Genomic DNA, 144,179 nt, shown 5'->3' on the forward strand with positions numbered 1-144,179 from the left:
TCAATTCCAGTCCAACAACTTTTCACACAATTCCATCTAGCAAACAAGTGTTCAACACCTACAACCATATAAGGCTTCCTACAGAGCCATTTGAATACTCGATTGGAAACTATTATTGTATACGAATTCGACCAAAGGTAAATAACATTTCCAGCCTGATTCAAAATTGATTACACAAGTATGAAGCATATCTTCCAAACTTTGGATAACATGTTTAGATTCTTCGTCTTTCTGTGGGTGAAAAAATGTGCCGAAATTGAGTCTTGTACCAAGAGATTTATGCAACTGTTTCCAAAACCTTGAAGTAAAATGTGGATCTCGATCAGAGATAATTGACATAGGGACACCGTGCAATCTCACAATTTCTTGAATGTAAACTTCATCAAGTTTTTAAAGTGACCAGTCAATCTTAACTACAATAAAATGAGTCGATTTCGAAAGTCAATCAACTATCACCCGCACAACATTTTTCTTACTTGAAGATAACAATATCTCATTATGAAATCCATCATTATGCATTCTTATTTCTACTCAGGAATAGAAATAAGCTGAAGTAGTCCTGTGGAAACCTGATGTTCTACCTTAACTCGCTGACAAGTTAAGCATTTAGCTATAAACTCAACTATTTCTCTTTTCATTCTGCCAACATAGTAAACATGAGATTATAATTTGTAAGACCATGTTGGGCTATGGCAGCATATGAAGTCTGTTAGGACAATAAACATGAGATTATAATGTGTAAGACCATAAAAGTCCGCCAGGACTGTAAACATGAGACTATAATGTATAAGACCATAGTTGTGCTATGACAGCATATGAAGTCCTCCAAGACAGTGAACCAGGAAGCCCACCAGGGTACAAAAGGAAAAGTCACCATAAGAATCGCGCAGCAAGTAGCATGACAAAATGGTTGTGGCATGTCTGAGGGAATGGGTAAGCTGGATAATGAGGGATTCTCTAAAATTCAATAGTGAGTGTAGTTGATAGAAATGTATTAATGTCGTTATGTTTGAAAGGAATGAGAGATTCCTTTAACGTATTGGTAAATATAGTACTGTCGTTAAGTGTCTGCCTGGGTTGATGAACCAACATTGGATAAGTAATGATAAGATGGATTATCATGGTTGGAGTCCTACTTGGTGAATTATAAAGAGGTAGCTAGAAGAGTGGATAGTCTGCTAAAGGACCACATGAGAGTGGAAGTCAGCCTCAAAGTTGAATGATTGATAAAGTCTGCCAGGAATTTATAAAAGAAAAAAGGATGTCTGTCAGAACTTTCTGGTGGGGTAATTAATATGGGAGTAACAAGGGTAGATGTCATCCAATGACAACTTAACAAAGAGATAGTTTATAGGGGAGGAACCCTTAGAGGCTGCACCTCAGATTATAAATGAGAGCAAATTAATCGAAACTTTAAATTCTAGGTTTTTGTCATTATGATTAAACAAGCCCAATAGGGCAAAAAATTTGTGAGTGTTTTAATAATTGTGTATTAGAAAAATAAAACTGAAGTTAAATTCTGAGTAATGTTCTCTTCCAAAAAGTTAAAAAAAAAGTTGTATGGATCACATTGTGCTTGCAAATTCGTGTGGGTTAAGTTGTAAATAAATTAAGTTAGGAAATTTGTTAGGTAACCCGGTTTAATTGTGACATTTGGTACCCGGACCCGGCGGTTGTGTAACATCCCAGATCTGGCGAGTTTAAAGTTTTGGGCATATAGCCGTAAATAGTCTGTCTGGCATAATGTTATCCACCCAAATGATTATTTTGGCGTATACGCGTGGGCATATAGTTTTCGCCACATGAGTTAGTAAGAGTTTGACTTCATGATATTTTTCTATATTAAAGAGAAGTTTGTGTCAATTGATAAATGGTAAGTATGGAATGAGTATCCGCCAAAGGTATAGTACGCCTGGTTAGTATGTAATATTGTGTTAGTTAGATTCTGAGTAACTTAGTTAGAAATCAACTAGTTAGCTTGATAATTGTGATTGCAAGTTTCTTATTAAGAAGGCAAGTTCTGAAATGTATGACACTTGTTAAATTCCATTAAGTAAGTGGAGTCATATTTATATGTGATAGATGAGTTCTGAAAAGGTTCTTCTTTCTTCTTCCTATTCCTTGATTAGTATTTACTGATATCTTCCTTATGTCTGAATGTATCTTACATCGATGATTTAGAAGCTATGGTTCTTTTATTATCAGAGGTTATTTTGTATCAAGGTAAATATTTTAGCTCTGCATGTTAAGTTCTGAATGAGTAAATATATATATGGTGATTGAATAGTAAGTTTGTAAGTATAAAGTTTCTGCATGAGATTGTCAGCGATTGATATGATAAGTAATTTCTATGTACAATAGTAGTAACAGTGAAATTATATTTTTAAGTAGTGGTTACTTCTGGTTCGAGATGAATCTCTAGATCTGGAGTTTTGAACTGCAGTAAGTGAGAATCAAGTGAGTCTCTACCCTGACTCTCTTGTGTAAATATTTCCAGTAAAAGTAATTATATATATAGGATGATGACAACTATAGAAATCAGTAAATGTAAGACCATAGTAAGGATAAAGTATATATTACTACAATATATGTAAAGTTCTAGTTAAGAAGAATATTGATTGGTAAGAGTGCATGTATAGTTAAGGTGCAAAAAGGATGTCAATCAGAAATACGATCATTTGAGTAAGTAAGAAATAAGGAATGTCCCATTGTGAATCCTTTGATAGGGTAGTTATAATGCTAACCGGATTGACATTTCACAAATTAAAAAGAGTACAAGACCATGAGGCAGAGGACCATGATAGTTTGGCATAAATTGGAACCATTCATGGCATAGCCTCTAGTAAGAAGAAACTAGAAAGACAGATCGTGACACATGAATGAATGAAAGACCATGTGGTTAAGACCCATGGCAAGATATGAAATGATTGAAAGAGTGTACGTATGACAATGTGGTTAAGACCCATTGCATTATATGAAATGTTTGTATAGATGTTTGTGATATCCCGAATTCGGGCCTAAATAGAATAGTGGTTTTGAAACCACAATTCTGAAGTAGAAAAATTTATTTCGATTAATTTTTATAAATTATTGAGTGATTAGATACATGTGTTAGAATATTGATAGAAAATTTCATGAATTGCATGTCTAATTTGCCTATTAGGACTTAATTGCAAAAAATGATAAATATGAGTTTTAGATGTTAAAGGATTTAATTAAAGAGCATAATTGAAGTAGAGGACCTTAAAAGGTAATTATACCATTAGGTTTTCATGGACAAAAGTGGACATACATAGGTAGAAATAACCAAAGTTTTTAATGAAGGGTATTTTAGTATTTGGTAATTAAAAGATTAAAAAAAAGGGAAAAGATGGCAAAATATGTCCATCTTCTCCATTAGGAAAAAATTTCAAGGGTTCTCCATAGCTAGGGTTTGTTTCAAGCTTCCAGGCTCCATAGTAAGTGATTCCAAGCCCCGTTTTTAATGTTCTTTACGTTTTTGGAGTCTTGGTAACTTGATTTAGCTTATTCTAGCAATAATTTAACCTAGGGTTTATATTTCGAAAAATAACCATAGGTGAAATATGTTTATTTTGATGTTTTTTGGTAGAATATGAAGCTTTAAATTGTGTTAAACAACTTTTGCTAAACGATTTTACGTGAAAATGAGTAAAATGACATAATCGGTAAAAATACCTAATGTTTATAACTACATGTTAGAGTGAGAATTTGATGTTGCCATAGAAGGGGAAAATGATCAGCATGCCATAAAACATAATAATTTTGGAAAAAAAATTAATTTTTGAGCTTTGGGGCAAAAGTGTAAATATGCAAAAGTTTAGAGGTAAAGTCGTAATTTTTCCAAAGTTAGAGTTAATGACTATTTTGATAAATGTGATATTAAATCAGCTAAATGTGTTATTTTAGACCAAGAAAGACGTGGGATCGACCTTGATCGAGGAAAGGAAAAGATTGTGGACTAAATTGCAAAATTTCTTTATTTTTTACTGAGGTAAGTTCAGGTGTAAATGTAGTAACATAATTTTCATTTTAAGTAATTTAATGTTATTTATATGATATGATGATTAATATCATGAAATATTATGCTTTGTGGTTATTATTGATTAATATGCAAATTATGTGTACTAATTGTTAATTATGAATTGCTACCGAGTTAAACATGAATTGCTACCGAGTAACGGTTTCAATATTTCGTGGAAGACGAAAAAGATGTGTGATCGAGGAAAAAGCCCGTTTGAACCTTGGGAATAGATTAGAATACAAGTGACATGTCACTAGGATATTTGAGTTCCGAGCTCGTTGAGTTGAGTCCAAGTTCGTGACATATAACTAGGCATCCGAACTCGTTGAGTTGAGTCCGAGTTCACTTATGGATGCAAATGCCCGAGCTCGTTGAGTTGAGTCTGAGTTCACTTATGGGCGGGTTGCATGGTAGCTTGGCTACATAATTTCCTTTCGGTATAATGACTTGTATATTTTGGGAATATGGCAGGTGCAGCATTATAATCAGTTTGTGTATATAATCTTATGATATGGCTCATGGATGGCATGGAAATGTTTGAGAATGATTAGCTATTGGAGTGGCTAATCAAGATTATATTTGATAATATGTATGCTTTATGTGCTAACTAATCTATGGAAATCCATAAAATGGTGAAATTGGCTATAAAACAGAATCACACATCAGCAGTGACGTGAGTTAGAAAAATCACTAAAAATAGTATAGATAGAATTAGATGATGAATAAAATATTGAATTTAAGCTTAATGAATATATTTTCATGTGGAAGAAACAAAATAGGTAAAAGAGTTGTATTTTATGAGATATTTATGTTTTTGTGAAACAGCATCAGAGCAATTTCTAGATTCCCTGTTCTAATTTTAGAAATTCATCATAAATTGTGTAAAAATAATTAGGAGTGACAATTTATATGCATATATTCCTTATTGAGTCTATTTTTAAGATAAAGAAACGATATGATCATTGGATGTCTTTACAGGAAGAAATTTGATTCGTAGTGCACAGGGGTCAGAGTAGCCGAACCCTGAAACAGGGGATACTTTAACTAATAAACTGTACTAATTGGCCCTACCAAAAATTATAGAAAAAAATTATTAAGTAGATATATGAGTTTAGTTTTAGGGAAAATCTCTGGAATTTGATTTTGAGTTTTGTAACTCGAGATATGATTTTTTTAGCGATTGTGACGCAGATAGACAGTTTACTACGAGAATTGTTTGAACTTGTTTAAATGCTAAAATAAGTTTAGTAATGTCTCATGCTCGACTCCGGCGATGGTCTCAGGTAAGGGGGCATTACATTTGGTGGTATTAGAGCTACGGTTCTCGAACTAACGTGGCGTATGTATGGGTTTTGCTATACATGCCATATATATATATTGTGATAGTGTGACGACTCCTGACCTTTAAAATGATTTTTTTTATAGTAAATGGATCCTGATCCAGCCGTGGCTGATGATGTAGAGAGTAATGCACTAGCTCCTATGAAGGCGGTCTGAAGTGAAAGTCGACTGCTCTTGTTGGTCAAGGAGGAGGAGAAAGGGCTCGAGAAGCCTTTCTCCAGATGATGAATGAATGGTACACCGAGGTCGTTCGTACGAACCCGAATGCTCAACAACCTCCCCCACCTCCCCCAATTCCTCAACCAGTACCCCCGATGCCTCAAGGTATGGATCTGATGAAATTTCATAGAACCCCAGTTGATAGAATTCGCAAGCAGGGGCTAAAGAATTCAGGGCAAATGTTGATGATGATGCCGAGAAAGAAAAATTTTGGCTTGAGAATTCTATTCGGGTATTTGATGAATTGTCTTGTACACCTGAAGAGTGCTTGAAATGTGCTATATCTTTGTTGAAAGATTCAGCCTATTATTGGTGGAAGACATTGATTTCAGTGGTACCAAAAGAGAAAGTGACTTGCGAGTTCTTTCAAGAAGAATTTCGGAAGAAATACATCAGTGAAAGATTTGTTGATCAGAAGCGTAAAGAGTTTCTCGAGTTGAAACAAGGCAACATGACAGTTACTCAGTCTGAAAGGGAGTTCGTTCAATTGAGTAAGTATGCTAGAGAATATATTCCTTCAGAGGCTAAAATGTGCAGACGATTTGAAGACGGACTCAATGAAGACATTAAAGTATTTGTGGGAATTCTTGAGTTGAAAGAGTTCGTAGCACTTGTTGATCGGGCTTGCAAGGCTGAAGAACTAATTAAAGAAAAGAGAAAGGCTGAGGCTGAGACTAGAAATTTGAAGAAAAGACCGATGAGCAATGCATTTCCACCGCAATCTAGAAAATCCAGAGATATGTATTCTCGTTCTCATGTTTTGGTTGGACATTCGTATGGGAATCGTAAGAAGCAAAATGCGAGTTTTAAATCCCAAACTACTTCTGTGGCTAGTGTGGGAAATTCGAGATTTGTTAGACCTGAGTGTCAACGATGTGGTAGAACTCACCTTGGTCCATGTAGAACTAATGAATGTTATCAGTGTGGTTCTCCAGATCATTTTATTAGAGATTGTCCCGAGAGAATTGAGAAAGAAAAATTTTAGAATGAAAAACTTAGTGGTGCAGTTTCGAGAGGAAGATTTTCGAGAAATGGTAGGAATGAGACAAGCAGCAAGAACATAGTCAGAGATTCAGCGTTTAAAACTAAAGTTAGAGCTCCGGCTAGAAACTGACTCGGCTCTTTGAAGGACAACATCCCTTGTTAATGTATGAGGAGGGGGACTAGAAGAAAGATGCCCACAATCTGATGCTAGAGGGATCACTGGTATTTTCTCTCTTTATGATGTTAGTGTGATTGCTTTGATTGACCCCGGTTCTACTCATTCATATGTGTGCATGAAATTGGTGGCTAATATGAGTATACCTATTGAGTCTACAGAATTTATGATTAAAGTGTCAAACCCGTTAGGCAAATGTGTTATAGTTGATAAAGTATGCAAGAAATGTCCTTTGATGATTAGAGGTCATTATTTTCCGGCCGACTTGATGTTGTTGCCGTTTGACGAATTTGATGTTATTTTGGGCATGGATTGGTTGACATTGCATGATGCTATAGTAAATTGTAAACAAAAGGTTATTGAATTAAAATGTGAAAATGGTAAAATTTTGCGGGTTGAATCAGACGAATCAGAGGCATTGCCTAGTATGATTTCTTCGATGTCGGCTCAGAGATATTTGAGAAAGGGTTATGAAGCTTATTTGGCGTATGTGTTGAAGACAAAGGAATTTGAGAAGAAAATTGAATCAGTGTCGATTGTATGTGAATTTGCGAATGTAATTCCAGAAGAGTTACCGAATTTGTCTCCTATCAGAGAAGTGGAATTTGGTATTGAGTTGATATAGGGAACAACTCCGATCTCGATTGCTCCATATAGAACGGCACCAATAGAGTTGAAAGAATTAAAGTCGCAGTTGCAAGAGTTGACTGACAAAGGTTTTGTGAGACCGAGTTTTTCGCCTTGGGATGCTCCCGTATTATTTGTGAAAAAAAAGGATGGTTCCATGAGATTGTGTGTAGACTATCGGCAGTTAAATAAGGTGACAGTCAAGAACAAGTATTCGTTTCCGAGAATTGATGATTTATTCAATCATTTGAAAGGAGCGACATGGTTCTCAAATATTTACTTGAGGTCTGGGTACTACCAGTTGCGAGTAAAAGAGTCAGATGTGCCTAAAACTGCTTTTAGAACAAGGTACGACCATTATGAATTTTAAGTTATCCATTCGATTTGACAAATGCTCCTGCCGTGTTTATGGATTTAATGAATCGAATATTTCAGCCATACTTGGACAAGTTTGTTGTGGTATTTATTGATGATATCTTAATTTATTCAAAAGATGAGATAGAGCATGATGAGCACTTGAGGATAGTTTTGCAAACTTTGAGAGATAAGCAGTTGTATGCTAAGTTCAGTAAAAGTGAGTTTTGGCTTCGAGAAGTCAGATTATTGGGTCATATAGTTTTGGGTGATGGTATACGGGTTAATCCCAGTAAAATTTCAGCTATTGTTGATTGGAAACCGCTGAAGAATGTAACTGAGGTTAGAAGTTTCTTGGGTCTAGCTGGTTATTATCGACGATTTGTAAATGGATTTTCTATAATTGCTACTCCTATGAGCAGACTACTCTATAAGGATGTTAAATTTGAGTGGACGGAAGAATGTCATGTAACACCCCGAATTTGGGCCTAGAAGTATTGGGCCTTGAGTGGGGGTCCGTAAGGAGGTTGTATATAGGTATTTAATTGTGCAATGAAATGAAACAATTAAATGTTTGCTATTAGTGGTTAATGACTTTGAGAAGTGTTGGAGAAATCTTGGGTTCAAACTTGGGCTTTAGCAAAAATTTTGGTATTAAGTGAAAAAAAACCTGGATGCTTGGATGAGGGTTTTTAAATTATTGTGCTAAATAAATGACACAAGGAAGCTTGTAGTCTAGTGGTTGTGGTGTCATTAAGGTTGTATGGGAGCCTGGGTTCAAGCCTTGGCTCTTGCAATTTATTTTGTTTTTTTAAAGGAACACGGACTTTGGCCTTTAGACCTTATAATTAATTGGGGATAAAATATGACACAAAAAGCCTTGTGGCTTAGTGGCAAGTAGCGTGTGGAGCATTTAAGGGAGGCATAGGTTCGAATCCCATGGCAAGCAAGGAGCATTTATTTTGCTAACAGGTGACAAGAGTTGGTGTTGAATTTAAACTCTAATGTTGGAGGATCCCACATCGGAAGCTAACATAAGAGTGGTTGTGAAGTCGGCTTTAAATAGAGGAACCATGAAGAGAGTAAATGTACCTTTCTTGGTGATCCCTTTCATTTGTATGGCATGCTCGTTTGGGTTGGGCGTCGGCTAAGAGTGCTCGGAGTGTGGATTAACTCCAGTCTCCTATCGGTGTGTATTTCTTACTACTCTAGTCATGACGATGGCTACTTGGACGCGATGGGTGAAAAGGGTCATGTGGGCCTAATGGGCCTACAAGCCCAATTGGATAAGTTGTTTGATTGTGTAGTAAATTTGGGCTAGGCTAGGTGAATCTAATATTTGTGGCTAGATTTGGGCTAAAAGGGCCACACGAGCGTGTGGGCCCATTTGGTAGAGAGTGGGCTTTAGAGCCATTAGTATTGTTATCCATGTTTAAAATACTTTGGTTTACAAAATTACCAAAATACCCTCGCTTTGTAAAATTACTAAAATACCCATGGTTTATAAAATTACCAAAATACCCTAGTTTGTAAAATTACCAAAATACCCTAGTTTGTAAAATTATCAAAATACCCCTAGTTTGTAAAATTACCAAAATACCCTAATTTGTGAAATTGAAATACCCTCGACCTGTAAAATTATTGAAATACCCTCGACTTGTAAAATTACCAAAGTACCCTCGATTTATAGAATTATCGTTTTACCCTCGATTTGTAAAATTACCGTTTTACCCTCGATTTATAGAATTACCGTTTTACCCTCAGTTTACAGAATTACTATTTTACCCTCGATTTATAGAATTACCGTTTTACCCTCAGTTTACAGAATTACTATTTTACCCTCGATTTATAGAATTACCGTTTTACCCCTAATTTACATAATTACCGTTTTACCCCTGATTTACATAATTATCGTTTTACCCTTGATTTACAAAATTCTTTGTTTTACCTCGATTTACAAAATTACTAAAATACCCTTGGTTTGTGAAATTACCATAATACCCTCAATTTGTAAAACTACCAAAATACCCTGTATGGTAAAATGACGAATATGCCCTTATGTTCAGTATGGTGATGTGCTTAGGATTTACATATATTGATATTGGATTAGTTAAGTTTGAGTGGCGGTGGTGGTTATCGAGGCGATTGATTTTGGAAATGTTTCAACTTCAACCCATAACGGTGTGTACTAACCTCTAAATAGCTTAGATTAATATTTTACGAAAAGTCAAAGCTTCATATTTTAGTGATTAGGAATTAATATTTAGATCTATTTTCACGCACGTTTAAGTTGGATTCTAGCGGATATGGGGTAGGAAGGTATTTGGAACGTTCTTCAATGAGTAGATCTTTTGGTAAGTATTGAACCTTCTTTCCATTTGTATCTTGTGGTTTAAGAAAAGTGAAAACCCTCGTCGACTAAGGCTAAAAGGGTTTTGGTGTTATTTGGTTTGTTGGTGCTAGTGAGGATTAAAGGCTACCGATCGAGGTGTGTGAAAAGCTTGGATCATCGGAGTGACTAAATCTAGTCATCAACTTGCAAAGGTATGAACCCAAGGGCCATTGTGGATGGTGGCGAATGTGTAAGTGATGATAATAGGTAGTTTTGATTTGGTTTAATATTAACATGGTCTAATCTATAAGTGGTTGATTATAGGAGAAATCGCATAGGAGATCTCGTCAAGGAATATCGCAAATCGTGTGTAACGAACCCTTTTCATAGTTTAAAGCGATGAATGCCGAAAAGTAGAAATGCCGAAATTTCGGCATTTCGAGGACTTGTGAGCAGCGAATGCTCACTAGTTAGTTAGAATCGATGAGATTATGATCGGAAACATTGGAAGCAGAAGAACGTGATTTTGGCATTCACGGTAAGTTGGGCCTCGAGGTCGCAATAGGGCCCAATAGGCTTTCGGGCCCATTTGGGTAAAATTGGTAGAAAGCGAAATCTGTTAAATTGCATGATAAGACCGTTAAAACCGTTATGGAATATAGGCTAAGTGGGCCTAGACGCGAATTGGCTAAGTAGGGCCCATTAGGGTTTTAGGCCTAATAACTCGATTTCGCTAAAATGGGCGAGAATCCTTGTTTGCACCCATGGATTGTTAGTAATCGTTAATGAACATGGAAACCCTAATTGGTAAAATTACGAGATTACCCTTATAATATGAAAATGACCGTTTTGCCCCTAGGTAAAATGACCATTATACCCCTAGGGTTTATGTATGATTTTAATACATGGGATTTTGATAAATATGGTATGTATGATATGCACATGAAATGTATGCTATGCACATGATATGTATGATATGCACATGAGGTAATCATAAATGCATTGGGTTGGGTTTTATATGGATGGAGGAAGTGAAAAGGGCTTATGCCCGATTATCAAAAGGGCTTATGCCCCGATTATCAAAAGGGCTTATGCCCCGATTATCAAAAGGGCTTATGCCCCGATTATAAAAGGGCTTATGCCCTGATTATTGAAAGGGCTTTTGCCCCAGTTATTAAAAGAGGCTAGGCCTCCAATTATATGATAAAGCAACTATGCTGCTAGTGGAGAGTTTGGCGGGGTGGGTCGAGTTAATCCCCACATGGTGTGTTGGTTGGTACGGTGGAGAGTAGCGGATGGTGGGTTGAGTAGTCTCCCAAATGGGTTGCATTCTTTCATTGAAATTATATGTGACATTGAAATGGGCCTAAGGGCCATACCATTTCTGAAAAGGCTTGACCAAAGATTATGAAATATGAAATATGAAAAGGGCTACTGACCCAGTGCATGATTGAGATTGGATTTGGGCTTAGACCCAACAGTAGTTATTATTTTGGGCTCTGAAGGGGCTTGTTGCACATCGAGTTTCCAAACTCACCCCCTTTCCTTAACCTTGCGGTGAGCCTTGATGTGGGGACTTGGTAGGAGGGATTGAGTGGCCACGGTGATTGTCTTTGGACTTTTAAATAAGTGTTGGTTTTCATTTAATTTCCTTTAATTATTATTTATTTTGGGTTGTAATAAGGCCAATTTTAACTTTCCTTTTATTTCTTTTGAAATTATTTTAATTTTAATAACTTTAAAATTGGTTAATAATTATTCAAATGGGCTAGACTTAGGACGTGTTTTCAAAATGATACTTGTTTTCAAAATATCTCAACACCACGATTAATCGATTTATCAAAGACGTCCACTTAAACAAATTTAAACTCGATATAACAAAGTGTGGCTATGGTTGTGGGCATGTCTAAGATTGGATCCAATTAAAGAGCTTGGTACTTAAGCGACCTTCATGGCTCACCTCCTCTGTCTCGGATACCTACGGTGCCCGGCTTCCATACACTTTGTTAACTCAATAAAATGTATGGTTTTAAAACACTAAAACGGGCGTGGGTTTTCAACTCCAATGTGGCACGTCAGATTCGGCCATAATGTCTGGGCCGGGTTTGGGGTGTTACATGTCAACAGAGCTTTGAGAAATTGAAAAAGTTACTGACTGAGGCACCAATGTTGGTACAACCCGAGTCAGTTAAAAAATTTGTGGCATATAGTGATGCTTCTTTAAATGGCTTGGGATGTGTACTTATGCAAGAAGTAAAAGTTGTGGCTTATGCTTCGAGGCAGTTGAAACCTCACGAAAGGAATTATCCGACTCATGATTTGGAATTAGCTGTTATAGTATTTGCTTTGAAGATTTGGTGACATTATTTGTATGGTGAAAAGTGCCGAGTATATACCGACCACAAAAGTCTCAAGTACTTGATGTCACAAAAAGACTTGAATTTAAGAGAGCGGAGATGATTAGAATTATTGAAAGATTATGAGCTTGTGATTGACTACCATCCGGGGAAAGCGAATGTGGTTGCCGAAGCTTTGAGTAGAAAGTCATTTTTGCTTTGAAAGCTGTGAATACTTAGTTGAATGTGTCTGATGATGGTTCAATTTTAGCAGAGTTGAGAACAAGACCGATGTTTTTACAAGAGATTTGTGAAGCTCAGAAAAGTGACCAAGATTTGCAAGCTAAGAGAAAGCAATGTGAGGCTGATATGGGATTAGATTTCAGAATCGGTTATGATGGTTGCTTGATGTTTAAAGATCGAATTTGTGTACCGAAGAATGATAAGTTGATTCGAAAGATCTTTCATGAAGCACACAGTGGCTATTTATCAATGCATCCGGGCAGTACAAAAATGTATAATGATTTGAAAAAAAAAATGTATTGGTGGAATGGAATGAAAAGAGATATTTCTGAGTTTGTATCGCGATGCTTGATTTGTCAGCAAGTAAAAGCTGAACACTAGGTGCCTTTGGGTCTACTTCAGCCTATAATGATTCTCGAGTGGAAGTGGGATCGAGTTGCCATGGACTTTTTTTCAGGGTTGCCATTCACTCCAAGGAAGAAAGATGCCATCTGGGTAATAGTTGATAGATTGACTAAATCAACTCATTTTATTCCAGTACGTACTGATTATTCTCTTGATAAGTTGGCTAAATTATATATCAGTGAGATTGTTAGACTTCATGGAGTAACTTTTTCGATCATTTTGGATAGAGATCCGAGGTTTATCTCGCGGTTTTGGCAAAAGTTGCAAGAGGCATTAGGTACGAAGTTTAATTTCAGCATTGCCTTCCATCCGTAGACTGATGGACAATCAGAAAGAGTAATTCAGATTCTTGAAGACATGCTCAGATGTTGTGTATTGGAATTCCAAGGTAGTTGGCAAAGATACTCACCATTGGAAGAAATTGCCTATAATAATAGTTATTAGACGAGTTTGAAGATGGCACCTTATGAAGCATTGTACGGTCGTAAGTGTCGGACGCCATTGTATTGGACTGATTCAAAGAAAATCAGATTTACGGAGTTGATTTAATTAAAGAAACCGAAGAAAAAGTGAAAGTGATTTGAGATTGTTTGAAAGCTGCTTCAGATAGACAGAAATCCTATGCGGATTTGGAAAGAAAAGAAATCGAGTTTCAAGTCGGTGATAAGGTATTTTTAAAAGTGTCTCCATGGAAGAAAGTTCTTAGATTTGGTCAGAAAGGCAAATTGAGTCCGCATTTTATCAGACCGTATGAGATAATTATAAGAGTTGGAGCGGTAGCATATCGATTAGCATTACCACCTGAATTAGAGAAGATTCATGATGTGTTCAACGTATCTATGTTACGTCGGTATCGTTCGGATCCTTCACATGTAATTTCACCGACGGAAATTGAGCTACAACCGGATATGACTTACAATGAAGAACCGATTAATATTTTAACTCGAGAAGTTAAGCAACTAAAAAATAAAAGTATCGCTCTCATGAAAGTATTATGATAAAAGCACGGAGTAGAAGAGGCTACATGAGAGCCTGAGGAAACTATGAGAAATCAATACCCACACCTGTTTACCGGTAAGATTTTCGGGGATGAAAATTCCAAAAGGGGGAGAGAGTTGTGATATCCAGAATTAGGGCCTAAATGGAATAGTGGTTTCGAAACCACAATTCTGAAGTAGAAAAATTTATTCCGATTAATTTTTATAATTTATTGAGTGATTAGATGCATGTCTTAGAATATCGATAGAAAATTTCACGAATTGCATGTCTAATTTGCCTATTAGGACTTAATTGCAAAAGTTGATAAATATGAGTTTTAGATGTTAAAGGATTTAATTGAAGAGCATAAATGAAGTAGAGGTCCTTAAATGGAATTATACCATTAGGTTTTCATGGACAAAAGTGGACATACATAGGTAGAAATAACCAAAGTTTTTAATGAAGGGTATTTTAGTCATTTGGTAATTAAAAGATTAAAAAAAAAGGAAAAAAATGGAAAAATATGTCCATCTTCTTCATTAGGATGAAATTTCAAGGGTTCTCCATAGCTAGGGTTTGTTTCAAGCTTCCAAGCTCCATAGTAAGTGATTCCAAGCCCCGTTTTTAATGTTCTTTACGTTTTTGGAGTCCTGGTAACTTGATTTAGCTTATTCTAGCAATAATTTAACCTAGGGTTTATATTTGGAAAAATACCCATAGGTGAAATGTGTTTATTTTGATGTTTTATGGTAGAATATGAAGTTTTAAATTGTGTTAAACAACTTTTGCTAAAAAATTTTACGTGAAAACGAGTAAAATGACATAATCGGTAAAAATACCTAATGTTTATAACCACATGTTAGAGTGAGAATTTGATGTTGCCATAGAAGGGAAAAATGATCAGCATGTCATAAAACATAATAATTTTGGGAAAAAATTAATTTTTGAGCTTTGGGGCAAAAGTGTAAATATGCAAAAGTTTAGGGGTAAAGTTGTAATTTTTCCAAAGTTAGAGTTAAGGACTATTTTGATAAATGTGAGTATTAAATCAGTTAAATGTGTTATTTTAGACCAAGAAAGACGTGGAATCGACCTTGATCGGGGAAAGGAAAAGATTATGGACTAAATTGCAAAATTTCTTTATTTTTTACAGAGGTAAATTCAGGTGTAAATGTAGTAACATAATTTTCATTTTAAGTAATTTAATGTTATTTATATGATATGATGATTAATATCATGAAATATTATGCTTTGTGGTTATTATTGATTAATATGCAAATTATGTGTACTACTTGTTAAATATGAATTGCTACCGAGTAACGGTTTCGATATTCCGTGGAAGACGGCAAAGATGTGTGATCGAGGAAAAAGCCCGTTTGAACCTTGGGAATAGATTAGAATACAAGTGACATGTCACTAGGATATTTGAGTTCTGAGCTCGTTGAGTTGAGTCCGAGTTCATGACATGTAACTAGGCATCTGAACTCGTTGAGTTGAGTCTGAGTCACTTATGGATGCGAACGCCCGAGGTCGTTGAGTTGAGTCCGAGTTCACTTATGGGTAGGTTACATGGTAGCTTGGCTACATAATTTCCACAAGCTATTGAGTTTGTCTAGCTGCGGGTATGACACTTATGTGCATGAAATCCGTGTATTCGAATCATATTCTGATGTGTTCAACGGGTAAATCTTAAGTGGATAAGGTGACTACCTAAAACAAAGGTAACATGTTGGTAAGTGTGGTGAATGAGAAAATTTGTACAGGTATGTACTTAACCCTCGGGTTGAGACTTCAATATAACAATAAATGGTAGGATCATGAATGAGAAATATGATATGAATGCTTTGGTGATATTATGCAAATGTGGATTTCGTATTATTGCATGGTTATGTTACTTGCTATTTACATGTGAACTTACTAAGCAATTATGCTTACTCCCTCCTCTCTATTCTTTGTATTTTTGTCAAGCCAGCTAGGAGATCGGGAACGGTCGGAGGCGCGGTTACAGTATCAACAAACTATTTCGGTATAATGACTTGTATATTTTCGGAATATGGCATGTGTAGCATTATAATCATTTTGTGTATATAATCTTATAATATGGCTCATGGATGGAATGGAAATGTTTTAGAATGATTAGCTATTGGAGTGGCTAATCAAGATTATATTTGATAACACGTATGCTTTATGTGCTAACTAATCTATGGAAATCGATAAAATGGTGAAATTGGCTATAAAATAGAATCACACATCAGTAGTGACGTGAGTTTGAAAAATCAATAAAAATAGTAGAGTTAGTATTAGATGATGAATAAAATATGAAATTTAAGCATAATGAATCTATTTTCATATGGAAGAAACAAAATAGGTAAAAGATTTGTATTTTATGAGATATTTACGTTTTGGTGAAACAGGGTCAGAGCGATTTCTTGATTCCCTGTTCTGACTTTAGAAATTCATCATAAATTGTGTAAAAATAATTAGGACTCAAAATTCACATGTATGGATGCCTTATTGAGTCTATTTTTAAGAGAAACAAATGAAATGGTATTGGATCTCTTTACAGGAAGAAATTTGATTCGTAGTGCACAGGGGTCAGAGTAGCCGAACCCTGAAACAGGGGAGACTTTAACTAATAAACTGTACTAATTGGCCATACCAAAAATTCTAGAAAAAAATTAGTAAGTAGATATATGAGTCTAGTTTCAGGGAAATTTTACGGAATTTGATTTTGAGTTTCGTAACTCGAGATATGATTTTTTTAGCGACTGTGACACAAATGGACAGTTTACTACGAGAATTGTTTGAACTTGTTTAAATGCTAAAATAAGTTTAGTAATGTCTCATGCTCGACTCCGGCGACGGTTTCGGGTAAGGGGGCGTTACAATGTTCATGGTGTAACCTTTGATAATGTGTAAATTGAAATGGAAAATTGTGATACATGAATCTTTTTATAAGACCATGAAGTAAAGACCCATGGCATCTTTTACGAAGTCTGTTGGGACAGTAAACACGAGACTCTGTATGATTACCTATATGATGTGTACTGTTATGCCTATGTGCCATGAACTGTCAGGAATGTTTGGTAAAGGTTGAATCTGAATGTCTATCTCTATTGTATGATATAAGTAAATTCTTTTAGTTTTTTAATAAGTAACGCTAAGATGAGGTATTGTTTCGTTCTAGGTTAGGAGTGAATAAGTCTTATGGGTTTCCGTGAAAAAGAGATGTATATCTATATGTTAAGAAGGGTATATGTCATAATGATATGTAAATATGAACGTGAGTGGTATTGCCTAAAATTATTCTAAATCTGAATTAATATTATATTGAGTTATGAGATTCTAATATAATATGATATAGAATTCGTCAGAATGGTCTATGCAGTGATTTATCAGTATAGATATGTGTGGTACTAAATTAGGGTATGTGTGAGTATGAATTGAAAGTATTAAATTCTGCATAAGTATTCACCAAACATATATGTATCCACCTGTGATAAATGTCAATGAACAACTGTTTGAAATAAGTGTAACACCTCACACCCGTACCCTACGCCGGGATAGAATACGAGGCGTTACCTAATTTGAACACATATATTCACACGTTGTCCGAGTCACAAGAATTGGTCCAATTTGAAACTTTTCCCAACTTTAATATAAAACTCCTTAATATGGGCCTATGAGGCTCAAATCATTCATTTGAAACCATTCGGGATCAATTCGGGTCATTTTAAGAACTTTGAAAAATAACACGTGACACAGGGGCACACACCCGTGTGAGAAGGGCAACACGCCCATGTGACCATATTAAGATGGTCGTGCTGATGGCCATGTGGTTCACACGGCCTAAGCATTTAGGGACACGCCCGTGTCCTTTACCCATGTGGAATTAATTTCCAATTCAAACCTACAGGGGATTTCACACAGCCTGACACACGCTTGTGTTCATGGCCCGTGTCTCTCACACGGCCATGACACACTCGTGTCCTAGCCCGTGTGCAGAAACCTGGGCATTCTGTTTCTAATGTCAGCAATTCTCAAGGGTCATACGGCCGTGTCTCTGCCCGTGTGTTTACTACTATGCATATTGACTTGCAAATTTTATGTGTGCAGGGGACACACGGCCGGGCAACACACCCATGAGGCTGACCGTGTGTCACACACAGCCTTGACACACACCCGTGTGTCTACCCATGTGGACAATATAGGGCTATCTACCAAGCCCTTTGCCACCCTGAAACATAATATAACAACATCCATTCAAGAATACAAGGTATAATTAGCAACACAAGGCATTATCTCATTCATGAAAATATCATCATTTCATATATCAATAATGAACATTAGCCACTATTCCAAGCCTTAGTACAAAATGAATGGATTCATCCCAAGCCAACACATTTGGCCAATTTAACATGACACAAACATCAAAAGTCTAAGCCCTATACATGCCATAATTCAAATAGTAAAATCAATTATACCAAGTGCTTCTGTTGATAGTGTGATCGATGCTTCCGACGTCTGATGATCCTTAAGCTAATTAGGCGGCACTATAAGAAAATGGAAAGGAGAAGGAGTACGCATAAAGCTTAGTAAGTTGCATGCAAATAAATATAACAACAATTCTACCATTCGTCAACATGCTCATAATACAAAAGAAGGCATAAGCACAACTTATTCATTACTAACCAATACAAATCACATAGCATATATTGAGCTCATATCTCTTACATTTCAAATAGGTACCTGTACCACTCACAACATAGTTATACTTTACTCGTTTAACTTAAATTATAACTCTCTTCGTTAAACTGTTTGGAATATTATCAGATATTTACTAAGCCTCAAACATAGGGTGTAATGCCGATGCCATGTCCCAGACATGGTCTTACACTGACTATCGTCATCGAGGCCGATGCCATGTCCCAGACATTATCTTACACTAGCTCTCGCATATTCGTGCCGATGTCATGTCCCAGACATGGTCTTACATGAGCTCTCGCATATCTATGCCAATACCATGTCCCAGACATGGTCTTACATTGGTTTACGTCACGAGGCCAATGTGACACCCCTAAAGTGACCCCAGTCGGAAAGTGGTTTCGGGACCACAAAACCGAGTCATAAAAATAATTAACCATTATATTTGATGCTTATTATATGTATATAGGCATGTGTGAAAATTTCATGTTTGAATTTTGTTAATTGTAAGTGAATTTTGCTAAATAGGATTTGTGTGAGAAAATTTAGAAATGTGCTAGGCAAATGTTAAAGTGGCCTATTGATGCATCTTAGAAAATGTTGTCCTTGCATGTCAAATATCCATTATTAATGAGTAGTGGCCGGCCATGGATGGGTCATTGATGATAATATGATTTCTTTTATTAGCACTATGAGTTTAGAAAATAAAAGAATGAATTATGAATGAAAAAAAAACATGAGGTGAGTGGGAGGAGAAACCAAAGTTGTCTCCCCCTTACTCCCCATTGCCGTGAGTAGTGAAAGAGGAGAAAAACAAAGTTCTTTCTTTGTTGATCAACTTGGCCGAATAGAAGAAGGAGGATGGTGCTCATCTTCTTCTCATGCCATTCTCTAAGCAAAACAAAGATGAAAAGGAAGGAAAACTTACCTAGAGCAATTGGCCTTCATCTTTAGCTATTAGGAGGTAAGCTTTGAATTTGTTGATTTGGCTTTATAATATGCTAAGTTAAATTGTGGATGCACTCTTGGTAATGTCAAGAAAGTTGAGATTTCTTATGGTGATTTGAGCATAATGCCAATGTTTGTGTTTATTGTTTGTGTTTTCAACTATTTTGGAGATATGTTTTATGGTAAATATGCTTGTGGTGTTTGGTTTTGTGATTTGGTAATGAGAAATGCTAGGTATAATATACAATCGGTATTATGGTTAGTTCATTTTGGAGAAAAAATTAGATAATGGGATGGATTAAGTGTGAGTGATTCTATTATTCGACTTGACTAAATAGGTGAGGTAATGAGTTTGACATATTGATATGTTTTGTATTTGTGATAGTTATTAGTCGCTTTGGTAAAGGAGTAATGTTCATTAAATGTATATTTGGCTATGATGGTGAGTTGTTTTAAAAGTGTTTTATGGCATGATTTATGTGATGGAAATAATAGATAATATGTACGTGAGCATTCGGCTATTGTTTTAGGTTCAAGTTGACGAGTATGAAAAATTAGTCTTATATGCATAAGTAGTTAGCAAAGTGGTTAAGCTACGAATTTAATTATTAAATGAGTTCTAAGCTTGCTGAATTTTGAGATGTGATTGGGAGTGAATTTGACATGAGCATATTTTGTTAATGATATATTGATAAATGTTGAGTTATGATACCATGAAATGAACTTAATTATCAAATTGCGAATCGTTTATAATTAAGGTTAATAACGAGCAATGAGTGGCTAGTAGAATCTAGTAGTCTTCTTGTTATATTCGCCATGAGTTTGTATAATTGGTTGGTAATAGATTAAATTTGTTTATGCAAGCTCAAGAGCTTAGGAGTCTAATTAGGAAAAAGAGAACAAGCTACCTAACCGAATAGTCGATTTGTAACCGTTCGGCAATTCGAGGTAAGTTATTAAGTATATGAGTTTGATTCCTTTGTAAGTTTTAAGTGATTAAACGTTGAGTAAATTCAATCATAATAGGACATAATGAGTTGATTTAATAAGATATGATGTGGCCATGATATGTCTTAAACCCAAATGGTAAGTTCATAAGTGTTTGGACTTGGAAATTTAAGAGCAAATTGTGATAATTTGCTTGGACAGTAGCAGTAATGTGATTTTAGAAAATCACTATAAATTGTCGGTGTGGAATTATAGGCTGAGTAAAATATGTAATCAAAGCTTAGTTGGTCTAGTTTCTTATAAAAGAGACTGTGGAAGCAAAGAAATTTCCTATAAAGAGATATTTAAAGTTGTGCGAGACAGTGTCGGATTGACTCCGAAATTCCCTGATTTGTTTTGGAAAATCATTATAATTTGTACAAAAATGGTTATAAGATAAGATTTATATGCTTAGACTCCTTAATGAGTCTAGTTTCAAATGGAATCAATAGAACACATTATGAATTCTGTACAATGAAAAATTCGATTAAGTAGCGAAGAGTGGTCAGATTAGTCAAACAGTGAAACAGGGGAAACTTTAAGAAATATCTGGTATTGATTGGCCAAACCTAAAATTCTGAAAATTTTATGGGTGAAAGATACATGAGTCTACATTCGGGGAAAATTAACGGCAATTGATTTTGAGTTTTGTAGCTCCAGTTATAAACAACTTAATGACTGTTGGTCAGAAAAATTGCTTGTAGTGAATATGTGATTTTGTTGTAAACTTTGATGAAACTATTTGAGTTGCTTATAAGCTATTGCTGAAATTGATGTACAAGAAAAATATGAAATATGTATGATATACATATATGTGTGATAAGGCCTAATGGCCGATGTGATGAATGTGAAAGTGTATGTATATGTGATGAGGCCTAATGGCCGATGTGGTGAACGTGAAAGTGTATGTATATGTGATGAGGCCTAATGGCCGATGTGGTGAACGTGAAAGTGTATGTATATGTGATGAGGCCTAATGGCCGATGTGGTGAACGTGAAAGTGTATGTATATGTGATGAGGCCTAATGGCCAATGTAAAATATATGTGTGATATGCATATGTGGTAAAGCCGAATGGCTAATGTGAATGTTGTAACATGTGATTAAATGTACATGAAACTTGGAATATGTTCCGGGCGAGACCCGATGACTGTGACAGCCCAAAATTGACCCTAGTCGGAAGGTGGTTTCGGGACCACAAAACCGAGGCATAAAAATAATTTATAATTTATTTTGATGCCTATAATATGTGTTAATTCATGTGTGACATTTTGATGTTTCGATTTAGAGTTATAAATGTGAATTTCATTAGAAAGGACCTAGTAGTAAACTTTGAAAGTATGATGGGGAAAGGTGTGATGACTAGTTGAACATGCATGCAAAAATAAGGGATTTGCATGTCAATTTCCCCCCCCAACATGAAGTGGTCGGCCATGGCAAGAGTGGATGGGCAAAACATGTCATGAAACATGTTTTGTTGGTGCATTAGGGTGAAATAATAAAATAAAGAGCATGGGCAAAGAAAGAAAAAAAAATGGTCTCATCCATGCTTCCCCCTCCCCTTGGCCGTGAGTTGAGAGAAAGGAAAAGAAAAAATTTGGTTCATCCATTCTCATTTTCTTTGGGCTGAAAATTCTAAGAAGGAAGGAAATTTTGCTCCATTTTTAGTTTAGAAGAGATCTAGAAGGAGATTTGGCTATACTTGCATCAAGATTAAGGTATGTTGAGGTTGTGTCATGAGATTCATGCTTGTTTTGGTTGCTAACTTGATGTGCATGTTAGCCATGGTTCAAATCCTTGCTATGCCATGAAAAATGGTATTTGGCCAAGGTTGATATTGTGTTAAAGCCATTGCATGCTAAATGTGAAGCTTGTTTATGATGCATGTAATGATGGATTGACTACTCTTGAAATTTCTTTTAGTATTCTTGAGTAGGACATTGAATTCTTTGTTTAACCATGACCGAAGTTGAAAGAGTATGGTTGTGATGTATTCGCCATGGTGCATTCATGAGCATGATTTATGCTTGTTACTTGATTGGTAAAATTTGTGTTTGGATGGGTATGAACCCCTTGAGATTGACCTTGCACCTATATGTGTATACATGTTTGCACATGATGTATTGGCATGACATATATACTATTTCAAGGTATATATTTGCTTGTGATGATGTTTGGTTATGAAGTACATGAGAGATGTGTATTGAGCTACAATATGTAATGCATTAGTTAGTAAAATGCATGCTGTTTTTGTGTGGTATTAAGTGCATAATTGGCCTCAACATGGACATGCATATTCGCCACATGAGGGAAATTGGTGTGCATGCATTCGGTTAGAGGCAAGCATATTGATGCCTATTCTTGGCTTAGAAAATTGGCTAAGAGGAATATTAACTAATGTGTTGAGTTCGATTAAGTGATTTCGTACATATGCGACTTTGATGCCTAATGAGCATATATATTGGCTAGGTATCTTGAATTCCTCTTCGATGCTCAAATGATAAAACCAATTTATTTGTTAAATTAAGCTCAAGAGCAAAGGGAGCTAAATCCGATAAGGGAAGGAAAAAGTCGTCGAATAGCCGTCGAAATCGTTCGACCACGTCCGAGGTAAGTTTTGAGTATCGAAACTTAGATTTTGATTCGATTGAATGAAGTAATAAGCAATCGAAATTGTGCCTTTGTATGTGGCCATTGAGCGAAATGATATTTTGCTAAGTGAATTGTGCATAAAAGTTGTGTTATGAAATTGAAACAAAGATGTGTATGAATGTTCGAGTGATATCGGGCTAAGCCGAAGGCAATTGTGCGAGTTACGATATCGGGCTAAGCCCAAGGCAATTGGGCGAGTTATGATATCCGGGCTAAGCCCAAGGCAATTGTGCAAATTGTGATATCCGGGTTAAGTCCGAAGGCCTTTGTGCGGGTTACCATAACGGGCTATGTCCCGGCGTTTGAACGAGTAGCTATATCCGGATAAACTCCGAAGGTATGTGATTCGAGAACTTTGAACTTGCTGGAAAATTTTCAGTTAATGCACTTGTGAAATTCCCAACAACAAGGTATGTTTTGTGTGCTTAGCACACTATGAGTAAGTGCGTATGAATATTCGCTCTAATGATAAATGAGCTATCGGCATTAACTAGGCCGTTATTTGTGTATGAATATAAGAGTTGGGATTGTGAAGTAAGCATGTCTTTGAGAAATTGTGCATATGAATTATTGTTTAGCTACTTGAATGCTATGCTTTGGTTGTGTGTATATTATGGCTCAAACTTACTAAGCATAAATTGCTTACTCCGTTTCTTTGTTTCTCTGTTTATAGATTTTGCTCGTTAGCGATCGGATTTGGGATCATAGAAGTTGAAGTCAACCACACTATCAAAGCCCTTTTTGGTACTCCTTTAGTTGAGTTTTGGATATGGCATGTATAGGACCACCCTCGGTTGTTTTAAGTACTTTGTGATGTATATGTGTGCGGCCATGCGAAAATGGTTCGTAAAAGTGGAGTATGGAATTTGACCATATGTGGTTTGTAATTATATTTGGTTTCATGATGTGATTATGGTTTGGAATGAGAGTGTTGGTCACATGATCAGCCATTGGAATGGCTAAATATGATCATATGTGGACCTAAGTATGACTAGACTATAGTTGGTCCATGGGAACTACAATATAGGTAAAGCCTACCTTAAAAACAGAGGCTGCCAGCTGCAGTGACGTGGATGTGAAAAATCACCAAAATTTGTAGGAATGGTGTTAAATAGTGAATAAATTATGTGATCGAACCTTGACGAGTCTATTTTCATATGAAAGTAACGAAACGATCATATGAACAGTATACTGAGAGATATTAAAGTTCTCATGAGACAGGGCCAGAACAGTTTCTGGGTCCCCTGTCGGGACTTTGAAAATTTACCATAAATTATCCAGAATGAATTAGAAGTCATGCCTTATATTTCCAGATTCCTTTTTCAGTCTAGTTTCATTATAAACAAACGGCATCAGTATTGAAACCCTGTACAGAGAGATATTCAAGTTGTAACGTGCGAAGGTCAGTGTAGTCGACCCCTGTAACATGGGTGACTTTAACTAATAAACTGTACCAATTGGCCCGACCAAAAATTCTAGAAAAAAATCCAGGCATGGATATATGAGTCTAAATTCAGGTAAAATTTACGGAATCAGTTTCCGAGTTCTGTAACTCGAGATATGCTTTTTAAGGCAACAGTGACGCAGTTTTCCAGCTTGCCTGGGAATGTCAAGTTGGTCGGTGCTATAAGTGGTTTTGGCTTGTTAACCTCGTGTCCGACAACGCAGCGGTCTCGGGTTCGGGTGTTACAATTTTATTGGTATCAGAGCCAGGTTTAGTCGATCCTAGGACTACCGTGATATGTTTGGGGTCTAGCTATACATGCCATAAAGTGATAATTGATAGTGTGGTGATTTCTGACATTTTGAAATTTGTGTTTGTTTATAGCCATGGATCCCGATCCCAACCGAGCAATAGCTGATGATGTGAAGAGTGTGGCGCCTGCTCCCACGCAAGGGACAGCGCCGGCGGACTCTCAACCTATTGCTAGCAATCCGAATGATGAGGCTAAGCAAGCCTTCTATAGTATGATGAATGATTGGTTCAACCAATACATTCGAACTAACACGGCTGTTCCACAACCTCCATTCCCAACTAATGCAACCCCCGCACCTACAATACCTCGGGTAACTGACCAAATAAGGTCAAGTAAGCCCCCAGTCAACAGAATTCGAAAACATGGGGCTACTGAATTTAAAGCTACGGATAGCGACGATGCCGAGCAAGCTGAATTTTGGTTGGACAACACTATCCGGTGCTCGATGAGCTATCATGTACACCGATGAATGCTTAAAGTGTACTATCTCCTTGCTACGCGATTCCGCATACTATTGGTGGAGTACTCGACTTACATTGTGCCTAGGAGCACGTAACTTGGGAGTTCTTTCTAACCGAGTTAGAAAGAAGTATATCGATCGAGATTTATGGACCAAAAGCGGAAGGAATTTCTTGAACTTAAACAAGGTTCCATGTCGGTTACCGACTACGAACGAAAATTTGTGAGGCTTAGCAGACGCTGCTGAATGCATTTCTTGAAGTCTGTGATGTAAACGCTTCAAGATGGACTGAATGATGATATAAAGCTGTATGTTGGCATTTTGGAAATCCGAGAGTTTGTAGCTCTTGTCAAGCGGCGTGCAAAGCCGAGGAGCTCGATATGGAGAAAAGAAAAGCTGAAGTGGGAGCAAGGAGTTTCGTAAGAGGTCTTGGGAAGCCCTTCCCACGATCATCAAAGAAATTTAGAGATGGCTTAGGCGGTCTAGAGACACCGGGCTTTTCTAGACGAGACCGCGATCGACCCCCTATGGGCACGCGAGTCACTTGATCGCCGGTGTTGGCAATGATCGTCGAGGCGAGCGGAGTGCCAATATTGTGGCAAATGGCATTCGGGAGTTGTAGACTCGTGACCGCTCTGTTACAAGTGCGGATCGGTCGATCATTTCATTAAGGATTGCCCGAGTTTATCTGAACAAAACGTAAATCAAAGTGGGAACCGGGTGCTACCACAACTCGAGGTAGGCCACCAAGAAATATGGGCAATGCTAGTGGTTTGTGAATACCGGATGTTTTCCCGAAGAATTGCGGGATTACCACTGTTAGGAAATAGAGTTTGGCATCGAATTGGTACCGGTACCACCCCAATTTCGATAGCTCCGTATCGTATGGCACCAACGGAATTAAAGGAGTTGAAAGCTCGGTTGCAAGAATTGGTGGATAAAGGTTTTGCTTACCCGAATTTTTCACCTTGGGGTGCACCAGTGTTGTTTGTGAAAAAGAAGGATGGAACCATGAGGCTGTGCATCGACTATCGTCAGCTTAATAAAGCGACGATAAAGAACAAATATCCGTTACCGCGTATCGACGATTTGTTCGATCAAGCTGAAGAAGCTTCGGTGTTCTCGAAAATAGATTTGAGATCGGGCTATTATCGATTCTGAATTCGAGATTGAGACGTACCCAAGATTGCCTTGAGCGAGATATGGTCACTCGAGTTCCTAGTGATGCCGTTTGGGCTTACTAATGCCCTGCGGTATTTATGGATTTAATGAATCAGATCTTGAGACCATATTTGGATCGGTTCGTAGTCGTGTTCATTGATGACATCTTGGTCTATTCAAGAAATGAGACCGAACATTTGAACACCGAGGTTAGTCTTGCAAATTTTACGGAATAAGCAATTATATGCTAAGTTCACAAGTGTGAGTTACGGTTAAGAGGTTAGCTTCTTGGGGCATGTGATATCGCATCGGGTATTCGAGTCGACCGAACAAAATTTCAGCCATACTTAACTGGAAGCCTCAGAAATATTCTGAGGTTCAGAGCTTTTGGGGCTTGCTTAGGTTATTATCGACGATTTGTAAGAGGTTTCTCGACGATAGCCATGCCAATGACGGCTTACTCCAAAAGGATGTTAAGTTGAATGGACGAGAAATGTCAAAAAAAAAAGTTTCGATCAAGCGAAAACTTATTTGGTGAAGCCCCAATTCTAGTGCAACCTAATCGGGCAAAGAGTTTGTTATTTATAGTGGCGCATCCCTACTCGGGTTAGGTTGCGTATTGATGCAAGAAGGTCGAGTTGTGGCCTATCGTCGAGGCAATTAAAGCCACACGAGAAAAATTATCCGACCCATGATCTCGAATTGGTCGCCATCGTATTCGCCTTAAAGATATGGCGACATTACTTATTTGGTGAGAAGTGCCATGTGTATCCGGATCACAAAAGTCTCAAATATTTGATGACTCAAAGAGACTTAAATCTGCGACAAAGACGTTGGCTCGAGCCGTTAAAGGATTATGAGCTGGTCATTGACTATCACCGGGAAAGGCGAATGTGGTTGCGGATGCCTTAAGTCGTAAATCATTATTAAACTACGAGTGATGAATGTACACTTTGTCTGTTCTACCCGACAATGTGTTAGTAGCTGAATTGAAAGCCAAACCATTATTGATACGTCAAATTCGTGAAGCTCGAGAAAGTCGACGATGAGTTGGTTGCAAAAGCGAAATGAGTGTGTTCGAACAAGGACTCGAATTTCAAATCGATGATGACGATTGTTTGAGGTTCAAAAGTCGTCATGTGTTCCAAAGAATTGAACTTATTTCGATAATTCGAGCGTAGCCCATTATAGCCGAATGGCAATCCACCCGGAGTACGAAGATGTACAACGATTTGAAGCGTTGGTTTTGGTGACATGGTATGAAGCGAGACATCTCCGACTTTGTTTTGAGATGTTTAATATGTCAACAAGTGAAAGCGGAACATCAAGTGCCTTCAAGATTACTTCACCACCACGATACCCGAGTGGAAATGGGATCGAGTCACAATAGACTTTGTATCCGGATTGCCATTGTCGACAAGTAAGAAGGATGCGATTTGGGTCGTGGTAGATAGATTGACTAAGTTGGCTCACTTTATCCTGTCGACGACGGATTTTTCAATGGACAAACTAGCCGAATTATGCGTTTCTCGAGTTGTGAGATTACACGGGTGCCTATTTCCATCGTATCGGATAGAGATCCGAGATTTACCTCGCGATTTTGGAAGAAGTTGCAAGAAGCTTTGGGTACCAAGCTACATTTCAGACCGCCTTTCACCCCCAAACCGATGGTCAATCCGGCGGATAATTCGGATACTTGAGGATATGTTAAGATGTTGCATCCTCGAGTTCGATGGTTTATGGGAGCGATATTTGCCTTTGATTGAATTCGCACAACAATAGTTTTCAATCAAGTATTAAGATGGCATCCTCACGAGGCTTTGTACGATCGTAAATGCCGTACACCATTGTTTTGGTGAGCTCGGTGAAAGCAAAATTTTCGGTGGATTTAATTAGAGATCTTTGAGCAGAAAGTGAAAGTAATCCGTGAAAGTCGAAGATAGCCTCCGATCGTCGAGAAGTAAATGCGCGGTGCAAAACGAAAAGACATCGAGTATCGGTGGGAGATAAAGTGTTTCTCAAGGTTTCGCCTTGGAAAAAGATACTCGATTCGGTAGTAAGGGCAAGTTGAGCCGAGGTTCATTGGGCCATATGAGATATCCGGCGAGTCGGTCCGGTGGCATATCATTTGATTTTGCCCCGAACTCGAAAAGATTCATGATGTCTTTCATGTTTCGATGCTTCGATGCTATAGATCTGATCCATCGCACGTGATTAGTCCATCAGAGGTTGAAATTCAAACCAATATGAGTTACGAAGAAGAACCGATTCGTATCCTATCACGTGAAGTGAAAGAGTTGCGAAACAAGCGGGTTCCGCTAGTGAAAGTGTTATGGCTCAAACACGGGATAGAAGAAGCTACTTGGGAAACCGAGAACTCTATGAAAGAGCGATACCCAACCCTATTTACGGTAAGATTTTCGGGACGAAAATTTCTTAAGTGGGGGAGAGTTGTGACAGCCCAAAATTGACCCTAGTCGGGAGGTGGTTTGGGACCACAAAACCGAGGCATAAAAATAATTTATAATTTATTTTGATGCCTATAATATGTGTTAATTCATGTGTGACATTTTGATGTTTCGATTTAGAGTTATAAATGTGAATTTCATTAGAAAGGACCTAGTAGTAAACTTTGAAAGTATGATGGGGAAAGGTGTGATGACTAGTTGAACATGCATGCAAAAAATAAGGATTTGCATGTCAATTTCCCCCAACATGAAGTGGTCGGCCATGGCAAGAGTGGATGGGCAAAACATGCCATGAAACATGTTTTGTTGGTGCATTAGGGTGAAATAATAAAATAAAGAGCATGGGCAAAGAAAGAAAAAAATGGTCTCATCCATGCTTCCCCCCCTTGGCCGTGAGTTGAGAGAAAGGAAAAGAAAAAATTTGGTTCATCCATTCTCATTTTCTTTGGGCTGAAAATTCTAAGAAGGAAGGAAATTTTGCTCCATTTTTAGTTTAGAAGAGATCTAGAAGGAGATTTGGCTATACTTGCATCAAGATTAAGGTATGTTGAGGTTGTGTCATGAGATTCATGCTTGTTTTGGTTGCTAACTTGATGTGCATGTTAGCCATGGTTCAAATCCTTGCTATGCCATGAAAAATGGTATTTGGCCAAGGTTGATATTGTGTTAAAGCCATTGCATGCTAAATGTGAAGCTTGTTGATGATGCATGTAATGATGGATTGACTACTCTTGAAATTTCTTTTAGTATTCTTGAGTAGGACATTGAATTCTTTGTTTAACCATGACCAAAGTTGAAAGAGTATGGTTGTGATGTATTCGGCCATGGTGCATTCATGAGCATGATTTATGCTTGTTACTTGATTGGTAAAAATTTGTGTTTGGATGGGTATGAACCCTTGAGATTGACCTTGCACCTATATGTGTATACATGTTTGCACATGATGTATTGGCATGACATATATACTATTTCAAGGTATATATTTGCTTGTGATGATGTTTGGTTATGAAGTACATGAGAGATGTGTATTGAGCTACAATATGTAATCGTTAGTTAGTAAAATGCATGCTGTTTTTGTGTGGTATTAAGTGCATAATTGGCCTCAACATGCACATGCATATTCGCCACATGAGGGAAATTGGTGTGCATGCATTCGGTTAGAGGCAAGCATATTGATGCCTATTCTTGGCTTAGAAAATTGGCTAAGAGGAATATTAACTAATGTGTTGAGTTCGATTCGTGATTTCGTACATATGTGACTTTGATGCCTAATGAGCATATATATTGGCTAGGTATCTTGAATTCCTCTTCGATGCTCAAATGATAAAACCAATTTATTTGTTAAATTAAGCTCAAGAGCAAAGGGAGCTAAATCCGATAAGGGAAGGAAAAGTCGTCGAATAGCCGTCGAAATCGTTCGACCACGTCCGAGGTAAGTTTTCGAGTATCGAAACTTAGATTTTGATTCAATTGAATGAAGTAATAAGCAATCGAAATTGTGCCTTTGTATGTGGCCATTGAGCCGAAATGATATTTTTGCTAAGTGAATTGTGCATAAAAGTTGTGTTATGAAATTGAAACAAAGATGTGTATGAATGTTCGAGTGATATCCGGGCTAAGCCCGAAGGCAATTGTGCGAGTTACGATATCCGGGCTAAGCCCGAAGGCAATTGGGCGAGTTATGATATCCGGGCTAAGCCCAAAGGCAATTGTGCAAATTGTGATATCCGGGTTAAGTCCGAAGGCCTTTGTGCGGGTTACCATAACGGGCTATGTCCGAAGGCGTTTGAAGCAGTAGCCATATCCGGATAAACTCCGAAGGTATGTGATTCGAGAACTTTGAACTTGCTGGAAAATTTTCAGTTAATGCACTTGTGAAATTCCCAACAACAAGGTATGTTTTGTGTGTGCTTCGCACACTATGAGTAAGTCGTATGAATATTCGCTCTAATGATAAATGAGCTATCGGCATTAACTAGGCCGTTATTTGTGTATGAATATAAGAGTTGGGATTGTGAAGTAAGCATGTCTTTGAGAAATTGTGCATATGAATTATTGTTTAGCTACTTGAATGCTATGCTTTGGTTGTGTGTATATTATGGCTCAAACTTACTAAGCATAAATTTCTTACTCCGTTTCTTTGTTTCTCTGTTTATAGATTTTGCTCGTTAGCGATCGGATTTGGGATCATAGAAGTTGAAGTCAACCACACTATCAAAGCCCTTTTTGGTACTCCTTTAGTTGAGTTTTGGATATGGCATGTATAGGACCACCCTCGGTTGTTTTAAGTACTTTGTGATGTATATGTGTGCGGCCATGCGAAAATGGTTCGTAAAAGTGGAGTATGGAATTTGACCATATGTGGTTTGTAATTATATTTGGTTTCATGATGTGATTATGGTTTGGAATGAGAGTGTTGGTCACATGATCAGCCATTGGAATGGCTAAATATGATCATATGTGGACCTAAGTATGACTAGACTATAGTTGGTCCATGGGAACTACAATATAGGTAAAGCCTACCTTAAAAACAGAGGCTGCCAGCTGCAGTGATGTGGATGTGAAAAATCACCAAAATTTGTAGGAATGGTGTTAAATAGTGAATAAATTATGTGATCGAACCTTGACGAGTCTATTTTCATATGAATGTAACGAAACTATCATATGAACAGTATACTGAGAGATATTAAAGTTCTCGTGAGACAGGGCCAGAACGGTTTCTGGGTCCCCTGTCGGGACTTTGAAAATTTACCATAAATTATCCAGAATGAATTAGAAGTCATGCCTTATATTTCCAGATTCCTTTTTCAGTCTAGTTTCATTATAAACAAACAGCATCAGTATTGAAACCCTGTACAGAGAGATATTCAAGTTGTAACGCGCAAAGGTCAGTGTAGTCGACCCCTGTAACATGGGTGACTTTAACTAATAAACTGTACCAATTGGCCCGACCAAAAATTCTAGAAAAAAATCCAGGCATGGATATATGAGTCTAAATTCAGGTAAAATTTACGGAATCAGTTTCCGAGTTCTGTAACTCGAGATATGCTTTTTAAGGCAACAGTGACGCAGTTTTCCAGCTTGCCTGGGAATGTCAAGTTGGTCGGTGCTATAAGTGGTTTTGGCTTGTTAACCCCTCGTGTCCGACACCGGCAACGGTCTCGGGTTCGGGGTGTTACAATGACTACGTGTGGAGATTATGACCGGGTAAGACCCGATGACTACGTGTGGAGATTATGACCGGGTAAGACCCGATGACTACGTGTGGAGATTATGACCGGGTAAGACTTCTTTTATAAGAATTGCTTATAAAAATACGCAATGCGAAAGGTCAAACAGGTATGTACTCCAAGTTTATATGTGAGCTTGATTTAAACCAAACCATAAGGTAGTTATGTGATGTATACGAGAGCAATCTATGAGACTATTCCTATGATTATGATGAGATGTGCATATTTGGATAAAGGGTGGTATGCCGAAGGAAGAGTGAAATAAAAATACGAACAACTATGTTATAACTTGATTGTTATCTGTTGACTTTGCTTGAAACTTACTAAGCATTGTAATGCTTACTCCGTGTACTTTGTTTCCTCTGTTTTATAGATCTCAATTAGAAGCTACAGGCTCGGGGATCGTCAGCAACTAGTCACACTATCACTATCCTTTGTTTGGTACTTGCTATGTTTTGGAATATCTTATGGCATGTATAGAATAGATTAGTAGCGGGGGATATTCTGGTTAATGTATATAAGCCATGCGAAAATGGCTTTAAGTATACCTTGATCATAGCATTGTAATCATTTTGTATGTCGTCCATCAAGAGGTATGGAAGTGTTGGTAACGGTTAGTCATGGGAATGGTTATTCATGATCATTTTTGGTATATGTATGACAAACTCTAGTTGATCCATGGAGGATCATGAAATAGGTAAAGTTTACCTTAAAAATAAATGCTGGCAGCAGCAGTGATGTGGATGTGAAAAATCTCTAAAAATAGTAAGAATGGAATTAAATAGCGAATAAATTATGTAAATGAACCTTGATGAATCTACTTTCATATGGAAGAAACGAAACGGTCATATGAGTTGTATGTTAAGAGATATTTAGGTTTTCGTGAAATAGGGCCAGAATGGTTTCTGGATTCTCTGTTCCGAATTTGGAAATTCATTGTAAATTAACCAGAGATAATTAGGAGTCATGCCATATATGTATAGATTCCTCTTTGAGTATAGTTTCTATAGAAACAAACGGCATCAGTATTGAAGCCCTGTACAGGGAGATATCCAAATTGTAACGCATGAAGGTCAGTGTAGTCGTACCCTGTAACAGGGGAGGCTTTAACTAATAAACTGTACTAATTGGCCTGACCAAAAATTCTAGAAAAAAATCTGTAGATGAATATATGAGTCTAGTTTCGGGGAAAAATTACGAATCTGATTTTTGAGATGTGGAACTCAAGTTATGATTTTTATGGTGACAGTGATGCAGTTAGCCAGTCGTCTGAAAAAAAAAATTTAATTGGACTGTGAGAGTAAATGAATTAAGTCGGTTAGCACCTTGTGTTCGACTCCGACAACGGTCTCGGGTACGGGGTGTTACAGCCAATGCATGTCCCAGACATTTCTTACACTAGCTCTCGTCTCAATGCCAATGCCATGTCCCAGACATGGTCTTACACTAGCTCTCATAATGTGGCCGATGCATGTCCCAGACATGTCTTACACTAGCTCACAATAACCCATACATCATGGCATGAATATCTAATTTATTCCCTATGGTTCGAACGGGAATTCTACTATCTCAATTATCATCATGCATTCTCATTTCCACAATCAATCATTTCATGTTATATCAATTCAGCACATATAATAACAAAGTAGTTGTATTATTTACATACAATTTACCTCGGCTTACAAAATATGGCGACTCGTTAGTCGAATCTACTCGCATGGCCTTCCCCCAGTCTAGGTTCAGATTTTGAATTTCTTGATCTATAATAACAAAATTCACTCATTTTATCAGTACATTAATCTAGACACCTGAAAAATCATAATTGGGCAAAATGACCATTTTACCTCTATGCTCAAAAATTGATTTTTATCGAACTTCTTCATATCCTAAGCCTAGCTGAACCCTTTTTACTCTTATAGCAACCCAAAAATCTCCATTATTTCACACATTTATCACTTATTTTACAACTTATGCAAAATGGTCCTTTTTAGGGTTTCCATAAGAAATCTCTTCATAAAAGTTGTTTATTTCACCACTATGATTCATTTTCTTACATAAAATTTCAGAAAACAACATGAACACACTCATGGTAAAACCCTAGACTTTCAACCATTTTGCAAAATAGTCCCTCATTTGAAAGCTCATGTTACAAGGGTTCTAAAAGTACAAAAATCATCAAGAAAAATCATCAAAATCACTTACTTGTAGAGAGACTAAATGGTTGAAAATTAAAGCTTCAAAAACCCCTCTAATGGCTGATATTTTTGGTCAAGAAGAAATAATGGAGGAAAAAGATGATGACTAGGCTTTTAGGGTATTATTTTATTGCACATTATGTCATCACATACCTAATATCTTGACCATTAGGCTTTCTTTGTCACATGGCCGGTCAAGCTATAGTCTAAGGGTCTATTTTCCCTTTAAAGACCCCCAATTTAAGTTTCATGGTAATTTAACTCCCTTAGCTATCAAAATAGGACTTTTACACTTTATGCGATTTAGTCCTTTTTCGCAATTAAGCTCACAAACTCTAAAATTAATCCACCAAAATTTATAAACATGCCATCACACATAAAATAATATCAAAAATAATTTCTCTGACCTCGGGTTAGTGGTCTCGAAACCACTATTCTGACTAAGCCCAAAATTGGGCTGTTACAATAAAAGTACGGGTTAAGGCATGGATTGTTGGAAGTGGTTTCTGAGGGTATGTTTTGTTAAGAAATTATTATGGGACAAGAGATTTATGAAATGTTTGGAAGGATTCCTCAGTGGGTTAGTTAAGGAAGATTGAGTATGACAAGAGCATGGTAGTTGGTGTATAAAATAATGGTAAACCATGGTGGTATCCGTTGAAATAAATTATGCAGAATAATTGGCACCTAGTAGTTCATACTAGCTTGCAAATTATCCATTAAGGTATTGTTATAATGAGCTCACTAAGTACTCCTCTACTTACAAGATTTTTTATTGCTTTTCAGGCATTTGAGAAGAGACTTTGCCTAGAGGGACGACGACAGGAGTACACCAAAATGGTGGTAGAGTGGGCCATTATGCATACAGTGGAGATGTGGTGTAGTCTGAGAATACGTCTTTTGAGTCTGTATTAAATAAACTTTCATTTTGTAAGGATTTGTATAGAGACTGTTGTAATAAGATTATTTTAAATTTTTTCCCTTATTTTCATAATGTAAGTTTCTAATTAAAATGTCAAATAACATGTTTAAAGAAATGAGAAATTATAAAATGTTTACGTTAATGGTTAAGCTTTGTGTATTAACACTCAAAATCTAGACCCGATGAATCGGGTAAGGTTTAGGGTGTTACGAATTGGGTCGGGTATAGGGTGTTACATGAAAGCTCTATTGTTGACCCTAGCATGAATTAGGACCAAATTAAAAAGTTTCGAAAATCTAGGGTCGATGTCATGACATTGCCTTCTCTATCTCATGATGTTGCTAAACAGTTTGTCATATTGTGACATCCGACCACTCGATGTCGGGACATCACAAACTATTGGGCTGACGTTGCGACGTGGGGAGTTTCTCGTCTTGGCACGATGTGGACTTTGTATTGGTACATTTTAGGCCATTTGGTACCTATTCCATGCCAAGCCAACCTTTAGCTTAAATGGTGCATTATGCACACTTGTAACCTGCACAAAACCAATAAGATAGCATGTCAAACCATTCATTTAACTACTTCTAAACTTCTATTATAGCATTTCCACACGTTTGACAACTGCAAATCAATCCAAGCTATACCAATTCAATCAACCTATCTTTAACTTATAATCATCCCAAAATAATCCATTTTACTATGTATTTTCACATTCAATATACCATTAAATACTTATCATTCAACACAATCTATGTGGTCTTACACATAACCAATTCATACCACAACATAAACATAAGTTTACCATATGGCCAAAAACATATATAGACATATGCATATACATTAGTTTCAGAATCCAAAACCAACTAACGTTTGAGTAACCATTCATTCACAATTAACTCATATATAACCTACTAGATACATGCCATACTAGATACATGCCACAATCTCAAACTTAAACGAGTAAAAGTTTACCATGTCGATAAAGAAATATTGTGATCTTTGAGCTGATCCAATTGATGAATTCCGCAAATACCGATCTACAAAAATGTAAAACAACTACTTAAGCATTTTGAATGCTTAGTAAGTTCATAGGTAAATAACGATAAACTTACCTCAAATCATAATTAACAATATGTATTAGCTAACTACAAAACTTTCCTGTTTTCACATTTCAGATCAATAAGATGAGATAATCAAATATGATTCGTATAACATTCTAATTTGACAACACAATTCAATTCAATGTCATTCTGTTAGAATCATCAAACATATACATCATTTATATCATTCCAAGTTCACATAATCATCTGTGCATAAATTATAACATTTATCTGAAATTTCTCTATTTAAAAATCATTCTAGTAGCCTAATGAAATATAATAAATAGATTTGGATACACGGGTAACTACACCACATCGGAGAGCACCGTAGTGCTATAGAGGCAACAAAGTGCAAACAGAGGCACCGAAGTGCAAACTTGTACAAGCATGCAACTAAAACTATTGACATGTCAATTGTATCCTATCCTTTAATACCCTCACTTGGTCACAATTTACACATTTAATCATATATTTACAATTAAGTCGAAATCTCACCTTTTTGTACCAATTTGTAAATAACTCAAATTATACACACACACACAAATATTATAATTCAAGTACATAAAAGAATTAGATATATTTATACCATATGAACTTGACGAAATTCAACAAACAAGTTGAATCATAGGGACTAGTTAGTAATTTTTCCTTTTCCCCGATTATCCTTGACTCGATTCAAATCTTGATCTATAGGATAATTTAATTTCAAATTATCAATCCCAATTACCTTATAAAAAATAATTATATGCATATGACAATTTAATTTTCATTTTAAAAAGGTTTCCTAAAGTTTCACATTTTATTCAATTTAGTCCCTAAAATCAAAAGTGTTATAACTTTCAAATTTGAGCTTTGATTTTGAAAATCGATCTCAATTTCATCATTCTACAAACCATCAAAACCAATAATTATAGAAAATTCATGCTAAATTCAAAATTATTGCATTTTAGTCCTTATGTTCAAAACTAACTATTTTCACTTTAAATTTAGTCCTTTTTCATTACTAAGCTTAAAATCTAACCAAGTAACATAAAAAAAATTCAAGAACCATCAATTTTAATATTTCAAAACTTTAATAGTTTCATGATTTAGTACTTGAGCTAGCTAATCAAGCTCTTGGGACCTCAAAAACATAAAATTTACAAAAAAAAAAAGGTTCGAATCTACTTACATGCAAGGGTCGAAAGCTTGGAAGTGTTCAAAACTAGATTCCCTATATATTTTTCTTATTTCAAATGGTGAAGGAGAGAAATGGTTGAAGATGATACCATTTTATGTTTTAATGTATTATTATTACGAAATTAAATTTAATTATTAACATATATTTTATTAAAATACATATTAACCGAGACACCATATATAAATTTGGTCTAATTTTCATATAAATCCTTAAAAATCACTAATTAAGCTTTATAACTAATAAAATTCAATAGTGATTAACTTTTATAGTTTTACAATTTACTCCTTATCGTTAATTAGTCACTTATTTGACAAATTACCTATCCAAAATTCAATTCACCTATTCAATAAATTCATATATATTCTATACAAATATTTATAGGCTTGGTTTACGGAAACGAGGTCCCAATACCTCATTTTCCTACACCACTGACTTTAGGATCAAAACACTTATACTTAAATTAACTATTCAATTAACAAATTCGTCATACCAAAATTTAATATAATACCATAATTAAATCATAAATATTAATTAATAATATTTATGAACTTGATCATCGAAGAATGGGGTTTCGAAACCACTATTTTCGATCCCACTGAAAAATAGGTTGTTACAAGAAGGAAGAGAGAAAAAGATAGGAAAAAAATTCCATGATTTTTCTTTGAGTTATAACTTAAAAGACATAGCCTAATTTCATATCCTAGAGTTCCATGATATTTCTTTTACCGTGGAAATCAATTAGTTAAAGGAGAAAGTGAAAGAAAGCATAGGAAAATGAAGAGAAAGATTGAGTTCAAGTGAAGAAAAGGTAAGTACTTAATTGAATTCAAGTTAGTTTACTTTAATTTGAATATTTGAGTACATAAATTTGAATTTGAAATAATTAAATAAGATATAATTAAGATTATTGAATATGTATATTGAATTTAGTAGTGAATATGTAATTTTAGTAATGTAAGAAATGATAAAGTCATAATTTAGTGAACTTTATGAAGCTGGGATTAAATTATAAAGAGTGAAATTTATTGATTTGTTATTGATTGATAAGTGAATAGATGTAGAATGATGAAATCATTATAGAGAGGACTAAACTTTAAAGAGTGCAAAATTTGGTATGTGAAAGAAATATTGTGATAAAAGGTTTAAATGAAGTGAAAAGTGATATTGAATTGTTATAAAAGTAAATATTGAATTTTCATGAATTTATATTAAAATTTCAAATGTTTAAAAATTACTAAGTGTGCTAAAATAGTGAAATAATTATTTAAGTGAAGTGTTTTATGAAAGTGAAATGTTATCTAAAAGTGATTCAAAATCTAAATTGTAAAATATTATAAAATATTGTAAATATTTGATATGTTAGTGTTCATGTTAATTAATGTATGAAGTGAGGATGTAGTGCATATGGTTATGTAATTCAAATTAAATAAGTAATGTGATACAAAGTGATATATGTGATATGTCAAGTATGTTCTATGAAAGAGAATATGTGAATGTGTGAAATGAAAATAACGTATATATATTTATATGATTTTAAAATGAATGAATAAAGTGTTATGTGAATAAATGCCTTAGTGAGCCTAGAGGATATATGATATGTGAAAATTAAATTATTTTGGAGTTGAGAGGGCTAGGGGTTCGGATGGGAATCAAGTTGGTGTTGTGAGGGTTTGAAGGGATTAGGTAGAGAGAAATGAGTTATGCGATGTGTTTATTGGAGTTCCTATATATTTTTCTAGAGTTCCCCTTATCAGAGTTCTGTTATAGACCGGGAGTACATGTTTTGCTTGGATCTTTGCAATGTATTGAAATAACTAAACTCTTCTAAGACTCACTAAGGACAACAAAAAGTGATATGTGGAAGTAAAGGTGTATGTATATGTGTAATAATATGTGAAAATAATGATAAAAGTAAACATGTGAATTAAGCATTTATGTTATGTTTGTGAAATGAGAGAAAGATTTTGATATTTGAATGTAAAAGTTAATTAGGGATAATATATGCTAAAGTGAAAGCGTAAGTTGTAAAGATATTTTAAATGATTTTATGTCTTGGAAATAAATTAAAATTTTAAATATATTAGTGAAAGAAACTGTGTGAATAAATGTTATTAAAATTTTATTTAAATTGTGTGTATATATATGTAAGATTGAATTCAGTTGAGTACTTACTAAATTAATTATGTAGCTTAACACGCTTATTTTAAACGCGTAGGTAAAATAAGTGTATAAAAGATGCAAGAAGTATTTCTTCGGTATATGATTTGGACTTAGAAATGACATATACATTATGTGTTTTGTATTGTGTTTAAATTTTACTTAAATGACATGATTGGAAATTACTTGATGTTTGATAATCAAAAGAAAATACGATATTTCAAATATTAATCTAATACATTTTGAGGATTAAATATGATATTTTGAGGATTAAACATATTAAATATGGTCGAAAATGATTTGAGAAGTCTAAATTGAGCTTTAAAAGAATAAAATTAAGCATAGTAGAAAAATATATATTTGGTATTTAAGTGACTTAATGCCAAATGTGATATTCATTGCTTAGTTTATCAGTTTAACTCGGGTGAAGGGTGTTACAATAAATGTTAATTTCTTCACAATTTATATAAGCTCTTTAGAATTCCTTTATTTGAATAAATTTTAAAAAAAAAGCTTATATTTTAAATTTATTTTTAATATATATTATTTATTTAACACACTTCATGCTTGCCCAAGCCCAGCTTGGCCCGACCCAACCCGAAATATAAGCGTAAATTTTTACACAAGCTTGCCCATTATTGTATAATACCTCACAAACCTAAAATTCAGTTCGACTGGGTGATCCCGAAGCTGAACTGATCAAGGAAGGGATGTCATCCAGCTTGCCACCTCCGCTAGCTCGCCACTCCCCAGCTCGCTAGTCAGTCACTCTTGTAACACCCCTAACTCATCTCTGTCATAGGATTAGGGTTACGGAGCATTATCGAACAAACGAAACAACATTTAAATCCTAACATTTAATAAATTAATCTCAACAAAAAAACTTATCAAACATATGCATTTGGTCCCTAAATCGAGCCTTCGAGGCCCTAAAAATAGCTTAGAAGTAATTCGAGACTAATTTAAAACAAAATAGAAGATTTGGGAAAAAGTTGAAAATTTTGAAAACAGTGGTCACATGGCTGTGTGACATAGCCCAGGCCGTGTAACAATTGAACTATGGGGCACACGACTGTGTCCCACCCCGTGTCTCCACCTGTGTAACTCACTGAGTTGGGTCACATAGTCGTGTCGCAGGCCGTGTGCCAGATAGTGTAACTCTTTGACTTACGACACATGGTCGTGTGCTAGGCTGCGTAACTCACTGACTTAATACATTAAGAATTTATAAATGGCACACAGTTGTGTCGCCAAGCCATGTGTGTCACACAGCCGTGTGACAACCAGTGTCCCAGGCTTTGTGTGTCACATGGCCATGTGACGACTCGTGTCCCAGGCCGTGTGATCCATAATTTGACCCTAAAACAAGCCATTTCAAGGCCAAAATACACGTAATCATTCATCCCATTTGTGCACACATTCAAGAGATTTAAACATCATTCAAACACACCTAACATACCATTTTAAACATCCTATTTCATCTAACCAATATGCCATTCAAGGACACCACATTTATATCAAAGCATCATTAACTAAAACAAGACAATATTGCCATATTCCAAGCACGAAACCAAATTCCTTAACTACCAAATAACATTACATATGACCATTTACATGCCATCACAAACATACCAAAAGAGTCTTATATACAAACACTTAAGAATGGCCAAAGTGATCTAACTTGACAAGTTTCCAAAGCTTATCAAAATAAAAATAAACTTCAAAAGCATCTACGTACCAAACCAACCATTACACATTCAAGAAATACCATATATAAGATCCTATACATGCCATCTATAACATTGGCCAAAATACACAAAAAAAAAATACCGAAATGGTTATTAGATAGTGTGTTTGATCCCCGAAAAGCTTCCAATCGGTCAAACTTTTGATAATCTAAAAAAAGCAAAGGAAAATAACTACGTAAGCAACTAGTGCTTAGTAAGCTCATACAAACTCAAACATAATTTACCATTTCATTAGCACAATTTATAGAATAAGCATATTATCATTACTAAGACCATAAGCTTAGTAAAAACCTATACACGCATCATCAAACTCACAAGTTAGTAAGTTCATCCATGATACATATGAATTCAACCACAATGTATGTATATTTTCATATGCACATCATTTATTTCATTATCCTTTTCATAAATCATGATTCAATATCCTTGTAACATCCCGAATTAGGGCCTAGTCAGAATAGTGGTTTCGGGACCACAAATTTGACATAGTAAAATTTGTTTTTATTATATTTTTATAGTCTACAATTTCACGAGATGATTTCGTGAAAATTTCGTTCAAATATTTTGACGTTTGGGCACTCAATATGGTCAAAAGGACTAAATTGTAAAAAGTGCAAAAGCTGAGTTCTACATTTTAGAGGTGTCTAATTGTTATGAAATTTCAAATTGGAGGCCCTTAAATGGTAATTAGACCATTGGATAATTTTTTGGACAAAAATGGACATGAAATGGGTGAAATAGAATATTTTTAAGTTAGGGGCATTTTGGTAATCTAGTAATTAAAATGAATTAAAAACAAAATTAAAAGCCAATTTTGTCCATATTCTACCCCATGGCCAAAAATTGTATGGAGAATACATAGCTAGGGTTTTTCAAGCTTCCAAGCTAGATTGCAAGTCTGCTCTAGCCCCGTTTTTAATGATTTTTACGTTTTTGAAATCCTCGTAACAAAATCTACTCATTTCTACCCATATTTTGAGCTAGAGTTTGTGTTTAAAAATTTACCCATGGATGACATGCATGTTTTGATGTCTAATGGTAGAAAATGAATGCTCGTGTGTAATAAACGACTTTTACTAAGTGATTTTTGGTGAAATTGTCAAAAAGGACCATTTTGCAAAAGTTACAAAATTTGTCATAAAAGTGTGATTTAGTTGAAAATAGGGGCTATTATAGTTATTAAAATGATTCGGCTAGGCTTAAAATACAAGGAAATTGGATAAAAATCATTTTACGAGCCTTGGAAAAAAGTACAAATATGTGAAAGTTTAGGGGTCAAAATGTAAATTTGTAAAAATATGATTTTTGGACCCATATGAATAATGTGACTAATTATTAAGCTAAATGTGATATTGTAGATCGAGGAAAATGAGATTCGGGCATAGATTGGAAATGAATGAGATTATGGACTAAATCGGAATAAATAGTCGTGCTCGCATTCGAGGTAAGTTTGTATGTAAATAATATATTGATTCTTTTTATGTTATTATATTTCGTTATTATATGAGATGTGGCTACCTATAGAATGATCATTTGATGTAAATTACGAATCGAAATAGACTATGAATGAGTTTGTTAAATGTTGAAAAGTGAGGAATTTCCCGGTTGAACCTTCGGCATAGAAATGATATGAATAATCAATTGTGAGAACACATGTATAGTACTATGTGCAGGCTACTAGGTGTACCAGATAGTTAGGTTGCATGTGTAGTACTAAGTGCAGGCTACTATGTGTACCCAACAATTTCAATCACGTGTGTAGTATTAAGTGCAGGCTACTACATGTATCAGATGGTTAGGTCACGTGTGTAGTACTAAGTGCATGTTACTACGTGTACCGGATTGTTGGTCACATGTGTAGTACTAAGTGCAGGATACTATGCGTACCAGATAGCTTCGGTTACAAGGGTGGTAATATGTGCAGGCAACCGTGTATCTGTTATTATTCCGATGAGTTCAACGGGAAGTCAACTAAGTTAAAATACATGTGAACATGACCATGTGATGAATAAGTGCAGGTATATATTTGTGGAAATTTATGAGCAATTTTCTCGCTAGTTGAGGGAACTTTTGGTAAGATGGAATGGAGTAAGTGAAATTATGTAAGAGTGAAATTTGTAATAAAACAATTTTGGACAACAGCAGCTATGTAAATTTGAAAAATAACCAAAAATCATATAAATTTAATTAGAGATTGAATAAGATATGAAATTAAATATTATTGAGTCTATATTCATATAAAGGAAACGATGTAAGAAAAATAATTTCATATTATGAGATATTTGAATTTTTGTGAGACAGAGTCGAATGATTTTGGAATCCCTATTCGATTTTAGAAAATCATTAAAAATTGTAAAAAATAATTATGAGTTATAATTTGCTTAAAATCCTTAATGAGTATATTTTTGAAAGAAACAAGCAGGAACATTATCCAAATCTTTCACGAAGAGATAATTAATTTTTAGTGTAGAGGGGTCGGAACTATGAGACAGCAAAATAGGGGTGACTTTAAAGAATAAAATTTATTTATTGGCTAGACCAAATATTCTGGAAATTTTATGGTAAGAATATATATGAGGTCAATTTCAGGGAAATTTTACGGATCTTAATTTGGAGTTCCGTAGCTCCAGATATAAATAAATTAGTAACTATGACTCGAGAAAACAACATGACTAGAAAATAAGTAAAAGTGTAATTATAAGTATATTTCCATGGAATCATGTTGATAATTTGCTTATTATTTTCATATGGACTTACTAAGCCTTAAGCTTACTCCCTCCTTTCCATTTCTTTAGTGTTGAAAGGTTAGCTTGGGGTTGGAGATCATCAGAGGCAACCTTACACTACCAAGCTACCTCCTTTGGAGTATTGATGAATCTTAATGTATTCAAGTGAGTGACATGTATAGGGACTTTGTAATACCCCCTACCCGTATTCATTGCCGGAATAGGGTACGAGGTATTACCAGAGTTTACGAGTTAAATTTTTTTTAACTCAATATAATCCCTTTATAAATTTCTAACATTCCCTGCAATTTTAAACCAAAAACAATCTACATCAACCAAACCAATTCAACATATTTTCAAGATAAATTCATGCATATTTATAAGATAACGTCATCATATACCCAAAATCAGGTTTGTTAACCATACCAACGGCTAACTTTACATTCATTTCACGTTAACATTTACTTTATTAGCTTATACATGTCATTGATTTCCAAAATAAAGTTTCTTTATATACCGAAATCCTGAGGTTGATAGTGTGATGTGTCTCTGACCAAATCCGACCTTCAAGCTCTTAACACCACAAAATAGGGGAAAATGAAACAAGGTAAGCACTTTGTGCTTAGTAAGCTCATATAAAAAAAATTATACTTACCTAATATTTTCAATACAATACAATAAACATTTATATATCCATTCAATGCATTATTACCCTAACATGCACAAACTCAACATTCAAGTTAGTACAATAATTTCCATGTACCAATAATATATACTATGATTGATGAGCTCATCAATACCATGATTTCCATTTCCTTGTTATTTTTCCATATTTATCCCGTTGAATTTCTCAGAATTTTGATGGATTTTTAGAGGTACACTTTTAGTGTACATTCTCGGGTCCGTCAATTCATATTCATGTGCGCACATTTCCATTTCAAAGAGCACACTCCCGCGAACCTCATCCTTACAGTGGGATTACCAGTCCAGGCTAAATCCCCTATAACATAAACTCATAGAGTATTGTCGGGATTACCAGTCCAGGCTAAATCCCCTGCAACGACAATTACTCTAATGAGCTTGGATCTGAATTACCAGTCCAGACTAAATTCAGACCCTAATTCGGATTACCCGTCTAGGCTAAATCCATTTTCCACATATTCTTCGGGAGGGCTATATCAGGATAGGATCACCCGTCCGGGCTAGATCCTTTTTACCGTCAATTACTTTTCAGAGATCCATCGAAATTTTCTTTCATTCAACTGGGATTTCTTCCTCTTTTTATCAAATATCAGTGTTTCATTAATTTTCATACAATGAACATTCAAATCATATTCACATCAATAACATACATTTCAAGCATTTAAGAATATAATTCAAGTTACATGAACTTACCTTAATACTTGTTCGTGTACAAAAATCTACTAATCTTGAACTTTTTCCTTTCCTCGATCTAGCTTCGTATTTGAATCTTTTGGATCTAAATAAATAAATTTAATTATCAATTTAATACATTTCATGTTCATATGCAACAATTTCTATAATTTCATTATTATTATTTATAGTTTATTCAAAACTGTCTATTTGAGTCATAGTCACTAAATTATTTATAACTTGAGCTACGAAACTCAAAATTAATATCTATTAATTTTACCTGAAACTAGACTCATATATATTCTTATCATAAAATTATCAAGATTTTTGGTTTAGTTAATAAGTATAGTTTATTCTTTGAACCCACCCTTGCTCTGCTGTCTGACAGTTCTGACCCTTCTTCACTAAAAATTAATTATCTCTTCATATAGAATTTTGATGATATTCTCGTTTATTTATCTTGAAAATATACATATTCAGGATTCTATACATATAAATTTAAGCCCCTAATTATTTTTATTCAATTTTTTATGATTTTTCAAAGTCAAAAAAGGGGAACTCGAATTCATTCTGACCTTGTATCAAAAAATTCATTATATCTCATGATTTACAGATTCATTGCTTACACAGTTACTTCTATGAGAAACTAGACTAAATCAGACTTAATTTCATATTTTTTTCATCTTCTATTTCAATTCCTAAAATTTATGGTGATTTTTCAAAGTTAGTCTACTACTGCTGCCTAATATTGTTTTAGTGCAAGCTGTTTATTACCATTTTTCGCTTAAGCTTTTAATAAATAACAATTTCGTCCCTGCTCAATTAGCCTCTCAATTGGGCTGATTTTTCTCAATTAACACTTTATTCTATCACCTTAAACTAGTTTACAACCTTTAGGAATCAAAATTTTAGCAATAGACTTTAATTCCAAACATTTTCAAAATTAGGTCCTAAAAATCAAATTTCTATTGAAATTACCTAATAAAATCATCTCATAAACAAATTAAAGCTTTAATTTCATTCTATTTCATCATAAAATTACAGCACTCAACCATGGTGACTTTCAATTTCATCCATGAAATAAAAAACTAATGAATTTAATAGTAAGACCTAGTTGTAAAAGTCTTAGAAACACAAAAATTACAAGAAAAAGGCAAGGATTAACTCACTTGGTGAAAAACTTATGGAATACCAGCTTAGAGAACCCTCCTATGGTGTTTTTAGCTGCTGGAATTGAAGAGAAATGAAGAGAAATCTAGATATTTCCTATTTAGTCCTAGCTTTATTTAGTTAATTTTGTAATATTCTAATTTTACCCTTAATTTATCAATTTTCCTGCTGATTTCATGCCCTTGCCGTCCAGCCCAAATAAATTTTGGGTCTAATTGCCTTTTAAATCCTCTCTCATTAGACTCTTAAGCTATTTAATCATTCTAGCAACTTTTACACCTATTACAATTTAGTCCCTTTCATTTAATTGACTACCCAAACATTAAAATTTCCTAACGAAATTTTAATACCACATTACTAACATTTTATAAATATTTATAAAATTATTTTTGACTCGGTCTTACGAGATAGAGGTCCCGATACCTTATTTTACCCAATATCTTCAATAATTTCTTTTTCTAAGTAACCACTAAATCGGTAAAAAAATTTTATCAATATTTTCATACGATTTTCCTATCATATCAATTTTCAAGAAAAAATATTGAAATAAATTTCTCTTTAAATTTGATTTGTGGTTACGAAACCACTATTCCGATAACCTTGACTTTAGGCCATTACAACTCTCCCCCTTTTTAGGATTTTCGTCCTCGAAAATCTTACCAGTAAAGAGGTCTGGGTAATGTTTCCTCATTGCCTCCTCCGGTTCCCATGTCGCTTCCTCAATCCCGTGCTTTTGGCACAATACTTTCACCAAATTTATCTTTTTATTTCTAAGCTCTTTTGTCTCCCGTGCCAATATCTTGACTGGTTCTTCACTGTAAGTCATATCCGATTGAATCTCCACTTTTGTCGGAGAAATAACATGTAAAGGGTCTGATCGATATCGTCGTAACATAGATACAAGAAAAACATTATGGATTCTATCAAGTTCCGGTGGTAATGCCAATCGATAAGCGACCGGTCCAATTCTTTCTATGATTTCATATGGACCGATAAATCTTGGACTCAATTTACCCTTTCGACCGAATCGGAGGACTTTCTTCCAAGAGGACACTTTCAGGAATACCTTGTCACCGACTTGAAATTCAATCTCTTTTCGTTTAAGGTCGGCATATGATTTTTGACGATCGGTAGCTGCTTTTAGACTATCCCGAATAACCTTTACTTTTTCTTCTGTTTCCCGGATCAAGTCAACCCCATGTATCTTCCTTTCACTGAGTTTTGTCCAATATAACGGTGTTCTACATTTTCTACCATACAAAGCTTCATACGGAGTCATTTTAATATTGGACTGATAACTATTATTGTAAGCAAATTCAATGAAAGGAAGATACCTCTCCCAATTACCTTCAAACTCTAGTATACAACATCGAAGCATATCTTCCAATACTTGAATTACACGCTCAGATTGACCATCATGCGAGGATGAAATGCGATCTTGAAATACAACTGAGTACCCAAGGCTTCTTGCAATTTGTCCCAGAAACGAGACGTAAATCGGGGATCTCTATCTGATATAATGAAGACAGGCACTCCATGTAGCCTGACAATCTTAGATATATATAGTTCAGCTAGTTTATCTAAAGAATAATCCATTCGTACCGAAATAAAGTGCGCTAACTTTTTCAATCGGTCAACAATCACCCAAATAGCATCTTTTTTCCTCGGAGACAAAGGTAACCCCAATACAAAATCCATAGTGATTCTTTCTCATTTCCATTCCGGTATAGTAATTGGCTAAAGTAACCTCGAAGGTACCTGATGTTCAGCTTTAACTTGCTGACATATTAAACACCTTGATACAAACTCAGAGATATCATATTTCATTCTCGACCACCAGTACATCTTTTTCAGATCATTATACATTTTATTACTCCCTAGATATACAGACATAGTACCGTTGTAAGCCTCGTGTAGAATCTTCTCTATGAGCTTTGAATTTTGAGGTACACATACCCTACCTCTAAATAATAAACAACCATCAGAACCAATCTGAAATTCAGAATTATTACCTGACTCACACTGTACCCGTTTAACCTATAACTTCTCATCATTCTTTTGAGCTTCACATATTTGCTGTAAAAATGTTGGTTTAGCTCTCAATTCAGCTATGATTGAACCATCATCAGTCAATGATAACTGGGTATTCATAGCTCGTAAAGCAAATAGAGATTTTCAGCTCAAAGCATCAGCTACAACATTAGCCTTACCCGGATGGTAATCAATAATCAAATCATAGTCCTTTAACAGTTCAAGCCACCTGCGCTATCTCAAATTCAAATCTTTCTGTGTCATCAAATATTTCAAGCTTTTATGATCAGTATAAATATGACATTTCTCACCGTACAAGTAATTCCACCATATCCTCAGCGCAAATACTATAGCAGCTAATTCAAGATCATGTACTGGGTAATTTCTTTCATGTGGTTTAAGTTGTCTTGAAGCATAGGCTATTACTTTACCTTCTTGCATCAAGACACAACCTAAACCATTTAATGAGGCATCACTGTAAATAACAAATTCCTTACCCGGTTCAGGCTGCACTAATACAAGTGCTTTCATTAGTATATCTTTCAATCGGTAGAAACTTTGCTGACATTCATCAGTCTACTCGAACTTTACATCTTTCTGCAATAATCGAGTTATTGGAGAAGCTATCATAGAGAATCCTTGTACAAATATCCGATAATAACCAGCTAAACCCAAGAAACTTCTAACTTCAGATACATTCTTCGGTCGATTCTAATTGACAATAGCTGAAATTTTACTTGGATCTACCCTAATGCCTTCGGCAGATACAATATGTCCTAGAAAACCCACTTCTCGAAGCCAAAATTCACATTTACTGAATTTAGCATATAACTGCTTCTCTCACAGAATTTGCAACACAATTCTCAAATGTTCTGCATGTTCTTCTTCATCCTGAGAATAAACCAAAATATCATCAATGAATACTACCACAAATCTGTCTAAGTACGGTCTGAATATCCAGTTCATCAAATCCATGAATACTGCAGGTGCATTAGTTAGCCCAAATGGCATAACTAGAAATTCATAATGCCCGTACCTGGTTCTAAAGGCTGTTTTTGGCACATCTGACTCCTTTACCCGTAGCTGATAATAACCGGATCGAAGATCAATCTTTGAAAACACAATAGCAACTTTCAGCTGATCAAATAAATCATCAATCCGGGGTAATGAGTACTTATTCTTTATGGTTACTTTATTAAGCTACTGGTAGTTGATACACAATCTCAAAGACCCGTCTTTCTTTTTCACAAATAGAACCAGAGCACCCTAAGGTGAATGACTCGGTCGGACAAAACCCCTGTCAACAAGTTCTTGCAACTATGTCTTTAACTCCTTTAATTCTGTAGGAGCCATCCGGTACAGAGCTATGGAGATCGGAGTAGTTCCCGGAATCAAATCTATAGAAAATTCCACTTCTCTTTCTGGTGGCAACCCTAGTAATTCCTCTGGAAACACATCGGAAAATTCACATACTATTGGCACTGCCTATATCCTTGACTCAAATACCTTGGTGTCGAGTACATAAGCCAAGTAAGCATCATACCCTTTTTTGACATACCTCTGTGCTGCCATTACTGAAATCACATCAGATAACCTCTCTGTCTAACCAGATTTAACCCGGAGCAACTCACCATTCTGACATTTTAGGACAATATATTTCTGTCTACAATTTACTACTGCATCATGCTGGGTTAACCAATCATGTCCAATATCATGTCAAATTCATCAAATGGCAATAACATCAAATCAGCCGAGAAATAATAACCTTTTACCATCAGTGGAAAATTTTTACAAATTACCAAAATAGATTGACCGAGGGGGTTCGAGACTTTAACCACAAATTCAGTAGGTTCAACAGATAAATTTTTAACAATTGCAAGTTTAACACATATAGATGAATGCGTAGAACCAGGATCAATCAATGAAGTAATATCAGTATCAAGTAAAGAAAATGTACCAGTAGTAACACCGGGTGCTGAGGCATCTTCTCTAGCACGGATGGCATATGTCTTAGCAGGTGCTCGTGCTCTAGACCTGCCTGCAATATCTTTCGTAGCTCCTCGGCTACCACTGACATTACCAAATGGTCGAGGTGGTCTGCCCCTCAAAACTGGATTACTTAGCTTCGATATCTACTCAACTTCTTTTTCACCTCTTTTTGGACAATCTCTAAGGAAATGGTCGAAAGAACCACATCGGTAACAAGCCCCGCTCTTAAATCGACATTCACCAAAATGGATTTTATTACAATACTGACATCTCGGCTTAGGGGTACCAACACTGCTAACACTGGTAACTGATGGAGTAAAAGGTCTTGGATTAGTGTGTTGAGAACCTCGCTCTCTACCTGAATACCCAGTGGCTGAGGTAGAATGATCCTGGTACTTCTTCAATTTCTTTGGAGCAGAAAACTGGGATTTTCCCATCGGTCTTTTACTAAAAATTCAAGCTTCGCTCTCAGCCTGTTTCTTTTCTTTGCTCAATTCTTCTATTTTATAAGCTCTCTCTACCAATGTAGCAAACTCTTGAATTTCAAGAATTCCGGTCAGTAGCTTAATGTCTTCATTCAACCCTTCTTCGAATCGTTTGCACATTTTAGCTTCTGACTGTACCCATTCTCGAGCATATTTACTCAATCAAACAAATTCTCTTTCATACTCGAATCTTGATCATTACTCATTTCACTTAAGAAATTATTTTCTCTTCTGATAAAGAAACCTCTGGCTGATATATTTTTTTCTGAACTCGGTCTGAAAGAATTCCCATGTAATTTCTTCTTTCGGAACAACTGAAGCTTTAGTATTCCACCAATGGTAAGCTGTGTCTTTTAGCAGTGAGACAGCACATTTCAGACATTCTTCTGGTGTACAAGATAATTCCTCCAAAACCCGAATAGTGTTTTCTAACCAGAATTCAGCCCGTTCGGAATCATCATCAATTACTGCTCGAAATTCTTCGGCCACATATTTTCAAATTTGATCTACTGGAGCTTTCCCTTTTCTGACAGATTCAATACTTGTACCCTGTGGGATCTCGAGAACCGGTGGAGGAGCAGGAGGGGGAGCTTGAACTTGTTGCACTACAGGGCTAGTTCTTAAGTATTGACAAAACCATTCATTAATCATTTGAAAGAAGGCTGTTTTTGCCTCCTCCCCTCAACCCTCTGTCTCGGGCCTTCTACTGCTAGTTTCTTCTCTTTGTACTGAAGTCAGAGCATGACTCCCAGCTTCCTCAGATTGAGCTCAGTCGGTAGACATTTACCATAAGAAAAACACATTTAAATGGTCAGGAGATATCACACTATCAATAATAATTTAAATGACATGTATAGCTAATCCCGTATTTGGTACATCGATCCTAGAACCGGCTAAACAGTAGCTCTGATACCAACAAATGAAATACCCCTACCCGTATTCATTGTCGGAATAGGGTACGAGGTATTACCGGAGTTTACCAGTTAATTTTTTTTAACTCAATATAATCCCTTAATAAATATCTAATATTCCTTGCAATTTTAAACCAAAAACAATCCACATCAACCAAACCAATTCAACATATTTTCAAGGTAAATTCTGGCATATTTATAAGATAAAGTCATCATATACCCAAAACCAGGTTTGTTAACCATACCAATGGCTAACTTTACATTCATTTCATGTTAACATTTACTTTATTAGCTTATACATGCCATTGATTTCCAAAATAAAGTTTCTTTATATACCGAAATCCTCAGGTTGATAGTGTGATGTGTCTCCGACCAAATTCGACCTCCGACCTCTTAACACTACAAAACAGGGGAAAAGGAAACAGGGTAAGCACTTTGTGCTTAATAAGCTCATGTAACAAGAATTATACTTACCTAATATTTTCAATACAATACAATAAACATTTATATATCCATTCAATGCATTATTACCCTAACATGCACAAACTCAGCATTCAAGTTAGTACAATAATTTCCATGTACCAATAATATATACTATGATTGATGAGCTCATCAATACCATGATTTCCATTTCCTTGTTATTTTTCCATATTTATCCCGTTGAATTTCTCGAAATTTCGATGGATTTTCAGTGGTACACTTTTAGTGAACATTCCCGGGTCCGTCAATTCATATTCATGTGCGCGCATTTCCATTTCAGAGAGCACACTCCCGTGAACCTCATCCTTACAGCGAGATTACTAGTCCAGGCTAAATCCCCTGCAACGACAATTACTCTAATGAGCTTGGATCTGAATTACTAGTCCAGGCTAAATTCAGACCCTAATTCAGATTACCCGTCTGGGCTAAATCCATTTTCCACAAATTCTTCGGGAGGGCTATATCAGGATAGGATCACCCGTCCGGGCTAGATCTTTTTTACTGTCAATTCCTTTTCAGAGATCCATCGAAATTTCCTTTCATTCAACCGGGATTTCTTCCCCTTTTTATCAAATATATCAGTGTTTCATTAATTTTCATACAATGAACATTCAAATCATATTCACATCAATAACATACATTTCAAGCATTTAAGAATATAATTCAAGTTACACGAACTTACCTTGATACTTGTTCGTGTACAAAAATGTACTAATCCTGAACTTTTTCCTTTCCTCGATCTAGCTTCATATTTGAATCTTTTAGATCTAAATAAATAAATTTAATTATCAATTTAATACATTTCATGTTCATATGCAATAATTTCTATAATTTCATTATTATTATTTATAGTTTATTCAAAATTGTCTATTTGAGTCATAGTCACTAAATTATTTATAACTTGAGCTACGGAACTCCAAATTAATATCTGTTAATTTTCCCTGAAACTAGACTCATATATCTTCTTACCATAAAATTATCAGGATTTTTGGTTTAGTCAATAAGTACATTTTATTCTTTGAACTCACCCCTCCTCTGCTGTCTAACAGTTCTGACCCTTCTTCACTAAAAATTAATTATCTCTTCATACAGAATTTAGATGATATTCTCGTTTATTTATCTTGAAAATAGACTTATTCAAGATTCTAGACATATAAATTTAAGCCCCTAATTATTTTTTATGATTTTTCAAAGTCAGAACAGGGGAACTCGATTTCATTCTAACCTTGTCTCACTAAATTCATTATATCTCATGATTTACAGATTCATTGCTTACACCGTTTCTTCTATGAGAAACTAGACTCAATAAAATTTAATTTCATACTTTTTTATGAGAAACTAGACTCAATAAAATTTAATTTCATACTTTTTTCATCTTCTAATTCGCTTCCTACAATTTATGGTGATTTTTCAAAGTTAGTCTACTGCTACTCTCCAATATTGTTTTAGTGCAAGCTGTTTATTACCATTTTTCCCTTAAACTTTTAATAAATAACAATTTTGTCCCTACTCAATTAGCCTCTCAATCTACCTGATATTTCTCAATTAACAGTTTATTTTATCACCTTAAACTAGTTTACAACCTTTAGGAATCAAAATTTCAGCAATAGACTTTAATTCCAAACATTTTCAAAATTAGGTCCTAAAAATCAAATTTCTATTGAAATTACCTAATAAAATCATCTCATAAACAAATTAAAGCTTTAATTTCATTCTATTTCATCATAAACTTACAGCACTCAACCATGGTCACTTTCAATTTCATCCATGAAATCAAAAACTAATGAATTTAATAGTAGGACCTAGTTGTAAAAGTCTTAGAACACAAAAATTACAAGAAAAAGGCAATGATTAACTCACTTGGTGAAAAAATTATGGAATACCAGATTAGAGAACTCTCCTATGGCGTTTTTAGCTGCTGGAATTGAAGAGAAATGAAGAGAAATCTAGATATTTCCTATTTAGTCCTAGCTTTATTTAGTTAATTTTGCAATATTCCAATTTTGCCCTTAATTTATCAATTTTCCTGCTGATTTCATGCCCTTGCCGTGCAGCCCAAATAAATTTTGGGTCTAATTGCCTTTTAAATGCTTTCTCATTAGACTCTTAAGCTATTTAATTATTCTTGCAACTTTTACACCTATTACAATTTAGTCCTTTTCATTTAATTGACTACCCTAACATTAAAATTTCCTAACGAAAATTTAATACCACATTACTAACATTTTATAAATATTTATAAAATTATTTTCGACTCGGTCTTACGAGATAGAGGTCCCGATACCTTATTTTACCCAATTTCTTCAATAATTTCTTTTTCTAACTAACCACTAAATCGGTAAAAAAATTTTATCAATATTTTCATACGATTTTCATATCATATCAATTTTCATGAAAAAATATTGAAATAAATTTCTCTTTAAATCGGATTTGAGGTTACGGAACCACTATTCCGATAACCTTGAATTTAGGCCATTACAGACTTAGTTTTATGATAGATGTTGTTATGATCCATATGTATTGGCTTATATTGATTCATTGTATATATCCATGAGATGTGGCTTATAATGATTGTGGCTTGTAAGCCTAATTATCCAAGATAAGTTCTAATGCTTGTGATGCGATGATGTGTTTATGCTTGTGGGATATGTATGGTTGGTATTATGGCATATATGCATGATGGTTGCTTCTTGACCAATCGAAATAGTCATAGCCACTTGGTAAATGTATAATATGGACATAAGTTGATAATTTATGAACATGAATACTTGATGTTTATTGAAGCTACTTGATAAATTGATGGTTATGAAAGTTTGGTAAAAGTAGTCATCAAATGACAAGGTCAATGAATATAGAATTGTTGTGTCTAGGTTTGATATTATATGAGTACGTGTAATAAGTGAATGATAGCATGTTAAAGTTAAGAATATACCTTAGTGAAGTATGTTAAATCATTAAAATGATGCCATGACGTATATCTTTGAAGTGTGTAAAGATGTGAGGGATTAATGGTAATAAAAAGGCTTGGAAAATAACTTAAGTACTAGCCACACGGGCAAAGACACGGTCATGTGTCTCAACTGTGTGGAGGACACGGCCTAGCACACGGGTGTGTGGCCTGGCCGTGTGGTTAAATTTGTTTTGCTGATGCCATAAACAGAGAGTTACATGGCCTGAGGGAATAGGCGTGTGACCCTGTTTCATGAAAATTTCTCTAAGTTTTCCCAAAACTTTCTAAAGTTCTGGGTTTAGTCCCGAACCACTCCGATGTACGTTTTAGGCTTTGAAGACCTGTATAAGGGACAATATGCATATGTTTGAAAAGTTTTAATATTGGACAAAATTTTGTGACTTGGTTTTGAATGTTTGTGAATGTTAATTTCGGTAATGCCTCGAACCCTATCCCGGCATCGGATACGGGTAAGGGGTGTTACATTTAGTGGTATCAGAGCTATATTTTAGTCGATTCTCAGACTAACCTAGCATGAATGAGAGTCTAGCTATACATGCCACCAATCCGTGATAGTGTGATGTCTCTCGACGCGAATGAGAACCATCTTGTTTAGACAGAGGTACTCTCCAACTGTAGCACCCCTTACCTGTACCCAAGATCGGGATCAAGTACGAGGCGTTACCAGACATGTACTAGAACATTTTCGGGAAATACAGGTTATAAAATTTCTTTCCAATTTGAACCCAATCAAACAACATCTTAGTGTCCCTATTATGGGCCTACGAGGCCCAAAACATACATTGAGAAAGGTCTGAGACTAAACCAAGGACCTGAGAAAGTTCTGAAAAAATAATTGTCTAAGTTAAGCCTCCTACGCCCGTGTAGAGGTAATTCACACTCCTGTGTGCTTTGGGACACGCTCGTGTCCCCTACCCGTGTTGAATTAGTTGAATTTATTTTCTATTTCAAACCTACAAGGGTTTCCACACGACCAAGCACACACCCGTCTCCCTGGCTCGTGTCCTTCACACGGCCTAGACATGCCCATGTGGTCTCCCGTGTCTAAAAACTCGAGCATTCTGTTTATGAGGTCAGCATGCATTTAGCGGCACGCGACCAAGATAGACGCTCGTGTGCTAGGCCGTGCCCCCCACACGGTTGAGACACACGGTTGTGTCTCTACTCGTGTGTTTACTACCATGCATTTTGACTTAATATTTTTAGGTGCAGGGGACACACGGCCATTTTACAAGCCCATGGGGAGGTCCGTGTGTCACACACGACCTAGACAGACGCCGGTGTGTCCACTCGTGTGGACCTTGTTAGGCTATTTTCCAAGCCTTAGGTTACCCTTTAATAACCATATCGACTTATAATTTTCAATAACACTTAACATGGTCTAATTATACTCTTAAATGACCGTAATATACCTCATTGCATGTAAACGTCATCTCATCGGTTTTTATACATGCTAGGTTGTCCCCTTTATCTTAAGGATTTCCATGACTTGTGACTCAATTAAGATTGACTCGTTATCTTAACTCATTGCCAAAATTGTGGCCCAACCACCCCATGTAATTTGGTCATGCTACATATGACTAATTGTAATACACCATATTTAATCATCACAAGAACATTGGAACATAACATGCACAATTTGGTACGTCATAACCTACACCAACATGAGCCAATTTCTATGGTTATATACAAGTGAATATGTATACTTTTATAAGCCTTTATATTGGCTAATCAAATGACACATATAACAAAATAACAAAAGGCCTATACATGCCATTGAACAAAATAAGAGTATCTATATACCAAAGCTAGACAAGATGATAGTGTGTTGACTCTCCAACCGTCTCCTAATCTTTGCGAGTCAACGAGCTCTGTAAGACAGGGAGAAGAGAGGGGTAAGTATTTACATGTTTAGTAAGCCCGAACAACTAGAAAGTAAACTTACTAATTAATTAGCATGCACCCATATTAGGCAATAAAGCCAACAAGGATGAAATAGTTTCCCTATCACATGCACTCAATCAACAAGTTAGTCTCATAACAACGCACCATGTAATTTGTCTTAGATGAGCTCATCATTCAACATTTTCATTTTTATATCTTAAGTTAATCTTGTTAAGTTTCTTGGAAGTCTCGATGGATTATCCATTTACTGTCAAGTCATAAGAGCGATCATCTCCAATATGCACTCTCGTGAACCTCACATCATACGACAGGATTACCAGTCCAGGCTAAATCCCCCGCAATGTAAAATCATAGGGTGATGTCGGGATTACCAGTCTAGGCTAAATCCCTTGCAGTGACAAACGCCTATAATGCGGTCAGATCTGAATTACCAGTCTAGACTAAATCCAGACCCTAATCGAATTACCCGTCCGGGCTAAATCCACAATGCACATATATTCTTCGGGAGGCTCGATCACTCAAGGAACACCTGTCCGGTTTAGATCCTTTCTATATTTGAAATCAACGGATTACCCGTCCGGGCTAAATCCTTTTCTGCAACACATGCAGGATCTCAAGTTCTGTAAGCCATGGTTTATCCATCGAGTTTCCCTTTTGACTTCAACCGGGACATTTATTATCATTTCATTATTATTAACATACTTCATGAATTTTCATGCCATCATTATAACCAACTATCATACATTCATAACACATGTAACTAGGCATATTAATAGTTTTCTTAAAGTTATTCGAACTTACCTGATATCCGTTTTGGTTTTGCGTCTCGGTTATTCTGAAACCTTTCGTTTTCCTTGATCGACCTCCGAAATTTATTCCTCGGGGTCTATAACAATAAAAATGAATCATTAATACCTCACATTATTCTTTTCGAGTCGAAATTTCACCCCCAGACAAAATGACCATTTTGCCCCTAACTTTCACATTATTTACGATTTTGTCCCTAGGCTCGTATGATGAAATGCATGAATTTTCTACATTTCCCAAGCCTAGCCAAATGTTCTTTCCTCTTATGGCAGCCCACATTTTTCCATTATTTCACATTTCTACCACATATTTTACACCTTTCGCAAAAAGGTCCTTTTAGGGGTTTTTCATGAAAATCACCTAGAAAAAGATGTTTAACAGACATCCAACTTTCATATTCCTCCATAAATCATCAAAGAATAAACATGTCACACATGGGTCTCTTTACATACATGAACCCTAGCTCAAATATGGGTAGAAATGGAGAGAGTAAGTTACCGGGATTTTAAAAATACGAATAACATTAAAAAGGGGGCTTGAGAGCACTTATTATTGAGCTTGAAAAGTGAAGAAACCCTAGCTATGGTGGCTCTCAAATTTCAACAGCAATGTGGAGAAGATGAGCTGAGCTTTGGCTTCTTTTCCCATTTTATTTCATTAATTAGCCAAATGACCAAAATGCCCTTAAGCCCTTTTTGCAAATTTTATCTATATAATGCCCATTTTTGTCCCAAAACTTAGAAATTAGGCAAATTGCTCTTTAAGGACTTTTAATTAATAATCTAAAGTAATTTCATACAAACTGCTTTTAGAATCCAAGTTTTGCACTTTATTTAATTTGGTCCTTAATTTCCAATTAAACACCTTACTTATAGAATTTCTTCATGAAAATTTAACACATGCATATATTCATATTCTGGACCTCATAATAATCATAAAATAAATATTTTAACGTCATATTTGTGGTCCCAAAACCATTGTTCCGACTAGGCCTTATTTTGGGATGTTACATTTCTCCCCCCTTTAGGGACTCTCGTCCTCGAAAGTCTTACTAGTAAACAAGTTCGGATATTGGCTTCTCATGGTTTCTTCTAGCTCGTATGTAGCCTCTTCCACACCATGTCGATGCCATAAGACTTTTACCAAAGTCACATCTTTATTTCTCAGCTGTTTAACTTTACGAGTCTGAATCTTTACCGGTTCTTCACCATAGGTCATGTCCGGTCTAATTTTGATCTCCGTCGGAAAAATCACATGAGAGGGGTTTGATCAATATCGCCTTAACATAGATACATGGAATACATCATGAATCTTTTCCAGTTCTGATGACAATGCCAAGCGATAGGCTAATGGTCCAACTCTTTCAGTGATCTCGTATGGTCCGATAAATCGCGGACTCAGTTTGCCTTTTTGGATAAATCTCAATACATTTTTCCATGGAAATACTTTCCAGAATACTTTAACTCTGACGTGGAACTCGATCTCATTTCTTTTCAGATCAGCATATGACTTTTGTCTATTCGATGCCGCTTTTAAGCAATCACGTGTCACTTTAACCTTTTCTTCAGTTTCCTTAATTTGATCAACTCCATGAATATGACTCTCCTTGAGTTCTGTCCAATACAATAGAGTTCGACACTTTCTGCCATACAAGGCCTCACAAGGCGCCATCTTCAAACTCTTTTGAAAATTGTTGTTGTAGGCAAAGTCTATCAATGGCAGGTATCTTTCTCAACTGCCCTAAAATTCAAGGATACAACATCGCAACATATCCTCAAGAATCTGAATCATCCGTTCAGACTAACCATCACTCTGTGGGTGAAAAGTTGTACTAAAACTCAACCTAGTACCTAAGGCTTCTTGTAATTTCTTCTAGAATCTTGAAATGAACCTCAGGTCTCTGTCTGAAATAATCAATAATGGTACCCCGTGTAATCTCACAATTTCAGATATATACAAATTGGTCAACTTTTCAATTGAATAATCTATCCTTATCGGAATAAAATAAGCCGACTTTGTCAACTTATCAACCACAACCCATATAGCATATTTTTTTTCGGGGTCAATGGTAATCCTGTCACGAAGTCCATAGTGATTCTGTCCCACTACCATTCGGGGACCATCACAGGTTGTAGTAAACTATAAGATACTTGATGTTCAGATTTGACTGGCTGATATATCAAGCATTTCAATACAAATTCGGAGATGTCTCTTTTCATGCCATCCTACCAGTACATTTTCTTCATATCATTATACATCTTGTTACTTCCTGGATGAATAGACAAACGGCTATCATGTGCCTCTTGCAAGATTTTTCAAATAATTTCATCATCCCTCGGTATGCAAACTCTGTCTCTGAACATCAAGCATCCATCAGGACTAATCTCAAAATCTGATTCATTGCCCGACTCACATTAAGCTCTTTTAGCTTGCAGGACACTATCATTAGTCTGAACCTCATAAAATTTCTGAAGAAATGTCGACCTAGCCCTTAGCTCTGCCAAAACTGAACCATCATTAAAATACGCCAATCAAGCGTCCATGGCCCTTAGTGCAAACAAAGATTTACTACTTAATGTGTCGGCGACCACATTCGTCTTTCCCGTGTGATAATCGATGATCAACTCGTAATCTTTAATTAGTTCTAACCATATCCACTGTCTCAGATTCAATTCTTTTTGAGTCATCAAATACTTCAAACTCTTGTGGTCTTTGAATATACGGCAAGTCTCACCATATAAGTAATGCCTCCATATTTTCAAGGCAAAAACAATGGCGATAAGCTCTAAGTCATACATTGGATAATTCTTCTCGTGTGGCTTCAATTGCCGAGAAGCATAGGCTATCACCTTTCCATCTTGCATAAGTACACAACCCAGTCTATTTAAGGACGCATTGTTGTAGACCACAAACTCTTTTCTTGATTCAGGCAATACTAAAACTGGAGCTTTAGTTAGCAATGTCTTCAATTCTCGAAACTCTGCTGACACTTTTCTGTCCATTCAAACTTCACGTCTTTCTGTAGTAACCTCATCATTGGAGTCGCTATCATGGAGAGTCCTTTCAAAAATATTCGGTAGTAACCGACTAAGCCTAAAAAGCTTCTAACCTCGGCTAATTTTTAGGTGGTTTCCATTTAACGATGGCAGAGATCTTACTTGGATCAACTCAGATGCCATCACCCGAAATAATATGACCCAAGAACCCTACTTCTTGAAGCCAAAATTCACTTTTCCTAAACTTAGCATATAATTGTTTTTCCCGTAAAGTCTGCAACACAGTTCTCAGATGCTTTGCATGCTCTGTCTCATCCTTGGAATAAATCAAAATGTCGTCAATGAGCACGACGACGAACTTGTCCAGGTATGGCCGAAATATCTTATTCATTAGGTCCATAAATATGATCGATGCATTCATTAGACCAAATGGCATGACAAGGAATTCATAGTGACCATACCTCATTCTAAAAGCTATTCTAGGCACATCAAATTCCTTAACTCGCAACTGATAGTAGCCAGATCTCAGGCCTATTTTAGAGAACACAGTGACTCCCCTCAATTGGTCGAACAAATCATCGATTCTTGGCAAAGGATACTTATTCTTAATAGTCACCTTGATCAGTTGCCGATAATTTATGCATAGCCTCATCGAACCATCCTTCTTCTTTACAAACAATACGGGAGCACCCCAAGGTGAAAAGCTAGCCTTACGAAACCTTTATCCATCAGTTCTTGCAAGTGTGCTTTTAACTCTTTCAACTCGGTTGGTGCCATCCTGTACGGAGCAATAGAAATAGGAGTTGTTCCTGGTACTAGTTCAATACCAAACTCTATCTCTCTATCAGGAGGTAGTTTGGGTAATTCTTCTAGGAACACATCTGGATATTCACATGCTATTGGTATGGACTCAATCTTCAACTCCGTTTTCTTAGTGTTCAGTATAAAAGCAAGGTAGGCTTCGTACCCTTTTCTCATATATCTTTGAGCAACTATTGTAACTTTCGGAGTATCCAACTCTCTTGAATCAACCCTTAGCATCTTACCATCTCGGCACTTCAATTCAATATACTTGCCACCACAATTTACAATTACATCATGCAGGGCTAACCAATCTATGCCAAGTATTATATCAAACTCATCAAATGGAAATAACATAAGGTTACCCGAAAAATAGTGACCTTGAATCATCAAAGGACAATTCTTACAGACTTTATCGACCAAGACTGACTTACCTAATGGGTTCGACACTCTGATTATAATTTCGTAGGTTCAATGGATATATTCATACTAGACACAAATCTCATGCAAATGTATGAACGCGTCGATCCCGGACCAATTAAGGCAACAACACAAGTGTTAAAAAGAGAAAAAGTACTCGTGATGATGTCAGGGGCAGAGGCTTCCTCTCGAGCGCGTATTGTATACGTTCTTGCTGGGGCTCGAGTATTTGATTTTACAGTGTCTTTGGCTGCAACCTGATTGCCACTAGCACTTCGAGGATATCTTGGAGGTCTACCTCGTGGAATAGAAGCACTTAATTTCGGGGCTACTTCCACCTCTTTATCAGTTCACTCTAGGTAATCTCTAAGGAAGTGGTCAAGAGAACGACATCTATAGCACGCACTGCTCTTCATCCGACACTCTCTGAAGTGAAATTTATTGCAGCTTTTACACTTTGGCTTTTGGTCATCTACACTTCCCACACTAGTCACTATAGGGGAGGAAGACTTCTGATTACGTCGTTTGGAGCCTCTCGCTCTATCCAAGTATCCTACTGATAAAGTGGAGCATTCATGTTGACTCCTTGATTTCTTTGTGGGAAATGAGAGCGACTTACTGCTGGATCTCTTGTTCACAACTCGAGCTTCTCTCTTAGCTTGTTTCCTTTCATTATTGAGTTCATCGGCCTTCTTGGCCCGTCTGCTGATGCAGCAAACTCTCATATCTCAAGAAACCCAATCAATAGCTTGATTTCCTCATTCAGACCTTCCTCGAAACGTTTACACATTTCTGACTCTGTTTGAACCTATTCAGTCACATACTGACTTAGCCTTACAAACTCCCTTTCATATTTCGCTACAGTCTTATTTCCTTGTTTGAGTTCCAGGAACTCCTTTCGTTTCGAGTTTAAAAACCTTTGACTAATGTATTTCTTCTTAAACTCTACTTGGAAAAATTCCCAAGTAATGTTTTCTTTTGGTACCACTAAAGATACGATCTTCCACCAGTGGTATGCAGTATCCTTTAGGAGAGATATAACACACTTTAAACACTCCTCGGATGTGCAAGATAATTCATCCAATACTCGTGTAGTATTCTCGAGCTAGAACTCGGCTCATTCAGCATCATCATCAATCTTAGCTTTAAATTCTTCAGCTCCATACTTTCTAAGCTTGTCCACCAGGACTTTACCAACTCTTACAGGTGCCATACCTCGTGGCACTTCCACATCAGGTTGGTTAGTGGAGGGGTAGGTCGTGGTATGTTGGGGTAATTCCTAAAATAATCCCCAAACCATTCATCCATCATGTCAAAGAAGACGACTCTGGCCACTTCTTGGCCTTCAGACATAAGCCTACTACTACTACTACTACTACAAATAGCTTATTGTATGGAAGCTCGAGCATGGCTCTCGGCTCCCTCGGACTCATCTTGTGCATGATTGGAAGACATTTACTATATTTAAAGATAATTAAATAGTTAAGAGATATCACACTATCATGTTCGGATAATGGAATGTATAGCTAAACTCGATACACTCTATGGTAGTCCTAGAATAGACTAAACCGTAGCTCTGATATCACTAAATGTAACACTCCCTACCCATACCCGATACTGAGATCAAGTACGAGGCATTACCAGACATGTACTCGAACATTTTCACGAAATATGGGTTAAAAAATTTCGTTCCAATTTGAACCCAATCAAACAACATCTTAGTGTCCTATTATGGGCCTACGGGGCCCAAAACATACATTGAGAAAGGTCCGAGACTAAACCGAGGACCTGCGAAAGCTCTTGAAAAAAAATTTTCTAACTTGAGCCTCATATGCCTATGTAGAGGCAATGTACACGCCCGTGTGCTTTTGGACACACCCATGTCCCCTACCCGTGTGGAATTAATTGAATTTATTTTCTATTTTGAACCTACAAGGGTTTTCACACGGCCAAGCACACGCCCATGCCCCTGGCTCGTGTCCTTCACATGGCCTAGACACGCCCGTGTGGTCGCTCGTGTCCAAAAACTTGACCATTCTATTGATGACGTCAGCATGCATTTAGGGGCACAGGCCACATCAGACGCTCGTGTGCTAAGTCGTGCCCTCCACACGGTTGAGACACACGATCGTGTCTCTACTCGTGTGTTTACTACCATGCATTTTGACTTAATATTTTTAGGTGCAGGGGACACACGGCCATTTTACATGCCTATGGGGTGGTCCATGTGTCACACACAGCCTAGACACACGCCGATGTGTCCACCCGTGTGGACCTTGTTAGGCTATTTTCCAATCCTTAGGTCACCCTCTAATAACCATATCCACTTATAGTTTTCAATAACACTTAACATGATCGAATTATACTCTTAAATGACCTTAATATACCTCATTGCAAATAAACCTCATCTCATCGATTTTTATACATGCTAGGTTGTCCCCTTTATCTTAAGTATTTCCATGACTTGTGACTCAATTAAGATTGGCTCGTTATCTTAACTCATTGCCAAAATTGTGGCCTAACAACCTCATGTAATTTGGTCATACTACATATGACCAATTGTAATACGCCATATTTAATCATCACAAGAACATTGGAACATAACATGCACAATTTGGTACGTCATAACCTACACCAACATGAGCCAATTTCTATGGCTATATACAAGTGAATATTTATACTTGTATAAGCCTTTATATTGGCTTATCAAATGACACATATATCAAAATAACAAAAGGCCTATACATGCCATTAAACAAAATAAGAGTATCTATATACTAAAGCTGGACAAGATGATAGTGTGTTGACTCTCCAACCGTCTCCCAATCTTCGCGAGTCCACGAGATTTGTAAGACAGGGAAAAGAGAGGGGTAAGCATTTACATGCTTAGTAAGCCCGAATAACTGGAAAGTAAACTTACCGATTAATTAGCATGCACCCATATTAGGCAATAAAACCAACAAGCATGAAATAGTTTCCCCATCACATGCACTCAATCAACAAGTTAGTCCCATAACAATGCACCATGTAACTTGTCTTGGACAAGCTCATCATTTAACATTTTCATTTTTATATCTCATGCTAATCCCGTTGAGTTTCTCGGAAGTCTCAATGGATTATCCATTTACCGTCAAGTTATAAGAGCGATCATCTTAAGTATGCATTCCCACGAACCTCACATCATACGGTGGGATTACCAGTCCAGGCTAAATCCCCCGCAATGTAAACTCATTGGGTGATGTCGGGATTACCAGTCCAGGTTAAATACCTTGCAGCGACAAACACTCGTAATGAGCTCAGATCTGAATTACTAGTCCATGTTATATCTAGATCCTAGTCGGATCACCCGCCCGGGCTAAATCCACAATGCACACATATTCTTCGAGAGGCTCGATCACTCAAGTAACACCCGTCCGGGCTAGATCCTTCCTATATTTGAGATCAAAAAATTACTCGTCCGGGCTAAATCCTTTTCTGTAACACATGCAGGATCTCAAGTCATGTAAGCCATGGTTTATCCATCGAGTTTCCCTTTTAACTTCATCTGGGACATTTATTATCATTTCATTATTATAAAAATACTTCATGGATTTTCATGCCATCATTATAACCAATTATCATACATTCATAACACATGTAACTTGGCATATTAATAGTTTACTTAAAGTTATTCGAACTTACCTGATATTCATTTTGGTTTTGCGTCTCGGTTATTCTAAAACCTTTCATTTTCCTCGATCGACTTTCGAAATTTGTTCTTCGAGGTCTATAACAATAAAAATGAATCATTAATACCTCACATTATTCTTTTCGAGTCTAAATTTCACTCCTGAACAAAATGACCATTTTGCCCCTAACCTTTCACATTATTTACGATTTAGTCCCTAGGCTCGTATGATGAAATGCATGAATTTTATACATTTTCCAAGCCTAGCTGAATGTTCTTTCCTCTTATGGTAGCCCATATTTTTCCATTATTTCACATTTCTACCACATATTTTACACATTTTGCAAAAAGATCCTTTTAGGGGTTTTTCATGAAAATCACCTAGAAAATGATGTTTAAAACACATCCAACTTTCATATTCCTCCATAAATCATCAAAGAATAAACATGTCACACATGGGTCACTTTACATACATGAACCCTAGCTCTAAATATGGGTAGAAATGGAGAGAATAAGTTACCGGGATTTCAAAAATACAAAGAACATTAAAAACGGGGCTTGGGAGCACTTACTATTGAGCTTGAAAAGTGAAGAAACCCTAGCTATGGTGGCTTTCAAATTTCTACATCAAGGTGGAGAAGATGAGTTGAGTTTTGGCTTATTTTCCCATTTTATTTAATTAATTAGCCAAATGACCAAAATGCCCTTAAGCCTTTTCTTTCAAATTTTATCCATATAATGCCCATTTTTGTCCGAAAACTTAGAAATTGGGAAAATTTCTCTTTAAGGACTTCTAATTAATAATCTAAAGCAATTTTATACAAATTGCTTTTAGAATCCAAGTTTTGCACTTTATTCAATTTGGTATTTAATTTCCAATTGGACACCTTACTCATACTTGTTTGATATTCATATGATGTTGTGCACTTGATTTCCTTGATTAAGTGAATGTCACAAATAGAAATTCATGAAGGTATGAATAAAAGGTTCATAATAACATGATACGTATAAAATGTCATTGTCCCAGTTGAACATTGAATGTTGATGGATTACAATGATATCTTTAAATAAGATAAAGGAATACATTATGATAAGCTTATCTATGTTCAGTTGATAGTTCTATGATATATATGATCGATTTGCTCTAGCGAATGTATGTATTTGGGTAACTCACCAACTTAGTGATGGAACAATATTCGTGTACACTTGTTTGGACAATTATAATGGGCACACTTGTATAGTTTAAGTAAATGTGCTAAAATTGATTGAATTGAGTTATATGATGGTAATGATATGTATAGGATGATGTGCAAGATAAAATTTTTGATTATGACATACTTATCCATTTTTGTTTGGCCCTCATAAGATGTTATGTGCATGCCTTGTTTGATTGGATAAATGGGATAAGTAAGGTTATAAAGAATCTATAGAATGCATGCATAAATATACTTGTTTAAATAAGATAACTGAAAAGTTCGTGTCATACGAACGTGAATAATAGTGTTCCTGAAGTGGATGATATGCTTGTGAAAATGTTACTATGATTATGAAATAGTGTTATATGTATATGTGTATGAGAGACGAGTTAGGGACCTTACGACCCCACCCCCTTACTAGAGTGGTGTTTTGTAAAGGATTTTATAAGATCAATGTTGAATAAGCTCACAAGTATGAAACCAAAAAAGTTCAGCTGTAGAATGATTATAACTATGATCAGAGATTAATTGGATTGATAAGTAAAGACAGAGCTAGTAGAGTGCGATGTCGAGAAACGTATTAACTGGAATTTCTTCAGAATCGATCTTCTTCAATGAAAATCATAATGTGGGATTTATTATAATAGAAATAGTTGGAGGAATAAATCTTGAAATGTAAGATATCCAAATGTGGTAATTATAGTAAGTAGATTATGTCTGTCTCTCTTGAGGTACTTTATAAGTTCATTTACTCCTGGAAGTATTACTGGGGCTATCTATTTTCAGATAAATTGTTATCGTACAAGAATGTCTTTTAATTTTGGACTAAGATGAAAGTATTGATAGTTTGACTGGTATATATTTTGTATTGCTCTATTTTCCCTCTGGCATTCTATTACATTCCGTTTGTTGGGATTTTATGAGAAAATGCACATAATGCCATGATTATGCTTCTTCTAATTGATATTCTATTCGATATATATATATATAGGGGAAGGTACATTATCCTTGTTGCATTTAATTCCAATGGGCTTGAATGATGTATTCTTCTAGACTTCTTTCCTCTGGGAAATTATCGAAATCTTCCATATTTTCTTATGAGCTTTGTTCTGGGTCTTTCATTATGATATTGTATATTGGATTTCTTTATCTTGGATTTCTCTATCTTGGACTTCTTAATCCTGGTTTTCTTGTTACCTTTATTCCGGAATTTATCAATCACAGCTTATATTTATTGTGTGTTCTTCAGTTGTGATAATCATGTCAAGTGTGACTATTCTTCTGGTTTGATCATAGTAATGTGGTAATTCTAGTATCTGGATTTCTCTAAATAATCGTTAAGGATTTGACATCGGCAAAGGCATAAGTGGTGAAATTGCTAGTTACAATTTGTATGGTGGATTTCTTTTCTCCAGTAAGTTAATTGAAGTTGATGCCTTCAATTGAGATATCCTTGTTACTTGAGTTAATGCTTTTGAAATGGTTTTTGATTAGTATGATAAGTGAACTCTGAATGATTACATATTGAATCGTTCTATAGGTTAGAAGAGAGGATTTCTTGAAATTTCATTTATTGATGATTAAGACCGACTCGGTGGTTCAATTGGTATTGGTTATTGTTTGAAAGACTAAACGAGATATTCATGTCTGGGAATAAAATTTCATTTCTTTACAGGTAAAAGACGGATAGTTTGAATGAAAAATGTATATTCCCTAGCAGACAATGATATGATTTAAAGTTGCTATGAATGATAAAGTTATCGCCTTGTGAAAGTGGAACGGTCTATTACATGTTCGTAAAGTTTAGAACAGACGAGAATATTGTTAACCAAAGCCTTTGAACTGGTTTATTCTGTATTGAGCAAAGACTTCTTGATTTTCAATGATGTGTTTTAAGACAAGAAGGGCAGTGTGATAGCTTAAAGTATCTGCTGTCATAGAAAAACTTAAGTTGAAATAGTGTAGCTGACTTGAATTATTAAAGGATAATAAGATAGTTATGGTATGATCTCTGAGAATGAGATTATTATAGATTTCATATCAGAATTATTCCTATCTTTGAAAGAGAAAGATGTCATATGACTTGTTGTTAAGTAATTGATGAATCTGCAAATCATGTTAGTAAGTACTGAATTTCCGCTCATTAGACTTATGAGATTAAGTATCTTTGAGATTGTTTAATTTCTTAAAATGCTAGTTTTGTTAATCGGATTGAGATCCGAGATTTATGTGACAGCCCTAATGTGACCCTAGTCGGAAAGTGGTTTCGGGACCACAAAACCGAGTCACAAAAATAATTAGATGTTATATTCTGTGCTTATTGTATGTGGAATTTGTATGTGTGAATATTTCGTGCCTTGATTTTATCAATTAGGTGCTAATTTATAAGAAAGGACCCATGTGATAGGACTTGAAAATGTGATAGGCTAATCTACAAGGATCTAATGTGCATGTAATCAAAAGGGAGGTCTTGCATGTCAATTTCCCCCCCCTAATATGTAGTGGCCGGCCATTGGCATGGGTGGACAAAGTGTTATGGCTAAAAACATATCATAAACATGTTGGGACAATGCATTATGGAAGGGATAATAAAATAAAGAGCATGGGCAATGTGTGTGTTTGTTCTCCCCCCCCCCTTTTTGCCGTGAGTGGGAGGAAAGAAAACAAAAAAATGAAAAAAAAATGTTCATTCTTGAACATCCTTGGCCGAATAGAGGAAAGGAAGGAAGGGGAAGAGCTGGAGAAAATCGGCTATGGTGGTTGTTAGATTAAGGTATGATATCATGTGATTCTTTTGGAATTTTTGTGAAGATGAGTTTGTTTTGGTGCTCATAACATGACCCATGTGTTAATTTTTGAGTTTTGTGTTGCAAGAAACATTTGGTTATGTCCTTATATGTCAAATTGATGATAAATTTTTGATATTTGGTGAATGAATATGGGTTTCGTTCATGGTAGATAACAAAGAATGTGGTTGTTGTTCTTGTAAATTTGGATGAAATTTTGATGGATGATTGGAGCATTCGGCTAGGGTATAAAGGAAGGGATTTTGATTGTTTCATCTATGTATTGATGATGAATGTGTTATGGAAAGAAATTGGTCTTCCTAAGAATATGATTTGTGAATGTTTATATTAGTAATAGCCGAAATTAAAGAGGTTTGATGTCTTGAACAAATGTTGATTATATGATTTGAAAATGAGATATGTTAATGATGAAGTATAATCGGCCATGAGGTAGCTCATTTTGGAAGTGGGATTTGTGGTATATTTTTCTTTGTGGTTGATTATAAAATTTGGCTTAAGTGAGGTAATTGGTAAAAGATGTGTTTATGATGTAATACATATGTTCTCATAAGCTAAGTTATGTATATGTGATATCTTGCATATTGGTTGTTATGGTAAGGTTTGAGATATTGACGTATGAATACGTTTTGTTTGTGGTTCGGCAACTAATGGTTAAGTTGTTAAGTTACATGCTTGAGTAGTAAATATGTTAAGAATGGTTCTAAAATGTATATGGATGCCGTGTGATTGTGTTTGATTGGGAAGTAAATTATTTGATTTAGCTCAAGAGCCTAGAGGATCAAAGTCGGATAAGGGAAAAGAGGAAGTAAACGAATAGCCGTGGATATCTAGTCGTCGACCACTTTCGAGGTAAGTTTTAAGTGATTAAATGTTGAGTAAATTCAACTATAATAGGATATAATGAGTTGATTTAATAAGATATGATGTGGCCATGATATGTCTTAAACCCAAATGGTAAGTTCATAAGTGTTTGGACTTGGAAATTTAAGAGCAAATTGTAATAAATTGCTTGGACAGCAGCAGTAATGTGATTTTAGAAAATCACTATAAATTGTTGGTGTGGAATTATAGGCTGAATAAAATATGTAATCAAAGCTTAGTTGGTCTAGTTTCTTATAAAGGAGACCGTGGAAGCAAAGAAATTTCCTATAAAGATATATTTAAAGTTGTGCGGGACAGTGTCGGAATGACTCCGAAATCCCCTGTTCGGTTTTAAGAAAATCACTATAATTTGTACAAAAATGGTTACAAGATAAAATTTATATGCTTAGACTCCTTAATGAGTCTAGTTTCAAATGAAATCAAGTAGAACATACTTTGAATTCTGTACAATGAGAATTTTGATTTGTAGTGAAGACTGGTCAGGTTAGTCAAACAGTGAAACAGGGGAAACTTTAAGAAAAATCTGGTATTGATTGGCCACACCTAAAATTCTGAAATTTTAATGGATGAAAGATACATGAGTCTAAATTCGGGGAAAATTAACGGCAATTGATTTTGAGTTTTTTAGCTCCAGTTATAAACAATTTAGTGACTGTTGCTCAGGAAAACTGCTTCTAGTGAATATGTGATTTTGTTGTAAACTTTGATGAAAATATTTGAGTTGCTTATAAGCTATTGCTGAAATTGATGTACAAGAAAAATATGAAATATGTATGAGATATATATATGTGATAAGGCCTAATGGCCGATGTGATGAATGTGAAAGTGTGTATATATGTGATAAGGCCTAATGGCCGATGTGATGAATGTGAAAATGTGTATATATGTGATAAGGCCTAATGGCCGATGTGATGAATGTGAAAGTGTGAATATATGTGATAAGGCCTAATGGCCGACGTGATGAATGTGAAAGTGTGAATATATGTGATAAGGCCTAATGGTCGACGTGATGAATGTGAAAGTGTATATATATGTGATAAGGCCTAATGGCCGATGTGATGAATGTGAAAGTGTGAATATATGTGATAAGGCCTAATGGCCGACGTGATGAATGTGAAAGTGTGTATATATGTGATAAGGCCTAATGGCCGATGTGATGAATGTGAAAGTGTATATATATGTGATAAGGCCTAATGGCCGACGTGATGAATGTGAAAGTGTATACATATGTGATAAGGCCTAATGGCCGACGTGATGAATGTGAAAGTGTATATATATATGTGGTAAAGCCGAATGGCTAATGTGAATGTTGTAACATGTGATTAAGTGTACATGAAACTTAGAAATATGTTCCGGTGAGACCCGATGACTACGTGTGGAGATTACGTCCGGCATGCGACCCGATGACTACGTGTGGAGATTATGTCCGGGTAAGACTTCGTAATAAGAATTGCTTATAAATATACATAATGCGAAAGGTTAAACAGTATGTACCCCAAGTTTATATATGATGCATACGAGAGTAATCTATGGGACTATTCCTATGATTATGTGACATCGGATTAGTGTGAGAGTTTATCGCCTATTGTATATGATGAGATGTGCATATTCGGTAAAGGGATGGTATGCCCGAAGGAAGAGTGAAATAAAATACGAACAACTATGTTATAATTTGATTGTCATCTGTTGACCTGCTTAAAACTTACTAAGCATTGTAATGCTTACTCAGTTCTTGTGTTTCCTTTGCCTTATAGGTCTCATTGCGGCTACTGTGCTCGGGATCGTCAAGAACTAGTCACACTATCACTATCCACTGTTTGGTACTGCTATGTTTTGGAATATCTTATGGCATGTATAGAATAGACTAGTAGTGAGAGGATATTTTGGTTAATGTATAGGGCTACTCTTTCGTTTGTTGGTCATAGACCCTTTGATTTTGTATAAATTTGGATAGCCATGCGAAAATGGCTTGTATACACTTTGGCATGGTATCATAATCATTTTGTATGTTGTTCATTAAGAGATGTGGAAATGTTTGGAATCGATTAGCCCTTGGAATGGTTAATCGTGATCATCTTTTGTGCCATGTATGCTAAAAGGGCTAGTTGAATCAAGGAAATTATGAAGTAGGTAAAATCTACCTTAAGGACAGAGGTTGACAGCTGCAGTGATGTGGATGTGAAAAATCACTAAAAATAGTAAGAATGGAATTAAATAGTGAATAAATTAGGTAAATGAACCTTGATGAATCTAGTTTCATATGGAAGAAACGAAACGGTCATATGAGATGTATGTTAAGAGATATTTAGGTTTTTGTGAAACAGGGCCAGAACGGTTTCTGGATTCCATGTTCTGACTTTGGAAATTCATTGTAAATTAACCAGAGATAATTAGGAGTCATGCCATATATGTATAGATTCCTCTTTGAGTCTAGTTTCTATAGAAACAAACGGCATCAGTATTGAAGCCCTGTACAGGGAGATATCCAGGTCCTAATGCATGAAGATCAGTGTAGTCGCACCCTGTAACAGTGGAGACTCTAACTAATAAACTGTACTAATTGGCCCAACCAAAAATTCTAGAAAAATATATGTAGATGGACATATGAGTCTAGTTTCGGGGAAAAATTACGAATCTGATTTTCGAGTTGTGGAACTCAAGTTATGATTTTTAAGGTGACAGTGACGCAGTTAGCCAGTCGTCTGGAAAATTTTTAATTGGACTGTGAGAGTAAATGAATTAGTCGGTTAGCACCTCGTGTTCGACTCCGGTAACGGTCTCGGGTACGGGGTGTTACAATTTATATCGTGAATTATTGAAAAGCTAAATAAGGCTTTGAATTTTAATGATGACCAGAGGTTGAATTAGTAAACTATCGGGCTGCATAAATGATGGAGAACTTAAGGCCATGATGATCGGGTTGGCTATGCCATTTGAATCCGAGAGGATTCAAGTATGATATGCATATATATATATATAAATATATATATTCTACAAAAGGTATGGGTTCAACCCTTGTGTACATGAATTCTCTGATAGAAGTCAAGATTCGGTTGATGCGTCGTATAACATAGAATTGTTCATGACTTTAGTATGAGAAATTAAAGAGCTAAGTATTAAGCATAGCCTGAGTAAAATTTCTTCAGAAATGATTATGAGATAGTGGTGTTTATGTGATTACTAAACCACTCTTCTCTAAGATCTTCGGGGACGAAAATCCCTAAAGGGAGGAGAGTTGTAACATCCCGAATTAGGGCCTAGTCGGAACAGTGGTTTCGATACCACAAATTTGACACAGTAAAAATTTTTATTATATTTTTATGATCTAAAATTTCACGGGATGATTTCATGAAAATTTTGTTCGAAAATTTTGACGTTTGGGCACTCAATTTGGTCAAAAGGACTAAATTGTAAAAAATGCAAAAGTTGAGTTCTACATGTTAGAGGTGTCTAATTGTTATGAAATTTTAAATTGGAGGCCCTTAAATGGTAATTAGACCCTTGGATAATTTTTTGGAAAACAATGGACATGAAATCGTGAAATAGAATATTTTTAAGTTAGGGGCATTTTGGTAATCTAGTAATTAAAATGAATTAAAAACAAAATTAAAATCCAATTTTTCTCCATCTTCTACCCCATGGCTGAAACTTGCATGGAGAATACATAGCTAGGGTTTTTCAAGATTCCAAGCTTGATTGTAAGTCCGTTCTAGCCCCATTTTTAATGATTTTAACGTTTTTGAAATCTTCGTAACAAAATCTACTCATTTCTACCCATATTTTAAGCTAGGGCTTGTTTTTAAAAATTTTCCCATGGATGAAATGCATGTGTTTTGATGTCTAATGGTAGAAAATGAATGCTCGGTGTGTAATAAACGACTTTTACTAAGTGATTTTCGGTGAAATTGTCAAAAATGATCGTTTTGCAAAAGTTACAAAATTTGTCATAAAAGTGTGATTTAGTGGAAATTAGGGGCTGCTATAGTTATGAAAATGATTCGGCTAGGCTTAAAATACAAGGAAATTGGATAAAAATCATTTTACGAGCCTTGGGGAAAAAGTGAAAATATGTGAAAGTTTAGGGGTCAAAATGCAAATTTGTAAAAATATGATTTTTGGACCCATATGAATAATTTGACTAATTTTTAAGCTAAATGTGATATTATAGGTCAAGGAAAATGAGATTCGGGCATAGATTGGGAATGAATGAGATTATGGCCTAAATCAGAATAAATAGTCGTGCTCGCATTCGAGGTAAGTTTGTATGTAAATAATATATTGATTCTTTTTATGTTATTATAGTTCGTTATTGTGAGAACACATGTGTAGTACTATGTGTAGGATACTATGTGTTTAAGATGGTTTTAGGTCATGTGTGTAGTACTAAGTGTAGGCTACTACGTGTACCAGATGTTAGGTCACATGTGTAGTACTAAGTGCAGGCTACTATGCGTACCTGACAACTTCAATCACGTGTGTAGTACTAAGTGCAGGCTACTACGTGTATCAGATGGTTAGGTCACGTGTGTAGTACTAAGTGCAGGTTACTACGTGTATCGGATTGTTGGTCGCATGTGTAGTACTAAGTACAGGCTACTATGCGTACCAAATTGCTTCGGTTACAAGGGTGGTAATATGTGCAGGCAATTGTGTATCTGTTATTATTCCGATGAGTTCAACGAGAAATCAACTAAGTGAAAATACATGTGAACATGACCATGTGATGAATAAGTTCAGGTATATGTTTGTGGAAATTTATGAGCAATGTGCTCGATAGTTGAGCGAACTTTTGGTAAGATGGAATGGAGTAAGTGAAATTATGTAAGAGTGAAATTAGTAATAAAACAGTTTTGGAAAGCAGTAGTTGTGTAACTTTGAAAAATCACCAAAAATTTTAGAAATCGAATTAGAGATTTTATAAAATGTGAAATTAAATCTTATTGAGTCTATTTTCATATAAAGGAAACGATGTAAGTAAAATAATGTTATATTATGAGATATTTGAATTTTTGTGAGACAGAGTCAGAATAATTTCAGAATCCCCTGTTCTAATTTTGGAAAATCATTAAACATTGTAAAAAAATAATTATGGGTTATAATTTATATACTTAAAATCCTTAATGAGTCTATTTTCAAAATAAACAAACAGGAACATTATCCAAATCTTGTATGAAGAGATAATTAATTTTTAGTGTAGAAGGGTCAGAACTGTCAGAGAGTGAAATAGGGGTGACTTTAAAGAATAAAATGTACTTATTGGCTAAACCAAAAATTCTAAAAATTTTATGGAAAGAAGATATATGAGTTTAGTTTTAGGAAACGAATATTAATTTGGATTTTTGTAGCTCCAGATATAAATAAATTAGTAACTATGACTCGAGAAAACAACATGACTAGAAAATAAGTAAAAGTGTAATTATGAGTATATTTCCATGGAATCATGTTGATAATTTGCTTATTATTTTCATGTGGACTTACTAAGCTTTAAGCTTACTCCATCCTTTCCATTTTTTTAGTGTTGACAGGTTAGCTTAGGGTTGGAGATCGTCAGAGGCAACCTCACACTATCAAGCTACCTCTTTTGGAGTGTTGATGAATCTTAATGTATTCAAGTGAGTGGCATGTATAGGGACTTAGTTTTATGGTAGATGTTGTTATGATTAGCCATATGTATTGACTTATATTGATTCATTGTATATAGCCATGAGATGTGGCTTATAATGATCGTGGCTTGTAAGCCTAATTATCCATGATAAATTCTAATGCTTGTGATACGATGATGTGTTTGTGCTTGTGGGATATGTATGGTTGGTATTATGACATATATGCATGATGGGTGCTTCTTGACCAATTGAAATAGCCATAGCCATGTGGTAAATGTATAATTTGGAAATAAGTTGATAATTTATGAACATGAATACTTGATGTTGATTGAAGCTACTTGATAAATTGATGGTTATGAAAGTCTGGTAAAAGTGGTCATCAAATCACAAGGTCAATGAATATAGAATTGTTGTGTTTAGGTTTGATATTATATGAGTACGTGTAATAAGTGAATGATAGCATGTTAAAGTTAAAAATATACCTTAGTGAAGTATGTTAAATCATTAAAATGATGCCATGACGTATATCTTTGATGTGTGTAAAGATGTGAGGGATTAATGGTAATAAAAGGGCTTGGAAAATAACTTAAGTACTAGCGACACGGGCAAAGACACGGCCATGTGTCTCAACTGTGTGAAGGACACGGCCTAGCACACGGGTGTGTGGCCTGGCTGTGTGGTTAAATTTGTTTTGCTAACGTCATAAACAAAGAGTTATACGGCCTAAGGACACGGGCGTGTGACCCTGTTTCATGAAAATTTCTCTAAGTTTTCCCAAAACTTTTTGAAGTTTTGGGTTTAGTCTCGAGCCACCCCGATGTATGTTTTAGGCTTCAAAGGCCTATATAAGGAATGATATGCATGTGTTTGAAAAGTTTTAATTTTGGACAAAATTTTGTGACTCGGTTTTGAATGTTTGTGAATGTTAAGTCCGGCAATGCCTCGAACCCTGTCCCGGAGTCGGATACGGGTAAGGGGTGCTACAATCCCATTGTGTACTTAACTTGCCATTCCTTTACTTACCTATTGAACCATCTAGAATTGCATCGAATACTCGAGAATGCTCACACATAGTGTGTCTTTCCATATAATTGTAAACTTTCTTTTTTTCAAAAATACTCACACGAGTTGTAAAATTGGCCTGCTCACATGAGTTGTGGGTTAGAATTTTAGCTATGCAATGCTGCTCACACAAGCTGTGGAGAATCCTCAACAAATGCAGTACCTCAACCATTGGTAGGACATTCAACACCAGCACCCGAAACATGAAATCCCTAATGGCATGTCATTCGTATCCTAAGAATTGTTAACTTTCAAATGGGATCCATTATCCGTCAAAATTCATAGCATTGATACATTTATATTCAAATCCATTTATAACTAACACAACATAATAGATAGTCAAATTAGTTAACATTAATATGATTATAGTTCATACGAACTTACCTTGATAACTATGGTCGTAGAAGTAGAGTTGCAAACTAATCCGAAGCTTTAGCCTTTCCTCGATTTAAGTTTGATTGTGGTTTATCTTGATCTAAATAGATAATTTCATTCAATTAAGTACTACAAGTATTTAATTCAATTCAATCCATAATTCATATTTATGTAAAATTACAAAATTACCCCTAATACTTTAACTTTTCGTAATTTAGTCCTTAAACTCATAACTTGAAATTTGACCATTTTAACCTAAATCCAATTTAACCAATGCTACAAGGGACGTTGGTACAACCCATAATTACCAACATTTCACAATAAAACCCATAGATTTACACTTTCAACAATTTAATCTCTATTTCAAAATTCATCAAAAATCACTTAACAAAACATATTTGTTTAACAACTAAAGTTAATAATCTATCAACTAACATCAAAACACATTAAAAAAACCATGGAAAACCCTTCAACCTTTGACAATTTTGCAAATTAAACCCCGTGCTAGCTAGATTAAGCTAATACAATCCAAAAACATAAAAATCATTAAACATGGGATCAAATTCACATACCATGCAATGTAAAAGCTTGGTCGAACTTTAAAGCCCTAAAATGGTGTTTTTCTTATTCAAATTTCGATGGAGAAAACCATGAATGAAGATGATACCATTTTGTTTTATTTTAGTTTAAGTTTTATTTATTTAATTACTATTTAACCTTACTAATTTATCTTTAAAAATAACTAAATCACGTCCATATTTGTCCACCATCAACATATATATCATAATTACCGTCTAAGTCCATTATATTTTCTTTCCATAGCCATTTAGCCCTTTTAACTAATAGAATTCAACTTTTGTACCTTTTTCAATTTAGTCTTTTTTACCAAATTAACCATTTAAACTTCAAAATTTCTGAATTAATATGACCTTAGAATAAACCTGTAGGCATTAAATAAATATTAAAATAATAATTCACTTGTCAAAATTGTGGTTCCAAAACAACTATTTCTGACACCACTAAAAATGGGTTGTTACAACTCCTCAGCTCGTCACTTCCCTGTCTGTACACCCACAATGATGCCTTTCTAAGGAACCCCTCAAAGGATATGTGTCAAATCTAAGGGGGATAACGTGTCCTCATGCATGACATCTAGTTATCCCTTAGCACATCACATTAAATAACCATGCCTTATAAATACGAGTAATCCCATGAGAGGGCAGGGAAAGGAACCATCAACAATTGATGCGGTGAGCACGGACAGATTTCTAGCTTTTAGATTGAATACAAATTGATATGGCTCACCCAAATGAGATATCCCCCAACACACATTTTTCAAACCAAAATGTGAAAGGAGAGGCTAGTAATCATCTCGATGAACTTAAACTCTTTGCAAATTGGTTTGCGAATTAGCTCGAAAACTTGTGCAACTTAGATCAATAGGAAACACACTATAACTTCAACCTCAATTTCCCATCAGATCAAGAGATTTCCAACCCATCTAACCAGGATACTCCACAACAGTAGCTTGCAAGCCTACGAGAGTATGTACACATTTTGAAAGAGCAAATGGTACAACATAATATCAAATACAAATAGTAGCAACTTTTTCAACAAGAGTAGCTTAGAGGAAACGAGGAGATAATGCGAAAGATGCAGTCAGACCATTTTGGTCATCATGATAACAACATGATCTTATAGGAGGAGGGTTATGAAGTACATGCAAGACCATGGCAATAGGAAATGGGTGTCCTACATCGAGACATCTAGGTGTTACATCCTAACGTTGAGGACATGGATTGGGTATTTTGTTCTAACAATCCTTTAGCCCTAGAAATTATAGCGATGGGCTTACTTTCAGAGTTTAAAATGCCAAAAGAGGTATTTGAGGGAAAAAGGAACCCACGGCCACATATGATGTAGTGTAATGGCTACATGAATGTTCTAAGAGCTTCAGATGCTGCAAAGTGCAAGGCTTTCTCCACAACTTTGAAGGGAAATTCTAAGGATTGATATTTGTCTTTGCCACAGGGATCTATTAGGAGCTTCACACATGTAATAGCCTAAATTTCAGTGATGTCGAAAATAGTGGTTTGAGACCACCAAATCCGAAAAATGAACTTATAGATTATATTATTTAATATTTATGAGCCAAATGTAGCATTTAAAAGATTTTTGAAATAGTAAATTGTGTTTTATAAAGATTTATTTGGTCAAGAAATTAAGAAAAAAGTATCGAGATCTCGGTGTCATAAACCAAGCCATAAATATTTTTATAAATATTTACGGAGTGTCAATAAGGTAGTATTAAAATTTCATAAGAAATTTTTGACGTTTGGGTGATTAATTAAATAAAAAGGACTAAATTGAATAAGGCGTAAAAGTTGCTAGAAGGATTAAATAGCTCAATTGTCAAATGAGGAAGGACCTAAAGTGCAAATAAGCCCAAAGAAGATATTTTGGGCGGCAATAGCTGAGAAAAATCAGGAAATGGGTGAAATAAAGGCAAAATTGGAAAATTGCAAAAATTAGCTAAATAAAAATGGGACCAAATTGGAATATCTAGAATTCTCTTCATTTTCATCAGCTGAAAAATAGCCATGGAAGAGGGTTCAAGCTGGTTTTCATACTCTAGCTTCATGTAAGTTTAATTCTTGCTTTCTCCTTGAAATTTCTAAGATTTTGGACTTTTACAATTGGGTCCAACTTACTATGTCATTAGTTTTTAATTCCATGGCTAATTTTTAAAGTTTCTATGGATGAATGCTGAAAGCATATGATGAATAAATATAGAATTGAAGCTTTAATTTTGATATATGATGATTTTATCAAGTAAAATTGATGGAAACTGGTTTTAGGACCTAATTATGAAAGAGTTTGGAATTAAGGTCTAGTGCTAAAGTTCTGATTTTTAGGGTTGTGAAGCAATTTAAAATGATAGACTATTGAGAAAAATTAGCTCAATTGAGAGGTTAATTGAGCAAGGACTGAATTGTATGAACTGTGAAATTTTGGGTAAAATGGAAATCAACATTTTGCATTAAAATTGTTTTGGACAGCAATAGTAGTCTAACTTTGAAAAATCACCACAAATTGTAGAAATCGAATGAGAGGATGAATAAAATATTAAATTAAATCTTATTAAGTCTAGTTTCTTATAAAAGAAACAAAGCAAGCAATGGAATTGTAAATCATGAGATATAATAAATTTGTGAGATAAGGTCAGAATGATTTCGGGTTCCCCTGTTCTGAATTTGGAAAATCATCAAAAATTTTAAAAAAATAATTAGGGCATTAACTTTATATTTTTAGAATCTGAATGATTCTATTTTTAATAAAAACAAACGAGGATATTATTCGAATCCCGTACGAGGAGGTAATTAATTTTTAGTGAAGAAGGGTCGGAAATGTTAGACAGCAGAACAGGGGTGACTTTACAGAATAAACTGTACTTATTGGTTGAACCAAAATTTCTGAAATTTTTATGGTAAGACTATATGTAAGTCTAGTTTCAGGGAAAATTAGTAGATCTTAATTTGGAGCTCCATAGCTCAAGTTAAAAATAATTTAGTAACTACGACACGGATGGAAAACTTTAGAATATAAATATAAGTAAATAGTGAAATTATAGATAATGTTACTTATAAGCGTGTTATATACATTAAGGATGTGGAATGGAGAGGAGGGGGAGGAAAATATGTGAGTGACTTATGCATAATACTCGATTATATTTGGTAAATGTTAAACTTTGTTAAAATGAAAAATGTTATAAATTCATGTCTGAATTAAATGTTATATATGTTAAAGAATAATTTGAATATTTGATATTGCCTAATAAATGAATATCCGATATTGCTTAGTAAATGTCAAGCCAAATATATAAAAAAATGTTATAAGTGGAACATCTGTGAAAGAATGTGGTAAGTATTTTCATGGTTATTGTTGAGCTCATTCACATGAATTTGTCATTTGAAATTATGATAGACAGGAAGAAATAGTGAATGGCATGCTTATGTATGGTTATATGTATTTATCTGAAACAAAAGAAAATGATGGTTATATATTTAATGTATTGAGACATGAGACTATGATATATGAACATGGAATATATTTTATAAATGTGTTCATTCATAATTATAGAATTATGCAACTCAAGTGTACTATATGTATAAAGATAGTATTTCAAATGATTTGATGAGTAAAGCTCCAATGTGAGATAGTCTGAAATCAAGACAAATTGTTATGAAAGCGTATTTAAAATACATAGATATGATTTTTATAAGTTATGTGAATATATGATGTGTAAAAGTATATGCATATGAGAAATTTAATGAAAGTTGAGCCCATACATGTTTCTTGATATTTATATGAATTATATGACTAACAATGTGATAAGAATAGGCATTAGGGCTCATGATCAATTCGAATAATTATGCTTCGCATAATTATGTTGAATATAGAGAAACGGTAAGTTAATTACCATGTTATATGAATTTATTGAATATTATATGTTTACTTTGTTTTACTTTTTCCCCTAATTAATAATGATTCGATAAGCTCCAGTAATGCTTCGTACCCTATTCCGATGATGGATACGGGTAGGGGGTGTTACAACACAGCTAGGTTAGTTGTTTCTGGGAAGGTTTGCACCCACATAACAATCATGAGTACTCCAATGGGCTTAATGTTGGTCAAGGAGAAGGAAGGAGAGTCTTTGCAAGAGTATATAAAGCTTTTTCATGTGGCAACCTTGAATACAAAAAACTTGGAAGATCAATAGGCCATTGATGCTTTCATCATGGGGGTGTTGAGTGAGCATGTTCGGTATTTGTTCATAGGTAACATATCGCAAAACCTGGCAGACCTTTATGAAAGAGCTCACAAGTTTGCAAAAGTGGAGGAAATCAAAAGGTCAACTCATTCTTTTCACTGGAAAGATAGGCAAGCTAGGGAGAAGCTAAATACTCATGGGCAACCAGGGTATGCCCTGTAGAGTTTCTAGATACAAAGTGGGGGACAACATAAGAACTATTCACAAAGTGGTTCTCCGAAGAGCTTTCAAAGACACCAGCATGAGTCCACGAGAAGGTATGTGTAACACTGTAACAACCTAGTTTAGACCCTAATAAAAATAGTGGTTTTGGGACCACAAATCTGAGTCAAAAAAATATTTTAAAATTATTTTTGGTGTTTATAGTATGTGAATTGATATGTGTAAAAGTTTCGTATGAAAATTTTATCGTTTGTGTGCTCGATGTGCTGAATCGATGTGTTCTTTTAATGTGCGGTCCTTATGTTGATAATATACCATTGAAATTATGGATGGACATAAAAACCTAAGGTTAGTGGATTTTAAATGAAATTAAAAGGGCTAATTTGGTAGTTATGAAAATAAATGATAATATAATAAAACATAAAACTAAAACCATACATGTTCATCTTATTCATGTCCGAATATTGATAGAAAAAGAAGCCATGCTTGTATAAACATTCCGGCACTTTGAAGCTTTAAATTAGGTATGTTCTTAGCTCGGTTTTTTATAATTTTTATGTTTTTGAGATTGTTGCTTCAAGTACTAGCTAGCCGATGCTTAAATTTTCAGAATTGATAATGAATTTGAGATTTTCCATTGTTGAAAGCTTGTTGTTTTTGTGTTTTGAAGTTGAAAAATAAATATGTGTTGATAGATTGTCATGTTTAATTAAGTGATTTTTAGTAAAAATGCCTATTTAGGATTAAATTGTGAATTTTGTAAATTGAGGGGTCAAAATGTGAAATAAATGGGCTGCTATGAACCTTAGTAAAATTCAATTATACTTGAGTTTGGTGAAATTTTGAATATTTTGTGTTTTGTGAATAAGGACTAAATTGTGAAAAATGTAAAATGTTAGGGGTTAAAGTGTAAATTACCCTTTTATGTGTTTTTGGATGAATTTGAGTAAATATGTTATTAAACAAGTTAAATTTGTATTAATTTAGATCAAGAAAAGAAGAAATCAGATTTGGATCGAGGGAAGTCAAAAGTTACTCGTCCCGGTCCGTTTGTCTCTGTACGAGGTAAGTTCGTAAGTGAATAAATGATGTTAAATTGAATGTATTTCTTTTTTACATAGCCGAATTGAATTGTATGTATGTATAACTACATTGACGAATTGAATTTAGCATGGAATGATTTGTTACGAGCATGAATCGATCGAATTACGACGTCCGAAAGCCTGTACGAACCATAGGAATAGTTAGGATACATATGTCATGACATAGGATTTTGATATGTGATTTAGTGTAAGACCACATCTGGGACGTTGGCAACGATTTGAGATTTACGTGTAAGACCATTTCTAGGACATTGGCATCGTATATAATTTCGTGTAAGACCCTGTTTGGGATAGTGGCATCGATATTCGATTATATGTAAGACCACATCTGGGACGTTGGCATTGTACGAGCTTTTCGAGCTACTTGAGTATACTTATTGATTCCAAATGGTTCAACGGGTAATGTTAAGATGAGACCGAATGTGAAATTGAACTAAATGGCTCAGGTACGAGTAAGGTTTAAATGTTCATGAAAGTAAAGGTAAGTAAAGTGTTTACATGATTATATGAATTTGCAAGCATGATAAATGTATATGTGGTTAAGATTGCTTAATTTGGCCTAGTTTAATTGAATTATGTATGTTTTTGAAATGATTTATTTGCTTATGACTTACTAAGCTATTCAAGCTTACTCTGTGTGTGTACATTCATTGTTTTATAGATTTTGGAAGCTAGTTATGAGCTTGGGGATCGTCAAGGAAATCCGTCACACTATCGATTGTGTTTCGCTATTTTTAAAGTTTGAACTTTGAACTTATGGCATGTATAGGCTAGCATTTGTTTTGGTTGGTTTTGAAAGTATATATATGTATAAGCTAGTCTTAATGTGTTTGAGATTGAAAGTGTATATAAAAAGCCATGCGAAAATGGCTTGATCATTATGCTTACGTTCGGTTATATTTGATTATGGTTTAAGCTCATTTTGGTAAGTATGTTATATGACATGTATGAATGGTGTTTGGTTATACGTCTTGATTTGGGTAAGGATATGAATAACTTATAACTAGCTCATTTAATAAGCTTGGTATATGGTTTGATTTGCATATGTGGTTAGTCTTGTGATTCGGCTTTGTAATGGAGTAAATGATGAATTTATAGTCGATTGTATAATGGTTATTTTGATTCAATTGTATTGGTTACATTTGCAATTAAATTTCAGTCTTTTGGAAATATTTATATGTACTTGTATAATTTTTCCCATTTTTCCGTGTGGTATAATTCAACTTAAGCTAATATGTGCATGTACAAAGCTCATAAATAACATATATTGATATTAGTTAATCTTATGATTTGATAGGGCTGGTTGTGGTTTAAATATGCGCAAGTGGGTAAGTTTTATAATGGATGTATTGTTGTAAATTGAGTATATGAAAGTGACATGTGATTGATGATTAAATAGGTGTCCAAATGCTTTACTATATAGCCATAAGATTCGGCTAATGGAAACTATAATGTATATGTATTACAATATGATGTTTTATAATAGTAAAATAGGTTTGGTTAGTTGGTTAAGTAGTACACATATATGAATGTAATAAATTTGTGATGTATGGTTTGAATGTTGTTATTATAAACCATGTATAATATTGACTTAATGCATGTTAATTGGTTCGAATTTTGGGATTAGATTATTGATTTCAAAATGGTTGTGTTATGAAGTATGATTCGCCTATGTGTGAAGTGGCTAGTGAAACATGGACTAGTTTTGGTTGGTTATGTAATTAATATGTGCAAATTTTGATTTATATGATTGAACTAATGATTGCTATTCGAGTTTCAAAATTCTTGGAAATAAACATATATACATATATTTTTTTGTACTTGTAAATGTATTATATGAACGAGCTGAGTTGTGTTTCGTTTTGTAATGCCTCGTAACCCCAAACCAGTGACGGATATGGGTTAGCGGTGTTACAAACACCCAGTATTAGAGGATCCTGAGTTTAGGCGAGTAACCCGAAGGAATCTGAGTGGTGTGGTCATGTTCGCCCAATTGACACTTTTGGAATATATGTAGGGCGCATAGCTTGTAACGCCCCATACCCGAAACCGTTGCCGGAGTCGAACACGAGGTGCTAACGAACTTAATTCATTTAAAAATTTTCCAGACAAGCTGGCTAACTGCATCACAGTCACTTAAAAATTTGTATCTTGAGTTCTGAAACTCGAAATCCAATTCTGCAAATTTATCCTGAAACTAGACTCATATATCTATCTACTAAAATTTTTCCACAATTTTTGGTCGGTCCAATTAGTACAGTTTATTAGTTAAAGTCTCCCCTGTTTCAGGGTTTGACTACTCTGACCTCTGTGTATTACGGACCAGATATCTCCCTGTACAGAGATTCAATGACTATTCCGTTTGTCCCAAATAAAAGTAGACTCAATAAGGAATCGGTACATATACAGTATGACTTCTAATTATATTTGTATAATTTATGGTGAATTTCCAAAGTCGGAACAGGGGATCCATAAATCATTCTGTCCCTGTTTCACAAGATTTTAAATATCTTATACAATATAGCTCATATACTTGTTTTACTTCTTCCATGTGAAAATAGACTCATCAAGCTTCGATTCCATAATTTATCCATTATTTAATTCCATTTCTACTATTTTTAGTGAATTTTCAATTTCACATCACTACTACTGTCTGCCTCTATTATTAGAGTAAATTTTTCCTATTAGAGTAATTTAACATGCATATCACCAGGTATGATCATGACTAGCCATACCAAAGGCTAATCATTACCAAGCATTTCCTTACTACTCAATAACCATATCATGAGTGTAACACCGGAAATGATTAGCCATGACAAACGGCATAATAATCAAATAGACTTTAACTGTTACTTATAACTAAGTATCATAAGGCCAAATCCAACTTAACATTTATGCCATTTTCGCATGGCTAAAAGTATACATACCAAAGTTCAAACAAAACATAATAGCCTATACATGCCGAAATGTTCTCTTAGGCCAACTAAGAAGAAGATACCAAAAAGTTACAAGCTGGTGTGATGACTTCGATGGTAGTCCCGAGCACACAAAAATGGATCAAAGGAACCTAAATAAGTGACAAATAAACACACCAAATGAGTATATAACTCAGTAAGTCATAAGCATTACATACCGTATAATTATAAGAGATCATAAGAGAAAGCAAATAATGCAAAATCAGTTACTCCAACTATACCGAACTATGCTATCATTTCTTAGAATTTCGATTCAATCTCATGCCAAGTCCTACAATCAAATCAAACACCAAAACAACCCAATTGATTTAGACCCGATCCCTCAAAGCATGGAATTATGATGCACTAGATAAATTTGTACCTACTCAGTACATGCCTCAAGTTCGATACTTTAGTTACTAGTTCTACCACTTCGTTCTTTCACGCACATTTTATATTATCAATCGAATTTGCACACATAGTGCTCGTCACACTCGCACACATAGTGCCATAGCACACCGCACACTCAGTGCATTGGATTTTCTCTCATACTTCAACACCCAAATCGGCACACATAGTGCTACTTAATTCCCACACATAGTGCCATATGTTAACTCATTTTGATAAGGCAATTTACTTAATTCAAATAGCACATATGGTCATATTAATAAATAGGAAAATTATTCCAAGAGAACACCTAACGAAAGGAATCCTTTTATGATTCACTAATATTATTTATATACAAGCTAATCAACCTTACAGAGTGCTTAAGGACTTACCTTATATTGGATGAAATGATTCCCAATCGACTACTCGATTATCTTTGCTTTGCCTTTGTTTGATTCTCCCCCTTTGATTTCTTGATCTAGAATAAATACATTTAGTAGTTTAATTATCTTGCAGGATACTTATGTGTATAATTTAATGGTTTTCACTCCATTTCACAACTATCCTTGTTCAAAATATTAAAACCTTAACCAATATTCGATTAATGCTTCAAGGCCGAATGTATTATCACTATTAAGATAACCTAGTCTCAAGTATTTTTAATTCTAATATACAACATCATGAATCAACTCAACCTTATAAGCCAATATTACTCCTTCAATCGATTATAGAGAGTTAAAATATTATCACAAACATATACACCTATATGGCGAATATACCAAATTAAATTTAACCTTACTTATGTAATTACCTATAAGTTATTATACATCAATTTTCATACATTTAACCTTTTAATGCCTATTAACCATTCTTTTGATCTTAACCTAAAATGACAACTCCCATACTCAACATTTCAACCGAATTATCCCTATCACCCGAACTAAAATTCACACCTTAACTTCATACATTTTTATTATGACTTTCATAATTCATTCGGCCCCATCAAAGGACCATTTAACATACAAGGGAAATAATCATAGAGAAAGAAATTAACATTCTAATTAGACTCAATATAACCGAATGTACCAAGTGCTACTAACATACTTATTCAAAAATCTTCATTCCATACTATCATCCCCCTTTTATCCCATACAACATGAAAATAACCTCCAATGCTAACACTTAGATCCACGGCATGATGCCCAAACCACCATAAAAGCTCCAACTTTCTTGACATTACCAAGAGTGCATCCAATTATTAACTTAACCTATCATAAAAACTAAATCAACAATTCAAAACTTACCTCTTACTAGCTAAAGAAGAATGCCGAATTGCTTTTGGTAAGTTCCCCTTATTTCTTCATCTTTGTTTCGACTTTTAGAGAAGGAGAAGATGAGCACCGTTTCTCTCTTTTTTTTTTAATTCCTTTTATTAGAATTATTTATATCATTTGTTAACTAAAAAAAATTATATTAAGTTAGAATTGGTGAAGCATCATCATGTCTTGGCCGGCCACTATATATATTATGGGTAAATTGACATGCAAAACCAATCTTTTTAATACATGCACTAATAGACCACTATAAAATTAACCTATCACATTTCTAAAGTGTTTCATATAAGTCCATTTTAATAAATTCACTTAAAAATGACCAAATTAATGCATGAAATTTCCACACATGCATTTACTCACATCATGAACACAGAATATAACTTTTAATTATTTATAAAACTCAGTTTTTGTGGTCCCGAAACCGCTTTCCGACTAGGGTCTAATTAGGACTGTCACAACTCTCCCCCACATAAGGAATTTTCGTCCCCGAAAATCTTACCAGTGAACAAATTAGGATATCGATCCTTCATAGAGTCCTCAAGTTCCCAAGTAGCTTCTTCGACCCCGTGTTTATGCCACAGTACCTTCACTAATGGGATTTTCTTATTTCGCAATTCTTTTACTTCACGGGCCAAAATACGAATTGGTTCTTCTTCATAACTCAAATCAGATTGAATCTCCACCTCAGATAAATTAATTATATGCGATGGATCAGATTTATAACGTCGAAGCATCGAGACATGAAAAACGTTGTGAATCTTTTCAAGTTCCGGGGGTAAAATCAATCGGTAAGCAACTGGCCCAATTCGTTCAGATATTTCATACGGCCCGATGAAACTCGGACTCAATTTGCCCTTACGGCCAAATCTCAGCACCTTTTTCCAAGGTGAGACTTTAAGAAACACTTTGTCTCCAACCTGATATTCAATGTCTTTTCTTTTTAAATCTGCATACGACTTCTGACGATCCGAAACGGCTTTCAAACTTTCACGAATCACTTGAACTTTCTGCTCAGCATCCATAATCAAATCAACCCCGAAAATTTTGCTTTCACTAAGTTCGGTCCAAAACAACGGTGTACGGCATTTACGACCGTACAAAGCCTCGTAAGGTGCCATCTTAATACTTGATTGAAAACTATTATTGTAAGCGAACTCAATCAAAGGTAAATACCGTTCCCATGAACCACTAAACTCAAGGATGCAACATCTCAACATATCCTCGAGTACCTGAATTACCCGCTCGGATTGACCATCCGTCTGGGGATGAAAAGCGGTGCTAAAATGCAACCTGGTACCCAATGCTTCTTGCAATTTCAACCAAAATCGCGATGTGAATCTCGGATCTCTATCTGACACAATAGAAATAGGTACTCCATGTAACCTTATAATCTGTGTAACACCCCGAACCCGAGACCGTCGCCGGAGTCGAACACGAGGTGTTAACAGACTTCAAACCACTTATTGAGAATTTCCCAGACAAGCTGCCAATCTGTGTACTAGTCGCTTCAAAAATCATATCATGAGTTTTACAACTCGAAAATCAGTTTCGTAATTTTTCCCTGAAACTAGACTCATATGTCCATCTACAGATTTTTTTCTAGAATTTTTGGTCAAGCCAATTAGTACAGTTTATTAGTTAAAGTCTCCCCTGTTGCAGGGATCGACTACACTGATCTTTGTGCGTTACGAATTGGATATCTCCCTGTACAGGGATTCAATACTGATGCCGTTTGTTTCTATAGAAACTAGACTCAGAGAGGAATCTACACATATATGGTATGACTCCTAATTATCTCTGGTTAATTTACAATGATTTTCCAAAGTCGGAACAGGGGATCCAGAAACCGTTCTGGCCCTGTTTCACGAGAACTTTAATATCTCTTAAAATACAGCTCATATGGTCGTTTTGTTTCATCCATATGAAAATAGACCCATCAAGCTTCGAGTACGTAAATTTTTTTAGCTATTAATTCCACTTCTACTATTTTTAGTGATTTTTCGATCTCATATCACTGCTGCTGTCCGCAACAGTTACTGCAGTAGACTATGCCAATTTCATGAATCCTTCCTTAGCCTTACTACTCATCCATCATACGTGACACAAATTATGGCCACCTTATCAAAATTAAGGTTTCTAAGACTCGTGGCTATAGATTCTAGCATCCCACTCAAAAGACCACATAGGCCATTTTCACATGGCTTAAAGTTTACAACCCAAAATTTAACAAAACAAAATAGCTCATACATGCCAAATGTTCTCCTAAGTCGACTAAGAAGACAATACCAAAAATTGCTCACGGTGTGATGACTTCGTTGTGATTCTGAACACCCAAAAGGAGACGAGCCCAAGGAACCTAAAATGGGTGACAAGAAAACACCAAGTGAGTTTATAACTCAAGAAGTCATAAGCGTTCCACAACCATCCATTAATACAATTATCATAAAATGAAATAATGAAACAAGGCCAAATGTTCCAGCCATACCGAACTATACCATAGTTCCTTAGATCTTTCAGATCAATCTCATACCAAGTCATACATTTACATTTCATAAACTGTTCAATAGGATATTTGAAGCAATTTCCATACATCATTTCATTTCCGCAACAATCTTGCAATCAAATGAACTTTCATCTATTCCACGATACCTTATTTACGGGAATGCAATTGAGATCATCACATAAATTTAAATCTTACCAACTCCACCCCGAGCATGAACATAGCATCTATTAGCCATGAACTCAAGGTACTTACTCTTTCCGCTGTCCATACTCATCTCGATAAAGTCACGCCTCCATATAAATGTTCAATCGGAGATATGTGTAGAGTTCGCACACATAGTGCTTAATACTCAATCACGCACACTTAGTGCCATATGATTCAAGCCCGCACATAGTGCCATATAGTCCAAACTCGCACACTTAGTGCCGTACATTACAAGCTCGCACACTCAGTGCCAATCTCATCACCGTACACATCTATTTCTCGCACACTTAGTGCCGAAGCAAACTTCCTACACATTTCACTATCTCTTTTACGTTCAACATTATCATCTTTTCATACACATACATTTGTATATATTTCATCTCATTAAACACAATTGCATAGATATTACAATCATTTAAGCAATATCAAATATATGCTTAATGACTTACCTTGTGTTGGGTAAAAATAGTCCAAGTCGGCTACTCGATGACCTTCGCCTTTCCCTTGCTTGATTCTCCTTCTTTAACTCCTTGAGCTTAATCAATAAATCAACTAGTTTAACCATCTCGCTAAACATTCATAATTCAATTACACATGCATATGTATGTTTGTATATTCGGCAACCATCCTCACTTATTACCCATTTAGTCAACAATCTAAGCCAAGATAAGGCTTCAATATGGTTGCCTCTAACCGAATACATGCTCACCAATTTCCCTTCATGTGGCCGAATATGCATGTCCATGTTGAGGCCATTTATGCACTTATTACCACACAAAAACAGCATACATTTTACTAACTAATACCTTTCCATATTGTAACTCAATACACATCTATCATTTCCTTCATAACCAAAACATCATCATAAGTAAGTATATACCTTAAGATAGTATATACGTCATACCAATACATCATGCTCAAACATATATACATATATGTATGCTAGAGCCGAATCTCAAGTTGATTGTAACTAAACATGAACATGATTTCGAAACACAAATCTTACTCTCCATGCAAAGAGCATAAATCACACTTGGGGATGCACCATGGCGAATACATCACAACACCATAATTTTGGTCATGATTACAAAAAGAACTTAGTATATCATTCAAAATGCTCAAAGAAAATCTAAGAGTCCTCAATCCACCATCACATGTATCATCATCAAGCTTCATATTTAACATGCAATGGCATTAACTCAAAATCCACCTTGGCCAAATACCATCCCCATGATATAACAAAGATTTGAACCATGGGCTAATAAGAACATCAAGTTAACAACCAAAAACATGCATGAATCTCATGGCACAACATCAAACATACCTTAATCTTGATGCAAATATAGCCAAACCTCTTCCTAATCCTCTTCCAACCCAAGCATGAAGCAAAATTCCTCCTTCCCTCTAGTATTTTCGGTCAAGAGAGAATGAAATGGATGAGCAAAAATTTTTTCTTTTCTTTTCTTCCATGTACGGCAATGGGGGTTTCACTCACACACACACATTTTTTTCTTTACTACCCATGCTTATTTGTTTATTGTTTCCCTAATGCACCAACAAAACATGTTTCATGACATGTTTAGCCCATACTCCTTGTCATGGCCGGCCATCACTTGTAAAAAGGGGGTATTTGACATGCAAGGCCATTGTTTTGCATGCATGCTTTAATTAGTCATCATACATTTCCCCATCATACTTTCAAAGTTTTCTACTAGGTCCTTTCTAGTGAAATTCACATTTATAACTCTAAATTAAAGCATCAAAATGTCACACATGAGTTAACACATATTATAGGCATCAAAATAAATATCAAATTATTTTTATGCCTCGGTTTTGTGGTCCCGAAACCACATTCCGACTAGGGTCATTTTAAGGCTGTCACAATCTGAGAAACATACATTTCATCTAGCTTGTCAAGGGAGTAATCCATACGTACAGGAATAAAATGAGCCGATTTTGTTAGTCTATCAACAACAACCCAGATCGCATCTTTCTTGCTTGACAACAATGGCAACCCAGATACAAAATCCATCGTGACTCGATCCCATTTCCATTCGGGTATCATGATCGACTGAAGTAACCCTGAAGGCACTTGATGTTCCGCTTTCACTTGTTGACATATCAAACACTTCGAAACAAAGTCAGAAATGTCTCGTTTCATACCAGGCCACCAAAACTGACGTTTTAGATCGTTGTACATCTTTGTACTACCCGGGTGGATTGATATGCGGCTACTATGAGCCTCACTTAAAATATAAGAAATAAGTTCAGAATTTCTTGGAACACACAGTCGACTTCTGAACCTCAAACAATCGTTATCATCAATTTTAAACTCTGATTCCACATTTGAAACACATTCAACTTGTTTAGCAACCAATTCACTGTCAACTTTCTGGGATTCACGTATTTGATGAATCAATAATGGTTTGGCCTTTAATTCTGCTACCAACACATTATCGGGTGAAACGGACAGGCGTACATTCATTGCTCGCAAAGCAAACAGTGATTTTTGACTTAAGGCATCGGCAACCACGTTAGCCTTTCCCGGGTGATAGTTGATGACAAGCTCATAATCTTTCAACAACTCGAGACAACGTCTTTGCCGCAGATTCAAATCTCTTTGATTCATCAAGTATTTGAGGCTTTTATGATCCGAATACATATGACACCTCTCTCCAAACAAGTAGTGTCGCCAAATTTTCAAAGCGAAAACAATGGCAGCTAATTCAAGATCATGGGTTGGATAGTTTTTCTCATGTGGTTTCAATTGTCTCGACGTGTAAGCTACTACTCGACCTTCTTGCATCAATACGCAACCCAGCCCAAGCAAAGATGCATCACTGTAAATGACAAACTCTTTCTGGATTCAGTTGCACAACCTTTGGAGCTTTAGTCAAATAAGTTTTCAATCGATCGAAACTTTTCGACATTTTTCTGACCATTCAAACCTAACATCTTTCTGAAGTAGTCTCGTTATTGGTGTGGCTATCATCGAGAAACCCTTTACAAACCGTCTGTAGTAACCAGCAAGCCCCAAAAAGCTTCGGACTTCAGTAACATTTCTCGGGGGTTTCCACTCAAGTATGGCTGAAATTTTGCTCAGATCGACTCGAATTCCCGATGCAGATACTAGATGTCCTAAAAAGCTAACTTCTCTCAACCAGAACTCACATTTACTGAACTTAGCATACAACTGCTTATCCCGTAAAATCTGTAACACTAATCTCAGGTGTTCAATGTGTTCAGTTTCATCATACAACTACAAACCGGTTCAAATACTGCCTGAAGATTCGGTTCATCAAATCCATAAATACTGCAGGGGCATTAGTGAGCCCAAACGGCATCACTAAAAACTCGTAGTGACCGTATCTCATCCTGAAAGCAGTTTTAGGTATATCTGAGTCTCGAACTCGCAACTGATAATAACCCGATCTCAAATCTATCTTTGAAAACACTGAGGCTCCCTTCAATTGATCAAACAAATCATCAATACGCGGTAACAGATATTTATTCTTTATTGTCACTTTATTCAACTGACGATAGTCGATGCACAACCTCATGGTTCCATCCTTCTTTTTCACAAACAATACTGGTGCACCCCATGGTGAAAAACTCGGTCGAGCGAATCCTCTATCTGTCAACTCTTGCAACTGAGCTTTCAATTCCTTTAATTCGGTTGGTGCCATACGGTACGGCGCTATCGAAATGGGTGTAGTCCCAGGTATAAGTTCGATGCCAAATTCTACTTCTCGAACGGGTGGTAATCCCAGTAACTCTTCAGGAAAAACATCTGGATACTCACGAACCACTGGTACCGTTTCAAGTTTCTTTTCCAACTCTTTGCGATCAAGTACATAAGCAAGATATGCTTCACTCCCCTTTTTCATATATCTCTGAGCGATCATCGAGGATATTATTTCTGGCACTCCGTTCAAGTCAGTAGACTCAACTCGAACTATCTCATTATTTGCACACCTCAAATCAATGGTCTTTCTTTTGCAGTTCACCACTGCATCATGCATGGTCAACCAATCCATACCGAGAATAACATCAAATTCATCAAACGGTAAAAGCATCAAATCGGCCGAAAAACAGGAATCTCGGATCATCAGAGGACATTTCTTACACACTTTGTCAACAAGTACATATCGACCCAAGGGGTTTGACACTCAAATTACGAACTCAGTAGACTCAACAGGTAGAGTCTTACTGGATGCTAAAGTCTCACATTCATATGAATGAGTAGAGCCAGGGTCAATCAATGCAATCACATTAGTATCAAAGAGAGTGAAAGTACCAGTGATAACATCAGGGGAGGATGCCTCCTCTCGTGCGCGGATGGCATATGCTCTAGCGGGAGCATGAGTCTCGGATCGAACAGCCGTATCAGAAGTCCCTCTCTGGCCACCACCCCTACCTCCTGAAATTCTCGGCGGTCTACCTCTAATCATTGTTCCACTAGGTCTTGCACCTTGCATCTTATTTTTCTCATCAAGTTCCGTGCAATATCTAATGAAGTGATCCTTCGAACCGCATCTGTAACAGGCCCTGTTAGTAGACTTACCCCAACATTCACCTACGTGTCGTCTTCCACATTGTGGACATTCAGGTTTTTCTTGGCGATTGTTACCCACACTAGCAACTGAAGTAGCTTAAGAGTTCGTTGATGGTCGCTCTCTAATAGAAATTCCTGCAGTCGTCTTCGATTTATTAGTATCTTCCCTGAACTTCTTTACAGCCGAGAATGAAGTTTTACCCGCCAATCTTTTACGGAAGTCTCTAGTTTCAAATTCAGCCTTCTTTTTCTCCTTTCCAAGTTCTTCTGCCTTGCAAGCTCATTCAACTAGTGTCACAAATTCTTTTATCTCCAAAATACCCACTAGTAGCTTTAAATCTTCATTCAATCCTTCTTCAAATCTTTTACACATAGCAATTTCATCAGCTACACACTCCCGAGCATATCGACTGAGTCTTACAAACTCACATTCGTATTCAGATACTGTCATACGGCCTTGCTTAAGTTCCAAAAACTCTTTACGTTTTTGATCAATAAACCGTTGACTAATATACTTTTTTCGAAATTCCGTCTGGAAGAAATCCCAAGTAACTCGTTCCTTCGGGACTATAGTAATCAAGGTTCTCCACCAATAGTAGGTGAGTCTCGTAACAAAGATATGGCACACTTTAAACACTCATCGTGTGCAAGACACTCATCAAAACCCGGATGGTGTTATCAAGCCAAAACTCGCCCTTTCAAAGATCATCGATAGCTATGGCTCGGAATTCCTCGGCCCCGCGCTTCCTAATAAAATCCACAGGAGGTTTACTCGGCCTTACAGGATCAGTATCTGGTGGTATTATAGGCACCTGAGGCGAATTATTTAAATTCGGGAATGGTTGAGTAGTCGAGTTAGTTCGGGCATATTGTGCGACCCACTCATTCATCATGGTAAAGAAGGCTTGTTTTGCCCTATCATCTTGATTATTCGCGGATGATTGAGGTTCAACAGGCGGTGTCCCTTGCGCAGGAGCAGCCGCTACACTTTCAACGTCATCCGCTAAGGTTCTCTCTAGATTGGGTTCCATTTACTAATCAAAACAAAAATTTCGACCGTCAGAAGTCATCACACTATCAAATACTAACATTAAGGCATGTATAGTTAGACTCATACGCGCTATGGTAGTCCTAGAACTGACTAAACCATAGCTCTGATACCAAAGAAAATGTAATGCCCCATACTCGAAACCGTTGCCGGAGTCGAACACGAGGTGCTAACGAACTTAATTCATTTAAAAATTTTCCAGACAAGCTGGCTAACTGCATCACAGTCACTTAAAAATTCGTATCTTGAGTTCTGAAACTCGAAATCCAATTCTGTGAATTTCTCCTGAAACTAGACTCATATATCTATCTACTAAAATTTTTCCACAATTTTGGTTGGTCCAATTAGTACAGTTCATTAGTTAAAGTCTCCCCTGTTTCAGGGTTTGACTACTCTCACCTCTGTGTATTACAAACCAGATATCTCTTTGTACAGAGATTCAATCACTATTCTGTTTGTCCCTAATAAAAGTAGACTCAATAAGGAATCGGTACATATAAAGTATGACTTCTAATTATCTTTTTAGAATTTATGGCGAATTTCCAAAGTCGGAATAGGGGATCCAGAAATTGTTCTGGCCTGTTTCACAAGATTTTAAATATCTCATACAATGTAGCTCATATACTTGTTTTACTTCTTCCAGGTGAAAATAGACTCATCAAGCTTCGATTCCATGATTTATCCATTATTTAATTCCATTTCTATTATTTTTAGTGATTTTTCAATTTCACATCACTACTACTGTCTGCCTCTATTATTAGAGTAAATTTTTCCTATTAGAGTAATTTAACATGCATATCACCAAGTATGATCATGACTAGCCATACCAAAGGCTAATCATTACCAAGCATTTCCTTACTACTCAATAACCATATCATGAGTGTAACACCGGAAATGATTAGCCATGACAAACGGCATAATAATCAAATCGACTTTAACTATTACTTATAACTAAGTATCATAAGGCCAAATCCAACTTAACATTTATGCCATTCTCGCATGGCTAAAAATATACATACCGAAGTTTAAACAAAACATAATAGCCTATACATGCTGAAATGTTCTCTTAGGCCAACTAAGAAGATACCAAAAAGTTGCAAGCTGGTGTGATGACTTCGACGGTAGTCCCGAGCACACAAAAATGGATCAAAGGAACCTAAATAAGTGACAAATAAACACACCAAATGAGTATATAACTCAGTAAGTCATAAGCATTACATACCGTATAATTATAAGAGATCATAAGAGAAAGCAAATAATGCAAAATCAGTTACTCCAACTATACCGAACTAAGCTATCATTTCTTAGAATTTCGATTCAATCTCATGCCAAGTCCTACAATCAAATCAAACACCAAAACAACCCAATTGATTTAGACCCGATCCCTCAAAGCATGGAATTATGATGCACTAGATAAATTTGTACCTACTCAGTACATTCCTCAAGTTCGATACTTTAGTTACTAGTTCTACCACTTCGTTCTTTCACGCACATTTTATATTATCAATCGAATTTTCACACATAGTGCTCGTCACACTCGCACACATAGTGCCATAGCACACCGCACACTCAGTGCATTGGATTTTCTCTCATACTTCAACACCCAAATCGGCACACATAGTGCTACTTAATTCCGCACACATAGTGCCATATGTTAACTCATTTTGATAAGGCAATTTACTTAATTCAAATAGCACATATGGTCATATTAATAAATAGGAAAATTATTCCAAGAGAACACCTAACGAAAGGAATCTTTTTTATGATTCACTAATATTATTTATATACAAGCTAATCAACCTTACAGGAGTGCTTAAGGACTTACCTTATATTGGATGAAATGATTCCCAATCGACTACTCGATTATCTTTGCTTTGCCTTTGTTTGATTCTCCCCTCGATTTCTTGATCTAGAATAAATACATTTAGTAGTTTAATTATCTTGCTGGATACTTATGTGTATAATTTAATGGTTTTCACTCCATTTCACAACTATCCTTGTTCAAAATATTAAAATCTTAACCAATATTCGATTAATGCTTCAAGGCCAAATGTATTATCACTATTAAGATAACCTAGTCTCAAGTATTTTCAATTCTAATATACAACATCATGAATCAACTCAACCTTATAAGCCAATATTACTCCTTCAATCGATTATAGAGAGTTAAAAATATTATCACAAACATATACACCTATATGGCCGAATATACCAAATTAAATTTAACCTTACTTATGTAATTACCTATAAGTTATTATACATCAATTTTCATACATTTAACCTTTTAATGCCTATTAACCATTCTTTTGATCTTAACCTAAAATGACAACTCCCATACTCAACATTTCAACCGAATTATCCCTATCACCCGAACTAAAATTCACACCTTAACTTCATACATTTTTATTATGACTTTCATAATTCATTCGGCCCCATCAAAGGACCATTTAACATACAAGGGAAATAATCATAGAGAAAGAAATTAACATTCTAATTAGACTCAATATAACCGAATGTACCAAGTGCTACTAACCTACTTATTCAAAAATCTTCATTCCATACTATCATCCCCCTTTTATCCCATACAACATTAAAATAACCTCCAATGCTAACACTTAGATCCACGGCATGATGCCCAAACCACCATAAAAGCTCCAACTTTCTTGGCATTACCAAGAGTGCATCCAATTATTAACTTAACCTATCATAAAAACTAAATCAACAATTCAAAACTTACCTCTTACTAGCTAAAGAAGAATGCCGAATTGCTTTTGGTAAGTTCCCCTTATTTCTTCATCTTTGTTTCGGCTTTTAGAGAAGGAGAAGATGAGCACCGTTTCTCTCTTCTTCTTTTTTTTTTAATTCCTTTTATTAAAATTATTTATATCATTTGTTAACTAAAAAAAATTATATTAAGTTAGAATTGGTGGAGCATCATCATGTCTTGGCCGGCCACTATATATATTATGGGTAAATTGACATGCAAAACCAATCTTTTTAATACATGCACTAATAGACCACTATAAAATTAACCTATCACATTTCTAAAGTGTTTCATATAAGTCCATTTTAATAAATTCACTTAAAAATGACCAAATTAATGCATGAAACTTTCACACATGCATTTACTCACATCATGAACACAGAATATAACTTTTAATTATTTATAAAACACGGTTTTTGTGGTCCCGAAACCACTTTCCGACTAGGGTCTAATTAGGACTGTCACATAGCTGATGTTAGACTATAAGGTAAGAATTGCTCTTTGAAATGTGTGAATATGTATAAAAAAGAGACTGGTAAGTGTTTCAAGGGTTCTTGGGTAATAAGGGTATCGCCAAAGGTAAGCTACGCCTAGTTTGTGTAGTTATGGTGCAAGTTACATTCTAATGAGATGGCCATGAATGAATGAAGGGATAAATCAAGGATACATAAAGATTTTGGATTCTTGTGTGCGTTTCACTACAGTTGTAAGCCATTAATAAGGGCAATTTTGAAAATTGGTGACACGTGTCAAGTTCCACTATGAGAACATGGGTTTTACATATATATATTGATGTGAGCTTTATAAGAAAAGGGGAGTTATATTCTTCCTTCTATTTAAAAGAACCATTGCTAACTTGGTTTGAAGTTGATCATGGATCTTTCTTGCTAAGCTAAAACTAAGGATTGAAGTTCATGTAGAAGTTTGTTTCATATACTGGGTAAGTGTTATGGACTTTTATGTTGACTTCTAAAAGCGTAAGTTTGTTTTATGTACGTAAATAGTATGAGGAAGTAAAGTGTTGCATGAAGGTTATATGGGTTTCAAATGATGATAAAAGTTATATAAATGAGTTTTAATGGTATCCCTATGTATTATAAGTAGCAGATTTCTGAAATTTCATGATAGGTGTTTAGATCTGGAGATCAAGCTGCTATTCATGGGTGCAAGGTGAGTCCCTAAGCTGACTCCTGTGTATGTATACTGGTTTATTCTAGATGCTTCTGTAAAGAAACACATGAACTGTGAAATGATATTAGAAAAGTATGGTACGATGAGTATGTTGCTATATGTATGTTGGATAAGATTTGCATGTATAATTTGTATGAATCTCACAAGTATAGAGTAAGTGATAAAGAATTCTGGATTCGAAAATGTAACTATAAGAGCATGTTTGGGATGTGTAAGATGAGATGTATGTTAAGTTAGGTGCTAATGTAACAGCCCTTACCCGTATCCAACTCCGGGACAAGGTACGAGACATTACTAGACTTAAACACATGCATACAAACATTTTCGGATCATAAAATTTCGCTCAAATTTAAAACTTTAAAACTTCCTCTTAACGTCCCTAATATGGACCTACGAGGCCCAAAACACGCTTTGGAAATAGTTCGGGAATAAACCGAATGCTTTAGAAAACTTTGAAAATTTTCAATGCAAACAGGGGAACACGCCCGTGTGTCCTCTTAACATGGCCATGTTGAAGGCCCGTGTATCTCACACGGCCTGAACGTATCGGGACACGCTCGTGTCCCTAGCCCGTGTGGATTTATTTCTCAATTCGAACCTACAGGGGTTTTCACACAGCCTAGCACACGCCCGTGTTCCTCACATGGCCTTGGCACGCTCGTGTCTCAGCCCATGTACTAAAACCTCGACATTCTATTTTTGACATCATTAACCATTTAGGGGCACACAGCCAAGGCACACGCCAGTGTGCTGGGCCGTTGGAGAATTTAATTTCACATTTAAGGTGCAGACTTTACACAGCCTAGGCAAACGCCCATGTGCTATGGCCATGTCCTCCACATAGTTGAGACACACGGCCATGTCTCCGCCTGTGTGGTTACTACTGGGCATTCTGTTTTGCCAAATTTAGGTACAGGGGACACACGGCCTGACTACACGCCCATGGGGTAGATTGTGTGCCATACACGGCCTAGACACACGCCTGTGTGTCTGACCGTGTAGACAAAAGCAAGGCTATTTACCAAGCCTTTTTGTCACCCTTACTTGCACCAACCTACACCACATTAAACATATTCAATCCAAGCATAAACATATAACCAAAACAACCATAACCAAACATCCACACATGGATTCTAAGCTATTTTCTATCAAGTACAACATCTCCTACTTATCAATACAAACCATGCAATAACCACATCCATGGAAATCCTTATTAAATGCATTTAGCAATAATAAATATTAGCCATCATCCATGGTCTTATACAAAATGAATCAACCTTCACAACAAGCCAACATATTTGGATAAACCAACATGACACTTAACAAAAAGACTAAGTCCCTATACATGCCATACTCAAAATGATAAATCTAACTATACCCAATTGTTTCGATTGATAGTGTGATCGAGTCTCCAACGTCCTTTAATTCCCAAGCTAGCTTGGCGATGCTATAAGAAAATGGAAAAAAGAGAGAGTAAGATAAAGCTTAGTAAGTTACATGTAAATAATTAACACTGCTTTACCAAGTAATATCATACTCATAACGTATTATACACTTGCACAAGATTCTTAAATGACTATAGACATAACTTAATCATTTTAATCCTTACTACTCATATACACTATTCGAGCTCATTCTCATAAGTTTCGTGTAGGTACCTGTACCACTTGCAACATAATCATAACTTCTCTTAATCATGACATAATCTTTAAATCACCCGTTGAACCAGTTGGAATACTAAAGGATACCTAATAAGCCTCATACAAAAAGGTAAAATGTCGATGCCATGTCCCAGACATGGTCTTACACTGGCTCCCATATGTCTGTGCTGATGCCATGTCCCAGACATGGTCTTACATTGGCTCTCATATATTGGTGCCGATGCCATGTCCCAGACATGGTCTTACACTGGCTCTCATATATCAGTGTCAATGCCATGTCCCAGACATGGTCTTACACTAGCTCTCATATATCGGGGCCGATGCCATATCCCAGACATGGTATTACACTGGCTCTCATATATTGGTGCCGATGCCATGTCCCAGACATGGTCTTACATTGGCTCTCATATATTGGTGCCGATGCCATGTCCCAAACATGGTCTTACACTGGCTTACATAACAATACCGATGCCATGTTCCAAACATGGTCTTACACTGGCTCACATATTGAGGCCGATGTCATGTCCCAAATGTGGTCTTACACTAACCCTCATAACAATGACAATGCCATGTTCCAAACATGGTCTTACACTAGCTCGCATATAACCCTAGTATCATGGCATGGATATCCGATTTATTCCTACGGGTCAACCGGGAGTTTTACCACATCAAGTCTCGTCATGCATATTCATAACAAAAATCGCATATTCCATGTAATAACAATTATTCAATACACAATAACAATAGAATGGTGAAATTTACGTGCAACTTACCTCGGTATATAAAATATAGGCGACTAGTTTGATTTAGTCCACTAGCTTAGTTTTCCCCCGGTCTAGGTCCGGATTCCGTATTTCTTGATCTATAATGACAACATTTATTAATCTAATCTTCACATAAATCAAGATATTCCAAAATTCCTACTTCGACAAAATGACCGTTTTACCCTTAAACTTTCACATTTCTACAATCTAGTCCCTATACTCATAAAATGATTTTCATCGAATTTCCTCAGTAACCAAGCCTAGCCGAATCTACTTTAAGCCTATAGCATCTTACAATTTCAATTATTTTACACATTTACCACCAATTTTATAACTTTTACGAAATGATCCTTTTTGGGGATTTTTCATGAAAACCTATTAACAAAAGTTGTTTATTTAACAACCATAATTCATTTTCTTCCATAAAAATTCAGCAAACAACATGAGTGCTCAAATGGAAAAACCCTAGACTCTCAACCATTTTGCAAAATAGTCCCCCTATTAGTTAGCTTAAACTACAAGGGTCCCAAAAATACAAAAATCATCAAGAAAGACCATCAAAATCACTTACTTGTCTAGGAACCCCCTTTTTGCTGAAATTTTTTGTGGTGAAGAGAAGGAATGAAAAAGATGATACCTAGTCCTTTAGGTTAATTATTTTATTATCAATTTAGTCAGCTAACATTCGACCATCCCTTGAATTAAGGCTCCATGTCCAGCCACTAATATTTTATTGGTCTATTTACTTAATAAGGACCTCTACTTTAATGTTCCATAGTTATTTGACACCTTTAGTTGGTAGAACAAAACTTTCGCACTTTATGCGATTTAGTCCTTTTTCAAAATTAAGCATGCAATCACTGAAATTAATTCACCAAAAATTTAAAACACTCATATAATCATGCTATAACACATAAAGTAATATAAAAAAAATTCTCCTACCTCAGATTTGTGGTTCTGAAACCACTATTCTGACTAGGCCCAAAATTAGGCTATTATAGCTAAAGCATGAAAGGTCTATTAAGTGAGTTTGTGTTTGTTCATCGTGGTAGAGTCTAAAAAAGGTCTATTGAGGCTTTAAACACGATTTCTAAAAGGAAAAATCCATGGACATGGCACCATATTGTGTAAGACCATAACCTGGGTAATGGCATCATATGTAAAAGAATTAAAGAAAGGTGATTACGCAAAGGTGGTTCTCTACGTGACCTAGCACGATGAGGGGAAAACCTCATGAAATGTGAGTCTATATGAATCCTTATTGTAAAAATGCAAAAAAAAAAAAGAAAGCCTTTGTGGTGATTTATGATAAAAGAAGCCTTTGTGGCGATCTATGAAGGGAATGCCTTTGTGGTGCACTCTAAAGAATGACCATTGTGGCAACCATCTGAGTAAAATGCCTTTGTGGTGGACCTTGTGGGAAAAAAATGACATTCACGGTGAGTTCTGAAGGAAGATAGTTGTAATGAACTTAGAAGGAAAAAACCTTGTAGTGTATCATGTTACACCTTCGATGAGATATTCTAATGAGCTTCCTTTATGGCGAGCTTTGTATGAAATGTTATGGTGTATCTTGCATGACTTTAAGACAAGAATAGAGAAATTGGAATGCGCTAGAGCATGTGGCGAATTCAAAGTATGGCTTAATTAAACTTGAAGAATAAATCTAAGTAAAGGCTATGTTTGGTAAATTGAAAAAAGGTTATCTGTCTGTAATTATTAGAAGAAAAACGATATTCTCCAGAAAGGATCAAATCATATAATTAAAGAATGTGCCTCCTATCTATGTACAAAACCATTCATGGATTTAAAGAAATGATGTTTTAGAGTATGTATGTAAGAATAACAATATTTTATCTGTTTGGGCCTTTAGAATAGGTATGGTTAAGGAATTATGAAAGTGCAGAGTGAAGAACATGAGTAATGTATCAAAGATGTAGAAAGTAAGGGATGATCCCAGAGTTAGAGGTGACATTTATGGTATGAGGAATGGCATTCTAGGAAGGTATTCACTTGAGACAAGTTGAACAAAGAACAATGAGATAACGAATTGAATTACCAGATGCGAAATACAAAAACGATTCAAGTAAATGGGTGTTTATCTCACTAAGTTCTCATGAACTTACCTCTGTATATTTTGTTACGTGTAAGTTGATTTGGGTCTACGCCTAAAAGGACGGCACCAAGGCTATGCCAAGGAAATGATAGAGCGGGCTATTATGCATACGGAATGTGTTTGTAGCATAAATGTAGTCAATAGCATTACTTAATTTTTGCACTTTGAGATTTAGGTTATGAGGTTCTCTTGAAAGTCTTTGAAGTAGAAACTCTTGTACGATAATAGTAATTGTCCAATGTATATTGAATTGAAATTTTGGTTCGAAGATTATTTCAATTAAGTTGTAATACTTATTAAAGTCAGGTATGAGTATATAAGCATAAGTCTATATTTGTGTTGTAATACCGAATCTGAATCCAGAGAGGGCATTACAGTATGTCTCCATAACTGAATTAATATATCGGGCTTGTTTTTTTTATTATTATAATTCCACATTTTTAGTATACAATAACCTCATATGTTATGGGATGGAATGTGAAGTGGTGAATTATGAAATAATGAGTTAGCAATGAGTGTTAGTAAGTAACGAGGAGAGTTAGAAAAACCGTTTTGGGGTTTCCCTCTCCTTTATTCTGGTAGATTTGTTAGTAGAATGGTTAAGAATGAAATTGACACGATTTTCTCCTTTCCCTCAATTCACTCCACGAATTTCTTCTTCCCTCAATTCGTTATTACAAGATTTTTTGAGTTTTGCTGCAATGCCTTCAACCCGACCTGAATCACCAAGTCTGGATCTTAGGTTTTACATCACGACACTTAACAAATAATTGACACAAACATCACCTACTCTTGATTTAAAGCATATTTCTTATTTATTTTATAAAAGGATTCATTATTAAAGAATAATATTTAAAAATAAAATAATGTATCAAACTCATCATAATTTAATTATGACACAAAAGTGTATTAAAGATTGACTCTAGAAGGCGTAATACTACTATATGCAACTTTTTCCATATTAACCGCTGTATGCATAATAACCCAGTTCACCCTATCCTTGGCACATTCCTGGCATTGTTTGTCCTAGCATAATCATTCACAACAATACATCAAACATAAAGATAACATTCGTAAATTTTACAAACTTAGTGCTTTTAAGTACAAAATACCTTTTAACTTTTCTTACTGAATTCTACATTCTGACTCTTCGGATTACCATTTCTGTCTTTGGCGGATACCTTCACATCGTCACACACACACACACACACACACACACACACAGATATATATATATATATATATATATATACCTATGTGCTACTTACCATACTTAATGAATCATCCTTAACTTATTTTATTGGTTGGCTTTAGATCTTACCAAACAATACTACCTCTTTCTCTCTATTCAGACAACTTGCATCATTTATCCCTAAACAATTGTTCACAGCCACTGTTCACTAGTGAATACTTACACTTTTGGCAGATTTCCGCATGTATTTTAATATAATCAGTATACCAATCAAATCATTTTCTATTTCAACACCCAAAATAACTCATACGGATAATGAACCAACTGATTATTTAGAAGTATTCCTCACAACTCTTGTTACAAAGCACAACAATATAAAAATTGATGGATGGCACAAATAGCTGATAATTCCAGAGATGAACATGATGCTATTTAGATATGGTAGATACCAACAACTTAGATTTTCCAACTTTACATATCACAGACAAAATCAGACAGATGAACACTTGCATATATCTTTTAACTGAGAATACGTCTAGAATCAAAACTGACAGATAATCACAGTGGATAACCTTTTTAGCACACAAATTCATTCGATCACATCACAAAACTATTGAAACCAAAATAACTCTAGACATATCATATCCTTACAAGAGACTTATCTATCAAAGGACTTCTCAAATTTTATCCAGAACTTACCACAATGGCAATACATAATTCACTACATAAGGTTAGTAGAGTATGCCACAAAGGCCAAATAGAATACATCACGAAGACAACATACAAAATCACGTGTATACTATCCCAACAGACTTTTCCCAGAAGGTGCCATGAGTTTCTTCCTCATATACTTATACATAAATTCATGTCGCTATCTGCCAGTTCGATTACATTTTGTCGAAGGCTTCACATAAACATTCATATCATCATACCATATTATGCCATGGGTCTTGCCACATAAACTTACACACTTTCATGTCGTGATTTGCCAGTCCAGTCTTCATCTTACTAGATGCTACATCATGAATGTTTTCATATCATATATTGCAATAGGTCTAAACCATATGGTCTTACACTTATTTTTCATATAATGATCTACTAGTCTGGTTAGCATTATAATTACCCTACCAGAGGATTCACAAAGAGACATTACTCAGAATTCACTTACCAGATTGTTCACACACTCAATCGATTCATATTTTTTCTTATATCAGACTTTACCTACATACTTTCCAATCAACATTCTTTTCAAATAGAACTTTATACATATTATCATAGCACACAGATCATCTTTACTATTCTTCATATACTTATCAATTATCAGAGATGTCAATATCATTTATATAAATATACATTTTTATTTGAACAATTTTCATACAAGAGTTAGGATAAAGACTCACCTGATACTCACCAAAACTGTAGCTCGAAGCTTTAGACTTGGACATCCATCTCGACCCAGCAACACTCACTACTTAAAGAACACAAATTCACCATTTAAAACCAATTTTCATACTGTCGAAACCATTCTTTTGAAAAAACGGGGTCGACTTTATAGTTTGAAAAAAAAAACAAAAATTAGGAGTCGCCACTGATCTTTATTAGGCCAGATCGGATCACCTTTGTCTTAATAAAAAGCTTTAGTTTACTAAAACGGTGTTTTCGGTCTACGAAACTCGAGAGAACGGGTTCGGGAGTCGGTTACGTGCGAGGAAGGATTAGCACCCTCGACACGCCCAAAATTGGTACCGAATTGATTAGTTAGTGTCTTAATGTCGAAAGTTGAAAATCGAGAACAGATTTAAAATAGGATCCTTTTTTATTAATGTAGATTTTAAAGGCGCTAGAATGAGATAAAAATGATTGCTAAAGATTTCCTTGTCTCGAGATATCGAAGTATCACATATCGTAAGTTAGGACACGATACCATGAACTCCCAAGCACAAGTTTATCTCTAATTTTAATTGAAATTTCATGTGTTTTGGAACTTAAAAGGATATTTGGCCATTTAGGATCAACGAGAAAACCAAAACCCCGTAAGTTAGGGCACAATTCCTCGATGTTTCAAAACGCGAAACATTGCCTTATTTTGAAATTTTCTTTTTGAAATATAGTGAGTATGATATTTAAATGACGTGCGCTATTTTGTTTGGAGTAAAATAAAATGATCCATATTTGATAAACATGTTTGTATGATGACATGAAATAAAAATATAGTAATGTGCATATAATAGTAATGTATGGATACAATATTATACAAGTGAATAACAATGATATGAAAATACGGATGAACCAGTTACAACACACAATGGCAATAATCACATGGCATACGTCACTTAAATACCAACAATCATAATCAAAAGAATGAAATAAATAACAGAAACCATTTAAAATAAATAATGAAACAATTTTAAATAAGTAATACATAAAAAAATGAGTTTAAAATAGATATTCTAAAAAACAATTTAAAGTTAATAGTATAATTCAATCTAAAATAATTAACATACAAAGTAATTTAAAACAATGCAATCTTAAAATAAATAATATGTAACAATTTAAAAGAACACATAGAAAGTCAAAAATAAATAATACATGAAAAATAAATTTAAAAAAATATATATATAAAAACAATATAAAAACAGTTTAGTATAAGTAATGTATGAAATCTTAAAATAAATAATAATAAGAGGTTTATGATAAATAAAAGATTTTAAAATAGTTTATGATAAAGTAGAATAGCAAAATAACATATAAGAAATTTTAAAATAAATAATATACATGTATAATAGTTTAAAATAAAAGATATATAAAAAATTTCAAAATAAATAATATGTATAATAGTTAAAATAAATAATATATGTAAAATATTTAAAATCTATAATAATTTAAAATACATAAGACATGAAAAAAGGTTAAAATAACTAATAATATAAATAGTTTAATAAATAATAGTAAAACAGTTCCTAAGAAGCTGAGATAATAAATAAATAAATGAATTAAATAGGCTCGGACTAGGTTGAAATTGAATTGAAATTTAAGGTGTGAATTATAAATAAATAAAAGAAAAGGCCACTAAGGATCGAAGTGAAACGCGCATAAAGAACGAGGGACTGATTGGGAAAATATTCCCAACCCTCTATGCGCAGCGTTTTAAAGGCCTGACCCTTCAAATGGCCGAAGCACCAAAATGAAATAGGGGCAAAATCTCGTGGCATAAGTTAAAAATGAAAAAAAGGACTCCAGCGAGACACACTGTAAAGGCGAAGGACCCAATGCGCAAATAGACCAATGGTAAAAAAGGCACAGATCCTCTCCTGGAGTGGGTCCAGTCGTGCGGGTTTGGGCCTTATACGGCACCGTTTTGGGGCCACTGAAATAGGCCCTAAACGACGTCGTTTCACCTGTTATACAAGAGCCACATTTTCCCTTCTTTTTCAATCTGCCTTTTCCCTTTTCTTCTAATTTTCAAAACCCTCACAGGCTCTCACTCCACCTTTTTACTCCAGTCGATCGGGCTCCTTTGGAGATCCGCCGCAACCGTCAGCCGACAATGGCAGTGACCGCCTTGTATGGCAGAGGAGCGCAACCCATGTACACTTCTTTTAAACCCTTTTTTTGATTCTTTTAAGATAGATTTTTAAAAAATAAAATCCATGAATAAACATAAAAACACATATAAACAGAAAAATGAAAGAATAAAAAAGAGAAAAAGAACAAAACTCAACCTTTTAAACTTCGGTTCTATTTCCTTTTTTATTTCTGTGTGCGTGTAATACAATCTTTTTTGTCTTCAAAAACCCTCCTCCTCCTTTTTTTTTCTACATTCATTCGGTGATGGCTTTTATAGCCAAACGAAATACATTATTTTTATTGTTACTGTTTCGCTTCTCTACTTTCTTCTTGTTTGCTGCTTTCTTTGCCATGTTTGCAGGTTGGGGCAGAGGTCAACAAGGGAAAACCTTGCTATTTCGGTGCAAGGAAGTAGCCCTCAGGGGGAGGGTACGCTGACGGAGGCACATGGAGTGCGGGGCGACCGAGGCTGCAGCGCTGGGGTTCTATAGAAACCCTAGGGTTTCTGAAAATTTTAAACATTTTGGGCCTGCCAGGCGTTGTATTTTTTTTGGGGCTTAGATTTGGACTTGGACTATTTGTTATTTGGTTTTTGTTTTTATGTTTTTAATTGTTTGGGCTAGTTAATGGTTCGGGCCTGGGCAAATTTGGGTACTTACAGCTGCCCCTTTTTGCTTATTGTTGTACAACAAGAATAGAGCAAAGACTATAAAAAGGGTTAAATTTGCTTATCATACAGAATCTTGACTTCTTGGTAGCTTCTCTTCTTATTCTATTGCACTGCATCTTCAAGGGGATAAGGTTTGTTTTGATCTGCTCTACTACAACTCCAGAGAGATAAGATCTGTAATTCTAGCTTCAATCTGTCCCACTGCAACTTCATAGAGATAAGATTTGCTACCTTCAGCTTGCTCTATTGCAACTTTAGGGAGATAAGATTTGCCATCTTCAGTCTGCTCCACTGCAACTTCAGGGAGATAAGACTTGTAACTTCAACCTGCTCCACTGCAACTTCAGGAAGATAAGGTTTGTGATTTGTAGCTTCAATCTGCCTCACTGCAATTTCAGGGAGATAAGATTGGTGTCTTCAATTGCTCTAATGCCATTTCAGGGAGAAGAGATTTGTAGCTTCAATATACTCTGTTGGAACTTCAAGGAGATAAGAATTGTGGCTTCGAACCGCTCTAATGCCATTTCAGGGAGAAGAGATTTGTAGCTTCAATCTACTCTGCTGGAACTTCAAGGAGATAAGAATTGTGGCTTCGAACCGCTCCAATGCCATTTCAGGGAGAAGAGATTTGTAACTTCGATCTACTCTGCTGGAACTTTAAGGAGATAAGAATTGTGGCTTCGAGTCGCTCCTATGCTGCTTAGAGAGACAAGATTTTCCATATTTGATCTGCTCTACTACTGCTTAGGGAGACAAGATCTACAATCTTTAGCCTACTCCACTACTGCTTAGGGAGATAGGATTTGTGAATTTACTGATGTTGCTACACAATCCTCTAGGGATATGATCCGTAACATTGATTTCATGGACCTTTTTATGCCAAATGGTTAGGATGTCATGATCAGAATGAATCAAATGATCCTAACTAGATGTATATGAATGATGTTTACATGAATGCAAAAAGCTAATTTTAGTATGGTTCTTTTAATGTTTATGTTGACATTACTCATCATTCGTCGAGGTTTTATCATTGACGTATTATTTGGTCCTTTTTCTTCAGCTGGTATCTTTGACAGAAAACCCGGAGAATAAACACAATTTAGGGCTATCCTTTCCCCGACGTTTCCAACCTTTGAAATTGGGTTAGTTCTAACAAATGGTCCCGTTTCAAGTCCTTGCACTATTTAGAAGTATTTCAAAGTAATATGCAAAACTCCTTTTTTGAATATCATTAGTCCACTAATCATCATTTTAATGAGAAATGCTTGAAAAAGATTATCGCAATGGACAAGATGAAACTTTATTGAGAACAAAGATCGAAATGAATAAGATAATCAAGATAGAAAGTTTTGCTAAGATACAAAATGGATAAAATGAAAATAGGTGCCCCAGATATCGTAATATGAGCTTCTCTGCACAGAACTTATTGAGGACCCTTTGAACTTGACATATGTTTAGAAGACTAAGAGTACTTTGTTGATGCCCTAAGATGTCACATCCCTCCTTCTTGTTAATTCAGAGAAGACAAGACTACCACATGCCCTATCTTCAATCAAAATTTGAATTACCCATTCTTGGGTTTTCAACTCAAAACCCCTTTGGTCTTAAAGCGTCCTTTTGCGAGTTTTCGCCTTAACCTCTCCGACAATTTTTTTTATCTCAAAGCGTCCTTTATTGGTTTTCGCCTTAGCCTCTCCCTCTTTAGTTGAAACACTTTTTTACGGAATCCGAATTCACAGGATTGGGCAAGTTTTTACCATCCATTTCGGCTAGAATCAATGCTCTTCCAGAAAAGGCTTTCTTCACCACATAAGGTCCTTCCCAGTTTGGCATCCATTTCCCTCTGAAATCTTTTTGTATGGGAAGGATCTTTTTCAAAACCAGGTCCCCCTCATGGAATTCTCTAGGGCGCACCTTTTTATCATAGGCTCGCATCATCCGCTCTTGGTACATCTGTCCATGACGGATAGCTCCTAGCCTCTTTTATTCAATTAAGTTCAACTGATCATATCGAGACTGGATCCACTCTGCTTCATCTAATTTTAACTCCGACAACACTCGAAGGGACGGGATGTGACAACCTTAAAACGACCCTAGTCGGAATGTGGTTTCGGGACCACAAAATCGAGGCATAAAAATAATTTAATATTTATTTTATTGCCTATAATATGTGTTAACTCATGTGTGACATTTTTGATGTTTTGATTTAGAGTTATAAATGTGAATTTCACTAGAAAGGACCTAGTAGAAAACTTTGGAAGTATGATGGGGGGAATGTGTAATGACTAATTAAAGCATGCATGCAAAACAATGGCCTTGCATGTCAAATATCCCTCTTTTTATAAGAGGTGGCCGGCCATGACAATGAGGGATGGGCAAAACATGTCATAGACATGTTTTGTTGGTGCATTAAGGAGAAAAGAAATAAACAAATAAGCATGGGTAATAAAGAATTAAAAAAAATGTGTGTGAGTGAACCCCCCTATTGCCGTGTATTGAAGAAAAGAAAAGAAAAAAAATTGATCATCCTTTCATTCTCTCTTGACCGAAAATCCTAAGGAAGAAGAGGGAATTTTTGCTTCATGTTTGGTTTGGAAGAGGATTATGAAGGGGTTTGGCTATACTTGCATCAAGATTAAGGTATGTTTGAGGTTGTGCCATGAGATTCATGCATGTTTTTAGTTACTAGCTTGATGTTCTTATTAGCCCATGGTTCAAATCTTTGTTATATCATGGGGATGGTATTTGGCCAAGGTGGATTTTGTGTTAATGCCATTGCATGTTAAATATGAAGCTTGTTAATGGTATATGTGATAGGGGATTGATGGCTCTTGGACTTTCTTTTTAGTATTTTTTAGTAAGACATTAAGTTCTTTGCTTAATCATGACCAAAATTATGGTGTTGTGATGTATTCGGTCATGGTATATCCATAAGTATGATTCATGCATGTTGCATGGTAGGTAAGATTTGAGCTTTGGATATGTGTTTATATTTGGATATAAACAACTTGAGATTCGGCCCTTGCACCTACATGAATATGTGTTTGCACATGATGAATTGGTATGACATATATACTATTTCAAGGTGTATATTTGCTTGTGATGATGTTTCAGTTATGTAGTAAATGAGAGATGTGTATTGAGCTACAATATGTAATGCGTTAGTTAGTAAAATGTATGCTGTTTTTTTTTTTTGTGTGGTATTAAGTGTAAAATTGGCCTCAACATAGACATGCATATTCGGCCAAATGAAGTAGATTGGTGTGCATGTATTCGATTAGAGGCAACCGTATTGAAGCCTTATCTTGGCTTAGATAATTGACTAAATGGGTAATAAGTGAGGATGGTTGCCGAATATACAAACATACATATACATGTGTAATTGAATTATGAATGTTTAGCAAGATGGTTAAACTAGTTGATTTATTGATTAAGCTCAATGAGTTAAAGAAGGAGAATCAAGCAAGGGAAAGACGAAGGTCATCGAGTAGCCGACTTGGACTATTTTACCCAACACAAGGCAGGTCACTAAGCATATATTTTGTATTGATTTAAATAGACATAATGTCTATGTAATTATGCCGAAAGGAATGATAAATTTATATACATGTATGTATGTGGTGATGAAAGTATTGAATGAAAAGAAAAGAGGTGAGAAGTATTGAGTTGTTGATTTCGGCACTAAGTGTGCAGGTATAAACATTTGTGATCATGAGAATGGTACTAAGTGTGCGGGTTTAAAATTTGTACAGCACTAAGTGTGCGAGTTTGATCATATAGCACTGAGTGTGCGAGTTGATTATATAGCACTGAGTGTGCAGACTCACTATATGCTTTTGAATCACTATTGACACTGAGTGTGCGACATTATTGAGTTGACCACGGACAGATGGTCGGGTAAGTACCTTGAGTTCATGGCTAATAGGCGCTATGTTTATATTTGGAGTTGAGCTTGGTAAGTTTGAACCTATGTGACAATGTAAATTGAAGTCACGTACATAAGAATTATCGCGGAATGAGTGAAAGGTCATGTAGATGTATGATTGAATTGAAAGGTCTAAGGAACTATGGTATAGTTCGGTTTGAATGGAGTAATTAGCCTCGTTCCATTTTGTTTCCTCTTGCGATAATGTTATTAATGGTTGTTAGTGCATTGCTTATGACTTACTGAGTTATATACTCATTCGGTGTTTGCTTGTCACCTATTTTAGGTTTCTTGGACTCGACTTTTTGCGTATTCGGGACCGTCATCGAAGTCATCACACCAGCTAACAACTTTTGGTATTTTCTTCGTAGTTGGTCTTGGAGTACATTACGGCATGTATAGGCTATTATGTTTTGTTTGAACTTGGTATGTAAAATTTTGAATAGCCATGCGAAAATGGCGTATAAATGTTTTGAGCATAATGTTATAATCATTTGGTATGTATATGCTCATTAAGAAGCACGGAAATGTTTGGCAATGACCAGCCATTAGAATGGGTCATCATGATTATATTTTGGACTATATATGAAAAAGGGTGGTTGAATCATAGAAACTATGTGTTAGAGAAAGTCTACCCTAGAAATAGATCTTTGGCAACAATAATGGACGTGGATGTGAAAAATCACTAAAAATAGTAGAAATGGAATTAAATAGTGAATAAATTATGTAAATGAACCTTGATGAATCCATTTTCATATGGAAGAAACGAAACGGTCATATGAGTTGTATGTTAAAAGATATTTGGGTTTTCGTGAAACAGGGCGAACGGTTTCTGGATTCCCTATTACGACTTTGAAAATTCATTATAAATTAACCAGAGATAATTAGGAGTCATACCATATATGTATAAATTCCTCTTTGAGTCTAGTTTCTATAGAAACGAATGGCATAGCCCTGCACAGGGAGTTATTCGAGTTGTAACGCACGAAGGTCAGTGTAGTTGACCCCCGTAACATGGGAGACTTTAACTAATAAATCTGTACTAATTGGCTTCACCAAAATTCTAGAAAAAATCGTAGATGGACATGTGAGTCTAGTTTCAGGAAAAATTATGAAACTGATTTTCAAGTTGTAAAAATCAAGTTATGATTTTTGAAGCGACTAGTACATGATTGGCGGCTTATGTCAGGAAATTCTCAATAAGTGGTTTGAAGTCTGTTAACACCTCGTGTTCGACTCCGACGGCGGTCTCGGGTTCGGGGTGTTACACGGGATCTCGACTTCAATAGGCAAAACTGCTTCCATTCTGTAGACCATAAAGAAAGGTGTTGCCCTGGTAGAAGTTCTGATTGATGTTCGGTAGGCGTAAAGGGTGAATGGTAATTTCCCATGCCAGTCTTTATAAGTCTCAGTCATTTCTCCTATGATCTTCTTGATGTTCTTATTGGCCGCTTCCACCGCGCCATTCATTTTTGGCCAATATGGTGACGAGTTATGGTGTTTGATTTTGAATTGGCTACAGACCTCCACTATCGTACTGTTGTTCAAGTTCAGCGTATTGTTTGATTTCTTTAAGAACTTGCTAACCGCTGATTTCATGACGTTGGCGTAAGAAGTGGCTTCTACCCACTTGGTGAAGTAATCGATGACCACAAAGATGAATTGGTGCCCGTTAGATGCTTTTGGCTAGATCGGCCCAATAACATCCATGCCCCACATAGAAAAAGGCCATGGAGAAGTCATGACATGAAAAGGTGAAGGTGGTACATGAATCTTATCTCCATAAATTTGGCATTTATGGCACTTCTTGACATAATTGATGCTATCCCCCTCCATAATGGAGCAATAATATCCGAATCTCATGATTTGTCTGGCCATTGTAAAACCGTTAGCATGTGTTTTGTAGACACCCTCATGGACCTCTTCCAAGATTTGCTTAGCCTCAACAGCGTCTACGCATCTTAAAAGTACCTGATTCTTCCTTCTTTTATATAGGATCTCTCTATCCAAGACATAGTCACTGGCTAGCCTTCTCAATGTCCTTTTATCATTCTCCATCGCTTGGTCTGGGTATTCACGATTCCTCATATATCGTAATATATCTTGATACCAAGGGTGATCATCCTTTTCTTATTCTTCTTCGATGTTGTAACAATGAGCCGGATTCTCATAGATACTCATATGGATAGGCATCACGTCCTCTTCCTTGTTTACTTTGATCATAGAAGATAAATTTTCCAAGGCATCAGCCATCTGGTTTTCATCTCGTGGGAGGTAGCAGAAAGTGACATCGTCAAACTCCTCCATTAACTCTAGAACCAGCCTTCGGTAATTGATCAACTTAGGGTCTCTTGTCTCCCATTCACCTTTGAGCTGATAGATCACTGATGCAGAATCCCCATATACTTCTAGCACCTTGATTTTGTGTTCAACGGCCGCATGGATACCCATGATGCATGTTTCGTACTCCGCCATATTATTCGTGCAATCAAAATCCAATTTACTAGTAAATGGATAATTATCTCCATTTGGGGATACCAGAGCTGCCTCAATTCCATTACCCACAGCATTTGAGGCTCCATCAAAATTCAGTCTCCAATGATGATCTTCTTGAGAGTCTTCTTCAATGGTTGCAACATACATTAGATTTTCATTTAGAAAATCAAAGCTTAAAGGCTCATAATCTTCTAAAGCCCTACTGGCCAAAACATCTGCTATTGCACTCCCTTTTATAGCCTTTTGGTTCACGTAGACTATGTCAAACTCAGAAAGCAAAATTTGCCAATGAGCCATTCTTCCGTTCAAAGCATTTGACTCCATCATGTACTTTAGAGGGTCTAGTTTTGAGATGATCCAAGTTGTGTGGTACAACATGTACTGCCTCAGTCTTTTGGTTGTCCAAATCAAAGCACAACACAGTTTCTCGATCGGCGAATATCTTGTCTCACATTTATTGAATTTCTTACTGAGATAATATATCACTTTTTCTTTTCTTCCTGACTCATTATGTTGGCCTAACACGCATCCCATGGAGTTTTCGAACATTGTCAAATACAGTATTAGTGGATTATCTAGGCAAGGTGGCATTAGCACTGGGGCATTGAACAAGTAATGCTTGACCTTATCAAAAGTTCTCTGGCACTCCTTATCCCATACACCTAGATTGTGTTTCCTATGGAGATAGAACATCGGGTCACATTTCTCTGTTAGCTGTGAAATAAACCGGGTAATGTAATTTAGTCTTCCTAGGAAACCTCAAACTTCTTTTTGAGTGCGTGACGGAGTTAATTCTTGTATGACTTTGACTTTATCTGGGTCAATCTCAATCCATTTTTCACTGACTACGAATCTTACCAGCTTTCCTGACCTGGCACCGAAGGTACATCTTGCGGGGTTAAGCTTTAGCTGGAACTTTCTTAATCTTAAGAATAGTTTCCCCAACACTTGCACATGCTCTTTTTTTGTTCTAGATTTTGCAATCATATCATCGATGTAAACTTCGATCTCCTTGTGCATCATATCATGGAACAGAGTTACCATGGCTCTCTGATATGTTGCTCCTGCATTTTTCAGTCCGAATGATATCACCTTATAACAAAACATTCCCCACATGGTCACGAATGTGGTCTTTTCCATAACTTCAGGATGCATCTTTATCTGGTTGTATCTTGAGAAGCCATCCATGAAGGAGGAGAAAAGTGAATAACCTACTGTGTTATCCACTAATGTGTCAATGTGAGGTAACGTGAAATTGTCTTTTGGGCTGGCTTTGTTCAAATCCTAATAGTCCATACACATTCGTACTTTCCCGTCTTTCTTAGGAATGAGGACTATATTGGCTACCCATTCTGAGTACTTAACCACTTGTAAGAAGCCGGCATCGAATTATTTCTTGACCTCTTCTTTTATTTTCAACAGAACATCGAGTCTCATCCTTCAGAGCTTCTGTTGAACTGGTTTGCACTCTTCCTTTATGGGGAGTCAGTGTACCACGATATTAGTATTCAAACCGGGCATGTCCTGATATGACCATACGAAGACATCTTCGTACTCTTATAGTAACTCAATGAGGTCTCACTTTGTCTATGTAGCAATACATGCTTCAATTTTCACCTTTTTTCCCTCTCCTAAGCTCACAATTTTCACTGACTCCTTGTGAGGTAGGATTTGTTTCTCTTCTTTTTCTACCATCCTCAACAGATCGGGGGATAGGTTACAATTTCGGTCATCTTCAAATTCCTGAGAATCCTCTATACACATATCTTGCTCAAAAGGAGATTCTGAGTCAATAGCAGCGTTACTCATATCATTGATATCTCTGGAGATTTGTTATAGGGATGGAGAAAAGTCCAAAGAACAAAAGAATCTAAGAATATTTATTGGTGGTATGATTATGAATGAAATGGAAAGAATAAAAGAATATTTGCTCAAGATGATATGTAAAGATGCATTTTTATTGAAATAACGATATTGGATAAGAGCCTATTTCACAAAAAGATTCTTATTGCCCGTAGGCTTAGAGCAATAAGCTTGTTTTGGACATTACTCTGAATTAATTTTAAAAGTTACAGATATCTCCTCCACGGTCCAATTGTTCAAAACGCTCCTAGGCACGTATAGGCAAATGCCTAATTGATCCTCTTTTCTCGTTTCTTCCTTGGATATGGTGTTAATGCTCCAATTTTCCAACATTTCTTCGGTAGACCCCTTCCTTGTCGATCTTTCTTCAGAGTAAATAGTTCCTCCAGACACGAATGTTCTAGATATATGAGGAAAGGTCATTGGCTCCCATTTGACCTCTTCTCCGCTTAAACGCGCTCTTCTCCTTTCTTGTTTCTTTTCTTGCTCCTTTTTCTTTTGCTCTACATCTGGCTTGAATCCTAAATCAAAGCGGTCTCTTTTGTCCATGAGCATGGGTGCCTCGACCCTTCCTTGTAGACTTCTTCCAAGCCCCATCCCGGGCAAAGCTCCTTTCCTAACCTTTAGTTGTAGGCCCATCCTTGTAGTTTTGGAGATTTTGGGCGTCAGGATCTTATTTCCTTCGACAATGAAGGTCGTATTCACAAATTCTAACCACCAAAAAGAACATTCTATGGCTTCATCATCTGTCCCCACATATGGTGCATCGCTGGTAAAGGATGCAATGATATCCTCTTCCGCGATTATGGTCACCAATCAGCCTTCCGTTATAAATTTGAGCTTTTGATGTAACGATGACGGTACTTCCCCCGCTGAGTGAATCCATGGCGTTTCCAATAAGTAATTGTAAAAGAGCTTGATGTCCATCACTAAGAAATCTACCTCGTATGTGCTTGGACCGATTAAAAAGGGTATTTCAATCCTCCCTATTACTTTTCTTTCGGTGCCGTCAAACGCCCTCATTACGTTATGGCATGTCTTCATATTGGAACTATCCACTGGCAACCTATTCAGTGTGGATAGGGGTAGGACGTTTAGCGTTGATCCATTATCAATCAATACCCCCGGTAATGTGTACCCTTTGCAACGGGTGGTGATGTGCAGGGCCTTTGTGGATCCCATACCTCCCGATGGTATTTTGTCATCATTAAAGAAAATAAAATTTTTGGCTCTAATATTGTTGACCAGACGATCAAGCTTGTTGACTGAGATATCATCCGCAACATATGTTTCGTTTAACACTTTCATTAACGCACTCCGATGTGTCTCTGAGATCAAGAGTAAGGCTAGCACTGAGATACGAGCCGGTTGCTTACGTAGTTATTCTACAACACTGTATTCGCTGTGCTTTAAGAATTTCAAGAATTCTCTAGCCTCTTTCTTAGTCACTGGCTCCTTAATTGGCGATTCGAGCCTGGCCGTCTTCTCTTTCCTTTGCTCGATGATTGGGGCCTTTTCTTTGACAATTTCGGTTCTTATACCTGTAAGATCATAATGTCTCCCACTGCATGTATAGAAACCTACATCTTGGCTCTCCCCTGAAGTACTAGCCGGATTCTCATCCCCCGGGATTGTCACGTTGTAGTCATAGTTCTAGGGAACCCTTTTGCTATCCTTGTAGGGAAAGGATACGGGTTTCTGAATTATGATCCTCAGCTCTATTTGTATTCCTACTTCATTGATCCTAGGTCGCGAAATAATCACCACAGGGTGATTAACTCTTTAGACCCCTTCTGTTGTTCCCTCTTTTGAGGCGTAAACCTCTCCTTCTTCTGATCCTTTAATTTCTTCATAAAAATTCCATCTCTTTGTTGTCTGTCAAATTTTGCACTATAGACTTGAACTCATTGCACTCTTGAATGTCATGGCTCTCATCGGCATGAAACTTGCAGTATTTTCTCACTTCTTTGGGCCTTTCCCCTAAATGTTGTGCGATCAGACCTCCATCGATCATTCGTTTCCAGACGCAACTCAATGGGGTTTTTACTTTTGCCACGTCAGCCTTGATTCTTTTGCTCCCACTCTCGACTATCATGTTTACCCCTTTATTAGCATGATCGGGCGATGGATTTCATACTACGCTAGGTCCTAGTGGGTCACCAAACTTTACGATACCCATTTTGATAAGTTTTCTACCAACTTTTGGTAGCATTCTCAATTGAGTGCCCCGTTACCCCTGCGTGGTACTCACATTGGGTGTTTGTGTCATATCATTTTGGTAACGGGGGTTGCATAGGCTTCAAGTAGAAAGGTGACACCATTTGGGCATCAAATAAGCTCTGGTACAACTCCCTGTAAGACATCGGGATAGGTGTGAACTGGACTTTCTCTATGTTAGGCCTTGGGTTGAAATCTTGTCTTGTGGAGCCCTGATGGCTAGTAGTCACTGCCTTCGGTTGACTCACGGTGACTGGCTTGGAATAACTCTTATTGTAGACACTCGTGTTGTTCACCTTATTTTCTTTCCTTCTCAGGGCTGATTTCTTGAAACTTTCTCCTACTTCAATCTTCCCTCACCTTATCGCGTTTTCTATCATTTCTCCAGACATTACTATGTCTGAGAAGCTCTTAGTAGCACTTCCCAGCATGTTGTTGATGAATGGAGCCTTCAGAGTATTGATAAAGAGCATAGTCGTTTCTTTCTCCAGAAGAGGTGGTTGGACTTGCGTTGCCACCTCTCTCCATCTTTGGGCGTACTGCCTGAAGCTCTCATTTTGTTTCTTCTCCATGTTTTGTAACGTGATTCGGTTCGGGACTATGTCTGTCACGTGGCTGTATTGCTTCATGAATGCTTGTGCCAAGTCTTTTCATGAATGGATTTGAGCGCGGCTTAGTTGGTTATACCATTTGGCCACAGATCCGACCAAACTGTCTTGGAAGCAGTGGATCAACAGTTGATCATTGTGAACGTACCCTACCATCCTTCGACAGAATATGGTGATGTGAGCTTCTAGACAGCTAGTTCCATTATATTTTTCAAAATCTGGAGTTTTGAACTTAGGAGGGAGTACTAAATCTGGGACCAAACTTAGGTCCTTGGCGTCTATTCCGCAATGGTAATCAACGTTCTCCATTGCTCTGAGTTTTTCTTCCAGCCATCGGTATCGATCATCCAGTTGTTTTGGTTGTTCCACTCTTGTTTTGTCCACCTCTGCTACATTATCGAGAACAGGAACAACGGGATTGGTTGGGTTATCCTTAGGATTAGAACCTGAGCCTGTTTGATAGTTCATCGATGCTGAAGTATCGGTTTGGTGCTGGTGAGGCCTGATAGTAACGGGTATCCCTCGTGGGTACATTTCTGGTGGTGTTTGGATGTTGATTGGAGTAAAGCCCGGGGGGTAGAAAGGATCCTCATTTTCATTCGCAGTACTCTTCCCTTTTTCATGTTCTCTGACCAACAATTGTGCCAATTGGCTCATCATATTATTTTGGGACTCTTGCATTTGTTCCCTCATATCTTATTATATTTTAGCTAACTGCTCTTGCATCTTCGCTTGTAATTGCGCTTGCAATTGCTCTTGCATATCCCTTTGCATTTGTTCTAGTCTTTCTAATCTTTGATCCATCGCTTTAGTTTTGTGACGGGTATTGTAGCAGTATTTGGTTGGTTGACTCTTGTTGGTTTCCAGGTTAACTAAAATAATTTGGTTTAATTAGGGTCTTTTCGTGAAATTTAATGAATATGATGAAAGGTAATGCCAATGAATGAAATGAATGCAAAAAGAGGCGTTGATTCTGATTCAATTTCATTAGAACAACTTTACTAGAAGAAAATTTTCTTTACATAGAGCGAATGATTACATATACGACTTTCCCTAATACCTAAAGCCTTAATTTTCCTAAGAAGCCAAGCTAAGTTTCAGCCTCGTTCTAATTCTGACTCGTACTTTAAGCTTAATACATCAGCCTAAACTGCCAAGGTTTTCAAATGATCGGCTACCTCTCGAACTTGGGTCACAGCTTCTCCTATGACATAATCTCTATCTCTGATCTGATCTTGAGAGCGGTGAAGTTGTTCTTTGTAATATTCATTGTTTGCTTCATGGAATTCCACTCAACTTTTGCTATCTTGCAGTGCAGTCTTGAGTTCCTCTATTTTCCCTTTCAACTCCTCGATCTTGCTTAGACTGGTCTTCAACTCAATTACGGAGTTACGGCTACGATGCTGATGTAGTGATTTTTCCAATTCGGCCACCCGAGCTTGTAACCTCTCTTTTTCGCTTTAGCTTTCCAACAAACTATCTTTCAAAGCATCTTCCCTCACTTAGACATCTTGAAACTTCTTCTCTCAATGATCAGCTTTAGTCTTTTCTTCTTTAATTTCTTGACGTCACTGCTCCGACATTTTACCCAGACATGCAGTTCTTATCGACATACGCAGCTTCTTGTAATCATTTTTCAGACTATCCAAATCTTCATCGGCCTTGTTCTTTCCCTTCCTCAATTTCTCAGCCTCTAACTCGTTGATATCGGTGTCTAGTCCCAACTTTATCTTCTCCTCTTCTAACTACTCTATCTTCTTTCCCAATTCCGAGTTCCTTTTCTCAAAGTCTTGCTTGATGATCTCTAACTCAGACGGGATGACTGGTAAATGCTCTTCTATTGGTCGAGTGTTCCCTTGATCTAGCCTAAGGATGTTGTCGTTGACTCTCTTACCCCACCACTATTCATACTCGGGGGTCGTCATTGGGCCCGTGGTGAATCCTTTCATTCTTCGGGTTTGGTTCCAAGCATCTGATATCTCACGAACCTTCTTTTTATAATTGTTGTCTTTATAAGAGAACTCACATTGAGCTAACCCTTGTGTCGTCGGTATAAACTACCTTGATTGATATTGCCTTAACACAAATAGTGGAGCGTATCCAACGGATCCCCATATTCCAGCTAGAGGGACCCAGTCAAAATCGCCACACTGATATAAGATTTCATCAGGGATTAACCACGGAGTCCTCCATTAACATCTTCGCCTTGTAAACTCTGGAGAATACCTATCCATTTTTCTTCTGAGATGTTGTCTCACCTCAGTGTAGCAACTAATTCTCTTAATAGGGAATAGTCCTTAGAGAAAATTCGATAGGAGACCTTTTCTACTTTCCAAAAGTGGCTATGGAACCAAGCCAACAATAACTGCGCACATCCTACGAACCTTCCTTCGCCCGCCCTCCGACAAGCGTTCAAGGATCTGAAGGTTTCTGCTGGGATTGCCGGGAAAGGTGTGGTCTCTTTATCAAGTCGATCAAATAAATCTGAGACGGCTTCATCTACATGTCCTAATGCCTTGGGAAAGACGATCAAACTATAGAGGCTCAAGGCAAAAACGTCAACCCTCTTCATCATATCTGGGTGTGCCAGGATCAAATCCCTCAAATTCCTCCAAGCAATACACTTACTATCCCCTTTCTGCTTGATTCGGGCTGCAACCTATTGTTCACTCATCCTTGTGATATTCATCAATTTCTTCAAAAAGGGTGGGACGTTAACAGGTCTTGAATAGGCCCTATCGGCTTGAATCTTCGGGCAATTAAGTAAAGCCATGTATTCCTCCACAGTAGGTACCAAATCAACTCTCCCAAAAGTGAAGCAGCTGTAGGAAGGGTTCCAAAATTGGGTGAGAGCTCGGAATAAGCGTTTTTCCATTTTCACCTCGAGTAAATAGGGTAAGTCTCCATAATTATGATAACATAACTGTTTGATCTCGTCGTTCCAACCATTCCATATCTCTTTTAATTCTTGCAGGTCATTCTGAGCCACACTGATGCGAGTAAAATCCCATAATCTTGACTCGTATCCCTCAGTCAAACTATCACCTTTCTCTTGCTGTGTCTTTTCAGACCATATTCGGACAGCCGCATTTTCTTCCACTCTATCAAGAAATCCTTTTTCCATGCTAAGCTTTTCTATCTAGAAACCAAAATGTGAATCAACACCTTTTTATAATGTAATGTCATGCAATAACGAGAAAACACAACAAGTCAGTATTATATACAAAAATAACAGAACTCAAAGTAAGCAGGAAATAATTAAGCACCTATTCGGGTAACCACTAGGGTTTGGTGTAGTTCTACCTAAGGCGAGTTCCTACGGCTCACTATATGCAGTTTGGTTCTAAAGTAAAGGTTCCTGAACTAGCAGATTCCTTGATCCTCACCCATTATAGGCTCATATAGACCGCGTTCAGTTCAGGGGGATACATTTCCTTACGGCTACACAGAGATGAAAATCTCACGAAGACATAGGTACAGATGTATCCCGAAAGCGATCCACTATCCTACACGGAGGTGAAAACCTCACAAAGGAATAGTTTCTCACTCCTACTTAAGAGGTGTGACCACAACGGTCATGCAATGCGATATGCAAAACTATTTAAAGACTCGAACCAACGAAGCAAGTACTATGACATAAACCATAAAGATAACAGATGAAATGCAGTGAAAGGATCGTCTTTTAAATCGGATTTTCAATTTCGATGAAAAAACATAAATTAATCAATTTACAGCTTAACTCTCTTATTGTCCCCAGTGGAGTCGCCAAGCTGTCGAAACCATTTTTTTGAAAAAATGGGGTCGACTTTATATTTTTAAAAGAAAACAAAAATTAGGGGTCGCCACCGATCTTTATTAGGTGTGATCAGATCACCTTTGTTTTAATAAAACGTTTTACTTTACTAAAATAGTGTTTTCGGTCTACGAAACTCAAGAGAACGGGTTCGGGAGTCGGTTACATGCGAGGAAGGATTAGCACCCTCGTCACGCCCAAAATTGGTACCGAATTGATTAGTTAGTGTCTTAATGTCGAAAGTTGAAAATCGAGAATAGATTTAAAATACAATCCTTTTTTATTAATGTAAATTTTAAAGGCGCTTGAATGAGATCAAAATGATTGTTAAAGATTTCCTCGTCTCGAGATATCGGAGTATCACATCCCGTAAGTTAGGACACGATACCATGAACTCCCGAGCGCAAGTTTATCTCTAATTTTAATTGAAATTTCATGTGCTTTGGAACTTAAAAGGATATTTGGCCATTTAGAATCAACGAGAAAACCAAAACCCCGTAAGTTAGGGCACAATTCCTCAATGTTTCAAAACGCGAAACATTACCTTATTTTGAAATTTTCTTTTTGAAATATAGTGAGTATGATATTTAAACGACGTGCGTTATTTTGTTTGGAGTAAAATAAAATGATCCATATTTGATAAACATGTTTGAGCTTTATACACGATATGATGACATGAAATAAAAATATAGTAATGTGCATAGAATAATAATGTATGGATACAATATTATACAAGTGAATAACAATTATATGAAAATATAGATGAGCAATTATAACACACAATGGCAATAATCACATGGCGGACTTCACTTAAATACCAACAATCATAATCAAAAGAATGAAATAAATAACGAGAAAACCATTTAAAATAAATAATGAAACAATTTTAAATAAGTAATACATAAAAATGAGTTTAAAATAGATATTATAAAAAACAATTTAAAGTTAATAGTATAATTCAATCTAAAATAATTAACACACAAAGTAATTTAAAAGCAATGCAATCTTAAAATAAATAATATATAACAATTTAAAAGAACACATAGAAAGTCTAAAATAAATAATACGTGAAAAATAAATTTAAAATAAATAATATATATAAAAACAATATAAAAAGCAGTTTAATATAAGTAATGTATGAAGTCTTAAAATAAATAATAATAGGAGGTTTACGATAAATAAAAGATTTTAAAATAGTTTGCATATAAAGTAGTATAACAAAATAACATATAATAAATTTTAAAATAAATAATATACACGTATAATAGTTTAAAATAAAAGAAATATAAAAAATTCAAAATAAGTAATATGTATAATAGTTAAAATAAATAATATATGTAAAATATTTAAAATCTATAATAATTTAAAATACATAAGACACAAAAAAGGTTAAAATAACTAATAATAAAATGGTTTATATAAATAATATAAGATAAACAAACTTAAAATAAATAATAGTAAAAGCAGTTCCTAAGAAGCTGAGATAATAAATAAATAAATGAATTAAATAGGCTAGGACTAGGTTGAAATTGAATTGAAATTTAAGGTTCGAATTATAAATAAATAAAAGAAAAGGCCACTAAGGATCAAAGTGAAACGCGCATAAAGAACGAGGGATTGATTGGGAAAATATTCCTAGCCCTCTATGCGCAGCGTTTCAAAGCCTGACCCTTCAAATGGCCAAAGGACCAAAATGAAAAGGGACAAAATCTCGTGGCAGAAGTTAAAAATGAAAAAAAGGACTCTAGTGAGACGCGCTGCAAAGATAGAGGACCTAATGCGCAAATAGACCAATGGTCAAAAAGGTGCAGATCCTCCCCTAGAGTGGTTCGGGTCGCACGGGTCTTGACCTTATACGGTGCCGTTTTGGGGCCACTAAAACAGGCCCTAAACGACGCCGTTTCACCTGTTATACAAGAGCCAAATTTTCCCTTCTTTTTCAATCTGCCTTTTCCCTTTTCGTCTAATTTTCAAAACCCTCACAGGCTCTCACTCCCTCCCTTTTACTCCAGCCGATCGGGCTCCCTTGGAGATCTGTCGTAGCCGTCGACCAACAACGGCGATGACCGCCGTGTATGGCAGAGGAGCACAACCTAGTTACACTTCCTTTAAACCCCTTTTTTTTTTCTTCTTTTAAGATAGATTTTTAAAAAAGAAAATCCATGAATAAACATAAAAAAATCCATATAAACAGAAAAATGAAAGAAGAAAAAAGAGAAAAAGAACAAAACTCAGCCTTTTAAACTTCGGTTCTATTTCCTTTTTTATTTTTGTGTGCGTGTAATACAATCTTTTTTTGTATTCAAAAACCCCCTCCTCCTTTTTTTTTTCTACATTCATTCGGTAATGGCTTTTATAGCCAAACGAAATACATTATTTTTATTGTTACTGTTTCGCTTCTCTGCTTTCTTTTTGTTTGCTGTTTTCTTTGTCATGTTTGCAGGGTGGGGCAGAGGTCAACGAGGGAAAACCTTGATATTTCGGTGCAAGGAAGCAGCCCTTGGGTGGAAGGTACACTAACGGAGGCACGTGGAGTGCGGGGCGACCGAGGCTACAGCGCTGGGATTGGATAGAAACCTTAGGGTTTTTGAAAATTTTAAACATTTTGGGCCTGTCGGGCTTTGTATTTTTTTTGGGCTTAGATTTGGACTTGGACTATTTGTTATTTGGTTTTTGTTTTTATGTTTTTAATTGTTTGGGCTAGTTAATCGTTTAGGCCCGGGAAAATTTGGGTACTTACACATACAATTTTCTAACATATCAATCATATAGAACATCCATGCAAGACCTTGCATTCATACTTACTGTTCCTACAATTCTTAACATCTTTACTTCTTCAAAAACTTAACATGCAGAGCTATAATACTTACCAGGAGGTAGAACAACCACTGATTAAATCAAGAACCTTAGTTTCCAGCTTATTGAGAAAAAGATAACATTTAGATTTAAGTAAAAAGAAGTAGATAGTAATAATGAAGGAAGAATAAAACTTCCTCAAAAACCCTTCTCACCCACATATATATAACCAAATTCTCTTGTTGGAACTTGACAAGTGTCAAATATATCCAGAATTTGTCCTTCTTAATAGCCTACAAGTTCTAAGAGAAACATAAATGAGCATATGATATAATTGATATTTAACTAGTCAATCTAGTTGGCTCTTAACCAGTTCACATTACGAACCAAACCAGCACAGTGCTCAGACAAACTAGGCTTACTATGCATATGTCAGTAACTCATCTGACTTATAATTCACTTAATATACCGTTCTCTTAGAGTGAGAATAACCTAAAACTTTTATTCATCTCTAAGGTGGTTAATATACACCACATTCCCTCTCGCTAGAACACTGTAACATGGAGGATCACACTACGCCAAATAGATAACTTCATAGCTCTACGCCTTAAACTCGGATCTGTCAAACTTAGGGTGTGACACTTGCTGCTAGTCGATTTAAAATCGTAGCCTTATACTTTCAGGATTTTCTGAATCTTGTGATATTTTGCTTTAAGATCACAACCTAATCAGCTCACCGGTTTAAGATCACAACCTTGTAGTTATAAGATTTTTTGAATCTTACGAATTGTCGATTTAAGATTGCAACCTTATACTTACAACATTTTTCGAATCTTGCGGCTTGCTGATTTAATATCGCGACCTTATACTTATAGGATTTTCTATATCTTACGGTTTGCCAATTTAAGATCACAACCTTATACTTATAAGATTTTGCAAATCTCGCGGCTCACCAATTTAAGATCGCAGCCTTATACTTACAAGATTTTCTGAATATTGCGGGTATCCAATTTAAGATCGCAACCTTATACTTACAAGATTTTTTTAATCTTGTGGCTCAACAATTTAAGATCGCAACCTTATACTTACAAGATTTTCTGAATCTTGCGGCTCACCGATTTAAGATTGCAGCCTTATACTTACAAGATTTTTCGAATCTTGCAGCTCATTGATTTAAGATCCCAACCTTATACTTACAAGATTTCTAGAATCTTGTAGTTGTTGATTTAAGATCGTAACTTTCTCATGTAGTTGATTTCAATTTTAAAGTTGCAAAACCCTCAAAAAAATTGACGTAGTTTTTCAGTACAATTTGTAGTATTTTTACAGGGCACTCCGCAGTATTTTTGCAACACTGTTCGCATTATTTTTACAATACAATTTATAGTATTTTCACAATAAAGCTTGTAGTATTTTACAGTACCAATTTCACTTTTTTTTTAAAGCATAACTCGCTAAATTTTTGTTGTACAGCTCGTCGGATTTTGATATATAGTTCACCATATTTTCTCTATACTATAGATATTTTTGCCATACAATTCATTTTATTTTCTCTATGCTGCTCACTATTTACACTGCTATTATCCCTAGTGTTACATGCTAAATTAAATGGAATTATAATGTTAAGAAAAAAATAATATCAAAACCCAAATCAGCATCAGTGACACCGCTCAAAGAATCAAAGTTTACACACCATTGTCACACAACAAAGTTTACTTAGTAAGTTTCAATTAAAATTTACGTAACAAGCTCTCAATTACATGGGAAAGGTGTGTAAACCTATCTTAGAAGAGTCATTTTACAATTCTTCTTCGACAAAGTGGGAGACAAATTGTTATATAATACCTCACAAACCCAAAATTTGGTCTGCCCAGGTGATCAGAAATCTGATCCAATCAAGGAAGGGATGTCAACCAGCTCGCCACCTCCACTAGCTTTCCACTACACTAGTTTGCCACTCCCTAGCTTGCCATCTTCCTATTCGTATACTCGCAAGAATACCTCTCCAAGGAACCCCTCAGAGGATATGTGGCAGGTCTAGTGGGGAAAATGTGTCATCATGCATGACGTCTAGTTATCCCCTAACACGTCCCCATCAAAGAACCATGCCTTATAAATATGAGGAATAATTCCATGAGATGGGGGAAAAGGAACCATCAACATCCATATTTGTAAATGGCTAATCCAAGCTCATTTTAGGCTCGTCCATATTATTTTTTTGAAAAATTAAAAATATTTATATTTATATTATTTTTAATTTAATATTTAATAATTTAATTTTTTTTATTTATTAAAATTTTATATATAGTCATCGCAACATTTTTTAATGTTTAAATTATAGTTATATTATATACTATTATAGATTTAGTTTTTGTGTCTTATAAATTACATAATACAACACATTTCAAACTTTAAAAACAAGCCGGACTAGAGCTTTGAATGTTCAATTCCGAGCCCAACCCATATTTTAAATGGGCCAAACTTTTTTACTTTAACCCATTCACTACAAGAAAACAGACTTTTAGCGGCGCTTTTAGTGGCGTTTGAATAGAAAACGCCACTAAAAATTGAATAAATCGGGTATTAGCGGCGTTTTTACGAAAGCGCCGCTATAGGTCTATCTATAGCGGCGTTTTTATAAAAACGCCACTAAAGATTAAGCTGAACGACGTCGTTTGTTGCGAGCTTTGGTGGCAATAGCGGCGCTTCACCAAAAACGCCGCTATATGTTTGAGTATTAGCGGCGTTTTTAAGGAAGCGCCGCTATAGGTCGACTTATAGCGGCGTTTATACAAAAACGCCGCTAAGGATTTGGGTTTTAGTGGCGTTTTTATAAAAAACGCCGCAATAGATTTGAGTTTTAGCGACGCTTTTTGGAAAAACGCCGCTATAGATGTAAACAATTTTAAAGTTTATAGATTATGGGTTTAAGGGTTGGTAGTTAAGGGTTTAAGGTTTAGATTAATTAGTATTTTTAATTTATATATTAAAAATATATTATATAGTTGTAAAGAGATAATATTAAATTTAATATATTAAAATATATCAAATTATTTATTGAAAAATAAATAAAAAAAGTAGCAAATTGATATGGATAGGTAACTATCTATTTTGGATAGGACCAAATTATAACAATTTAAATAAGGTCTTATTTTTATTTTGATTTCAATTTTATTTTGATCATATCTAAACCGACTTTATAAACAATATAAATTAACTACACCATTCTCTAAACCCTAACCCAAGAAACCATTAAATTACCAAACTTTTAATCCCTAAGTCTCAAACCATAAACGCTAAACTCTAAACACTACCCTAACCATAAATCTTAACCCATCAACCACGACTCCTAACTTTTAACCCTAAACCCATAAACTATAGACCTTAAATTTGAAACCCTAAACTATAAACCCTTAATTAATGACACATAGAAAGAAATGAAAATAAAAATATATATAAAAATATATGTTAAAATGAAAAATTTATATCTTGTATATTATTTAAAATAATTTTAAAGCTTTTTGGGCATATGACTGATTGTTTGTCAATTTATATATTAAATAAATTCTTATATAATCATAAAAGAGATGATATTAATTTTAAAATATTTAATTAATTATCATTATTATAGTTTAAGGTTTATGCATGGTTTAGGGTAAATATGGTTTAGGGTTTATGGTTTATATGGATTATGAAGAGTTAATATTTTAAGGTTTAAGGATTATGCATGGGTCTAGGGATTATGGGTTTAGGGGTTTATGGTTTATCGGTTAATATTATTTTAAGGTTTATGGATTATTGATTGTGGATTTAGGGATTATGGTTTATGGTTCAATGGCTAAAGGTTTAGGGATTTAAGGTTTATAGTTTAGGGTTAACATTTAAAGGTTGAGGTCTAAGGGTTAATGGGATAGGGTTTAGGGTTTAGTGTTTAAAGTTTAGGGATTAAGGGTTTATGGTTTAAGGTTCAAGGGTTTATGGGTTAATGGGACATGATTTTGGGTTTAGTGTTTAAATTTTAGGGATTAAGGGTTAATGGTTTAGGGTTGAGGGGTTTAGGGATTAAAGGGGACATGGGCTAAGGGTAATTAATTAGTGTTAAAAAAGTTAATTAAAAATTGAAATACTATTATTTAAAATAATTAATTTTAAAGTTTTTTGGGGTATATGACTGATTTTTTAATTTATATATATTAAATGATTTCAAATTTTCAATAATTTTGAACATTTCAAATTTTATGTAGTTCTTTTAAATATTAGTTAAATTTTAAAAGTTATTTATTTAAATGAAAAAATTAAAATACTATGATATAAAATACAATTAAAGTTTTTGGCTATATAACTTATTGTTTTTAATTATATTGTTTTTATTTATATATAAAATAATTTAAAATTTTAAAGGCATTAGCGGCGTTTTCCATAAACACCATAGCAATGTATGCAATAGACATTTTTGGAAAAAGCGAAAAAAAGATCATAATTTTTAAAATTAAACGCGTCGTTTTAGAGTATTTGTTAGTGGCATTTCAAAAGCGCATAATAGGTTCGGATGTAGCGGCGCTAATTTATAAACGTCGCTAAAGTTGATTTTGTTTATATTAAAACGTCGTCGTTTTATTAGTTTATTAGTGGCGTTTTGGTAAAACGCCGCAATAGCTACCCTTTTAGTGGCGCTACGAGGAAATGCATAAGCTGTCACTTTTTTGGCGGACCATCGTCGTTTTCTTTGCCTTATTTTTTACCTAGACAAAAACACTTAACATTTTCCCCGTTCTCCCCTTCATTTCCTTTATTTTCCTTAGTCCCAAATCCCTAAAGAACTATCGTGTCTTCTTCCCCAATTCGACATCCGAAAAAAACTATCTTTTTCCCCAATTTGAAATCCCTAAAACTCACCCTTCCCACTGGCCATTGAATTCCCATCTATTAAAAATCGGATTAACAAAGCCACGGGTTTGAAGTCGACTTTGGGGTTGAAGAAAATAGTTCAAGGTAAAGAATTAGGGTATTTACTAATATTTGTGTATTAGTATTACTTTTGTTATGGATTTAGACATTTTTGCAATGAACAAGAATTTCTTTGTGAATTTCACTTTCGGGCTTTGAAGATTGGTGAGCTTTTGTGCTTTAGAAGAATAGCGAATGGGGTGTGTTGAATTGGCCGCCAAATGAGACGGTGATGGTTTTTCATTTTACTTGCTCTTTTTTTCTTTTCCTTTTGTTTTTGCTGCTTGGTTTCGTGAAAATCGTGGGAAAATTGGAAGCTTAAAAGGACAATGACAGATCGTTGAATTGATTGAGCCCAAGAAAACTTTGAGCTATTCGGTTTAAGTTTCGATATTTTCTAACCACTAAAAGGTGCACTTTTTTTTCCATTTTGTTTCAAAATTTTTCAATTTTGTGAAGTTTGAAGAGATTAACAACATTTTGGCTATTGAGTTAGATTTGGTTCGAATAGTGTGTGCATTACTTGATGAATTGCTTGAAAACAATTCAATTTGATCAAAGTTTAGCTAGATTGGTTCATGTATTTATCGTAATAAATGGTATCTAACAGTGCGGAGTTAGCTACTTTTGTTGTGTATATATATTTGGAGTTGAAAAATTTAAAGATTTGTTTGGGATACAATTATCTAAAATGCTTGTCATTAAAGGTTTCGTTATTAGGTTGCTCGATATACATGTTTTATCCGCTTAAACTCACAATGTACTATATGTCGAATAGCTTGGTTTAGTGACAAATTTAAGCAAAGCTCAATTTGTAGAACTAGAATGAAGTAGGTTATTACTGCTTTGTTTCAATGCGATGAAAGTACTCGGTAATGTTTTAGAAGAGAAGAAGAAGAACGATGAGAGGAATGTTCGATAATAGGGTAAAAGAATTTAGTAAAACTCTAGTCATTTAGATCCTTTATCGTAAGAAATAGTTGTACCATGTCCGAGAACAAAATTAGCGGTACTTCATGTTTCAATTGTTCAAGAGCTTGTTCCACGGTTCCCTAAGAAGATAGTATCTACCTATGCTATTGATATTTGGGTAAAGTTAGTTTGATAAACATACTTGTTTATTTGTTGAATTGAGAATAGTTCTACAATGGGATGTTGTGGAGGTAGATAATTGGAAGATTTTTGATAAAAAGTTAATTAGTAATTTACATTATTGACTGCCAATCATCAGTGTTTAAAGCCATTATTGAGTTTGCCTATATGTACACATACACATACATAAACAAGACTCTAGTTACCTATGTATATGATGTAGGACACTTGGCATGTAGATTTTACATTCTATCTGATTTTTGTTCTTAAAGGTGTTGCTTAAAATTGAATAACATAAGCATAAGAAACTTTTAAGCTTTGTATTTTCCTTGACAAGATTATGCCGATTGCTTAAAGGTATAATACTTTGTCATTTATGAAGCATTTGTAATGGTTTCTTAGAAAATTTACTTCTTCTTGTGAATGCTGGTTGAGGAGTGTTTGTTATGGTGTTATGGTACTTTCACAGGACTAGTACTCTAAACTACTACTCTGGCTTGGTTCCAAAGTATTTATGTTGCTTTTTTAACAGGTATTTGGCTCTTCTAGCAAAATATCACGTGTTGACAAAAGCAGTGACATCTGCACTTTTGACTTGTGTTGGAGATTTTATTTGCCAAGTAAGTTTCTAAGTTCCATTTAGAATGACAACGCAGTATGAGTAATTTCCTCCTTTTTCCTGGTTTTCCATCTGGTTTTCTATTTTCACTTGATTTTATTTTCTTTGTTGAGTAAACACAACAAAACAATTACTTTTCCTTCTTCTTTTTTTCAATTCAAATTGTCGTTTTTTGTTAAAAAAGTGTATTATTGCAAGCAGTGTTAAGAGTACAGTTTTATCCATGTTTTTAAATAGCTTTTTGCTTTGGAAAATTCATTAATGGATCATGTTTTTAATTCTTATTTAATTCTTGTTTAAACTTAGATTATTTTTTATTTCATGGTCATTCGTTGTTTGCAGGTGTAATTTAATTTGCTAGAATTGACTCTTACATCCAATTTACAATTTCTAAGAGGTATGTATATTTAATTTGCTAAATTATTCCATGAGCTAAGTATAAGGTAATTACAATTTCAAATAGGTATGTATATTTAATTTGTTAAATCTGTTTTTAACTTATTTTTTAATGGATCATTAATGGATTTTTTCTACCATATTTTTTTCAGTTTGCAACCTTTTAATAATATTATACCTCTCGACATGTATGCTTGCCACGTGAATTTTTTTTACCATCTTTTTGTAATTTGTGATTTAATATTTCTATATTTCTATTACAATTTTTAATGAATTTATTTATTGATATAATATGTCCCATCTAATATACAAATATTTCTATCACGATTTTTAATAAATTTATTTATTGATATAATATGTCTCATCTAATATATAAATATTTCTATCACGATTTTAATAAATTTATTTATTTATATAATATGTCTCATCTAATATACAAATATTTCTATCACGATTTTAGTAAATTTATTTATTAATATAATATGTCTCATCTAATATACAAATATTTCTATCACGATTTTTAATAAATTTATTTATTAATATAATATCAATAAAATCTTTTTGAAAATGTGTTAATTATATGAATAAGTGAATATTTTAATATTTATAGGAATAAATATTAAATTTATACATAAATATTGATCAAACTTATAATTTGATACATAAATTTTCATTTGGTGTTATTATATAAATGAAACTTAAATTATGGTTCATATGTATGTATAAAACTTTGATTTATTTCAATTGTACATGTTTAAAAGAAATAAATACATACATTTTTTGTCATATTGAATTAATATAATTGTGTGTATGTAATATAATTGAATAATTATATAATGTGTTAAGTTTGAGCATTGTATAAGTTAGTAATGTTTTAATTATGTAATTGAATAATTCATCTAGTTATGTGCACAAGTATTTAAATGTGCATGATAGCCGCTAGAATTTTTTTTTTGGAAGAGAAATTATAGCTCTAATTAATTTATATGGAGGACAAATTTGGAAATATCTGCTAAGGTAGGTCTCTCTCCATACTTGGTATGATTTATCTTGTTGTTTGTTTTGTGTTATAATTTACAGAGCATTGAATAATTATATAATTGATGGTCATGCCACTTGGTAAGATCATTGTGTAGCCTTAGTCTGTAAAATGTTACTTTATTATAGTAACTGCAATTATAAGCAATTAAAACAATAGCTAACCTTCTCTCCAACCTTATTTTAAATATTTTAAAGATTCAAAGTATATAAATTTGGAAACCCGACGGGTTGCCTTATATCGAGCTGCAAGATATAATGGATCCTCCTAGGTGTAACAACGCCACGTATGATGAATCTTAAAAAATTCAAAAAGACTTGATTTAATATGTCCTATCTAATATACTAATATTTAATAAAATATTTTATATAGTTTTTAACTTAATTTTAAATTATTATTGAAATATTCTTGTCCGTTTATCACAAATATTATTCTCCGTTTTATTACAAATATTATCGTCCGTTTTACCATTTAAGTTAAACTTTTTATTCAAACTAAATCATAGCTTTTAAGCTAAATACGGATGTCCACACGATTGCTTTAATATGTACTTAAGAAAAGATGACTTGTAAAACATAAATTAAATTAAGTGTGGACTATTTTAACGCACATGTGATTTGTCAAATAAAAGCGAGCGAAATGTATATTATTTAATTAAAATAATTTTTATAAATATTATTTAATTAAATATTATTTAATCCCGCTACTTACTTGTAGATACTTGATATTTGATATGTATTATCCATGTGATTTTCCACATCGTGAAATAAAAACTTACATAATATATAAATATATTTGATATCATAATTTACATAACTTATATAACATATATAACTTACATAACTTATATAACATACATAACTTATATAACTTATATAACTTAGATAAATATATAACTTACATAACTTACATAATACTTAAATATATTTTATATCATAATTTACATAACTTACATAACTTATATAACATAGATAAATATATAATTTACATAAATATATATCATATCATAAATTACATAACTTACATAATACTTAAATATATATCATATCATACATAACTAGTTTACGAAATTTACTTAACTTACATAATACATAAATCTATAGTCGAAAATCCTGCAACTTGCCTAAATTAGTTTATACCCATTAGAGACTTGATATTTAGTATAATGATATGATTTAAATCAATTGAGAACATTTAAGTAAGCGTAATATGTTGTCAACTTTAGATTTCAAGAACTACAAAATGGATAGGAGTTGGATGAAATTGTCAAGGGTAAGCAATGCCTATCAAAATGGAGTACAAACTTTTCTAAATTTTGCATTTCAAAATGCAAGCCAAGAGAATATGATTCTTTGCCCGTGTAAGAAGTGTGGCAACATCTACTGGCATTTTCGTGAAGTTGTCTACGAACATCTAATTGTTGATGGCTTTATTCGGGGGTATAAAAAATGGATTTTCCATGGAGAGTGTACATCTAGTGGAACTTCTTCAACGATTAATCCGACTTATCCTGATACTGATTACCATCAGTATGTTAGACAAGATGACATGGAAGATATGTTGTGGGATGCATTTAATATGCGTAGTCATGGTGAGCAATTGTTTCCACCTGACTTTATTATATCTGAGGATTGTAATATTGGTGGAAATGTTTTCTGCGAAACGGGAACAAGTGCACCTAATGAGGAGCCAAATGAAGAAGCGGCTAAGTTCTACAATTTACTTAATGAAATGAATGAAACTTTACGAGGGATCAAAATATTCGAAATTGTCCTTCTGCATTCGTCTATTTCATTTAAAATGTTTGGGAGGGTGGACCGAAACTCTTTTACAATGTTGCTAGAGTTTCTAAGAGAGATGTTTCGTTTGCAAAATTCCCAGTCTTGTCAAGACATGAAGAGACTAATAAAAGATTTGGGCCTTGGGTGCGATAAAATTCATAGTTGCCCAAATGACTGCATGTTGTCTTGGGGTGATCAAAAACCAACAATCTTGTCATGTTTGCGGTAAGTCTTGTTGGATGAATAGTAATCGAAGATGTGAATACGGATGAAGGTGGGGCACGATTAAGAAAGAAGCCGGTCAAGGTCTTGCGATATTTTCCCCGATACCAAGACTTCAAAGGCTTTTCATGTCCTCAAAGACAATTTGAATCTATGACGTGGCATAATGATCAACGGACCGATGATGGATTATTAAGACATCCTGCGGATTCTTTAGCTTGGAAATCATTTGTGATGAAATTTCCAAGCTTTGCAAGTGATCCTCGGAATGTGAGGCTTGGGCTAGCGGTGATGGCTTTAATCCATTTAAAATCATGAGTACTTCGTGCAGATGACTTGGCCTGTAGTGCTTGTTCCTTACAATTTGCCTCCATGGATTTGCATGAAGCAATCTTCATTTATTTTATCAATGATTATCCACGAGAGAAAGGTCCGGAAATGATATTGATATCTATTTGCAGCCACTTATTGAAGAGTTAAAACAATTATGGTCGGGTGTTGAGGCGTATGATGTATTGAGAAAGGAGAACTTTAATTTACGTGCGACTTTATTGTGGACAATTAATGATTTCCGACTTATGCTAATTTATCGGGTTGGAGTACTAAAGGACGTTATGCTGTCCTTGTTGTCTGCGCAAACTTGTTCGAAGTGGTTGTATAATGGGAAGAAGTTCTCTTATATGGGCCATCGTCGGTGGTTAGATGAAAATCATAAATTTAGATTTCAGAGGACTCTATTTGAAGGTACTGAAGAGTACAGAGGAGCTCCTGAGCAGACCGTTGGATCTGAAATCTTGTTTATGTTAAAAGATATCAACTTTAGTTACGGAAGATGAATCAACCACCTATCACGCAAACAAGGAGAAGATCGAGGATGAATCGATGATGAATCGACAAAGAGGATGATCCTAATGAGGCGAGTTGTGGAAGAAAAGGAGTATTTTTTGAGTTGCCTTATTGGGAGCACAACATTTTACGCCACAATCTTGATGTCATGCATATTGAGAAGAATGTCTGCGAGAACATAATTGGGACAATTTTAAATGTCGATGGAAAATCAAAAGACAATCTTGAGCCGACTTGATTTAGTTGACATGAGAATCGGCGTGATCTTCATCCTCAAGTACTTAGAATGGGAAATATCGGTTGCCGCCTTCTATTTTTCAATGTCAAAGAAAGAGAAAGAAGTTTTCGCATGGTGTTGAAGGATATAAAGGTCCCGGATGCGTATCGTCAAATATATCTCGATGTGTGAGTTTCAAAGATAGAAGATTATATTCATTAAAATCACATGATTACCACATCTTGATGCAAGATTTACTCCCAATTGCTTTACGGTCTTGTATGTCAAAAATGTAACGTTACGTATAATTGAACTATCCAATATAATGAAAGCTATCGTGGCAAAGTTTTGAATGTCGAAGAACTTGAGAAAGTACTGAGGATCGGCGGCTTTGACTTTATGCAATTTAGAAGATCTTTCCACCTTCCTTCTTCACTATTATGGTGCACTTGGTAATCCATCTCCCTCACGAAGCAATCCTTGGTGGACCGGTTTTTTATCGATGGATGTATCCTATAGAAAGGTGCTAATTTATTTCTCAAGTATTCATTCATTCACCTCTATACATTTAGTTACAGCTTTTGATAAATATTGTATATCGTGTTTAGGTTCCTAAGCAAATTGAAGTCATATTGTCGCAATAAGCATTATCCGAAGGATCAATTCTTGAAGGCTACTTGGCGAAGAGTGCATGACCTTACATTCTAGATATTTAGAAGATCTTTGAAACACGATTGAATAGACCAAGTAGAAATCTTTGGGCTCAATGATAATGACTTGGCGAAACTTATTTATTTCAAAGTTATGGAGAACCAATCGGCAAAGTTGAATCTAAGAGAGATGTTTCCGTTTGTAAAATTCCCGTCTTGTCAAGACATGAAGAGACTAATAAAAGATTTGGGCCTTGGGTGCGATAAAATTCATAGTTGCCCAAATGACTGCATGTTGTCTTGGGGTGATCAAAAAACCAACAATCTTGTCATGTTTGCGGTAAGTCTTGTTGGATGAATAGTAATCTGAAGATGTGAATACGGATGAAGGTGGGGCACGATTAAGAAAGAAGCGAGTCAAGGTCTTGCGATATTTTCCCGATACCAAGACTTCAAAGGCTTTTCATGTCCTCAAAGACAATTTGAATCTATGACGTGGCATAATGATCAACGGACCGATGATGGATTATTAAGACATCCTGCGGATTCTTTAGCTTGGAAATCATTTGACATAAATTTCCAAGCTTTGCAAGTGATCCTCGGAATGTGAGGCTTGGGCTAGCGGTGATGGCTTTAATCCATTTAAAATCATGAGTACTTCAGATGCGATTACTTGGCCTGTAGTGCTTGTTCCTTACAATTTGCCTCCATGGATTTGCATGAAGCAATCTTCATTTATTTTATCAATGATTATCCACGAGAGAAAGGTCCCGAAATGATATTGATATCTATTTGCAGCCACTTATTGAAGAGTTAAAACAATTATGGTCGGGTGTTGAGACGTATGATGTATTGAGAAAGGAGAACTTTAATTTACGTGCAGCTTTATTGTGGACAATTAATGATTTCCGACTTATGCTAATTTATCGGGTTGGAGTACTAAAGGACGTTATGCTGTCCTTGTTGTCTGCATAAACTTGTTCAAGTGGTTGTATAATGGGAAGAAGTTCTCTTATATGGGCCATCGTCGGTGGTTAGATGAAAATCATAAATTTAGATTTGAGAGGACTCTATTTGAAGGTCTTGAAGAGTACAGAGGAGCTCTGAAAGCGCACCGTTGGATCTGAAATCTTGTTTATGTTAAAAGATATCAACTTTAGTTACGGGAAGATGAATCAACCACCTATCACGCAAACAAGGAGAAGATCGAGGATGAATCGATGATGAATCGACAAAGAGGATGATCCTAATGAGGCGAGTTGTGGAAGAAAAGGAGTATTTTTTGAGTTGCCTTATTGGGAGCACAACATTTTACGCCACAATCTTGATGTCATGCATATTGAGAAGAATGTCTGCGAGAACATAATTGGGACAATTTTAAATGTCGATGGAAAATCAAAAGACAATCTTGAGCCGACTTGATTTAGTTGACATGAGAATCGGCGTGATCTTCATCCTCAAGTACTTCCGAATGGGAAATATCGGTTGTCGCCTTCTATTTTTCAATGTCAAAGAAAGAGAAAGAAGTTTTACGCATGGTGTTGAAGGATATAAAGGTCCCGATGCGTATCGTCAAATATATCTCGATGTGTGAGTTTCAAAGATAGAAGATTATATTCATTAAAATCACATGATTACCACATCTTGATGCAAGATTTACTCCCAATTGCTTTACGGTCTTGTATGTCAAAAATGTAACGTTACGTATAATTGAACTATCCAATATAATGAAAGCTATCGTGGCAAAGTTTTGAATGTCGAAGAACTTGAGAAAGTACGAGGATCGGCGGCTTTGACTTTATGCAATTTAGAAGATCTTTCCACCTTCCTTCTTCACTATTATGGTGCACTTGGTAATCCATCTCCTCACGAAGCAATCCTTGGTGGACCGGTTTTTATCGATGGATGTATCCTATAGAAAGGTGCTAATTTATTTCTCAAGTATTCATTCATTCACCTCTATACATTTAGTTCTGACTTTTGATAAATATTGTATATCGTGTTTAGGTTCCTAAGCAAATTGAAGTCATATTGTCGCAATAAGCATTATCCAGAAGGATCAATTGCTGAAGGCTACTTGGCAGAAGAGTGCATGACCTTCTGTTCTAGATATTTAGAAGATGCTGAAACACGATTGAATAGACCAAGTAGAAATGCTGGGCTCAATGATAATGACTTGGCCGAAACTTATTTATTTCAAAGTTATGGAGAACCAATCGGCAAAGTTGAAATTGTAGAATTAGATGATATATCGTGGTTACAAGCACATCGATATGTACTTTTTAACCACGATTCAATTGAACCGTTGCGCAAGTAAGTTATAAAATTGTCTTACATATTCGTCGTTTTGATTTGTTTATCTTCTAACCAATTAAACATGTTTTTAATATAGTGAGTACAAACAAATTTTGAGATCTCGTGCACGCTCTCGAAGATTACAACATCGAGAGATTAATAAGTTATTCACAGAATCTTTTCATGAATGGTTAAGTCAAACGGTATGTAACTAAAGTTAATAAGTTATATATAATCGCGAAATTTAGTTAATCAAATAAGAATGTTTTTACATATACATTTTTAATTATTTAATTTACTTTCGATTCAATAGGTTTGGAGTGGGAAGGACGTCAATGACGAAGTTAAATGGCTTTCCCAAGGTCTGAACAGAGTAATAAAAAGATATAGTGCCTTCCTCATCAATGGATACAGATTTCATACAAAGTATCACGAGAGAATGAGGAGAACTCAAAATTGTGGAGTTGTTGTTAATTCTTCAATTACAAGTTATGCTAGTGCTAGGGATAGTAATCCGGTTGAGGATAATGTGGAGTATTACGGACTTCTTACCGACATTATTGAGTTGGATTACTATGGCGGATGGAAAGTTATCTTATTTGATTGTGATTGGGCGGATGTTAATACTGCTCGAGGAATTAAAAAAGATCAATTTGGTTTTACAATGGTGAATTTCTCTCGCTTAATTCACACTGGACAACAATTGATGGATGAGCCATATGTATTTTCCTCTCAAGTGAAACAAGTTTTTTATTCGAAAGATCCAACTGATGAGGGTTGGTATGTTGTACTCCGGAACACCCCTAGAGACTTGTTTGACATGGGTAATGGAAGTAGAGATGACATCGTCGAAAGATCAGAAACATTACCTTTTCCAGAACAAAACTTAGATGAAAATATCCCTAGTACTAATACACAAAATCAATGGGTTCGACATGATGTGGATGAAGATATTTACGAATAATGATGTAGTAAGATTTTACAATTTTTAATTATATGTAATATT

The 144,179-nt window shown here is 35.4% G+C and overlaps 1 protein-coding gene across 1 annotated transcript; it reads right to left on the reverse strand.

Annotated features, from left to right (window-relative positions):
* Positions 1 to 122,522: 122,522 nt before the first annotated feature.
* LOC128282086 (uncharacterized) lies at positions 122,523 to 123,173 on the reverse strand. Its single transcript, XM_053020284.1, has one exon. The coding sequence runs from the start codon at positions 123,171 to 123,173 to the stop codon at positions 122,523 to 122,525; it is 651 nt and encodes a 216-aa protein (XP_052876244.1).
* Positions 123,174 to 144,179: the final 21,006 nt, after the last annotated feature.

This window comes from Gossypium arboreum, chromosome 10 (genome assembly GCF_025698485.1).
Source record: "Gossypium arboreum isolate Shixiya-1 chromosome 10, ASM2569848v2, whole genome shotgun sequence".
Classification (NCBI taxonomy): Eukaryota; Viridiplantae; Streptophyta; class Magnoliopsida; order Malvales; family Malvaceae; genus Gossypium; species Gossypium arboreum.

Coding starts and splice junctions, on each gene's coding strand:
- LOC128282086 (XM_053020284.1), bottom strand. CDS start 123,173: ATGAGGGAACAAATGCAAGAGTCCCAAAATAATATGATGAGCCAATTG.